The 144179-nt window shown below is 43.4% G+C and overlaps 1 protein-coding gene across 1 annotated transcript; it reads right to left on the bottom strand.

The window, feature by feature from the left end:
* Window positions 1–58783: 58783 nt before the first annotated feature.
* On the bottom strand, window positions 58784–127444 carry LOC123939285 (chondroitin sulfate proteoglycan 4-like). The gene is made up of 12 exons (XM_046001173.1): window positions 127227–127444; window positions 122796–122875; window positions 122055–122498; window positions 111147–111310; window positions 107234–110803; window positions 105345–105815; window positions 100596–100772; window positions 92751–92949; window positions 89251–89382; window positions 79953–80125; window positions 65264–65447; window positions 58784–64594 (listed from the first exon to the last, which is right to left on the bottom strand). Exons 1-12 carry the CDS (start codon window positions 127442–127444, stop codon window positions 62550–62552), a joined length of 7857 nt encoding a protein of 2618 aa, XP_045857129.1. The 3' UTR covers window positions 58784–62549.
* Window positions 127445–144179: the final 16735 nt, after the last annotated feature.

Below are 144179 nucleotides of genomic sequence, written 5' to 3'. Positions count from 1 at the left end.
TCTGAGACCTCCTTATCTTGGCTATGGGGGCCCCAAGGATGACCCCTTGGCTATCTCTTTGGTGTTTATGCCATACAAGAATCAGGGTAGAAACAAGAGTGCAATTTAGACCCTTATCTGAATGCTGTCCTCTTAACTCAGTGGCACTGTCCCCTTTTAGCATGGGGCCACTGCGTAGAGGTATCTTATAAATTCATAAAAGGAAGTGAAATAAAAGCCCAGAAAAGGAAATTCTGGACCCACATCCCTGGCAGTTTTTGTCTCCTACCTTGTCTTCTTTCTTCCTATAGTCACCTGGAGCCAAACAAGGATACATTTTTCTTCTACCCTGAAGATCCTCCTTCTACCCAGCAAATAAGCCACATGGGCTGAAAGGATATTTGATTCCTAATTGTGCTCTAGGTGTGGTTCTTGCTACATTAAACGGAGATAAAAGAATTGAGAAAGACTTTTTCTGTCACATATATGTGACTCTAAAGTTGTGTGCTGAAATCTCTTGTGTGTGTGTGTGTGTTTTTTAAGATTTATTTATTTATTTGAGAGAGGGAGAAGCAGACTACCCACTGAGCTGAGAGCCTGACATGGGGCTCGATTCCAGGACCCTAAGATCATGACCTGAGCCCGAAGGCAGATGCTTAACCAACTGAGCCACCCAGGAGTCCCTGAATTCTCTTGCTTTTAATGTCAGATGCTAACAAGCCTGAACATGTTGATGAAACCCAAGGAAGTGAGTCTTGTAAAAGATGATTGCGAATCTTGTTCCTGCTTCCCCATTTCATTTAGAGCAGATGCTCCATACTAATCAAATGGATTTCTGAGCCCCCAATAACTTGGTCTGACCAGAAAGTCACACACTAGGAAAGGCAAAAAAGGAAACTTCTGTTAAAATTATATCTTATTCCCAGTCTGTTTGGGGCTTAGAACCTCCCAAGATGTTGACTTATAAAATCAGATGTACAGATGTGGAGGGCCATGATCTCCTCCACTCTCAAGGTCTTTATCAGCTGTGATGCCAAATAGGTGTCATTGCTTAACTCTAAAAACTTAAAGTATCAGGGATGCAATTCTCTTTACAAAGAAATTCCATTGACTCTGACTTCTTCCCAAGTTTGGACAGTGGATAGCCTGGAAATGATTGTGGAACACAGACAAGAAGCAGATAGCTAGTCCCAGTCATTCCCCAAATCATCTAGGAGCTCATTAAACTACAGACAACCTGAATAATCATGTGACTTGTTTCTCCTTGTGAGAAGCTCTTGTTTCATGTGAGTTTTCTCCTTTTAGAAAAGAGATTAAGTTAAACATAATTTTTCAGTCAGATGATCTAAAGCAGACATCTTCAAGAAAGACAAGACTAAAGCCTTTTAAGATATTAGTGTCTATTATTCCTTCTGATATTATGATAACAAGGGAGCTGTGTTTTTTTATATTTATTTAATTTATTTATTAAAGATTATTTATTTATTTGACAGAGAGAGAGAGATCACAAGCAGGCAGAGAGAGGGGGAAGCAGGCTCCCTGCCAAGCAGAGAGGCTGACGTGGGGCTCGATCCCAGGACCCTGAGATCATGACCCGAGCTAAAGGCAGTGGCTTAACCCATTGAGCCACCCAGGCACCCCGGGAGCTGTGTTTTTTAAAACTATCAAAGTATACAATGTTGTGAAATCTTCACAGTAACCCAATGAAGTAGTCACAATATTATTTTCCTTTTGTAGATGAAGAAACTGAGGCATGGAGAAGTTAAGTGGCTTAGTTAAGGTTCACAGGGAGGAAACGAGTCATAAATGGGGTCAGGCCTTGAGCTGAAACCTCTTAGGTCTATTTTAATTTCATATACACACTGTCAGTCCTCATGTTTAAATGTTATTCCTTCTGATTTCCAACATCTGCTGCGGTTTTTTTTTTTTTTTTTTCCTTTTTAAGACCATTGTGACATGTTAATTGATCAGAGCCCAAACAAGTGGATGGTGAGGCTCTGCAGACTTCCATGACGTAGGACTTGGCTTATTAGTAATTTAAATCAGGCTATAAAATAATCCCACTCCTACTCTATTGCTTTAAGCCATCTGCTTTGTGATGATCAGCGTTTCAACCTAATGAAAAAAAAAAAAATTGAGTTAGAGGTCTTTTTGTTTTGTTTTGTTTTTGACGATAACCTAATGACAGGAGTATGGCTGGGGGGCATTTGCCACAAACTTCAAACTGGGTCACCTGCCTCATTTGTGTGCAGAGCAGACACCTGCAAAGGCTTGTCTTTCCAAGATCTTTGTCTGTAAGAGAACATGGGAATAGGAACATGAAAAGATTTTCTTCCCAATGAGCTCCATAGATCTACCAAGCCAGGAACAATATGGGAACAGGAAAATATAGCTGAAAACTCCTTTATACCTTAGCCAATCTGGATTTGGTTTCTTTTTCTACATGACAGTTTGCAATAGTTCTTACAAATGTAAGTTGTTCAAAATCACAGACAAATTTGAAAAAGAAGAGGAGGAGGAGAAAGAGGAAGGAAGAAGAAGAGGTGTATTTCTGTATTTAAACACTCTGAAAATCTTTTGTAGAATGAAAGACTCTTCAAACACTGAGCCAGAGTACACCTCATCCAACACCCACCCTCTCACTTTTCTTCTTATATTGCTTTATCCAGGCGAGACATCCATTAGTCCCTCCTGATATGTGTAATTCCCACAATAATTCACGGCTTTATTAATTTAAAACATAGCTACTAGCTTATATCTTCATTCCTGTGAAACTTAATTGAATTATAGAATTGATAAATAAAGCCACCTAAACTCAACCGGCCACCCGTGAAAGTGCCTTCATAAACTTGAACATTATCAGACCAGAACGATTTCTTCCATGCTCCTGCATCAGGTCTGAGAGTGTCCCTCTCGCTGAAATTTCTTAACATTACTCCATGGGCATTTTCCAATTAACATGGAAATTTAACTAACTTCTTAGGAACTTTAGTAAAAGTTTAAACATTTCAGTGAAGGTTATTTATTATTTTTACCTATCAGTAGAGATTAGCTTCAACAATCACAATTCCCATTTGTCATAGAAGCCTGGTGGCCAATGCTCAGAGCAGGCTGAGAATAGGACAGTAAGTGTAAAGGTATTTCCAAAGCATAAATGGGGTTAGTCACAATACAAGTGTGAAACCAAACATGTCAGTTGGTCTCAAACATCTCTGACTTCCATCTTGTAATCCTGGTTTATGTGTTTACTCGGAGGACAACTGAGTAGATGTGAAGATCGAGAACTACTTTCTAAAGGGATGGGACACAAAACTATTTGGTTTGGAAGAGGGAAGGTGGTCAGGACTATGGGTCATTAGTGATCAGTTGCCATATAACTTTGGGGGTCCTGGGACTGAACAAGGGGGAGGCCTAGGGAGCAGGAAGAGGTACGGCAGAGAGTAGGAGAGTTGTTTCACTGTTCTTTCCAGGGCTAGCCTATGCCCTGTCTCTAGTCTTTGTTCCCATTACTAGTTTTTTTCTGGTCAGAACCAAAATGCAAAATGTCCACAAGCCCTGTACTTGATGTCTCTTTCTGACTTATGCGACTACTATCATATGGACCAAAAAACTCTGTTTTTCATCAGGAAAGCATTTCTAAGAATGTCCAGTTCCTGCCTCTTACTGAGTGCACATGAAGAAAACTTCCTCTCCAGCAACTCAGCACCTTTTGACTTGAAGAGCCTTGAGGAATGACAGATCAGATGAGCACAACAGACAGCCCCTGCCGCCCCCCGATGCTGGGACTTTGGGGCCAGAGCGGGCCTTCCCTGGGGCATGCATTTTTCATCACCATCACAAATTTCAGTGGCGGCTGTCAGGCAATAGCAAGTTGAGAATCTATGGACATTGGGGAGGGGAGGCGAACCATAAGAGACTATGGACTCTGAAAAACAACCTGAGGGTTTTGAAGGGTCAGGGGTGGGAGGTTGGGGGAACAGGTGGTGGGTGATGGGGAGGGCACGTTTTGCATGGAGCACTGGGTGTTGTGCAAAAAGAATGAATACTGTTACGCTGAAAAAAATAATAAAAAGGGAAAAAAAATAAAAAAATAAAAAATAAATTAAAAAAAAAAAGAGAGAGAATCTAAATAAACCTAGAGAGTATTCAGCCACAAGTTGGAACTTATAAGGCACGTTGGTGTATTCCTGCATTCAAAGTGGAATATAGGATCACAGATTAAGGACATGGTTTTCCTAACTTTTGGCCATAAGAGAACCTCGATGTTTAAGCTCCTAGTTAGTCATCAGGTATAGAGAAATGAGCAATTAATCTCCACAATGGCATCTTTGAGAAGAACAATATACATTGTCATTTGGGAGGAAAAAAATTACATGATTTATATATGTTTACAGTGCTTAGGCCCAATGTTGGATTGAATTTTTATAGATGCTATTATAATACTCTAATCATTGCATTTGATAGGAGGAGTATAGAGTCATTCATAATTCAGGCATTTTAAGCATCTATTATTTACAGTGTATTGGTTAGCTTGGGAAGCTATAAGAAAATAATATCAACTGGATGCTTAAACAACAGAAATTTATCTTCTCACAGTTAAGGAGGCTGAATTTCCGAGATCGAGAGAACACCAATTCTGGTGAGACCTATCTTCCTGTTTTGCAGACAATCACCTTCTCATTGTATCCTCAAGTGGTGAAGAGAGAGAGTGAGCAAATTCTGTGGTGTGTCCTCTTATACAGGCATTAATTCCATCAGACCAGAGACCTCCCCTTCTGACCTCTAATCTGGATTATACCCTAAGGGGACCATCTCTAAATACCATCATCCTGGGGACTAGGGCTGCAACATATGAATTTTAGGGGAACACAAACATTTAGTTCACAGCATAGAGCAACACGAGGCTCAAAAACGTGGTCACATGGAACAATGAGAAAAAAGTTTTATATACTTAAAAACTTTAGAACCAAAAATTTATATTGTGTGTGTCTCCCTATTTTGTGACTCTAAAATCTACACTTCCAGAAATTTACCTAGAGATGGATTCAGACTTCACACACCTAAAAATGGAAGAAGAGAGTTATATATAAGAAGCTCCATCTGCTTCATCAAGTAACTTAATATTTTGAAACTGAATCATCTCTAAATTATGATTAAAATTCAGTGCATAAAATAGATGAATAAACATCTCAATATTTAAATAAAATTTAGACAACTACTTATTTTATTTCATCATCCTCATCTGTAAAATAAGGAGAATACATATCCTACCTACGGTAAAGCATCAATACTAGTCTTAAGGGAGTTGTTATAGTTGAAAAGGCTTGCCTGAATAAGTGAATGTTACTATGGTCTGCTACTGCAAGTATTTATGTAGCTGTAGGTGTCTGACACCCCGCCATATTCAAGAAATGCAAAATTAAGTAAAACATGAGTCTCTGCATTAAGGAGGTCACCATATGGTGGCAAAGATAATCCATTCATTACTCTGAACAACTAATTAGGGTATGATGTAACAAATGTTATAATAAATCTGTGTATAGGATACTAAAGAAAAACCACACACTGAGTATTTAATATTGGGCTGGGGAGCTCATCATTTGGCATGAAAATCTGACTGATCATTTGCTCAGAACTTCCACTTAGCTCCTAAATTTCTTGCCAAGATTCTTCTTGTGTAGCCTGGATTAGCTGCATTCATTTTGAAGCTCTACTATAGGATGCAATTAATATTTAGGACTGTTACATCATCTTGGTAAATTGACTCCTTTATCATCAGCCTTCTTTATCCCTGGCAATGTTCTTTGCTACCTTGATATAGTCAGTCTTATAGCTTTCTGTGAATTTGTGTTATATGCTATATACTTTTCAATCATTTTACTTCTAACCACTTCATATTTTATATTTACAGTGGGTTTTCTTGTGGCCAGCATATAGGTGGATATTGCTTTATAAATCAATGTAGCTATCTCTATCTTTTAAGTGGAGTGTTTAGATCACTTATAATTAGTGTAATTACTGATATGGTTGAGTTAAAATCTACCATCACATTATTTGTTTTCTCTTAGTTTCATCTATTCTTTGTTCATTTCCCCTCGTTTCATACCTTTTTGCACTGAATATTTTTAATAATTTAATTTTATCTTATTTGTTGGTTTATTAAGTATAATTCTTTGCTATGGTTACTTTAGGGCTTTGATTATACATTTTTATTACACATTTTAACTTTTTACAGTACCCCTTCAAGAGACATTATACATATTCACCATAATGAGAATGTAACAAAATTATACTTCCGTTTCTCCTCTCCTGGCCTTTTGTGCTATGATTTTCATGTATTTTATTTCTATATATGTTATAAACCCTGCAATGCATGATTATTATTTAAAGCAAAAATAAATACAATACATTGTTAACAACACATTGTTATTTTTGCTTTAGAAAGTGGATTATTTTTTAAAGAAACTTAAATAATAAGAAAATCATCTTTATATTTATCCATGTGATGATAATTTCTGGTGCTCTTCATTCCTATATGTAAATCTATGCTTCTATCTGATGTCATAAGGACTTCATTTTAAATTCCTTATAGTATAGATCTGCTGGTAAAAAGTTCTTTCAGCTTTTATAGTGCAAAAAAAGTCTTTATTTTACCTTCGTTTTTGAAAGATATTTTCCCTGGATAAAAAAATTATAGGTTAATAGTATTTTTTAAAAATCTTTTTTAAAAAAAAGATTTTATTTATTTATTTGACAGAGAAAGAGAGATCACAAGTAGGCAGAGAGGCAGGCAGAGAGAGGGGGAAGCAGGCTCCCCACTGAGCAGAGAGCCCGATGTGGGGCTCAATCCTAAGATAATGACCTGAGCTGAAGGCAAAGGCTTTAACCCACTGAGCCACCCAGGCACCCAATAGTATTTTTTTTTCCTTCAGTACTCTAAATATGTTGCTCCACTGTCTTTTAGCTTACAGTGTTTCCAAAGAGAAATCTGATAATATCCTTATCTTTCTTCCTCTTTCTCTCTGGCTGCTTTTGTGATTTGCTCTCTATCAGTTGATTTAAGCGAAGATCTCTGCATGTTTCATGGCTTGAGGTCTGTTGGGAGTTCTGGATATATGTGTTTATAGTTTTCATCAAATATGGGAAGTATTGACCATTATTTCTTCAAATAGTTTTTAGCTTCACCACCATGACTCATTTGAGACAAGCTAATAAATACACGTATATTTGGTTTCTTGAATTTGTCCCACAGTTGAATGATTCTCTGTTTATTTTGTTAAGTCATCTTTCCTCTCTCTCTCTCTCCCTCTGCCCTCTGCTGTATCTTCAAGTCCATTAATCTTCTTCAATGTCTTCTGCAATGTTAATTCTGCTAGTAATCTCATCTGGTGTACTTGTTGTCTAAGCCATGGTAATTTTCATCTCTAGATTTTCAACTTGGGTCTTCTTTTTATATCTTCTATGTCTCTACTTACCACATTTAATCTCTCTTCCAGTTTCTTGAACATAAGGAATACTATCATAACTGAATGTCTTTGTTGATTAATTCTATCACTGTGTCATTTCTCTGTATTTTGATTGATTGATTTTTCTCCTCATTATGGGTCATATTTTCCTCTTTCTCTGTGTGTCTGGTAACTTCTGATAGAATGTCAGAAGTTGTGAATTTGACCACATTGGCTTCTGGGTATTTTTGATTCTGGGTATTTTTGATTCCCGTAAATCTTTTTTTTTTTTTTTCAAAGATTTTATTTATTTATTTGACAGAGAGAGATCACAAGTAGGCAGAGAGGCAGGCAGAGAGAGAGGAGGAAGCAGGCTCCCGCTGAGCAGAAGCCCGATGCGGGGCTCGATCCCAGGACCCTGGGATCATGACCTGAGCCGAAGGCAGAGGCTTTAACCCACTGAGCCACCCAGGCGCCCCGATTCCCGTAAATCTTATTGAGCTTTATTCTGAATGTAGTTAAATTACTTGGAAACAATGTAATCCTTCAAATGTTACTTTGAAGTTGTGCTGGACTTGACTGAAGCTGCCTTTAGCCTGAAGTCAATTTTTCCCCATTACTGAGGCAACATTCTTCATAGTTCTCTAATTCTATCTGAATTAGAGTTTTTCCTCTAGGGCCTTAGGAAACAGGCATTTTTCTCAGGCCTGTGTCAAGTCTGAGGACTATTCCTTCTAATCCTTTCAGGTGACTCTTTCTCTAGTCCTGGGTATTTTCTTCACATATACACACTGGTTGACACTCAACTGCATACTTAAGGAGGACCCTCTCTCTTCAGCTCTCTTGGGTTTCAACTCTGTGCAGCTCTCTTCTTGCTGGCACTCCACATTGTAAACTCTAGCCATCTCTGTTTCCCTGGATTCTGAGCTCTGTCTCATTAACCCAGCAAAACAGTTGGGCTCTGCCTGGTTCTTTATCCCTGTGCTGATGGAAAATTTTCTCATGTGGTAGCAAAGTTTCTGGGCAATCATCTAGTTCATCTCACTTTTTTCCCATCTCTCAGTGATCCTTCATTGCCTGACATCCAATGTCTTGAGCATTATTACTTCACACATTCGTTCAGACTTTTCCAGTTGTCTCAGGTAGGAGGATAAATCTAGTTGCTGTTACTCTGTATTAATCAGAAATGTAAGTCTTTGTAGAATACATTGTAATCACTTCAATATAAAAGTTACCATGGCAAGCCTTAGCATGGAATTATAAGACAGAAAACTTGACTTTATTATACTGACCAAAGAATGTAAAATACCAAAAGGAAAAAGAAGTTAGCCTTCTTTCTCATCCTCTAAGCCTTTCCTACTGAGCAGCTGAGGGCCATCAACAAGTCTAAATGAAAAACTGATATTATAATTTCCTAAGAGTTGTGAATAAAAGTGCTGTGCAGTGTTGTTAAGGATTATCATTCTAGTCTTGGGAGGATAGCCAGGGACAACGTGTCTCCCTTTGTACCCCAAGAGGGACATAGCGGAAGGAGTCCCACATAGGAATATGCTCCAGAGATATTATCTCCGGCTACTACATGGACAGGGATGAAGCCCCTTTGGCCAGTTGGATTAGACTAAGCAGCTTCGAAAACTGCACCCTAATTTTTCTATCTTTTTTGTAGGGACAAAGTCTACTAGCTTTCTTAACCACAAAGGCTTTTCAGTTTCCAGTTTTTGTTAAATTAACACCTTGCAAATTAGAGCTTCAGTTTGAAAGGTATTTTAAGCGTACTGGGTATAACAAAGTATAGTTCCAGAATATTATTAAAAATATGTGAGTGGGCCAGGTAGAACGTTTGAAATTAACAATATACTTTCACGAATATTCCTCAGTCCACTATCCCAAGAACCTGATATCTTCCTTACTTTGTATATGTTGACACATGAGATCATCTCTAAAGTCGCTTTAAGCACCACCATTCTATTTTCCTCAGATATTTGCTAGCCTAATCAACTTATGAGGAACTGAAATATAAAGAAGTGACATTTAAAAGAATCTGAGTGTAGAAAGAACATTGGATTTAAGAACCAGAAAGACTTTCTGAGACAAAAATCTATATATCTGACAGGTAACCTTGGGGCTTAACTTCTCTAGCTTTCATTACTATCTCATTTTTTTGGGTGAATACATCATCAGTCCAGTATCACCTGTGATGTGAGAATAAGTTCACTAAACATGAAAGCACATCGGAAGCATAAATTGCAATTTTCCAAGACCACCAAAGACATTTCTAAAAGAACTAAAAAGAAATATTTATTGAAGATTCCAAACGCCAGAAACATCCAAACAACATAAACATTCCAACTCAATTGTTTTAATAATTGCCCATGTAAAAAAAAAATCACATAAAGGTAACAAGTGAAGGTGATTTGCTGTACTGTGTGATTGTGGGAGATGTTCAGTGAGGTCACGGCGGCCAAATATGTACCACAGAGCAGAAGATCACAGTAGCATCCTGTCCGTGATGTCGCAACACAGTAATATTCATGATGTCGCGACACAGTAATATTCATGATGAGACAGTTCTTCCTCATTTCCATATCAGGCCTGTTGCAAAGTATTGGCTGTTATGGTACAACTGTTTATCGTGTGATGAACCATTTTCCTGTGATCATCATTCAGTTTCTGTACATTCCAAGTGAACGATCTTCAAGGAACCTTTCGACTGGGGTTTTTCTACCCTTTGTCAGCCACCCTCTGCCCTCAGTTTTCCATCAAAGCAGAAATCTCCTAATTTTCAACTACAAAGAGATCACGAAATGCATTTTGCATGTATTTTTCCCCCCACTTCCACCCTCCTGACCAAGGAAAAGTTGTTGGAAAGAAAAGACAGGTGAATGCTCTCATGCAATTGTAACAATTAGTCTAAAGAAGAAAAAGCTGAAAGCCATAGATGGTTTGATTGCTTGCTCTTCAGCTTGTTCATGAGGGAGGGATTCTGCTCTAGGGTTTGGGGGTGGGCCACACAGAGGACACCCCCCGCCAGAGAGTGATGGCAGCCTGTTGTCCAGGGAAAGAAGGTACTCCCCCACCACAGCTGGGCAGGAATTGTCATTGGGAACTGAGGGAACAAGCAGGGGATATTGGGGGACTGGGCAGGGTTGGCAGGAACAAGAGGTTGGAGGGACTCCTGGTTTTTTCAGGAAGATGTGATTGTTGGATTTGAATATTTCTGTAGCTGGTAGGGAACTGAAGCCCGCTACTCAGGGCTAAGCAGGCACTTGTGCCTCGTTCCCATGATAAGGAGGCTTGTTTGGCTAGCGGACCTTATCCGAGGGAGCAGAGTGGGCAGGGAGCTGCAGTCAGGCCATTCAAGGACTTCCCAGTTTCCCAGGGCAGAGCAGGGCTGACACACTACAGAGATGATTGAGACCCCCTGGCCCATGTGGGCAAAGAAGCTCCTTGCCTGTAAATTATGAGTCATTGTTATAATCCATACCTCTTACCCCTACTCTTAAGTCAAACAAGAGGTCCTTTCAAAATTAGAGATAAAATTAGGAATGTTGGAAGCATTGTTGGGGCTGTTCCCCACCTTGCTCCCTTCTTTGGAAAAAGGTAGAAAGGCCAGGGCTGTGTGATGGCCTGGAACCTAAGGTTGCCCTATCTGCAGGCAAACATTCTTGTTAACTGTTGAGACATGTGACTCAACATGGGACTCCCCGTGGGCTGGCCCACTGCAGTTTCTGGAACAAGGAAACAGAGTCTGTTGGTCTTGTCAGCCACTGGGAGCCGTAACTTCAAAAAATAGAAGCCCAGTAGTGAGCATACTTAATCAAACATACAAAGTCTACAGTTAAATAAGGCATTTGTAACTGTTCATGGAAAGGAATTCTAGGGAAATGTATTGAGAATTGTTTTAATTGGAGATCCACATGAAAGGAGATACATGATATGTTATATTATAATAAAATTAGTAATATAATATCTGCCCTATTACACACTCCAAATGAACTTGAAACAATGTGAGTAAATGAAAATCTTTTTCCTGTGCACAAGAACAGTGATATTGCCTTGTTTTTTTTTAACTTTAAATGTTAAATGATGACATTTCAAATATACAGCCAAGAGTTGAAAATATGAACAGATACTCATGGACTGACCTCCCATATTAACAGATGGGAATATTTTGGCTTATTTGCTTCAGAATCAATTTTCTCTCTTCTTAAGAAAAGATTTTAAGAAAACATGAAGGACAGATGAAGCATCCTCCTCCCATCCTAACCTCTCTCCCTAGGGGCAACTGCCATTCTGACCACTTACATATATTCAAACTTTTATTGTACAGATATATTCAAAAATGATATATACCATATTTTGGGTAGAAAAGCAACCAATAATGCTTTTCTAGCATTAGAAATCATATGCTACATTTCTTTTTGTAACTTATTGTTCTTATCAAGATGCTTCGACTTTATTCATGTCGGTATATGTAGATCATTTGTTTGCTGCACTCTGAAGTATTCTATAGTATTTCATTTATAGATTAGTTTATTTACTCATTGGCCTGCTGTTATATTGTGATTAATACCAAGAAATATAACTAATTTGTTGTGCCATGGGAAGGACTAAGATGGCTGAAATTTAGGCCAGAGAGAAGAAACATTACTTAAATGGAAAAAGAGCAATTTAGTTTTCCTTGCGCCTTGTAGAATTATGTTTTTCTTGTAGAATTATATCTTTCAAATTTCCTTGTTTCAAGAGTGGCTAAGGTGAGGCAGAACTGTTGATTGTCCCTGACATACATTTTCCTCTTTTTTCCTTAATAATAGATCCCACTTTTTTTTTTTTTTTTTTTTTTTTTTGCTGGGCTCATAGCCTCTTGGAATGAGGTTGTGTAGCCAGGTATGGTGAGAAGACGAACTTCTACTAAAGTAGAAGATAAACTTTTTCAGAAGTTTTCTTAAAGTGAGGAAGAGAACTCTTCTTTATTCTCTTTTACGCTGGCTGGAATGCAGACACAGTGGCTGGAGCTTAAGTAACCATCTCGGGCCACGAGGCAATAGCCCATATTGAGGATGGCATGGAACCAGAAGAATTCTGGTTCTCTGATACTGTAGAACAGGGTCAGCAAAATGCTTCCATAAAGGGACAGATGATACGTATCTCCAGCTTGGCAGACCATACAGTCTCTGTCACAACTAGTCAACAGTGTCATGTTAGAGGGGAAACAGCCATAGATAATATGCAATGAATGAGTTCCAGTATGTTCAAATACATGTTCCAATAAAACTTTGTTTACGGACAGTGAAATGGAATCTCTTATCATTTTCATATGCCATACAAAAGTATACTTCTTTTGATTTATTTTCAACCATTAAAGAATATAAAGTGACTCTTAGGTCATGGGCTCGCAAAACAGGTAGCAGGTCAGCTTTGGTGCAGGGTCTGAATTGCCAACTTCTGCTATAGGACCTTGTAGTCTCAGATTGTTTATCTTTAGTCTTTGTTTACAGGAAAGAGACAGTTTTGTTTTGTTTTGTCTTTTGTTTTTAAGATGTATTTGAGAGTTGAGAGAGAGAGAGTTTGTGAGGCTCGGGGTGGGATAGGTTAGTGGTGGAGAGTGAGGAAGAGGGAGAATCTCAAGCAGACTGTCTGCTGAGCCCGAGCCCGACGTGAGGCTCGATCTCTCAATCCTGAGATCATGACCTGAGCTGAAATCAAGTCAGACACTTAACTGACTGAGCCACCTCGGCGCCCCAGGAGAGAGACACTGTTGCTGTTTCTGGGAGATGGAGTTTGCTGTGACTCAGCAGAGCTAAATCCCGATAATAAGTAGATGCCACAGCCCCAAAGCTTCTTCATCCCCCACCCCATGACCCATAGTGGTCCTGCACCTGTTTCCCTCAAGACTTCCACTGACTCACCTTGGCTTCCTGTCCCATTTCCCCTACATTTCACTGGACTCCGCACAGGTGTACTTCCTTTATAATCATTCTACAGGGACCTGTGTCAGGGTCTGCTTCTGGCAATTCAGCCGTTGCGGTGGTAGCTGTCATGGCTCGAGGGATCCTTTCCTCAGGCTTTAATACAAGAGCAGAAGCAGAAGGCTGCTCCTTAGAGAACCTAAAGCCCAATGTTCCAAGCGTGGCTCCTTCCTAGTGCAGCATAATGGCTGAGAACTGGGGCTCTGGGATCTCCAAGTTAGCTTCTCTGAGGCCCGAGATTCCTTACCTGTAAAATGGAGCTAATATCCCATCCCATTCAGCACACAATGAATACTCTATAAAAGTTAGTTATTATTGTCAATCATAACATGTTGTCCAAGAGACGCAACCACTGCTACTTGTGAATTTCAACACAGCGTCTTCTTTGTAAATGACAGAACAGCAAGTGGGAAGTGCTCTGTGGGAAACTGAAGAACTACGAGATGAGGGTTCTTTGTAGGGAATAGCTGAAGATCAGGACTTCTAAGTACAGTACAAATATAAAGCGAGAGACATAACCTGCTCTAAAACTTCAGCGACAAGTAAGGTAAATGGTTGCGCTCTGAAACCAGGCCCCCCAGGGTGTAATCCCCAATGGACCACCCACTGATTCGTGAGAGGTGTTACTAATTTATGCAATAGGGCTGCCAATGCTTCTTCGCTAAGGTGACTGGTCACGTTAAACAAAACTGTGCACAGAAAGCCCAAGCTACTCCCTATGAAGGACTTCCTATGTACCAAGCAACGGGCTATTATCCACAACCTGATTTCACAGACGAGAAGCAGAGAGATGCCATACGGAGCTTGGGCACCTTGGCCCTGATGACAGATGGGGCAGTGGGGCCAGTTCCCAGAAAACCTTTTAGGGGTAATCACTGGTTCTTTCCTTGGCCATGGAATTCCACCCTCTTGGGTCAGTATGCTTGAAACCAACATCCCTTGCCCCCAAACCCTCACTGGGGACTACAAAGGAAATAAAAGACCTCTTTGCTGTTGAGAGCAGGGGAAACACAGTCCTCTGACATGTTTTGCTCTGCTTGGTCCCAGCACGTCTGCATGGCAACCAGTGCCAGCCACCCAGTGGGTCGTAGGTATCCCTGCACAGCGGCCTGGAAGCTGCCAGTGTTTGTGTATTGCTCCTGGTGGAAACCGTGCTTGCCATAGCACAGAGCCCCTGTGTGGGGAAGGCAGCCTGCCAGAATGCCAAGGGAACACAGATCCCTTCTGTATGGCCATGAAACTCACCAAGGAGCCTTTCTGCTCTGCCTGGGGAGGGAGGAGAGAGGAGAAAGGAGAAACCACACGCTCCAAGGGATTCAATCAATATTTGCAGTCTGCCTGACTCACGAACTTGGTCCGACCGAATAAGAGCTACCCTTATTTCAGTATTTAATAAATGACTGATAGCAGGATTGTATTTCCATGAGCTAAAGGGTTCCAACTTAGTGGCACAGATTTTTTTTTTTGGCCACATTCAGCAATTGCTATCAGATGCTGAATGTCTGTGGTCACACACTCAGCTTCCTGTTTATAAACGCGCTCTGTTTTCAGTGAGTCAGCTGTTTTTTGTTCTGCAGAGGGGTATAACGGCCGTGTCAGGCCAAGGAGGTTGAAAGAACTTTGTGAAAGGCTTAGGGACACGGGCCTCTGTGCTTCAGACCTCAAGGTTTGTATATTTGTGGCCAAACACAGCTTAAAGTTACTCTGCCCAGTGATTTTGGTAGTTTCTTATCTGGTTTCAAGCTGCGCTGTTGTCAGAGATGAAAAAAACTAGATGCTAGTTAAAGTGATAAGGACAGATTTTTACCAGTACTAACGACTGCAGTAGGGAAGAGAGTCTGGTGTGAACTCAGCTTGACTCGATGTGTACAGAGGTGACTGTGCTTTTTGGGGAGAGAATGGGGGATGGGGAGGGGTGAGACGGGCTCAGGGGAACCAAACACTTACAGAAGGTTTGTCAGTGTGAATGGGATGAGGTCAGCTGGTGTGTTGGGGCAGTGATCCAGGTTAGGAATCTGTCCCCTGAGACTGGGGGGCAGAGGTCGTATTCATCCTGATGATCTCACTTCAAGGAATGTGGAGAAGATGCTCCTAAGTTCTATAAGATACATGCCTACCTCAAAGGGACCATGGAAGGATTTATGAAGGCGAGCCCTTTTTAGTAAATGCTCTGAGACAAGGTGGTCAGGATTTGACTGGAACGAAGGGCCAATGCTTCTGAAAGCCTTGAGTTTTCTCCGCTGGCAGGCAATTCAAGGGGACTAAGGTCATCCCAGGGATGTGGCCTTGAGACACTGTGTGAGTGTCTGTTCAAGTCTTTAGAAGCCAAGGTCTCCTTGAGAAGAGGGCTAAGAGGAGCCTACAGTTTGACCAAGGAGGGAATCTTTGTCATCGTGAAGCAGGCCAATGTCTTTAGCCTCATTCACTTCCTCTGGTGTGCTACTCCCTACCTAAAAACCGGACCACCTGTCATGTTCAGTGCGTCCCAGCCACCAGCTGGGGTGGAACTGCAAATGCCTAATCTCCTTCCAGGGAATCTAAGTTCTGGACTTTTCCGTCCCTCTTCCCCTTCAGCCACAGCCCACCTTGCTCTGTCGACCTGGATGTGGTTCTTGCTACCCTCTCTTTACATAGCTCCCCAGTAAGCCAAGTGCAGCAGCCTCTGAGTTCAGTTTATCCGCATCTCTTCCCTGGAAAAACCTTCCCTGGTCGCTGAGAGCTAGGTGTGGCGCTCCCACGCCGGGTGCTTCCCTCCGCAACATTTATCACTCTGAGCGCAGAGCCTGCTTGAGGTCTTTGTCCCCAAACTCTATGCCATAGGAGGGTGGGGCTGGTGCTCCATTTATCCTTGCCTTCCCAGCACTTAGCTGTAGTTGGTGCTTAATAAGTGGTTGCTAAGCAAGTGGATGGATGGATGGTAGCTGTCCCCCGATGCATCCTCGTAGCACTCTGTTCTTAACGGGATTCGAATCCCAGCTTCCCAACTTCTGTGCTGTGGGAACTCGGGCAAGTCATTAACCTCTCTGAACCCAGGTCTTCTGGATTGTAAAATGGATACATGACCACATCCACTCCACAAGGCTGAGAATGGAGCCTGGCACACAGGAAGGCTCAGGAAGTACCACTGCTACTAGTGTTTGTTCTAGGGTACAGTTAGATACTCTCTGCTAGTGATTTGTTGAATGAATGATGATGCATCCATAATGTCCAGCATCTCAGCTGACCCTTAGTCCTTGCTTTCTCTGCCCTCTGGACAACATTTCAACATTTGCCATTACTGCTTTTGTTTTCCAACTTAACAGGACACAGTGCTGCCCCACCCCCCTGCCGGCACCCCCCCCCCCCCCCCCACCAACTCCCGGCCCCACCTTGGCCCTATTGGTTGGTGTTCTAAATTGAAACAGATGCTGCATGGTGACGGAAGGTGACGGGCACGGTTGGTATCTGGTGGGGACTCTCTGCCTTGAGCCCTAGAAGCTCCCGTCCCTCTTCCCTATGTTCATGTCTCTGATTCTCCCCAACTTGTCTGGACTCAGGTCTGGCTTTCCTCACCTACCGCACCCTCCTCAACCCATTCCAATCTAGATTCTCTCTCTCTCTCTCTCTCTCTCTCACACGTACCAACAAAGCAACAGTAGCCAAAACCACCAATGGCTCCGTGTCAGTCAGCAGACCCAGGACCCTTTTAATCTACAGCAGACCATCAGAGGTGTTGGCCACACCTTGCGTCTCAAAATATTCTCCTTCCTTGGCTTCTATGATCCAAGTTTCTTCTGATTCCCCCCTGCCTCTTCTGTCTCCTCTGCAGATTCGGCCTTTCTTACCCAACCAGTAGGATCTCTCCTAGGACATCCCGCTCACGTCCAAGGCTTCAAATACAACCCACAGGCACATGAACCACAAGCACCCTCTTGTTTCACTATGTCTTGAGCCTATCATACTTCTAAGTCTCTGTTCAAATGTCACCATAGCAGAGACAACTCCCCTGCCCATTAGAACTAAGAGAGCTCCACACCCCTTCTCACCCTCTCACCCACTTACCTTGTTTTAATCTTCTTCTTAGCACATGGTACCACCCAGGAAATGCTATATTGTTCATTATCTGTTCACCCGTACCAGTGAGTAAGCTCTGTGAGACTTTGTGGCAGGTATTATTCTAGGCACTAAGACAGAGCAGTGACTAAAACATACTAAGTCTTAGTGAATATTTGATAAATGGTGTGGGTGGAATTTAGGTTTCTAGCTACGATCCTCCTCCGAGCTCCAGAGCAATAAAATCAACTGCTGTCTCAACAGTTCCTCAGGATGCCCCGGAGACATCTCAAACTCAGTCTTTCTAGACCAGTGCTGTCCACTAGAGCCTTCTATGACGGTGGAATAGTCTATCTCTGCATAGTCCAATATGGTTGTCAACAGCCACATGTGACTATGGAACTCTTGAGATGTGGCAATTCTCTTTAAATTAAATAAGGTTTAATTTAAATAGCCACATGTGGCCTAGGAACTACCTGCGGGACAGTCTAGTTCTGGACTGAGCTGATGATCCTTCTCCCAAAACCTGGTCCAGAAGCCTCTATCTTATCAAATGGCACCACCATCCATCCACATACGAAAGTAGAAAGGCAAAAAGTCATTCTTGACTAGCTCCCTTTCCTATATCAACCAGAGCTGATCCTTCATGAAGTCTTATCTATTTTTATTTTTATTTATTTATATTATATTATTATATTTATATTTATTTATATATTTTATTTGTTATCTATATTTACATTTTTATGTTATTTTATTTTTTATTGATATTATTTTGCTTCCTAGATTTATATTTTTTGATCTGTCCACTTTTTTTCCATCACTACTGCCACCCCAGAGGAAAATATATAATCTCTTACTGTGACTGTTTCATTTCTTATCTTGAGTAAAACCTCTTAAATGATTTGCCCATCCCACTTTATCTTTCTCCAATCCATTCTCCATATTCTACAAGAATGACTCCAAGTGCATGCAGTGTACCCTGATCACATTACCACCACCTCTCTTTCCTCCCCTGCTGCTTTGGATGGCCTGCAAGTTTCTGCAATGGCTTGAGTCTTGCCCATCTTTCCTGAAGTGTGGCTTCTCTCTGGGCCTAGCAGCAGTGGGCTTATTTTTGTCCCGCATTTGGGCCATTTTCCTTCCCACCGTAGTGTCAGTCTTCCCTAACCACTAGACAAGGTCAAACCCCTATCACATGCTCCCATAACACCATGTACTACTCCTTAGCCCTTTTATATTCATTTAGTCACTAATTACGTCTATCTGTCCCAGTGAAAAGTAAATTTCCTACAGAAGAGACCTCTTATGTCTTGCTGACCACTTAGTAGTATCTGTCTAATAGTAGAGGCTCCATGAATGTTGATGTGTAAATGTGTAGCCAGACATTCTTTTGAGATAATACAAGTTCTCTGTTAGTATATATTTTCCTGATGCTCCATTGAGTCAATGAGAGTGAATGCAGAACAAAAGAGTCGATTGGGTTTCTCAACGAATGTTTAAAACTCATAGCAAACACAAATGTTAAAGGTGCTTGAAAAGAGCTACTTTCTGAATCTAAAAATTCAAAATTTTCCTTGACTACCAAGGCCCGTGTTCTTGTTACTACTGCTGTGTAACAAAACATCCCAAATTTAGTGGCATAAAATGAGAATTATTTTATTATGTTCATTGGTTTTGTTATGGGTTGAGTTATGTTCTCTTCAAAATTCATACACTGAAGTTCTTATCATCAGTATGTCAGAATGTTACCATATTTAGAGATAGGGTCTTTACAGAGGTAATTGAGTTAAAATGAGATCACTAGGGTCGGCCCTTATCCAACAGGACTGGTGTCCTTTTAAGAAGAGGGAATTTTGAACACAGACATGTATGGAGTGAAGATTTAGGGAGAAGATAGCTGTTTATAAGCCAAAGAGGAAGAAGGCCTAAAATATATCCTTCCCTCATGTCACTCAGAAGAAACCAACCCTGTCAATACCTTGATTTCAGACAAGATCTGGAGGTTTCTAGCATCCAGAACTCTGAGAAAATACATTTTTTGCTCAAGGCACTCAACCTGTGGTACCTTAGGATGGAAGACTTAGTAAACACAGAATTAGGAAGACTTGAAGACCAGAGCACTTACACAGAACTTTCCATGTGGCTTGGCTCTAGGAACTCAGGCTCTTAACAGGGCAGTTTGGGACCTCAAGCTCATTACATGCTTCAGTGAACAAGGTAGAATTTTATAATCTTTTTATGACTTAGTTTGAGACATTATCCAATGTCATTGTACTCTATTATCAAAACACATCCCTAAGTCACCCAAATTCAAAGAGGGCAGTGTTAGACTCCATCTGTTGATGAGGTAAGACGAAGAGCACATGAGAGAGGAGCATGTGAAATGAGAGATATTGGTGCCACCATTTTGGAAAATAAACTGTCACTGCCCAGAACCTGAGGAAGAGCGAGAGGCATCAAACAATAGATTGAAACAGACTAGACACAAAACTAGTTTTCTTCTTTCTGAGGGAGAAGTTTTTCACAGAGGGGAGGGGAGGTAGAGAAAGAGCTATGCATGTGATTCCCTGAGAGAGGTGGTGAGAAGCCCCTCTTCTGAGGTAAAGCCCTGGTAGTGAAGTGAGAGGAAGAGACCCAGGACAGGAGGATGCTAAGGTAGAGGAGACCTGGGCCTTGCTGCTGGTCCTATAGAGAAGCTCTGACCACTACAGTACCTGAATGGTAGAACGAGAAAGCCTGAATGAGGTGTTGGGAATGTGGGCTGCTTCAGCCCACATGGAGATCACAGAAATTTCTCTCAAGATGTGTCTCCTGGGGCCAGGATGTGTTCTACCCCAGTAGAACCAAAGACCTTAGCAATAGAAGCCAACTCCTTGATAATTCTGAGTTTTTAGTGACGTTAACTGTGGGTTTTACAGAGACAACATTATTCAGAGGTTTACCCCGTTATTCTTAAATTAACATCTGATGTATTAAGTTTACAAATTTAAAATACCTGGTTCTACCTGTAGCTTTTAAGTACAGTTTGTAGATCAAGATTACTAGTCTTGCAAATATTATTTGGGCAATTACTTTTTTTTTTTAAGGTTTTATTTATTCATCTGACAGAGAGAGAGAGAGAGATCACAAGTAGGCAGAGAGACAGGCAGAGAGAGAGAGAGGAAAGCAGGTTACCTGAGGAGCAGAGAGCCCGATACGGGGCTGGAACCCAGGACCCTGAGATCATGACCTGAGCCGAAGGCAGAGGCTTAACCTACTGAGCCACCCAGGGGCTCCATTTGGGCAATTACTTTTTAGGTAACTGCCAAGTGACTATGACTGGGCAATTGCTTTGCTTAATATTTGGTTTCATTTACAAACATTCAAAAAATTCAAATCTCTCCAGTGAGATTTATATTTGAATATCTTTAGTTTCACTTTATTTCCACTTCAGATTTTTTAATTTCCCAAGAGAAATTGAACCAATTTATATGAATTACTTAAACTTCAATTGGTGAGTCAAAGTTGGGTCTTAACTGTTGTGGGAGTATATGGAACAGTAAGATTTTTACTTAAAAATAACAAGTTAAAATCAATTACTTAATTATATACTCCAAATTGGAGTTATAATATATATGACCTATTATTCTAATAGGCCTAGTTCCCTTAAACATGATGAGCACATGGAATATAAAATATTTTCAAAATACCTTAATGTAAAATATCAACATTATCACCGAGAGTCCTTGAATAGTTTGATCTGTAATTCCAAATCTTTTCAGTTCCACTGAGGAAACTGTTGTCTCACCCCAACCCTATTTAGGACTTGCTTTCTCAGCTCCTGTGTGGTCACCTCAGACCAAACCAGGGCCCAGATGACCTGGTCAGCGGCAGGAGCCCCTGGTGGGATGTATTTAGTTCTACTTGTAGTTGCTATATAGTGAACATCATTACTTCAAGGAGATGACCTCTACCCTCTCAAGATCAAGTTACAAATATCCTAATTCTTCCATCTGCCCAAAGAGATTGACATTCTTACTCAGGATTGTCACTTGATTGAAGTCCCTTTTAAAAAGACACTTAGGGGCACCTGGGTGGCTCAGTGGGTTAAAGCCTCTGCCTTCAGCTCAGGTCATGATCTCAGGGTCCTGGGATCGAGCCTTGCATCGGGCTCTCTGCTCAGCGAGGAGCCTGCTTCCTCCTCTCTCTCTGCCGGCCTCTCTGCCTACTTGTGATCTCTGTCTGTCAAATAAATAAATAAAATCTTAAAAAAAAATACACTTAGGTGGTTTAAGAAGCAAAGAAATGCAAAATCCAAAGAGGAACTAGCATTCTCTTACATTTAAAAGTTCTCTAGCACTAAGATTATAAAAATGCTCTCAAGCGGAGTTTTATACAGGCCTCACCGCTTCTCTGATCAGTCATCCGGTCCTTGCAAGGTTATTCAGCGGACACATGAGTGAGCTGTTTCTGTCTGTTCATGCTAGTCTCTGCGGAGGACAACCATGAACCAAGCAGCCATGTCCCCGGACCTCTGCTAGGCTCTCTGTCCCGGCGTCTTCGTCTGAATTAGTAACACATGCCCTTCTCTCATGCTGAACCCCCGAGAAGGGCTCGAACTTGGAAAGGTGAACAAATTTTGCCTCTGGATCCAGATACCTTATAATGGGCAGAAGACACAATTGCCCATTGTTGTTGTTGTTGTTTCCATATATATATATATATATATATATATATATATATATTTTTTTTTTTTTTTTAATTCATTTGAGAGAGCTACAGAGACAGAGCTACAGAGACAGACACAGAGAGAGCACAAGCGGAGAAGCAAACTTTCCCGCTGAGCTGCGAGCCCTACATGGGACTTGATCGCACAACCTGGCGATCATGACCTGAGCCAAAGGCAGACGCTTAACCATCTGAGCCACTGTAATCACCTTGCCCCTCAGATTCCAGAACTGAAAATGAGACCCCTGGGCGCTGGGCCACCCCTGCATAGGAGGACCGGGTAAAAGAGTGAGGGACCATCTTGCACTGACTGCTTACTCAAATAAGACTTAGAAAATCCAGAACCTCCGAGTTACCCTGACTGGGCAGGAATAAGATTTCTTCTACAGAGCAGAAGTCAAAAGCCAGATTCAATGACAGGGAAATAAAGCCAGTTTTGCACATTTACCTCTAAGGAAGGCTCCTTGGTCACATTCCTCACCCTTCCTGGGCCTCGCTTTCCACATCTGTGAAGTGGGGATGTTCTCTAGACCAGTGCTTCTCCAATGTTGTGCTTATGGTCACCTGGGAATCCTGTTGAAATGTAGATTCTTTTCAGTGGGGATGAGTCAGAGTTTGAGATTCTGCAAGCTTTCTAATAAGCTCCCGGTTGTTGCTAAGGCTGCTGGCCCTCCGACTACACTTTGAGAAGCAAAGGAATGGAGGCACCTCTAAGGCTTGTTATTTTATGGTTACGAATTATCCAGGGAGAACAATCAGCTAACTGTCTCCTGCTAGGGACCAGCCCTGCAACACCAGAGACTGCTTTTAAGTTAAGCCTCACATCTCAGAGTGGAAAAGGAGAAATATCTTGTTTTTGAAGAATAATCCACCTCTCCCTTCCTCCATGGCCTCCCACTGCTCCCCCCCCCCCCCGCAACCTTAATCCTGCCGTTTTTGCTTTCTTGTCAGTTGCATGAAATCCCTGGCAAAAAGAAAAAAAAGGACAGTGCCACCAGAACCAAAGCTGAATGCATAAAAAGACCTTGAGAATTAAGTTTGAGGGAGGGCAAAAATATCTTTTTTGATAAACTTTAAATGAGTGATTATAGAGGATGGGTGTGGGGACTTCTGAGTATTTTAGGGAAAACTGGGAAAATGATGAAATCTCAATGACACTAAACACTGAGACCACATATCCTGTTGACCAGTTCAGAAAATATGTTTCGGCCCACAATATTTAAAATAGAGATCCTCTCAGATAATCTGTGGCGAAAGGTCCCTGCAAAGTTAGTTTGATGGAAGTTGTCAGTCCACTTCCCTTGGGGTAGAATATGTGTACTGTAAACACACACATATATTTACACACACACACATACACACATGCTGTATGCTACACACACATCTACACACAGAGACACACTCACACTGTACACACGCATGTTTTTTAAACTGGCAAGAACTAAAGAATAATAATAAAATAGATAAGCGAGCAAGGATCTAAACTACACTAAAATGAAATAAACTGGCAAGGAAGTAGCAAGAATGACCAAGGAATGTCCTTTTAATAGAAGCTCCACTTCCTTCCTCACAAAATTATTGTGTCTCTTCAGTTCCCTTCCTTCTGACAACCCCAAGTGAGCCTGTGGGCTGCAATGCACCCCAGGCTTCTTTCAATAAACCTCTCTTGGTTGGTGTTCCCCGTTAGACTCAGAGGCCCCATCCCAGGGCCACCAGACAAACCTGCTCTCACGATCTGAGCCAGCTCTGGTCGATGCAAACCAAGATCAACATAAGTCACCTGCTTTGGATCTTGCATGAACCCTTGTGTGGAGATCACAAACCCATCCACCCAGCTTAGTTAAAGACCAAAGCACCCAGACCAGAACTTTCCACATGGCTCGGCTCAGGCAGAATGCTAGAGTGGGTCCCAAATAGCTCATATTCGCTAAGGACATACACTTGAATGAGCATGTTCGTAGATTAACTTCTCTCATCTTCACAATGACTCTGTGAGGTAGGCAAAAGTATTCATTTCCAGAGGTTTGTTCTCCATTAAGAATAAAGAGAGACGAAAAGCATGAAGGATACATAATTTTCCTGACGCTGCTTCTGACATAAGTTAGACTAAAATCAAACCAACCAACCAACCCAGGACAGTGCCTCAGCACTTAATAGGGGTTAAGAAAATGTTAACCGTTATTTTGAAGTATCCATCCCTACTGGTCAACCAGTGATTCTTTGAGGGAATTATTGTCCCGTCACTTCCATGTGAAGAAAACAAGGTTCTGAGGAGGCTTATCACCTGCCCCATCATGTCCTTGAGATACACCCCGGCATTCGTTCATGGTTCAGGCTGCCCATCTATGAGGTGAACCTTGCGGCCACTCTTGCACGCTGGTCATCTTTCCGGTCAGATATGGACAGGCCAACATCCCAATTACATTCCATTTATTCTTCCGGGAGCCATTCCCAAACCTCAGAGAAGAGAAGACTTGGTTTTCTAGCCACAGAAAGCTGTAGATATTTCCTTAATTTTGATTCTAATAGGGAATTAAATCTGGAACACTTGCCAGACTTTTTTTATTATCCCTTTTCTTAACTTTTACTCTATTTTCTTGGGATAGAACAAATATGCCTACCTAGCTCTAGTCATAGCAGAGTTGAAATAACCTTCTGCCTTATAACATTTTACGCATGTCCAACTCTCTGCCACCTCAAGTTCAGTCTCTGCAGTGAAATAAGATAACTCACAATGCTCATAGGGACTTAGCCCTTCTGGTCATATCAACCTTTCTCATCTACTGGGATCCGGGATCTCTTGACATGAAATGTGTAGAATTACTGTTTGCAGAGCAAGTGAATTGTCACTGGCATGTTTTAAGGTTTACCCTCGGCTAGCAGGGAGAAAACGAGTCCTCAGTCTGAATTCACACCAAGAATATTCTAAGGGTTCTGTATTGGTCCTGACAGCAAGCCTGCTGGACTGCACAGAAATGAGTGTGTTATCCTCTGACCTCTGCTGTCTTGGACAAAAGATTTACCTTCTCTGGGTATCAATCTCGTTCATGAAACCTACTCAACCCGAATGTTGCCCTTGAGAGCGGCTGTAGAAGGATGTTGAAGCAGATGATAGCAAAGGTTGCTTTCAGATCTGTTGAGAAGCGCAAGATTCTGTGAGCAGGATGGGTTGGTAGAGTTCTTTCTCTCTGCCATGTAGGTTCCTCTGGGATGTGGTCTTGCTCTGTCAGGGAACTGGGAATCATAGCGGGAAACGATGATTAGTTTGGGGGCGTTCTCATCTGCCCTCCGTAGTCTCTTCTGGCTTTGAGCCTCACCCCTACTCCACCATCTTCTGTGCGCTCCTTGACTTGCTTGCTGAACCTCTCCACTGCAAAACCCCTGCAAAGCAAAGGTCGAAACGCAGCCGACCCAAAGTGCTTCGAAGAAACAGTCACGATCTCAGCTCCTTGTTCTTTGGCTGGCGCGTGACCCTGGGTTGAGCTACTTCGGATCGGGTCACTTTTTATTAAAGTATTAATGTATTTCTCAAGGGGTGCAGTGCGCCGGCAGGACATCTGAAACCGGGTGCAGAAGGAGAGTGCTGCGTGCAACCGCATCTGCTTCCCATTACGCTCTGCGAAGGACAAAAATACAGCCGAAGGAGTCTAAAAATACTTCCTAGTTGTTAGTCAAAAATGCATTTATTCTTGGATTCATAAAAATGCAGGCCATATGAAATATGTAGGGGGCATGCACTGTCATTGAAAAAAAAACTGTCCAAAGAAAGAGAACAAAAAGTTAAACTTGAAAATCCTTTATTGAAATTAAAAGGAGAAGGCGGAAATGATAAAGCTTGGGGTATGACTGGGAAGCCCAACACGAAACACTTTGCACCCATTTCTAAGGACCAGGCTGCCCTCTGCTCTCCAGTTCCTCTTCAGGAAGGCCCTGAGCCCTAGGCCAGGCTCCCCACTCTCACCACTTTGGGGCGACTAGGAAGGCTAGGCAGGAACCCATCCCAACCCCAAATCTCAGCATCTTGGTCTGTGCATTGCTTCTCAAAGCTCCTGGGATTCGGAACCAGTTTTTTTCTTTTTTTTCCTCCCCTTAAATCCACGGGGAGCTGGTATTTTTACAAAATACAGTAAGTTAATAAAAATGAAATTAAAAAGACATATAAAATGAGCCCCACTCCTTTATTACCAGAGTCAATAGACACAAAATTACATTTCAAAAGTATTTTAAGGGGTGCTGGGTGGCTCACTTGGTTGAGCAGCTGCCTTCAGCTCAGATTATGATCCCAGAGTCCTGGGATTGAGTACCGCATGGGACTTCCTGCTCAGCAGAGAGCTTGCTTCTCCTTCTCTCTCGACTTGCCTCTCTGCCTACTTGTGCTCTCTCTCTATCTCTCTATCAAATAAATAAAATCTTTAAAAATATATATTTTAAAAAAGAAAAGGACTAGGGGCACCTAAGTGGATCAGTCTGTTAAGTGTCTGTCAGACTCTTGATTTCGCCTCAGGTCATGATCTCAGGGTCATGAGATCAAGCCCCGCATGGGGCTCCATGCTCACCGGGGAGTCTGCTTGAGATTGTCTCCCTCTGACCCTCCCCCGGCTCTTTCTCTTTCTCTCTCTCTCTCTAAAATAGGTAAATCTTAAAAAAACAAAAAAAAACCCCAAAAAACAAAAAACTAGTATAAAAAGTTGCTGAACACACAGTCACAATATCTATACTTACTTGACATGGATCAGTCAGAACTGAGTGGCACACTTTGAGCAGTACTGGTCATCAAAGAGCATACATCTGAGAGGTTCACAGCCCAGTTCAGCTGTCCCAGGTGGTAAAGGTGTACCCTTGGGCATTAATAACCATTATGAGCCTCTGATGTCTACTCTGCAAAGTAGGATGATACCTGCTTATAAGGACAAGGAAGGATAGAGGGAATATGCCTGGACGGGTGGTGTTTAATAAATGTTACCATGGGTACCTAGGTGGCTCAGTCGGTTAAGCATCTGACTTTTGGTCTCAGCTCAGGTCTTGATCTAGGGTCATGAGTTCAAGTCCTACACTGGGCTCCATGTTGGTAATGGAGACTACTTAAAAAAAAAAGAAAAAAAAATTGAGGGGTGCCTGGGTGGCTCATTTGGTTGAGTGACTAACTCTTGGTTTCGGCTCAGGTCATGATCTCATCGGTCATGGGATGGAGCCCCACATGGGGCTCCATTATCAGTGGGCTTCTGCTTAAGATTCTCTCTTTCCCTCTCCCTCTGTGCACGCTCTGTCTTTAAAATAAATAAATAAAACCTTTTTTAAAAATAAAGAAATTTTAAAATAAATAATAAATAAATAAACAAATGCTATCAGGACCTAATATTTCCATTACCACCTGGGTTAGTTCCCTATTGCTGCTGCAATAAATCACAAAAAATTTAGTGGCTTAACACAGATATATACTATCTTACAGTTCTAGAGGTCAGAAGTCTGAAAGTCACTGGGCTAAACTCAAGGTTTCTGTAGGGCTCTGTTCATCCTGGAAGCTCTAAGGGAGAATCTGGTTTTGTTTTGTTTTGTTTTGTTTTAAGATTTTTATTGATTTATTTGACAGACAGAGATCACACATAGGCAGAGAGGCAGGCAGAGAGAGAGGAAGGGAAGCAGACTCCCCGCTGAGCAGAAAGCCCGATGCGGGGCTCAATCCCAGGACCCTAAGATCATGACCTGAGCCGAAGGCAGAGGCTTTAACCCACTGAGCCCTGGGAGAATCTGTTCTCCCAGGTGCCCTGGGAGAATCTGTTTTTTATCTTTTCTACTTTCTAGGAGCTGCCTGTGTTCCTTGGCTCATGGCCCCTCCTCCATCTTCAAAGCCAGGAGTGTATTCAAAACCAATAGAGGTTTTGAATGGGACAATTTTGTCTCCCAGGAGATATTTGACATTGTCTGGATACATTTTTTATTGTCACGACTATGGAGAGAGGAGGAGAGAATGGGAGATGTGCTACTGGGAGCTCGTTTGAGGAGAAACCTCCTACAATGCACAAGGCAGCCCTTGCAGCAAAGAATTATCCAGTTCAAAATGTCTACAGTGCCAAAGTTGAGAAATCTTGTATTTAAGTGATTTTTTTAGGATGTGTTCCCAGGGAAAATCTGTAGAGGAGAGAGAAGGGTAGAAGTTCAGACAAGGGTGAGGAGCCAGGCTATGGCCTGTGGAGAAGCTCTGAAGAAGGCACAACCTCAGAGTTGTCCTGGTCAGAGGCAAGGGGGTTCTAGTATTTATACCCCCATAGGTCAGTCACTAATTGTGGACTGCCTCTGTTCCAGTTCTCCACGTGTGGGCAAAGAGAGTATGGGCTCCAGTGAGGGCTGCCTTCAGCCAAAGACCCAGATAATGGCTCTTGGGAATGAAAGCATTCAGAAATCCCAGGGGAGGAAAACAGTGAAAGATCCTTGAGGTGGAGGTGGACTATTGACAAAATCTGTTACATTAGAGCATGAGTTTCCAAACTTCTTTTTCACTACAAATCTTTACTAGAAAAAAAGCTCTTCTTGGAAGCTCAATATATAATATTGACAAACACAGGGCTTCGTTGGTTGAGGAAGAGAAGCGTGGAGCCTGTCCCCTCCACCTCAGTCCCCACCCCGTCTTGTCAACTCCAGGCTCCACAGAGTTAGAACTTCCTGGAGAACGTTAGTGATACGCTGTGTAATAGTCTATCAGAGCTGCCACAACAAAGTACCACACACTAGGAGGCTTAAACAACAGAAATGTAATCTTTCACAGTTTTGGAGGCTAGAAGTCCAAAATCAAGGTATAGGGAGGGTCGTGCTCTCTCTGAAGGCTCTAAGGGAAAAAAATCCTTCCTTGCCTGTTCCTACCTTGTGGTGTTGCCGACAGTCCTTGGAATTCTTTGGCTTAGAGATGGCCTTCTTCTCCCTGTGTCTTCACATTGTCTTGCCTCTGTATGTATCTGTTCCCAAATTTCCTTTTATAAGGACATAAGTTATATTGGATTAGAGCCTGCCCTATTGACCTCATATGTATTTGAGGTTAACATATTAACCTACAAATTTTGAGAGACACAATTCAGCCCATTACAGACAAAATCCCTAAAATACTTTTCCTTATTAAGCTTCAGTGTCCAATATTTCTACATTAAGTGGTCCTTTACTGGTGTTTTTTGGAGATTTTGTGTGTTAAGATTAAGTGATTTGAACACTGTCCTCCAGAGTTTTCACCCTTAGTGAACACCAAGAGCACCTCAAATTGCTACCTCATTCACAACCAATCCAACAGTCAAGTAAGAAGCCTGAGAGTCACCTACATGGACTGAGATGAGCCAAGCATTATTCATGAACATGAATAATACCACACACCAGACACAAGAGTCTCTTCACTGCTATTATCCCATATGATTTTAAACCACTCAGGAAGGTGCTCAGGGCAGGAATGTTATTCCCATGAGTCATATGGGGAAACCAAAGCTCAGAGCATGACTTGCCCAAGGCCACATGAGGTCCAGCCTTCCACCACTCACTAGTGAAGCCTGGTGCTCTTTTTAATAAAACCAGCTTACCTAGTTCCTTCCAGCTAATAAGGAAAGTTTTAATGAAGAATGAAACCTGTGGCCAATGAGTAGGAAAAGATGATATAATGTTTTTGACTAAACCAAATTTTCCTTTGAAGAAAAACTAAAGATGTGAATAAAGTTCACATCTTTATGAGTTAGTTGAAGAAATTTAACTTAAATTTAAAGCACATGAACTGAAATAGTGGGCTTACCATGTGCTAGGCACGATTCTAAGGGATTGCATGTATTAATTTTTTAATTTTTACAACAGGCATTGGAGTAGATGTCATTATTATTCCCTTCTCATGGATGAGGAATCAGATGAGAAATCATTCCTGCTGGTACTTTTCCCTAAAAATGCCAGCTAATGGTAACAGTAATAGCAGTAAAGATACCTGAATTTCTTACATGCTTTACCTTTGAATCCTCACAAGGACCCTGAGAGGTGAGTTTTTTCATTTTCATTTCATGGATGAATAAATCAAGGCTCAAAGTTCAAGTAGAAAGGCATGATCCCATGGTTTATAGGTGATAGATCCCAGACAGGTCCATCCAGTTTTTTTTCCACTTTCAGACTCTCCCACACAACTAGTCTGACAAAAATGGCTTTTGTGTATAAGTTAGACCCTCTGGGAGAGGGATGTTAGCTCCAAGTCTCATATACCTCTAGGACAGTAAGTAAAGTATTCTTTTCCAGAATTAGGAAATACTGAGGAATGGGCATTATGGCTAGACATTCTTTCTAGGTACACTTTCTAAGCTCATGTGTTTCTTTAATAATTTTCTAGATTAAAAAAAATACAATATAGTGTCATTATCTTCAGGCAGCAAGATGCTAAAGCATCAAATTGGCATCTAAGTAAATAAAATCACTTATGTTATAATTAACTGAATTTTAAACAACTTATTACTTGGTACATTTTAATATACTTAGAGTGGAAATGATAATATGCCAGTAGCCACAGTTTCAATATGTAAAATAATAAATAGAACAGTTTCTAGTAGATAAGAGGCATTCAACACATGCCATTTAAGTGTGTCTGTATGTACTAACTTATTTTATGCAGAAGGCTATCCCAGATAAAAAGCAGATATGGTCAGTTTTTTCTTCATTCTCCTTTTCAACTTCTCCACCCATGATAACTTAAAAGCTAGAATTTTGATTTTCCATGAAGTACTTTGTTTCTTAGCAAGAATGTTCTGAGTAATATCAGGAATATGGGAAATGGATGAGTGTGAGTGGGGATGGAGAGATCTTTGTCTTATTCAGTATTTTTATGGATGACTTGACAGTTATTTTAATTAGGCAATAGGGAAGCCAAGGGGAAATGGGTCCAAGTTATTTAGGAGAAGCTTATCCAGCTAAAACAATGGGTCAAAAATAATTTGGTCAAAAGCAGACAGGTTAACTTGACCATATGGTCAAATGACAATTTGATAGAGAGCAAATATTCCCAACTCCAGAAACCCTTCCCCAGTTGGAGCAAATCTACCTGGTGGAAAACCATAATGTCCTTAGAAGAGAGGAGTTCCCAAGCCTTGTCCGGATGGTTGCTGTCTACTGGAATGGCCATGGTATCTGCAGACAGCCCTGGAGGAGAGTGTCTACTTTCCCATCCCAGGTCATCAGGCAGGCCACTGTGTCTCAGGGTGCCGGCAAAAGATACATCAGAGAACAATAGGACAAAGAGAAGGAGAGGAGGGTGTCACTAGACTTGACATCTGTCTGATTGAAAGTCCCCAGGAAGCACCTGGGAACTATCACCCACACACTCCCTACTTTTTTGAGAAGATGGAGGAATCAAGATTAATGGCGTCCCTGATGTTCTGCAGGACCCACTGGTGGCCAGTGTACATTTGAACCACACTTTGGTCTGCCCAAGAGTGCCAGCATGAACCCCAGACTATTCGGAAATTTGCCAGAGTAAAGCAGCGTCCTTTAGGAACCAAAACAAAACAAAACAAAACAAAACAAAAAACCAAAAAACTTTAACCTTTAATAACAGTGGGATTGAATAAATGAAACAAGATGGGATTGGGAGGGAGACAAACCATAAATGACTCTTAATCTCACAAAACAAACTGGGGGTTGCTGCGGGGAGGTGGGATTGGGGGAGGGGGAGCGGGCTATGGACATTGGGGAGGGGAAGCGAACCATAAGAGACTATGGACTCTGAAAAACAACCTGAGGGTTTTGAAGGGTTAGGGGTGGGAGGTTGGGGCAACCTGAGGGTTTTGAAGGGTCAGGGGTGGGAGGTTGGGGGAACAGGTGGTGGGTAATGGGGAGGGCACGTTTTGCATGGAGCACTGGGTGTTGTGCAAAAAGAATGAATACTGTTACGCTGAAAAAATAAATAAAATGAGAAAAAAAATAACAGTGGGATTACTACTTCAAAACTCAACATAAATATCAGCAACAGTGATGAAAAATCACATTGTTTCTTTGAAGACACGTTTAGAAGCTTATAAGATTTTCTTTTTTCTCCCTTTGTGGTGAATAGAGTGACAGAGAACAGAGTAGTCAACTAATAAGCACCATTAACTGAATACTTACCTATGAGCTGTAAAGCATTCTGTTTTTCCAAGGAAATCAAGGTCAAGGATCCACAAAATTATTTTAATATTTCACAAGAGCCTTCTCATTCCTTTATTTCTCGAGAGCCTTCCAGGGGAAGGATTTTTCCTGAAATGGTTCTTCTGAAGTTGGATTAAAGTGCCTTGATTTGTAAGTAAGGTTTAGGATTACTTGATAGACACTGTGATATACCAGCCATCTTCAGGAATGAAAACAGCCATTAAAAGTGCTGTAGTTAGAAGTACTCAGTGTCAAGCACTGAGATGAATTATCCAACACCTGCCTGGCAAAGTGGACCCCATTGCTGGTGGGAGGTGAGCCACAGGGAAACCATGGTACTAGGTAGCACTGCAATTGTTAAGACTTTCGGCCAATGTTGAATTGGGATGATACACTGGTGGAAAGGAATTCATTAGGTGGGGCTATCTGTCAGGTATTTGAGAAATATGAGGGAAGTAATATTTTTAAGGACAATGGCACTGGCTGGCTATTGGCAAGTTCAGTGATCTGGAAAAAAAATAATGAAAAGCTGAGTTTGATTAGCAGACAATTATAAGTTAAGAGTGAATGTTGGAGAGAACCCCCTGGTAGCATGTAAAGAGGTATTATCTCCTGCACTGGAGGGCTAAGAAAGCTTGGAAGCAGCTGCAGGAATTTGACATGGTAGTTTAGTTTCAAGGAGGGTTAAACTCCCAACTAAGACAGGGCACTGGTTGAAAAATAATGGAATTTTGACACGTGGAATAGGGACATCTGGGTTGATACCTTCCCTCCCCCACCCAGCATGGAGTCCCCAGATTTCTCCTAACCTTTGGACCTGCAAAAGTGGCACCATTGCTTCCTACTAAGGGATAATATGCCTGCGTTTCTTGAAGGAAATGCAGAAGTCCCTTTCCTGTAAGGTAACATGCAACCTCCTCACTCCACAATCTGCTCCTACTCCCCTTTTGACCACTAGATCAATAAATAGGGTTAGATCATAACATGATTGGGTTTTTGGTTTTACATAGTATATTCACTCCAGCATGCCCTCTTCTCTGAGACTGTTAATTCCCCTTCCACAGTAAGCCTTGGCAATATCTGGCCTCTTTGTCTCATTTCTATGGGCCTTCCTAGCATCATGCTCAAAACATCTCCTGGGGCATTCTCCCATTATTTAGTTCTATATTCTAAGAGAGAGCTCCCAAATCAATCAACCCTCCCTCATATACCTTTCTATTTTACCCTTTATATAGGTGACATTCATCTTATCTCCATTTAATTCACCAGTCTGCCTCCTACAGAAACCAGATGGATCCTGAAGGGTAACAGTGGATGGCAGAAACTCAACAAGTAGTAGTCCCAATGGCAGCTGCTGTGACAGCTAAAGCAGACCGATATTGTCCTATGCTCACAGTATATGTTCTATATTCTTTTATAATCTTCTCAAAAAGAGTTTGATGCTTCGTAGGCATTTGGAATGTACACTGGTGTGTGTTCACTATCTTGCTCCAGGGTGTGAACTCTCCCATTTTCTCTTCAAATAGAGTCTGAAAAGACCTGGACATCCCCTCGAACATCACATTGGTTTACTCTATGGATGGCATCCTATTAATCAAACCAGAGACGTGCGATGTGGCCAGTTCATTGGAGGCCCTGGTGAGACCGTGCACTCTAGGGAATGTGAGATAACTTCTTTGAAGATTCTAGGGTGAGTTATAGTAAAATTTTTAGGTACCCAAAAGCCAGAGGTCAGTGAGGACACACTCTCCAAAGCAAAAGGAAGAAAGAAAGAAAGACTTCCTATACCTCCAGCATTAAAAAGAGAGTTTAACAACTGATAGATCATTTCCGATTCTGGAGGCAGACTAGTCCTCACCTAGAAGTGTTGCTGTAACTGGTAGAGCCGGTGACATGAAGGGCCGCCAGCTCTGAGTTGGGACCAGAAGGAAAGGGCTTTGTAGTAGGTCCAGGCTACAGGGCTGGGACCCCAGAGTCTAGGCTACCAAGTCAGGAAGTCAGGCAGAGGCAGCAGCAACCCATCACACAATGGAAATGCTACATCGAGGACAGTCCCCAGGCAGCACTAGAACACAAGCCAGCTGTATGGGTAGGCAGCTCAGATCACCATGTCCTCCATTACTCTTACTCTAGTATCCGTCCTTCAGCTCACACCTGTCACCATATATGGGCTCCTTTAAGACCAGCTAATGGAAGAAGAAAAAGGCTGAGCTTTGTTTTCAAAGGGTCAGGTCAGTCTGTGGGTACACACTGGAAATGAATTGTGGTTCCATTACAGGCCCATTCAGGACTGCCTTAAAAGACAGTGCAGAGAGGAAATCATCCCAATGGGCAGAGATTTGAATGGTGCAACTGGTCATCCTTTTTGTAAAGAAGTGACTTGAGATTGGAATATACATGGACCCATGGAGACTGCTGAGTGACGTGGCCAGATAGGCAGGGCCCTAAAGAGAGAAAGATTAGGAGATCAGGAACAAAGGGTCTGGAGTAGTTGCCTAAAGATTGTGGCAAGCAGAATAATGCCCCCCAAAGATGTTCACGCCCTCATCCCTCGAACCTGGGGATATGTAACCTCACATGGATTGGGACTTGGCAAATGTGATTAAGGTTATGGTCCTTGAGCCTGATTTTTTAGGTGGGCCCAATTTAATCACATGACTCTTTAAAAAAAGCACAGAATCTTTCCAGGTTGTAGTGGGAGAGAGAGAACAGTCCAGGAAGGGTTGGAGAGATGGCAGCCCAAGAAGGATTTGATGTCTTGTTGCTTGTTCTGAGTATAAGGGGCTATGTGCAATGATGGGAGAAAGCCTCATGGAACTAAGGTCAGCCCCCGGCTGACAGCCAGCAAAGATACAGAGCCTTCCATTCTATAGCCACATGGAACTGAATTCTCCCAAAAGCTGAATGAGGAAGAAGACTTACAGTCCCCTAGAGCCTCCAGAGAGGAATGTTGGCCACTGACACCTTGATTTCAGTTCAGGAAGACCCATATGGAACCTCTGACTTCAGAACTGTGAGATAATACATCTGTGTTATTTTCAGCCACTGAGTTAGTGGGAATTTATTATGGCAGCCATAGAAAATGAATACGTGGGTAGACATAGATCTGTGTTTTGCTTCACTGATTTTAGGAAATGTGTAGCTGGGGGGCGCCTGGGTGGCTCAGTGGTTTAAGCTGCTGCCTTCGGCTCAGGTCATGATCTCAGGGTCCTGGGATCGAGTCCCACATCGGGCTCTCTGCTCAGCAGGGAGTCTGCTTCCCTCTCACTCTCTCTGTCTGCCTCTCTGCCTACTTACGATCTCTCTCTGTCAAATAAATAAATAAAATCTTTAAAAAAAAAAAGAAATGTGTAGCTGGGATCATTACTTAGCTTTCTGCTCTGAGTATCAGAGTCAGCCTCAACTCTTGTCTACTGAACATGGACTCAGCTTTGCTCAGGCCTCCCATGAGGTAGGATTTGGTTCCTGCTCTGAAGAAACTGACAATCTGGTAGGAGAGGTAGTTATGATACAAACAGCACATATCACCTGCTATTACAAAGGAGAGAGAGAAAGAGATAGAAGAAGAAAGAGACACAGAAAGGGAGGAAGGAAAGGGAAGATACAAAGGGGGAAAAAACCCAGATACAATTTTTAAAGATTTTTATTTATTTATTTGACAGAGAGAGATCACAAGTAGAACAGAGAGGCAGGCAGAGAGAGAGAGAGGGAAGCAGGCTCCCTGCTGAGCAGAGAGCCTGATGCGGGACTCGATCCCAGGACCCTGAGATCATGACCTGAGCCGAAGGCAGCGGCTTAACCCACTGAGCCACCCAGGTGCCCTTTTTTTTTTTTTTTTTAAGATTTTTATTTACCAGATACAATTTTTAAAACTCAGAAATTAGTCATCTTTAAACAAATGTTTAATGTTGAGATGATAGAAAGGGTACCTTTCTATCTGGATACCTATCTGGATACCTGAGTATCATCACTGGAGAAGATAATCCACTTTCTTTAAAACTCATTAAATGTGGAGCTTCCATACCATGGACCATTATTGTTCAGTCTTTAAATAGAAATTCTGACTTATGCTTTAATATGAGAATGCTAGGTGAAATAAGACAGCCACATAGTGACAAACGTGTGTGACTTTTACTTACATGAGGTACTTGGAATAGGCAGCTTCATAAGGGGCAGAAAGTCCAAGAATGGTCGCCAGGGGCTGAGGGCAGGGTTTGGGCAGTTCCTGCATAAGGAGCTTCAATTTGGGAACACGAGAAAGTTCTGGAGATGGACGGTGGTGATGAGGGCACAACTGTTGAGTGTTCAGTGTTAAGCTACTGAAATGTCTGCTTAAAAATGGTTAAAATGGAACATTTTTTGCTATGTAAATGTTACAATGATTAAAAAATCAAATCTTAAATACCTGGCCAAGAGTCACCTAACTGAGCCCTCTCCCTGCTAGTTCAGAAAGGAGGATCTAATCCTGCTCAGTTATGAAGTGGGCTACATCTCTCCTGTTCCTGTATGGCTTTAGATGAGGAATTTAATATAACAGGGCTCGGGGAGGCAAAATGCATTCTCCTGGCAATCTCTGTGTCTGAAAGGAAAATGGACCAGATAGGTTCTGTTCTGTGACCACCGTCCCACCGCAGAGCCGTGGTCAGCCAACTTCATCTTTTCCCTCTTTCCCAAAGCTTGTCTTTCTCACAAACACAACTTTGGAATGTCTGCTTGGTTTTGGTTTCTTCTTTATAGATGAGCCTCAGTGCTGTGTTATTATTATTCCCTATCTCAGCCCCTAATCTTGAAGCCCCGTTGCTGGCCTTTCTGGAAGCTGTCATTTAAATTGAGTGCGGAGTAAAGTGTGTGTGTGTGTGTGTGTGTGTATGTGCGCGTGCGCGCGCTTGTGTTAGGGGGTGGGGGAGAGCATATTCTAGATACCGCTCAATTTATAGTTTCCTCCTCTTGTGTTTTCAGCTTTCAAAATGGGTCTGGATATGGGAATTTTAATCAAAAAATCATGACACACACTAAAGTTTGAAAATATATTTTGGTAGACTCTCTTTAAAAAAGAAAGCAAAGGGGGCGCCTGGGTGGCTCAATGGGTTAACGCCTCTGCCTTCAGCTCAGGTTGTGATTTCAGGGTCCTGGGATCGAGCCCCACATCGGGCTCTCTGCTCGGCGGGGAGCCTGCTTCCTCCTCTCTCCCTCTCTGCCTGCCTCTCTGCCTACTTATGATCTCTGTCTGTCGCATAAATAAATAAAATCTTAAAAAAAAAGAAAGAAAGCAAAGCTAAAATAACAAACAAAGCCCATGTTGGAAACCTGGAGAGAGCATATTTTCTCTTGCTAATGAGAAATTAAGGTGTAGCATGCAGTTAAACAAATTCCCCTTGATCTGCAGCAGATACATTGTCATCCATTGGGTCAGTTTCTGTGGGCTGGCAGGTGGAGTTCTGGGAGCAGGAGCAAATGTGTTCCTGAAGAGAGATGTGAATGGTAGCTAGGCGGACAAGTCGGAGAGATCCCACAGTCCATGGCAATCATCCCAGGAGGAGTTCCTATGACTGTTGCCAAGGGAAGGTGTGCGTAACATAAAATATTATAATATAAATTTTATTCTATATATAGCATATATGAATCTATAAGTGAACAGCTGAAGCCAGAGTCATTATTACCAACAGTAAATGAAAAAAAGATCTGGATTTTACTCTTGAAGTTCATTTGCCATGTCGTAAGTAGTCTAGTATAACCTAGGTAATATATGTCTATTTGCTCAGATTTATTGCTAAGGCAACAGTTTCCAATTCAGCAAGGTCTAAGAAATGAAATTTTAGAAGTGTTACAAGGAAATTTTGGGCACAAGTTGAATTTCAGCTATGTAACTCAGGAGGCTGAGCCTGAAGCTGTTTTAATGAGGAGGGTCTTCAGTGTTCTTTAAGGACCTGCCATGTATGGAAAATATTGTCTGCTGTGGTTGGGTTAATGGTTGGGGGATGGAAGCAGCACTGATCCAAATATTGCCTTAGAAAGATTGATAGTACTGGGGAGAAAGACCCTCTTCTTCCCATCAACATCCATCTATCTGGACTTAGAAACAAATTGACATAGACAGATTAACAGGAGAAAATCAGATATAGTAGCATACTTATGGGGACTCCACAATGACACGGAATTCCAAAGACAACCAGGCAGTAGGAAGTTTGTCTGAGCTAAGGAGAGGAGTAAGGCCAAGACAGGCCAGTAGCAGGAAGGTTAAAGGAGATGTTTTGGAAAACAAAAGTTGCCCTAATATTCAGTTAAGTTTTAAAAAAAGGCGGGTCTCTATTAATAACTTTCTTCCTGGTTCAGGTTCTCCTTTCCAATGTAAATTGAGGCCATTAGGAACCCAGAGGAAAGCTTTTTCTGCACCTGCTGGATTTTGTTTACTTTTAACTGAAAATAATGTTCAGGCCAAAATGGCACATTCTTGGGGCAATCTGTCCTTGGCCCCTGCACTATCTGCTGAGAGAAAGGAGCCCCCTCTTTCCTTAGAGTTTGCCCAAGCTGAAGGGTGTAAGTCAGCGGCTGCAGAAAGCAAATTCTCTACCATGTAGTTAAGTTTTTCTAAATGAAAAACTAAAACCAGTAAAAATAAAGCAAGAAGAGAAATGATCAGAAAAATTGTTCTGGTGGTATTATCACTGTCCCTCCAGAGTCTAGCACCAATGACCGCAAAATAACAGGTCAATAATATTCAGTGGAGGAATAAATGAAAATCTTAACAACTGGAACATATCCTAGGTGTCTGCGAATGATAAAAATGAGAGCTCAAACCATGCTTAGGTATCCGTGTGCTTTCCCAGAGCCATGTTGTGCTTGTCCATGTATAGTCTTGAGTACAGGGCTGGGTCTAATATCACCTGTCTACGTGACCCCAAGAGATGAGACTTATTATCCTGCCCCACCCCGCATTGGGCTCTATCTCTGCAGCTAGAGTTCAATTAATTTTATCCACTGACTATTGCTGTGGGAGAACCACTTTACTCCATTTGTCTACAAATAAGACATTTATTCCTATACATCATAACTCTTCCTGGTTGTATATCCCTCAGTCTTTTGAAACTGGCTATCTCTTACCTGTGTTCTGCAGATCTCCGCTTATGAGATTATTTTCCCTGGGGACTTTAGAATTCTACCGTTAGGGGAGATTTTGATACACATCCCAGTTGAGGAAATTGGCAAATATAGGAAACCCTACGCGGGAGAATTACCATAGACCTTTTCAAACTACATAAATGCTAAGGTCCTACAGTGCTCCTTGCTACTGATTTGGAATATGTGAGGGGCGCCTGGGTGGTGCAGTTGGTTAACCTTCTGACTCTTGATTTCTGCTCAGGTTGTGATCTTAGAGTCCTGAGATCAAGCCCCACATTGGGCTCCATGCTCCCTATGGAGTCAGCTTGAGATTCTCTCTTCCTCTCCCTGTCCTGCTTGTGCTCTCTCTCTCTCAAATAAATAAATAAATAAATCTTAAAAAGAATTAAGAGTATCTGGGTTTGAAGCATAGTGATTATTTCTAGAAAGCTCCATAGGTGCTTCTAATACATGCCCCCAAACTACTGGGATTTACAGGGTACTTGAGAGTAGAAGGAACCCAAGAGAGTTCCACGTTTCCTCTGCTCCCAAACCTCTAATGCACCACTTAAAAAAAAAAAAAAAGATTTAAATCCTTTTTAAAAAAGATTTTTATTTATTCATTTGAGAGAGACAGAGAGAGTGAGTAAGAGCATGAGTAGAGGGGAGGTTCACAGGGAGAGGGACAAACAGACTCCCTGCTAATACGGGATTATGACCAGAGCCGGAGGCAGATGCTTCACCGACTGAGCCACCCAGGTGTCCCTAATACCACTTATTTTTTTTTTTAAGATTTTATTTATTTGACAGAGATAGAGAGATCACAAACAGGCAGAGAGGCAGGCAGAGAGAGAGAGAGGAGGAAGCAGGCTCCCCACTGAGCAGAGAACCTGATGTGGGGCTTGATCCCAGGACTCTGGGATCATGAACTGATGCTTAATGTCTGAGCCACCCAGGTGCCCCTAATACCACTCTTAATGTTAAAATCCAGGAGCACAGTTCAGAGGGGCTTGGAAGAGGTGTTTTATCCCTTGTCAGATGAGCTTCCCCTGAAGGGTACAAATCCCAACATTTATTCCCACCGAAGGAAATGCCTTCCTTCCTGGCTGGGGTCCCTCCGAGAGGAAGACAGAGTCCTGGGCGGTTTGTGTGATGCCTGAGCATTGGGGACAATGAGCCCTTAGAAGACCTAGGACACACCTACTGTGCCCTCCTCCCTTCCCTCTCCAGGGCCTGCCTTCAGAACAGATTCGGCCAATTCCACATTCCACTAGGAGGGAAGGATGCACGTCTGAAGCCTGAAGCAGATGCACATGACACAGAAATGCAGCCTTACGGCCAACTTTCCAGGATGTTCCTTAGCAAACACTGGAAGAAAAGCCCTCGGCTGGCCTGCTCTGTCCTAACCGGGCTGAGGTGGAAGGAGCATGGAAACTCCAGAGCATACACTGGAAGAACGTTTCATTTAAACTTCAGGCTTTATTTTCATTTCGTCTGACTGAAAAAGGGCCAACTGGGAAATAGGCTTTTTTATTTCCCCTGAATATGGCCAGGGAAACTGGGGATTTGGAAGAGCCGGAGGGAGCAGTGGGCGCATGGCAGATCCCCGAGAACAGTTTGCACAGCTGCAAAAGGGAGTTTTCCTTGTGCTTGCTCCAGGGCGAGCCGGAGGGAGGCGAGGGGCTGACATCAGCGAGGCCTCCGAGCCCGCGGACCAGGTCCCACACCCTCTCCCAGTACTCACAGACCCCCCCACCACACCCTGGCTTTCCTTCCAAACGTGGAGCTTCTGAAAGGTGCCAGAGTCCCAGTGGGGGAAAGGGGAACCGCAGTTGGGGAGGGGAGAGGGGGGCCAGCATCTGGGCCTGGAGGAGAGACAGCCTGTCACGTGGCACAGCCGGTTCTGAGGGGACCGGACTGTGTGGTGGCCGGACTTTTGGCGTTGGACCGTCGTTTCCATCTTGTACTGCTTTAAGCTGATTTAGAAAGTCTCTCTTTCTTAAATAGCAATGTATTTCAGATGTGCAAAATCTGCTTACCATATTCTCCCGGCCTATTTGCCTCCAACAGATTTTGAGAACCTCCTTTGTCCTGATGGTGCCAGCAACTAAGCCATCCAGAACGTCCAGTTTTCCCCCAGATCCGCATCTTGAAAAGCAAAAATTATTAGCCCCAAAGCGTTTTCTTTCTGGTGGAGATGGTCACACGGAGTAGATTGTGACTCCACGGGGCTAGTGTCTCTCCAACGTGGCAGTGGGCACGGTGGCAGGGAGGGGGCTCTTCCCAGAGAATGTTCTCGGCACTAGGAGCACGGACGTTTGTCTCCCTGGCCCCCGGGCTCCCCGTTCATCTCTTCTCTGTTGCATCTCGGCCACTCATGTTCGTTACTGATCTGATCTTCACCCGTTGTTTAACCCGTGAGACTCCCGATTTCCTCCTTTGCAGAATGAGGATAATTTCTCCCGTTACTAAGCTGCTTTGACTAGAAAATGATATTGTGGATGTGGAAGTGCTTTAAGATGTTCCAAATGCTAGGTCAATGTTAAACATGAGCACAGAGAGAGAAATGCGGAGGCCAAGAGTTCAAAAGCACCGTCCACCACCTAAGTGCTTACTCGAGGTGACTTCAGAGTCCCCAGTCTTGCTGAGAGAAGAAAGATCTGCTTGGGACACATTGCAAAGTGGTAAAGAAAAGATGCTTTGGTAGACATCGCCTGTTTGTGGCTCTTACTCTCTGCAACTCACTGGCCAAGGACTAGAAGACCCTGGCCGTGGTCCTGCCTATTCCAGTCCTTCTGTCAGAGCTACTGACCTCCCTCATCATTGAAGTCAGGGCTGAGACTGGAAAGGAACTTGGGAGCCACATTATCCACCAGCTGGTTGATATTTGTGTATGTGACAAGTATTACTTTCTATGACCTGGACCCAATTTTCTTACCATTTTCCCTCAGAAATCCCCAGTCAAACTGGAATGCAACATATTACTTGAAAAATTCTCATGTTTTCAGGACCAACGAAGGTGGGAAAGGAGGTTGGAGTAGAGGGAACAGCATGGTGAGGGCACAGAGGGGGAAGATAAGATATCCAAGTGAGGTCGGGGTGTAGGCTGGAGAAAGTGGGTTTCAAAAGGTGGTGTGGTTTGGATAGATGGGAAGGACAGGTAAGGGCAGGTATATGGGGTTTTAGAGCAGGGAGAACTCTCAGAGCCTTTCCAGGCCAATGGCTTTTGACTGTATTTGGCAAATTGTCAAGAATTGTACAGTGCGGGGCACCTGGGTGGCTCAGTGGGTTAAGCCTCTGCCTTGGGCTCAGGTCATGATCTCCGGGTCTCGGAATCGAGCCCCACATAGGGCTCTCTGCTCAGCGGGAAGCCTGCTTCCTCCTCTCTCTCTGCCTGCCTCTCTGCCTACCTGTGATCTCCCTCTCTGTCAAATAAGTAAAAAAAAAAAAAAAAAAGAATTGCACAGTGTACCACCTCCCAGAGGTCACCGTGTAAGGGAGTGGGGGCTTGGGGTAAGGAGAACCCCAGTATGAGAGAATCTGGACTCTGTGTTGGTTGTCAATAAAAATCTCATTTTTCTTAATTCGCTCTACTTACAAGATGTCACATGAAGAGAGAGTTTTGAGTCAAAGAACAAGCAAGTAAAGAAGAATTGTAGGATCAAAGTGTCCAAGCTGGAAAGGGCCTTTGTAAGTGACTGGTGACATTTTAGTAAAATAGGTTAATCTCACCTACATCTCAAATCCTCACCCTGCAAAGCTCTTCTTTGCAGACCCTCTTTCACAAGATTTCTTTCTTCCCATTCCTGATTAATGTCCAAAGATGGCATTCAAAAGGTTGAAAACGTGGGTGGGGAAACAATGTTGGTAAGGCAGGGAACTGAGACAAGAAAGACAAAGAAGATGCCCGATGAGATTTAAAAAAGATAAAATACAGCCCTTTCCACAATAGGAAGGATAACTCAGAGAAGTTCTTCAGAATGTAGACAAAGAGGGGAAAGTTTTGGGTTATTAACATAATAATTGGACAGGATGGAGAAATCATAAGTGTAGCTGATCAAAGAATTTGAAGAGGAAGGTAAACTTTCTCTGCACCATTAAAAATTAATAAGGAAAAACTGGTTGACTTAGTTTTAAAAAATGTTGTTTATTGACTGTTTCCTTTGTTGTGCGAAAGCTGTTTATCTTAATGGAATCCCAAAAGTTCATTTTGCTTTTGTTTTCTTGCCTTTAGAGACATGTCTTGAAAGAGGTCCTGTAGCCAGTGTCAAACAGGTTACTGACTGTGTTCTCCTTTAGGATTCTGATGGATTCCTGTGGAATGGGAGAAGATATTTGGAAATGACACTACAGAAAAAGGTCTGGTTTCCAACATATATAAAGATCTTTTCAAACTCAACACCCAAAACACAAATAATCCAGTCAATAAATGGGCAGAAGACACGGACAGACACTTCTCCAAAGAAGACCTACAAATGGCTAACTGCCACATGAAAAAATACTCAATATCACTAGTCATCAGGGAAATACAAATCAAAACCACAACAAGATACCACCTTACATCAGTTACAATGGCAAAAATTAACAAGACAGGAAACAACAAATGTTGGCGAGATGCAGAGAAAGGGGAACTCTCTTACACTGTTGGTGGGACTGCAAGCTGGTAGAGCCACTCTGGAAAACAGTATGGAGGTTCCTCAAGACGTTAAAAATAGAGCTACCCTACAACTCAGCAACTGCACTACTAGGTATTTACCCCAAAGATAATAGTTAAAAGAAGGGCCATCTGTACCCTAATGTTCATAGCAGCAATGTTCACAGTACCCAAACTGTGGAAGGAGCCAAAATGCCCTTCAACAGATGAATGGGTAAAGAGATGTGGTTCAAATATATAATGGAATATTACTCAGCCATCAGAAAGGATCAATACCCACCATTCGCATCAACATAGATGGATCTGGAGGGGATTATGCTAACTGAAATAAGTCAAGCAGAAAAAGACAATTATCATATGGTTTCAGTCATATGTGGAACATAAAGCATAATGCAGAGGACCACAGGGGAAAGGAGGGATAACTGAATGAGAAGAAATCAGAGAGAGACAACCATGAGAAACTCTGGACACTGTGAACCAAACTGAGGGTTACAGAATGGAGACGGGTGGGAGGATGGGATAACCGGGTGATGGGTATTAAGGAGGGCACATGTGGGGATGAGCACTGGGTGTTATACACAATGAATGAATCGCTGAACAGTACATCAAAAACTAATGATGTACTATAAGTTGGCTAATTGAAAATAATAAAAAAATAAACATTAAAAAATATTGTTTAACTCACTTCAGGGAAATAAGCTAATAAATAAGCTAATAGACACCTATAGAGACAGAGTCTTACATAGGTGGTTTGCATGTAGAATAGATAGATACAAGGGGAAAAAGTGAGGAACTGTTTTGATCTTTACCATTTCATTAAACACAGTTTTAAAAAAATACTGTATTCTTCTTAGTGAAGAGAGGAAGGGAGATGGGCCTAAATGTCAAGTTCAAGTAAAATTATATGACACTTCCCCCTTACCCTGAAAGTCTGCCCTCTCACACATACATGCATACATATCAACTTATAAAACTGGTAAGGAAGGAAGTTTCCTTTATTTAGCAAGGAGAGTTTGTCAAACAGATAGTACACATACCAAATGGCGCTAATACTGGTGTGGTAAATTCTATCGGAAGTAACATAATAAGATATAAAGGATAACTTTATACTGTTATCCAACATTTTTGTGAAGGTCCTAAACAATTCAGTAAGACAGGGTAAAATATCAGAAAGGAAGAGACATGGTGTCATTGTTTGCAATATGATTATACCTCAAAACCAGAACTAGGGGATTTTAAAATGTTCAGATAAGAGAAAAATAATTATCAAACAGTTATGCATATAACTGAAATATTTTAGAAATTCCTAAATATTTTACAAAGTTTCAACAATAGTCTTATGGTATTGTATATGGGATCTTTTTAAAATTTTATTTTTCTAAGACTTTCATGAAAAACAAAGGACTGAAATGGATTTTTATATTGCATTTCTGCTTAGGAAGAGTCAGCCTCATACAAATTTTAATTCTTTCTAAACTAATCTATAAATGTAACATAATTCTAATAAAGTCTTAAGAGCAATTTTTTTTTTTTTTTTTTTTTGGTGTAGGGAAACTACATTGATTCTAATTTTCATTTGGAAGAGTAAATGCATGAGAAGAGTAACGAGTAGAGATCCGCCATCCCAGATATCAAAACATACTTTAAAGCCGCAGTAATTGAAACACTCTAATTTGAATGATGTATTAAAAAAAGAGATCAGTGAAACAGATCAATGACTTCAAACAGTCAGGCTTATCTGAAGCTACATGAAGTCGGAATATGAAAGTCTAACCTTAGACCTGCTGGCACCAAGCTGTGTGTTTATGATCATCCAAAGGGGATTCACTCCAAAACAAGGGACCAGGAGGGAGAATGGCACAGGAGACCTTCATCAATGAGCCTCCCCACTGTGGACGAGCCAGGCTCAATGGCAGGAAATGCAAAGACTACAAGGCCCGTTGACCAGAACTCACACATGTCAACGATCCACTTTTTAATTTGAAGTCCCAGAGCCACAAATCACCCAATGATAGTTATAAGATCAGTGACGAAGCAGGGGGGATGCCCTGCCTTTCCTCTGGCTTACTTCAGGGTTCGGTTTGGAGTCACACTGTGCCTCTCAGGGGAAGTGGTACAAGCTTCCCGGTCAGAACCATGTCCTGAGAGGCCCACTGCAAGTGGGGACACGAAGTGGGTCTGCAGCAGAACTTTCACAGAGAAGTTGCATTGACTCAGTTCCTTCTGTAAGTTCCCAGTGCACTTGTGAGAGGGGACGCAGCTGGGCTCGGGCTGAACCGACAGTGTGGCCACAACCCATCCTTGGGTGTGGAAAGAGAACCAAGGTAGAACACACCAGAACTGTCTAACTCAGCCTTCTCTACATTTGTGGAAACCTGATTTCCTGAAGAGTGGTCAAGTGATGAGTGTCACAGTTCTGTTGACTTCTTCCAAATGGTGGGCTGCCATTGTCAAATCTTGGTCATGATGTCCTTTTCAGGCAAACTGGCTGAAATGGAAGCCCATTGACTTGGGGTAGTAGATGCTAGCTGCTTCAGATGCCAAACTCCTGGAATCTCAGTTTCTTCCAAGAGCAGTGGCTTATGTTATGCTCATGTAACATTTCATATGAGTTGGGAGGCTTTCCTCCATCTTGTACCTTTGCCATATGTATCATCTGATCTCCAAGTTCTCCTCTGCACAGCATGTGAAGGACGGAGAAAGAATATTGATCTGAATTCACTAGAATAGGCATATACTCCACTTTTATTCACAGTCCAATGCTAGGTGGTCATGTGATCCCAACTTAAAGGTAAAGGAGGCTGGTAGTTGTTAGAGGAATATATGGGATAATCACTCTGTGCCAGTCATCCATGGCACACTCATAATACTGGGAATGTTTCACAAAATGTCAAAATGGAAGGACAGGACAATATAAAAAGCCTTTGAGTGGCAGTGCAAGTACATGGTTCCAGAGCTATTTCTGCCACTAGTTAACACTTTCCTTCTCCATTCTTCAGTATCCTCATCTGTAGAAGATAAAATGGGGTTGTCTGACAAATGTTCTTTCTGGATCAAGAATATACACTTCAATGGAAGCACATGGATGACCCCTCAGCATTTCACCAAAGATTCTACACCTAAAAAGCCTTAACAGGAGTCTTATAGGAGACCAGAAAGAGGAAGATGCCCCCTCAGAAGCCTATCTATGGATGGTCTGTTGTTAATTCTCAGAGGCCCAGATTCCCAGGCAAAATGCCTAGCATGAAGGATTTCAAACCATTTCACATTCATTCCTAATGTTACAACTGTAAAAACCTCTAGGAGGAAACTTGTAATTTTGCCTTAAAATGTCTTTGTTAATGCTTCTGAATGTGATCAGCTCTGATCTCTCCCTGGTATATTGGGGGAAATGTTCTAGGTCTTACAAGGCAAGACATTTAAGGGCACTCTGTTTTGAACTCAGCTCCCAAATTCTCCGTATTCTTCAAGGCACTGGAAGACTGTGTCAGGCCTCCCGGAGAAAGCCTCAGTCCCTCTTTCTGCAGGGCTGGAAGGTACATTGCCAGGGAGGAATCTATTCCATGTGTGGACCTAGCTGGCAGACATTCAGCCAGCATCTGCGTTTGGTATGGGCTATTTGCTTAGGAAGAAAATTATGATTTATGCAGAAAGCCTAAGGCTAGAGAATATGGGGCCTGCAGGAAACACGAGGCAAAGGATACGTTGGGCATGAGTGTTCTAGCCTTCTTTGTCTAAATAAGACCACCCTTGAAAAGTTAACGGGACTTTTCCTTCTGAAAGCGCAGAGGATATCTCTGTGTCTTCTGTGAACTAGCCTCTCTGTCTCTTCTTTAAAGTGGGGTATGGGAACACCTGTCTCTGACTGACTTGCTCTAAAGAGACTAGAGCTCCAGATTCTTGCTCTGGGCTAACCTTCCGACTGCCCGGGATCTGAAACCGTATTATCACTCTGGAAAGCCACCCAGCATTTCTCACCCTCAACCTATTTTGTCATCAGGGTAGGTCAGATGGAAATTTATTCTACATGGAAGCCTCAAATTATTTTCCTGTCTTCTAACCAATAAGCCCCTTTTCCCTCACTGCCCTGACCCAACAACCTTCCCCTCCCCTCCTCAGAACCATGCTGTCCCCACCCGCTCCTTAACTCGTCGCTATGGTTGGTTCCAGCTCTCTTCATGTTTCCATAAGAACAGTTGTTTTCAATTACATTCCAAAGCCTGGGTGAGCATTTCTGAAAGCAGCTTCCTAGTTTTCAATTGGCCATGGCAATAGCAGCCTCAGAGAAGAAAACTCTTTCCAGGAAGAATGCAAACCTCACTTACTCAGAAAGTAATTTGAGGCTTCTTTTTCCATCGCACAACAACAAAATTCACTGAGGGTTTTGCTGTGCTCATAAGGAGAGGCTTCTCAGCAAAGCACTCTGTGGAAGTAAGTGCATCAGAGGTCCGGATGAAGGGGCCATCACATAGACGTGTGGCTTCCAGAGTTGGCCGGAAAGCCAAGAAAAGCAGCAGTGAAGGTCCAGGTCTTTCACTGCTGGAGAGAGTATGAAATGCAGGCCCAATGAGACCTTACAGTCTTCAAAACTAAGCTGCTCCTTCATCTGTGACATGAAAAGAAGCTTGGAAGTGTCTGGCCAGTGTGCCGATTGCTAGGAGACAGTGAGAAGAAGGCAGTGTGATGGGACAGAGTAGGAATGATGGTATGTCAAAAAAGGGGGTCAAGGCCAGGCTCAGCCACAAACTATCTGTCTGTCTTGTGTTGGAGAACTTCCTTGTGTTTCTTTCAGATCCATTTTCCACCCTCTCCACCCTGCTGTCTGTCTTGAGAGGCTGCTCCCTAAGTGCTGAATCGAGAACAACCAGGTCCTCCAGCTTCTGGCTGGGGTCAGTTGATGGCAGGCCCAGGCAGGAGATCAGAGAAAGAAGGTAGACCAGGCATTGGTTCCCCAGCTTTCTCCCCTGACCCTAGAAGGTGGACTGCTTCTATCCGCTGGAGGCATAGTGAGACAGCCATGTTCTCCAACTCCTGGACCATGCCTTTCTTTTGTCCATTGTGTCAGAGGAGAGTGATGGCTCTCAAAGCTCACAAGCCCTGAGGGTACTGAGCCAAATTTGGTATTTTTCCTGAGTTCTGCTCACATGTAGAGTCCATGATGCAATGCTTCTCAGTGCTGTAGTTTGGGTGTGCCTCCTGAGACCCTGAAGGCTCTATCACCCAGTTCAGCTTCATCGTGTTATTAGGGGTAGGGACTTTGCATCTCCCAGGGCCCCTCCATAGAGTCTCAGAGAGGAGAATATTCCATGAAAGCAGTGACTTTCCATTCTTGAACTTGAAAATTGAGGTCCAGAGAAGTAGTCCATTTATAGGGTCTACCTCCCTTAAACCATGCTTTGGCAACCACTGGAGGGAGGGAGTGAGGGCATAGAATGACACGAGAACCCCCTACCCATGCATCAGTGACAGTAGCTCTGTTTTATCTGTTTAACAAAATCTTCAGCAGAAACAGAAAAGTGTCAGAGAACGGAGATGATGGCCACAGAGTATGGTGTGCTGAGCAGAAAAGCTGGTACGAAGACTGGAAAGGAATGGGAGATCTGGTGCCATTTTAGTAGAAGAACCCGTACTCATGGAAAAGCAGAAGGAAAGTGCAACGGAAGCATTTTGCTTCGCCTGCCTGCCACCTGCCTTCCTCTTAGAATCAACCAGTTCTTAGAGCGCTAGTGTGGAGGGGGCACAATGGCTGCCATTCCGCCCCATCACTGACCACAGCGAAGAAGTCAAGCAGACACCTAGCCCAGAAGGAATGCATCCTTGGCTTGGCTGAGAACACGAGCTTCTTTCTCTCAAGAATTTGAGCCAGGTGACCTCCAGTTGTCATCTAATGATGTTATGCCATAGAGCAATGGACACGTGGTGTAGACACAAGGGAGAGACTTAGGCCTTCTAGAGGTTTCGGCTGGTTGAAACAGCTGCAGAGAGCATCTTTCTTGGTTTCTCCATGTGGTCCCTTGTCTCAGCTTTTAATATCTGTGCAAACTCTGTCAGGCTGGCTCTTTTTCCTTCTGTTGGACTCTAAGAGATTTCCCAGAAATTTGCTAACAAATGCCCTATTCTTCTGCTTGATTAAGAAATGAATAAATAAATAGATGGAGAAAGGACAAATCTTCCTTACAGAAGAATTCCACATGACATATGAAGATATTTCTCCTTTAGTCAATGAAACTTAAGTGTGGGCTGGACTTGGTGACTCCCTTCTAACAAAAAGAGTACAGAAAGGAAAAATGGAGCCTTTACAGTGAAGAAGCCTTACGGATGCCACCATAACGGCTGATCAAGGTGAATATCACCAGCGACAGTCATGTAAATTTCATGTACCCCCTGATATTTGCCACTTAAAGGGAAAAGGCACTTTACTTCTGTGGCATTTTTGTTTTAAAATTCATAACTCCTATCCAATAATAAAAAAAAATCAGATAAGTCCAACCTGAGGGATATTCTACAAAATGATGGATGAGTCCTCTTAGAAAACAAGGAAAGACTAGAAGCCACTCTCACAGATGAGAGGAGACAGAAGAGAGGTGACAACCAAAGAGAAAGTGGTTTCCTGATTTGTATCCTGAAAGAGAAAAGTCATTGGTGGGAAAGAGAGTGAAATCCAAAGAAGGCATGTAGCTCAGAGAGTAGCATCACACCAATGGTAGTTTCTTAGTTTTGATAAATGTACCACGGTTATATAAGGTATTACCATGAGGAGAAGCTGGATGAGGGTATATGAGGACTCTCTGTACTATCTCTGTAACTTTTTTGTAAATCTATAATTATTTCAGGAAAGAAAAAAAAAACTACTGAGAAGTTCAGTGAATCTCCAGGAGCACCAGAGGACCAGTTGTGGTGGCTACAGATCCAAGTACTGTTGCCAAACCCACAGTGTTTGGCCCAAAGAACTGGACCAACAAAGATTACAGAGCCCATGCTGGGCAGACACTTCAGACTTCACCACCACCACCACAAAACTGGGTGCTTATGTGTCATTGCTGCCTCTAGAAACTGAATGTCACTTCTGTTACCACCATCTGTCACCAGAATGGAGTTGGGACAGCCCCTGCTTCCTCCCGTTGCTGGCTATGCTTACACACTAGCTGCAAGGAGGTTGGGACTTGAGTATTTGACATTTCAATTCTATCTCTGGAAAGGAGCTCTATTTCATAAAATAGGAGATTTCCTAGACATAAGTCTAGGTGCTTACTGGTTAGAAAGAAAGATAATGTCCATTATGTTGATTGAGTTCATCTAACTGGAGTGGTCAGACAAGGCCCGTTGGAGGAAGTAGAATGTAGATAGGGCAGTGCTGTAGTGAAACCAGATTTGAAATAAAACTAAACAGCATTTGGCACTCAGCCCTGTGGCAGAGGTGAGATTCTGATAAACAGAAACGCATCATTCTCACACAAAAGTTGTGTTGAACAAGCAGTACATAAAGTATAAGAAGAAAACCACTTTACTTTTGTCTTCCGCTGAACCTTTTAATCAACTCTGTGGAGCCGTGTCTACTACGTTTTCCGTCAGGGGTAGGAGAAGTTCTCAAGAATTTTCTAGTCACTCTCGAGTAATACACACAATTCTAGGGGTCATTTTAAGTCACAAATTATACTTTCAGATTAGCATTAAAATGTCAGCCTTATGTAATAGTCAAAATTTCAAATTTGCTTCTAAGTTGAGCCTTCTTCCCTTCCTCTGGTTTGGGCCTGAAGTCAAGGAAGGAAAGGGTTGCTCTTCCCTCACATCTGTTCTTCTGACTAATCACGTTTCAGTCTCTCTAGGGTTGAAGCACAGTAATGGTACTAGGTCAAGGGAGCAGAAAAGTTTCTGCCTATCTGTATATAGTCTCTGTTATATATCTGTTTATAGTCTCTGTTTTTGTGCAAGTTTAAAGTGACTTTTCTCATGAGCTTTCACATGGTTCTTCAGAGATTTTGGAGATCTCTTATCTGCAACTCCTTGGCAGGGCAAATGCAAATCTTCTCTGGCTGGTCTTCATTTTCTAGAAATCTAGGAGTTCCTCAGCTTCTCTCTACTCAAGTCTTACGTTTCTAGGCCACCCTCTTGCATAGGAACTAAGATGACCCCATGTCAGCTTGCTCTCTGGACCCACTTCTAGTCCCCAAGAAACACTTATGTATTTACCAATTGACCTGACAGACTGTGGAAGGCCTAACCTCTATCCTCTCATGGGCACCTCTCCATTGTACCACCATCAAAGCAACTGGTAGTCTTTCTCTCATACTTCAGACAATTCTGTTCTCCTCAGATGCAGGGAACATATATTAAGCTCAATGTAGATCTCTTGAAGCCCTTTTCCCTAAGCCTAAGTTGGAAGTTCAGACACTTGAATCCCTTTTCTTGAGGTAGAAGAAGGTTAAGACTAATGACCAGGAAAAAAAAAAGCTCTAAAATTCTTCTTCACCTGTTTCAAATTCCTGACTCTTTTCCACCCAAAATGTAAAGGAGGAGTTTGAGTTATCTAGCCTCTTTTATGTCATTTCTTTTGAAAATATTTCAGCATGGTAAGCCTTTTGCTTTCAGCTGTGGCATCTCTTTGCTTGGTGTTTTAGCTGAATCTTCCCTTTTAACTTCTTGTGATGCTTGGCTATCCATCTTCAAAGCAAAACAAAAAAACAAAAAACAAAAAACTTGTATGATCCGTCTTGTATATTCCCACTTGCTAGAACAACCTGAATTTCAACAATCATCTGGGGGTTGTGCTGGGTTAGGGACAGCAGCAGACAGAGACAATATATGGTCAACTTCTCCAATATACTTCTGGTAGATTCTCTTATCCTAGAGGCCTACTCAAATGCCAGTTATCTTTCCAAATGTGATCTGTGCACTACACCAAGACAAAATTTTTCTGCTTCTTCTTCACAGATTCAAACATTTTAAATGCTTAAATTAATTCTATTTCTATTCCACAGTAAAACCAACCTTCCTAGATAAAACTTGTTTGATTTCCATTCAATATAAATTCTTCTGTTTGAGCTCATGCCCCTGAAGTGAGAAGCTTATAGCAAGAGTACTAACAGAATGCAAAAATCTTCAAAAAATACTAGCAAACTGAATCCAGCAACATACAAAAAAAGATTATACACCACAACCAAGTGGGATTGGTCAGTTAAATATCTTTTAGAAAATCTTAATGTAATATATCATGCCAGTAGAATAAAGGACAAAACCACATGATCATCTCAATAGATTCAGGAAAAAAATGTGACAAAACTCGACATTCCTTCCTGATAAAAACACTCAACAAACTAGGAATGGAAGAGAACTTCCTCAACCTGATAATAGGTATCTACAAAAACCCTACACTTAGCAATATATCCACGGACAAGAGAGTGAAACTTTCTCCCTAAGATCAAGAACAAGACAAGGAGGTCCACTCTCACCACTCCTATTCAACATTGTACTGGAGATCCTACAAAAGGTAATTAGGAAAGAAAATTAAATAAAAAGCACCTAGTTTAGAAAGGAAATAAAACCATCTTAACTTGCGGGGCACCTGGGTGGCTCAGTGGGTTAAGCCGCTACCTTCGGCTCAGGTCATGATCTCACGGTCCTGGGATCGAGCCCCGCATCGGGCTCTCTGCTCTGCAGGGAGCCTGCTTCCTCCTCTCTCTCTGCCTGCCTCTCTGCCTACTTGTGACCTCTCTCTCTGTCAAATAAATAAATAAAATCTTTAAAAAAAAAACCATCTTAACTTGCAAATGAAATAATCTTTATATAGAAAATCCTAAGGAATCCACTAAGAAACAATTAAAGTAAAAATACTACAACAGACTTTCAGGTTGTAAAATCAATATCCAAAGATCAGTTGTATTTCAGTACACTAGCAATAAACAAAACAAAAATTAAATTAAGAATATAATTCAATTTACAATAGCATCACAAACAATAAAATATTTAGAAACAAATTTAACCAAAGAAGTATAAGACTTGTACATTGAAAGCCACAAAACATAATTAGGGAAAAAATACAAATTAAAAAGAGCCCTAAGTAAATGGAAAGACATCCCATATTCATGGATCAGAAGACTCACTATTACTCAGCCATAAAAAAAGAATAAAATCTCACTATTTGCAGTGACATGGATGGATCTAGAGGGTATAATGCTAAGTGAAATAAGTCAGTCAGAGAAAGACAAATGCATTTCACCCATATGTGGAATTTAAGAAGCAAGACAAATGAACAAAGGAAAAAAGAGACAAACCAAAAAAATAGACTCTTAAATACAGAGACAAACTGGTGGTTGCCAGAGGGACAGTGGGTAGGGGGATGGGTGTAATAGGTGATGTGGATTAAAGAGTACACTTACCATGATGGGCACAGAGTAATTGATAGAATTGTTGAATCACTGAATGGTACACCTGAAACTAATGTAATACTGTATATTAACTATACTGGAATTAAAATAAGTAAGTAAGTAAATAAATAAATAACTTTTTAAAAAGATACAGTAGTCTCTAAATTTGTCTAGAGAGTCAATGCAATCTCTATCAAAATCTCTCTTGCCTTCCTTGCAGAAACTAACAAGCTGATTCTAAAGTTCATATGGAAATTAAAGGAGCCCAGAACAGCCAAAGCTATCTTGAAAAAGAAGAACAAAGTTGGAGAACTCACTTCTTATTTCAAAAGTTACTGTGAAGTTACAGTAATCAAACAAAGTAGTACTGGTATGAACATGTATATTTTATATGTTATATATATGATATATATGTAATATAGGATATATACATATATATCAACCAATGGAATAGAACTGAGAGTATAGAAATAATCTCTCACGTTCATGGTCAACTCATTTTTGACATGGGAGCAAAGATAATTAAATGGGAGAAAGAACAGTCCTTTCAAAAAACAGTGTTGGGACTAATTATCCACATGCAAAGCTTGACCTCTACGTCATACCATAGACACCATATATTAAAATTAACTCAAAATGAATCAAAGACATAATTTTAAGACCTAAAAGTATAAAGTCTTAAAAAAAAAGAGACCTACATTTTTATCACTTTGGATTAGGAGATGGTTTCTTAGATACAAGACCAAAAATATAAGAACAAGAAAAAAATAGATAAATTTGATATCACAGTTAAAATCTTCTGTGTTTTATAGGACATCATCAAAAAAATGAAATGACAACCCACACAATGGGAGAAAATTTTTGAGTATCACATATCTGATAAGGATTATTATCCATGATATGTAAATAACTCTTAAAATTCAAGAGAATAAGAACAAATAATCCAACTTTTTTAAATGGACAACGATCTCAGTAGACTTTTTTAAAAAAAGATTTTATGTATTTATTTATTCATTTATCAGAGAGAGAGAGAGAGAGCGAGCACGTGCATGAACAACAGAGAGGGGCAGAGGCAGAGGGAGAAGCAGATTCCCTGCTGAGCAGGGAGCCCAATGCGGGACTTGATCCCAATCATGACCTGAGCCACAGGTAGATGCTTAACTGACTGAGCCACCCAGGCATTTCTTTAAAGAAGATCTACAAATGGCCAAGTACATGATTGCATAGCTCCACGAAAATACGAAAAACTACTGAATTGTATACCTTGAGTGGATAATTTGGTATGTAAATAATATTTCAGTAAAGCTATTAATTAAACAAATGCTGAGGTAGTCTACGGTTTGAGAAACCATGAGCAGTGCTGAAACGAAATGCAGAAGAACGTTTCTAAAATATTACAAAATGCAGTAAATCTTGGTCTTGCTACAAGTTGCAGTGAATAAATTAATGTTTCTTAAACCCAGCACAACCAGCAGAGAAACTGCAATGAAAAGTGAGATTTTTAACTAGATGGTGGTTTGGTAAAGCCCTGACTTCTCCTTGGCGGATTTCAAAACAGAGCCTGAGGTTAGGGTCTGTGGCTACTACAAGACCTCTGGGCTCCCAGCTGTAGGCCAACAGCACTGTCCCATCGGCCTGGGCTGCTTGAGATGAGGGGTCCCTCGGGGATAGGCCCTCAAGGTGATAACCCAGAACTAACTGTTCCTAAGGGTCCTGCGAGAACCGTGAGGCAGCGGATCCCCAGCCACAGGGTCCATGGTCCGAGGGCACACGACACAAGGAGAACTGTATCTTAGCCTAGTGTCCTAGCCTGGGTTTCCTTAACAGCAAAGTCTCCTCTGTAAGCGGGGCAGGAGTGAGGGCAGGGCTAATACGCGGGGCAGGAAGAGGGTCCACACACCCTTATGATTTGTCTTCCACCTGCAGGACATTCTGAGAAGCCCCATGGAATGCATCTTAGAAGAGTTCACTCCTGGGATAACAAGAAGACGTATTTATTCCTCAGTTCCTCTTCGCCACTGGGTAAGGACTGTCCTGTGGGGAGTTAACCTCCCAGTTCTGGGTTGTGCCAGCCCAGGTTCCCACAGGTGTGCTGTGGAGACAGAGGGGCCGCGGGAACACCGCGCATTCACTGGGAGCTGTAAAGTTGCCTGGGATTGGCAGAGCTGGAGGAAGAAGCCAAGCAGAGAGAATCTGAAGCGATGCTTGAGAGGTGTCTGATGCAATCATCCACTAGGCTCTGTGAGGTCTCAGGATTAGCAGGGCCCAGTGAGGCATGAAACCATGGGCGCTTTGTTCAAAAATTATTGGAATTTCAAGATGGCTATAGCAGAACGTAAGCCAAGACCAGGGTCCTCTTGAGCCCTGTGTGGCTTCACTAGTTGTCTATGTCTCTGGAGCTGGCCTTGTCTGGACTCTTAAACAGCAACTTACCCCTCATCCCCATGCCTCCCCTGCCCCCCCTCCACGCACACACATGCACACACACACACACACACACACACACCCAGGGACGGCCCAAGTGCATCTTCCTAGGGAACACCCATGCTGAGGAGCTGACTTTCCTCTTCCCTGTCTCTGTCTCTCCCTCAGCTCTAGCCACGTGATTGTAAGCTCGGCCTCCATGGGGGTTCCTGACCCTGCCGGGGTGCACCGAGGTTTTTCCAGGCCACAGTCAGATCTGGGCAAAGCAGAGAAGTTTTCATAAAGCTGCTTAGTATTTTTCCATAAAATTCTTTATTATAAGATTTGTCCTTACTTAAGAAATGAAATTATGGTGATGGTAAATAGCATTTTTTATTTCGGCAAGGTATGATATTATTATTTTCTTTAAGTGGCAGTCCTTGGCCAATGCTGGACTTAGAAAGAAAATTACTAGCTGTGAATGCCTGAGAATAATGGGATGGGAGGTGGGAGAAAGGGTACGGGCTTAAAATCAAAGACCTGGTGGATGTAGGGATTTGATCGTGTTGGGGCAGAAGGGGAACAAAGCAGGGTTTTTCACCAACAGTTCAGCATCCCCCCACAAGACAGAGAACCTTCAAAACCCCTGAGCTCCAGCCTGGACCTTAAGAATGTTCCTGGTGTGCTCTTTCTTTCATCCAGTTTCTGGCCAAGGCTCTGTCCACCGATGAAGGGGAGAGCACTGTCTGCCCAGTGGGACGCGAGCGCTGGGGCAGCTCCTCGTCTTAAGAACATATCCCCGTCCTCCACTCACCCACCGAAGATCCACTACCAGTAATGTGCTGCTTTGGGTAGAATGCGAGTCCTCTGGTTTCTTAAAGTGATTGAGTACATCGGTTCTTTAATTTTTAATTTATTTCCTAAAGATTTATTTATTTGAGAGAGAGCACGAGCAGGAAGGGCAGAGGGAGAGGGACAAGCAGACTCCACGTTGAGCACGGAGCCCGATGCAAGGCTCCACTCATGACCCTGAGATCATGACCTGAGTGGAAACCAAGAGTCCAAGGCCTAACAGACCGTGCCACCTAGGCGCCCTGCATTACTTCTTTTAAAATGCACTAAAAGTGTAGATAAGAAAATGTTTCTGTGGCAGTTAGTATGGTGCCTGGTGCACTGAGAATATTGTACAAAGATGATGATGATTGATGATGATGATGATATTAACATCACTAAATCCTAGCAAGGCCCAAAAAGATAGATTTATCCCCAATTTTTGGCTGAGGAAACTGAAATTCGGAGAGGTTGAATAAGTTACTCAAAGTCACTCTGCTTGGAAGTAGAGAGCCAGGATTAAAATGGATGCAAATTGTGTCCCTAGGCCTGCTGGGGCATCTTGAGGGACCGCTGGTGCAAGATTGGGCTGACGGGGCCTTTTCCAGTACAGTGAATTCCCCCATTCTCACTGTACCACTGGATGGGCATACTAGCTTAAAAGCACTTCAGGTGAAAACACGAAGCCCTTTCTTAACTTCTATCTATTTGTCCTTCTTTTTCCATACCTTCCTCTCTCTTGGCACTCCGTGTGTGACTCTGGAAGAACCTACTAAAGGAAACAAACCAGAAAGGTCCTCTCAGGACAACATCTTGCATCTAGGAGCAGTATCTGATATTTAGTCTCATATACACTACGTGCCTAATAAATGTCCAATCAGGAAAAGGCAGCCTCTCTCAGGTATCTGTCAAGCAGTCAGTGGTGTTACTGGAGCTCCCTAGCCAAAGGCTCCATCACTGAGGATGCCCCACAGAGAGTTCTATGCCCACTTTTTTTTTTTTTAAAGATTTTATTTATTTATTTGACAGAGAGCACAAGTAGGCAGAGAGGTAGGCAGAGAGAGAGGGGGAAGCAGGCTCTCTGCCAAGCAGAAAGCCAGATGCCGGGCTTGATCCCAGGACCCTGAGATCATGACCTGAGCCAAAGGCAGAGGCTTTAACCCACTGAGCCACCCAGGTGCCCCTCTATGCCCACTTTCAACCCTACATCTCTCCCTACACATGGCCAAGCTCAAACTCATTATTACAATGCTTCTGAAAGATGTAGGAGGTATTAGCACAGTCCCATTGTCAAATTCAGGAAATGTCATCTGATATGTATCATCACCTACCATTATGTACCATCCACACTCCAAATGTGTCTACTATAGTCCTGGAAATCTGAAAAACCAGTGAGTAAGGGTAGCACCTGTCCCACAGCATCTAATTAATGCAGGACTCCAAGGAAGAGCATGAATGTGGTGGACCAGGGCCTGAACGATTTGAATTGGTCGATGCCTCCAGATATGGAAAAATGTTAGACCCTTCACTCCCAGCCCACCCCAAAGCATACCTTCTTTTAACAAAAATCAGCCATTCTTCTGATATTAACCTTTGACATTCATTTATTAAATCTCCAGTGATTTGTTAAGAGGCAGTGAATTAATTGTGACAGAGACTAGGCAGTTGTAGCTCTGTGTATGGGAGAAACCATTTAAAACTGATTTTCCATTCCCAATATTTTAATTTTCAACACTAAACAAGGATTTGCCAAAACTTTTTATTGCATTTTTTTTATTTGAGCCAGCACCAAATGGTAGGCATTTTTTTTTTTAAATTGAATCCATCTGTAAATCAGAAGAATATTCTAGATGCTCTGGAAGAAAACTTTCCAAGCGCTATTAATTACTGAGTCTTGACATCTGGACCTCTCGCTGATATTCTTGCTCCAGCAGGCACACTCACAAACAATGTGCAGTATCATTTCAAAGCATTGGTGCCTGTTTTGTTCCAACATGGACACTAATTTTATTTGTTTGAAGTTGCAGATTATCAGGAAAAGAAGACGGGAAATCAGACTTTTTGGCCAGGTTGGTAAGCCTAACTTCACAGATCTTATGGTCAAAGCAAGGAAAAGGCCAATGTGGTCATAGAGCCAACTCTATCTGGCTCTTCCTCAAAGAACAGGCATGTTCCTTGCCCAGCCGAGACAGAACACAAAACCCACTAACTGGACACAAAGCTGTCCCTCAGCCTTCCTTTTCTGTGTGCGGGCTCACGCACACACTGCTGTTCTGTTCCTTCTGGGTGCCTGGCTGCTTAGAAAAGCTTGAGAATAATTCTGAGTTGCATCGTGATCACACCAACCTTGGGTTAAGGCTCTCGGTCCTCCTCCTTTCTAAAAGGATCAAATACAAAAACACTTGAAAGGGGTGACATATAATTCAGGAATACCGAAAGGTAGGGGAGAATCACTTTAGGAAGAAGAGCACAGAAGTCTTCTTTAGTACCAGCTGTCCACAGCATTCGATCCAGGGCTCTAAGACACAGGTAGTTATTTCTAGGCCTAAATACGCTATGCTTCCATTTATTCTGTAGATTATGAAGTCTGTTTCCACAAAGAGCAGTTAAAATTGGGTTGGGACAGAAAAGCAACCTAGAGAAGCAGAAGAGGGAAAGGATGAGAAAAAATTCTTGTGCACATGGAACACATCAGAAGCGTTAGACATCTGGGGACACTTTGACCTCATCTTTACCTTTGTAAATATACTGCCTCACTTTTTTTTATTTCCTCCTGATGTGTCCCACCTGTTAATACAAGGTAAAACCTGTTCCTTTATCAAGGAATATAAAGAAATGAGGCTGCTTGCAAGTTTTGTTTGGTTTTTAATACAACCTCTTTTAAAAACATTTGCTGATTACAGTTTCAACCACATAATGGAATTTTCACTCTTTTATTCTGTTTTTAGAACATAGTTGCTGCTTAGAGTTGGTAATGGGTTTATTAATCCTTCACTGGGTAGACAAGAAGACTCTTCACTGTGGCATTAACCAGGGTTTCTCAACCCGGGGATTGTTGAAGTTTTGGACCAGAAAATTCTTTGTTGGGGCTGTTCTGTGCAGTGTTGGATTTTGGCAGGACCCTTGTCTTATACCCAGTAGCACCTGTTGGGAGAACGAAAAATGTCTCCAGACCTGCCAACTGCCCCCCTTCCAGGGGCAATGCTCCATTCCACCCTAGAAACACTAGCCAATGGCTTTAAGACAATCATCAAAATATGAAAAGGAGATATTAAAGTAGGCATCCATCTGAAAGGTCAAAGTTCTTATTTCCCAAGTGTTTCATATTCGAAGAGTATTTTAGTAGATCTTATTCACTGCCTAGCCTCCCCTAATTACATGGTGGACTCATCCACTGAAATCTGACATGGCAGAATCCTATCCCAGTCCTAGGAGAGAGGAGTCATGAGAATTCCATTTCCTTTTGCCATTTCTCAGTTCTGGACTGAGACATAAAAGGGGGAAAATGTTTGAGAAGTCCTTCTTTTATAAGATTAAAAATAATAATAATTACAAATGAGTTCCTCTCTTAAAAAAAAAAAGTTTTTTTGCCATATCTGTTTTTTTCCCCACTAGAATGCCTGTCCTTGAATGTGACTGTACTGCTTGGAACATGAGCGGCCCCTCACAATCATAAGGAACTAAGAAAAAAAAAAAAAGAAGAACAAAAGAAAGAAAAAAAATTAAATGCCAACCGCCTGAGGAGAAGGTAAAGCAGAAAGAACAAAAGAGCTTCAGTCCTTGATGATATCTGAACCACTGAACCAGTTTTGGAATGTCCACCATAGGCTGCTTGTTAGTTGAAATAATTCAACACTTTTTTTGCTTAGCCAAACCAATAGCTGGCAAACAATGATTTGTGGGTTAAATGCAGGAACTAAGAATTGTTATTACATTTTTAAAAGGTTTTTAAGAAATAAAGGTTGTTAAAAATAAACAGCCATATGGGGCCCACAAAGTCTAAAATGTTTACTAGGGGCCCTGCACAGATAAAGTTTGCCAACCCCCAATCCAAACCACTCATAGCTAATGTCTTGTGATTTGCAACCTAAAGCATTCTTAACTAAAACAAGTACTCATATCTTCATTTTACAGTTATAGAAACTGAAGCTTGAATCTGCTGACCGTAGGCTCAACCAGACAAGTCGAATACAAATTTGCCATTACTTCATTCATTGTAAAATTAAGGCAAATTGAGGCATCACAAAATATTTAACAGACTTTTCTATTTCTTGGGGCTTCAAATCATATTTGTACCACAAGTTTGATTTTATAAGTCAGAATAGAGAAAGCCTCTTGATGGAACACAATATGCTCAGTGAATATCTTCAAATGGGGGAGGGGGGGTCAGACTATTCTACTATCTGGAGCACCAAGGCATTTCCTGTCCCAGGAGGTCAAACCTCAAGACCCCAAGAAGGAAAAGACATTACAGAAATACACTAGGAATAAACTCGCTGATTTGATAAATCACCTCTTCTGCCTGCTGAAACAGTTCCTGCACTTCCTTGCTGACTCACTTGGAATGAATCCTTAGTGAAAAATATCCAAAGGCTTCCTCCATTAACTTTAGCACCCAAGTTAATACTGCTGTTCCCAGTTGGACCAGCATGTTTGGTAGCACCTTGATAAAGGATTTGAATATTGACAAAATCTTATACTCAGAGTCAGGTCCCCAAGAAGGCAGACAAAGCTCATTGTGGAGAGCACATCAGAGGAGTGTTGTATGAGTTACAATAAACACTTGCTCCCATCTCACCACGGGGCCATAACTGAGCACTGAGTGACTGGCAGCCACAGGGCTGGGCTTTCCTCAGCTGATCCATCTAACATTTCTTTGACCTTGTATCCCAATGCCTATCCCAGTACAGTAGGTGGTCAATCAGGAACAAAAGCCCTCAGTCTACACCCAATACTGGTTGTGCTTCAGGGTTGGGTTGGTTTGTCGGCAGAACTTGACCATATCGGGATCCAGATTGATCCATGTCTCCCAAGGAGCACATTTCTCCACTGGCTCAGTGGCTGGAGAAACCATTTGCTCACTTTGTGGGTCCCTGAAAAGACTGATCGGGGAATTGCTGGAGCTTTTTAGAAGGGGTGTCACTGTGACAGTGGGAACGGTTCTGCTCCTTTCTGGCCTAGGACTTGGGGTTGTAGGTTCCAGATTGGTCTGGGGCTTGATAGGTTTTGTCTTTTCTACCTTCTGGCCCAGCAGCCAGACACACAAGGCCACTGCAGTTACTGTCAGCACAAAGACCACCACAGCCAAGGGTACAATGACCATCAAAGGGTAACTGCTCTCCCTGGGCTGGGTGGGTGTTCCAGGACTGGTGTTGGTAGTGTCTGGTGGCCAAATGACCCTGGTTGGAGAGGCCTTGACATTCAGAGTAGGCTCTTCACCACGGTGTCGTCCCCAGGGATTTGCTTCCTGCTGCCTGGTCTGGGTCAGCTTCCCCAGAGTTTCTGTCTTTGCCGTGGGTCCTGGGGAAACCACAGGCTTTCCCCGAGAGAGATCTGAAGTCACAAGGTTATCGGCAGTGACTAATAAAGAAACATCAGGGGTAAAGGTTTGCAAACATAAGGGGTCAGGTGGCACTATGCTGAAGGCGAGATGACCTATTGCTGGCTGTACGTGGTCCGCCCTGAGCAAAAAGGTGAAGGAGTCATTCAGCATATCGATGTCTGTTAGGTTAGCGTGTGCATGAAGCATCAACAACCCTTGGTCAATGTCCCTCTGGGAGAACAGAGTAGCATTTTCCATCACTGTGCCTCGGTCCACTCTTCGTATGAGTCTCCCATGGATAGGGGGTTCAGTCACTTCAAATTTGGGATCACTGTTAGTCCTATTAGCAAGCTCAGTGGCATCAAGTTCCTTTCTTCTCAGCGGATAAACCATCCTGTTGGTGATTGTCAGGTTTGACCTAACCCGCAGTAAAGGCTGCACTCTGATGTTCAGCATTTGTCCCGTCAGATTGCTTTCTGGTGTAAATAGTGAGAAATACAGCTGGTCCTCTGAGGCCGTGAGATCTGTCATATGGTAACAGAGTCTTCCTGAATGCAGGTCTTCCTGCTCAAAGCTGATGACCACCTGGTTTTCAATGAGCAGTTGCCCATGTTGGAGGGGACTTGTCATCTTGTAAGTGATTTGGGGGCTTCTCCCATTGGTCATTGCTGATAAGTGAGTATTGGTGATGGGGACAGTTATCTGGCCTTGTGGGAGAAGTAGGTCTGTGAGGTTCACAAGGGTGATGGAAATAGGGATGACATCCAGGTGGAAGAGCTTATAAAGTGGGCGGTGTTGGCCATCAGTCACACTAAAGTAAAACACACCCGAAGATGGGCTTCCATCTTGTATAAACCATACCTGAGAGTTATCAATGTCGGCTTGCGTGAAATGGTGAACAGGTATGTCTGGATGGTGAGCCATTGCTAAAATGCCATTATTAGGATTACGGATGATCATATATCTGATCTCCTCTGGAGGACTGTCTAGATCTTCCACTCTTAGGTTTTCAGGTCCCACAACCAAACTATTCCCCTGCAGAACTTTCATCCGAAGCCCTTTTGTCTTTAATTCTGGTGCCTGGTCATTAACAGGGGAGATAGTGATGTTAAACATCTCTTCAAGGAAGTTGGCCTCTGGTTCGGTGGTGGACTTGCTCTTCTGTTTTGGCCAAACAGCAAAGGTAAAATTATCAGCCAGAGATTCAGAGTCATCATGAAGGTATAGGATTCCAAATTTATTAACTATATACTGAGAGAAGTTGGGTTTTCCTTTGGTAACATTCCTCTCTCCAACCATAATGGTTCCATGGTGAGGAAGAGATATAACTTGGAACCAGATTTCATAATAAGATCGCTGAGATTTGGGCAGTTTCAACAAGAGGTTGGAAGCATCTAAATTAGATTGATCAATGAGAACTTTGTCTCCCTCCTTGACAGAAGCTCCTGTGAAAATATAAGTATAAAGAACAAAGTGGCATTTCACTAGAACTTTCAGATGACACCTGTAAAAGCTCTTTCTCTCTCAAATTTCTCAATCCTAGTGGATTATTCTAAACCCCTGTGTTGCTCAAGAACCTGAATTAGCACTATTACTCAAGGTAACAATGCATATAACAAATTATATTTTAAGTATACATATCCTAACTACTAGGTCAATATTTCAAGCAAGAGTATTCTAAAATCTTGAGATTCACTTTTAAAATGTTAATTTTCTCACTTATCTACCACTGGACCTTCTCTTGCCATAGAAACAGGTGCAGCTTTCAATACCCCTTTCCTTTCAGGAACTTGCCCTATTTGTTATTTTCATTTTCTATAAATGGTTTCCAATAGTAGGCATGGTAAAGTCCCCATTTGGAGTTACAAATAAAATCCTTTAGAGCTACTTTTCCATCTTCCCCCTAACTACAACTATTAAAGCTTATGAGAGGAGAAAGAAGAGTCTCAGAGAAAGAGCACACATAAAGAAATACATTTTTATAACCATATACATTTTATTTCAAAGGTTGATATCATGCCGTTTCCAATTAATAAGGAGAATATTTATTTCCAAGTTGTCCCTACTTTAATAATTACAGATAAGCCACTGACCACATCTTTTAGTGGCCTTACCTGTATTTGCAAGCAGACGACTCTGCCGACCAGGTTCAGTAATTTCATATGAAATAGTAATACGAAACTCCTCAGGACCTAGAGCTGCTGGTGGGGAGGATGTTGTGAATATGAAAGAGTCTTCTGCAGTCCAGCCGGTGTTCTCATGGTCCACATGCTGGTACAGTATCAGCCGTTCACTGACCTGTGCAGACAGGAAGAAGAATCAGCCCCTGGCTTCAGGGATAATATGAGGACTAACACATATCCTAACTGAAGGAGATACAAGTTTTTTTCAGGGTTTATTCTCATGCTCAAATTAGGCACATATCTATGCAAACACAAGAACACTAACAATTTAGTGTTAGTTAGACAACACTATTTGTCGGTGCAAAACTTGGTGTTCAATTGCAAAAACAGTTTATCAGAGAAAGAAAACACATTGATTTTGAGATAACTAAGGCTATGGTTTGTATATTATAGAAAGCATATAATGAACCTTTATTTGCCACTCTGATAATTTTAAAAACTATCGACTCAGAACCAATCCTATTTTATGTAATTCTCCTACCCACATTGTGCTCAGAAGCTTATTTTGAAGCCAACCCCAAACACCGTTTTATCTGTAAATGTAGTAAATATTGACAAGGATGGCTCTTTTAAAAACATAATCATAATACCATCATCACATCTAAATATTATCAAGTTACTTAATATAATCAAATATCCAATTAGTGTTCAAATATATCTGATGATCTAGTACATGGTTTTTTGTTTGTTTATTTTACATAGTTGCTTCATTTGAGTCAGGATCCTTAATAAGTCGCCACAACACATTTGTTTGATGCTTTTCATAGGAGTCTCTTAGTCTATAGGTTTCCCTTCTCTAATTTCTTTTCTTGTAATTAATTTGTTAAAGAGATTGGGTCATTTGTCTTACAGAGCTTCCTATATTCTAGATTTTGCTGCTTGCATCCCAATGGTATTGTTTAAAATTTTTTTTTTTATTTTTTTTTTATTTCTTTGACAGAGAGAAATCACAACTAGGCAGAGAGGCAGGCAGAGAGAGAGGAGGAAGCAGGCTCCCTGCCAAGCAGAGAGCCCGATGCGGGGCTCGATCCCAAGACCCTGGGACCATGACCTGAGCTGAAGGCAGAGGCTTTAACCCACTGAGCCACCCAGGCGCCCCCAATGGTATTGTTTAACATGTTCTTCTGTCACCTGTATTTCCCACACACTAGTAGTTAAATCTAGAAATGCAGTAAGAATAAGATTTAAGTTTTTGTTAAGACTGTTTTACAGGGTGTATTTTATATTTCCTCTGCAGCTCATTACAAGGTTGCTTCTCTTTTGGACATGTTAGTATTAATAGTTGAATTCAAGTGTTGCCAGGTTGGTCTATCTATTTTAAAGTTCCCCATTAGCCTTATCACCTGATAGTTTTATAAAGTCATTAGTATGAAGGCTTAAGTCCCTTATTTTTGCAGTGGCAAGGCATTGGTATTTTTAATCATTACTTCTTCATTCTTTTCTGTAATTCTTCTATAAAGAAGAACTTTCCCTCATCAGCTATTTGACTACACTGAGGTACAGCATATGCAGGAAAGACAGGATAAATACTCGATTTTTTCCCCTTTAGGCCAATTTTTAGAAAAATGAGTCCTCTGGCTCCAATATGCAAACATACCCATTGGTTTTTGCTTTGTTTGTTTTGGGATTATTATAAACTCATGAGTTTTATATATGATGTATTTCATTCCATTGCAGTTCTTATTCTCCTTTATGTTCAGAGCTTCCCACCTTACTTAGGGTGTTTTTCAAGATATCTAAGTCCCTGATGCTTGTTGCCTATCAATGTCTTGTCTAGCTCAACTGATGGAGATGGGCCCCACCCAGTGTTTTATTGTCCAGATCCCATGTGGGTAGTCCTTCCCCTAACAACAGTGACTGAAAGTTCTAAATCTCAAACCACAGAAGGGAAGGCTTGAGATAAAATGTCTCACCCTTTCCTTCCTATAGGTCACTAAAATGTCTCACCCTTTCCTTCCTATAGGTCACTAAAATGTCTCACCCTTTCATTCCTATAGGTCACATCTTTTTCTGACCTGCCTTCTATTATAGTATCTGAACTTACAGGTAGGTTGTTTTCAAGGTGTTTATGTCCATGTCAGAAGGGTCTAGGATAAATTATCATAAAATTCACAGAGCAGTTGAGTTTATTTCATCAGTCAGTATTTGGAAATACTGTATTAATTAACAGAAGCTTGATTGTGTACTGCTCTGGCTCAACACTGGTGCAATGGATGCACCTGGAATCAGAGTTCTAGAAAGACTTTTGGTCTAGTGAGTTTCCACAGAATATGAGCTTTCTGTTTCTAGAGTGTCCAAAAACTGTTGATGAGTTTTTTCCCTTTCCTATTCAAGAGCAAGGCAAGGAAATGCTGTCATTTGGGGATTTTAAGGGGGGAGAAGAAAGTATTTTTTCTCAACATTTCCTCATCAAGAAGCAAGGTCACTCATGAAAAATTGGTTTCCCCAAAGATATTTCTGGTAGTGACCACTGACTTGATTCCCTAGAAGTTTCTGGGGGGAAAACATCAGTTTTATTTAGCAGTTCTATTATTTCTATTCTTAGTTAAAGAGTTATGATAAAATATTCATCATAAATGTATTCTCTTCCTAAAAACAAGTGACAGTGCCATGGGTTTTGGACTGGAGAGTAGTTCCTAAAGGTTCCCACTCTGCTTGAAAGAGGCATACTAATATAAGACAAGAGACATCCAGCTTCTTAATATTAAAAGTAACATAGTTTACTGAACAGGAGGAAAAAATTTTCTTGGAAGCGATCTTGTCCTTTGCTTCTTTGGTTTAAATAAAAATTAACTTCCCCCCAAAATATATAAGTTATTGGAATGATCTAAGGGTCTTGTGATGTCTACAGGATGAAGAATGATTGTCCCAGGGAAAGAATGGTTCTCAAGATGAGAGCAGTTGAGATGAAGGTCAAAAATCTAAGAGAAATTAATTGGAGAGGAGCCCTAACCATAGCTGTGTACTTTGGAAGACTTCTGGAGGAGAGGTCTGCTATCAGTTCTTTTTCCAAAAAGTCATTCCAAAAGTGAGAAATTGTGAATAATGTATTGACTCATTCTATGCTCATTAGATTCTATGCTCATTAGATTCTTCCTGAGTGTCTGAGCTTCAAGACTGGACAGCAGGTAATTGAAAGTGCTAGAAGCAAAAAGGGAATGAGTGTGGCTGTGGAATGTCAACTTGGCAGTCATGCCCTGAAGCATGGGGTGAGTAGAGTCTTTAATATTTAGATGACAGAGAGCTTTAAAAATCAGATTCCAGGGGCGCCTGGGTGGCTCAGTCAGTTGAGCATCTGATTCTTGATCTCAGCTCAGGTCTTATTCTCAGGTCGTGAATTCCAGCCCTGCGTTGGGCTCTACCCTGGGCAAGGAGCCTACTTAAAAATAAATAAATAAGAAGAAGGTTCTAAGGTGTGTGCGTGCGCATGTGTGTGTGTGTGGTGCCAAGGGCTGGAAAAGGGAGAAGAAGACCAACACTTATGGGGAAAAGTGTAAGGTAAACCTCAAGAGAAGGATCTCAGACAGGATTATGAATTTTGAATAGAAAGTGGCCTTAGGGTCAACTTCCAACAGCTCTGCATATTTCTGCTGTATTAAATATAGATAGATAAGCCACTTAGCTGAATACCTAGGCTCTGAGATTAAGGAGAAAGGAGAGGAGAGGTTTTTATTTCCCACGGATTTAGATTAGCCCAGATATTTTCTCTTTTACAGAAGGAGTCTTTCTGGAATGTTATTAGAAATTAAATTTTGTAGAATTCCAACTAGTAAATGCAGAAGGAAAAACAGAATGAGCAAAACCACCATTTGGCGATCAGTACAGTAATAAATACTTCACAGGTAAAAATCCAAAAATGATTGCTTATACTAGTGAGCTAAGTTGTGCTGAGAAACAGGGTATTTCAATAGCTCCAAAGTAGTTCCTCATAAAATACTTAATTACAGAAAGGGAAATAGTGAGTTTGCCAAGGAGAAACCGGAAGGAGAGCACCTAAGTGGGGGACATCACCAGCGACAGGGCGGAGTGAGCACGGGTGCTTCCTGACATGAGGCTGGAGGAGAACTCAGCGTCTCTCACGCCATTCCCACCAAAGCGTACAACCTAATCAGACTGTGAGGAAATGTCCAATGAAACCAAACTGAGGAACACTCTGTAAATAACTGGCCTGTTCTCCTCAAAAAATGGCCACATCACAGAAATCAGCATGACTACAGAATGCTTTCAGATTAAAGCAGACCAAGGACACCTGAGAACAAAAATGCTATGTTTTATGCTGTGGATTTTTTCCTTTAGGATATTTTTGGACATTCTTTTTTTTTTTTCTAGAGGATATACATTGAAACAACTTGTGAAATTTGAATAAGATCTATAGATTATATAATAGCACTGTATCAATGTTAACTTCATGATTTTGAAAATTATACTGTGGTTATATGAGAAAGGCCTTGTTTTAAAGAATTATGAGCTGAGGTATTTAGAGATTAATCATGCCTGCAACTGGCTCTTAAAATTTCAGAAGTGTGTGTGCATGTGTGTGTGTGTGTAAGAGAGAGAGAGAGAGAGAAGAGGTATGATAAAGCAGATAGTTAAAAGCTAACATTTGGGCAATATGGATGAATAGTACACTTTGTACTCTTTTGCAATTGTTCTGTAAGTCTGAAATTATCTCAATATAAAAAAGTTAAAAAAATAATTCTAAAGAGTAAATCCCGTAGTGTTTTAATATATCAACTTCAGGAAAGGACCAATAGTTTCTTTTCTCTGATGACCAAGTATGTGCAGAATGACCTGAGTAGTCTTTTCATCTGAAATGACAATATGATAACACCCCTTGGATCTCTGAGATCTCAGCCTTCTGGATTTCACATCCTTGGTTCCTACAGAACCACAGAGAAAAGTATTTGTCAGAGGCCAGAGGGATAGATTTGGCTTCGAGAAGACCAGGGGCCCTACTGACTTTTCTGTGCTGGGTTAAAGTTTACAGCTGAGAGGCTGCTGAGAAGCTCAGAGAGGGTGGGAATTAAGGAACTCCTCTCCATCCCCCCAATCATTGGCCTAGTTGGGAGCAGAGCTGAGACCAGAAGCCAGATCTCCACACTTGAAGGTAAGAACCCTTTTCTCCTAGAGCACTGTATTGAAGACTGTTCGGCTCCAACTGCCTGAATGATTACTCTTCTTCCTCCAAGGAGGAAAAGGACACACATTAATATAAAAATGGAAGCAGAGGAGTGTAGTAGAATTGGAACCATGGATTGATCAGATCTATATTCAAATATAAATGCTTCCAACTTTCAGCTCTGGCATTTATTCAGGTCATTTAATCTCTTGGAGCCTACATTTCTGCATTAAAATATGGAATAACATTTCACTTGTATATATATATACACTTAACCTAGTTGATCTTTTGCCATATTAAAATTTGAAACAGCATGCCCTGAGCCTTTCAAAGTCTTTCAGAAAAGTAAGTTCTCGTTAGCCAATTCTTTACTAGGATATCAGAGGATTCTGGTTAAGGTGGAAGGTTATACATATTTTTTTTATAAAGGACCATGGCATGAAAATATTAAGCAATGAGAAATTTCTGAAATATGCCTAATAAAATAAATCTCTTTTCATAAAGCAAAGAAATAGGCTGGAATTTTGGCACATACTGCAGAAACTTACTTTCAGTTGCTTTGTAAATAAGTATTAGTTCATCATCCTATGCTTGACATTTCAATAAATATTTGTTTAATGAATAAGCTACTTAAAAAGTGCTTTACAAAATTTAATTATAAAGTATGTTTATACCATGAAACAGTAGAAACAAGGCGGTCCAAGACATTTCTAACCCATTTATTTAACAAAAACACAAACAGTACCTTTTACTGAGCCCTACATATGTGCCAGACACTCTGCAAGGCATATTATGTAACTCATTTTATTTAATTTTGTTTTAGGAGCCTTATTATATCCACTGGACAGATTAAAAAAAAACCCTGATGGTGAGAAAATTTAAATAATTCACTCACAGCCAACAAGTGGGAGAGCCCAGTTTTTAATCTAGTCCCACAGGACTCCAGAAGTCACGTTTTTTTCCACTGCACTGCTCCTTCACCATTGAAAGCTCAATGAGATTCTAGGCAACTAAGAAATTCACAAGATATTTGCTCCAACTTTAAGGAGTTTAGTAATGTAAAAAGTCAGTTGGTAGGGATGGCTAGCACAGACAGATGACATTTTGTGGCCTGGCCTGGCTAGGACGTAATCACTATCGGCCAGAACTTGTAAGGATTCAAAGAAATACCGCATTTTATATACTGCATTCACTATAAAAGGAAAGCTAAAGAAAACCTGTGTTTTATATTTTCTTTTATACTATTGCCATTGTTTATCAGTTACAAACTTTCTCGTAGGACCTTAGAGGAAAGAAGGTGGACTGAGAGGAAAGGAGTTTCTACTTGGATCAAGGCTGAGGGCAATTCCTTTCTGGCCCCAAGGTGACTAGCAGACAACTATTTTCTTCAGCCTAATCTCTTTAAAGATGAAGGCATTTTTATAGTTCCTCATTGTCTGACCACATGATTTTACACAAACCTCAATGTTCTTCAGATTTTTTTGTGTGGGTGGGCATGATATTGTGTGTGTGTGTGTGTGTGTGTGTGTGTGTGTGTTTGCAAGATATAATTCTTTTTTTTTTTTAAGATTTTTTTTAAATTTATTTGACAGAGAGCACAAGTAGGCAGAGAGGCAGGCAGAGAGATAGGGAAGCAGACTCCCTGCTGAGCAGAGAGCCCAATGTGGGGCTCGATCCCAGGACCCTGAGATCATGACCCGAACTGAAGGCGGAGACTTAACCCACTGAGCCACCCAGGTGCCCCGGCAAGATATAATTCTTAAGCATTCAACTATTACAAAGGGTCATTATGAGTGTCTTGAATGAACCCGGGGTGAAGCGGGAGCTTTGACACACCATCCTTGGTTGAGTCAACCATGACATAGAATCTGACTATTTTTTCCCTTAAAATTGTGTGTATATTCTCTAGATCCACAAAGGTACATATGGACAGGACTGAGTGTTGAGAATAAAATTGTCAGACTCGGCCAAAGATGGGCTAGAATGTTCTGGAGCATCTCTTCATTCTGAGGGTCTTTATAAATCCAGTTCCCTATGGTCCTGATAAGAACACCAGAACATTAGTCTTTTATACTGATCTCTTCCATGGTGGGGCTTAAAAGTCAAACTCAGGTTTGAAATTCCCACTGAAGAAAAGAGTAACCAAATTATCTTGGAGTCAGCTGGGAAAAGGGACAGGGAGAAAGGAAGACATGCAGTACGTTCACTTGGTTCTCCACAACACGATGGATTTGTTAAAGGTCCCAGTCTCTAGACAGGATAATTGTTGTCCAGAAGAAGCAAGGGAAACAGAACTGGCCAAATGTCTCTACCGTGGGTGGATCTTCATTGAGAAAGGAGGCTGCTGAAAGCCAAACACTTCAGAAAGGTAAAGTCTCTAAGGTTCCATGTAGGTTAACCAGAAAGTCCTATAAGCTAACATTTGGAAAACCACAAGGTCCTGTGCTCTTGATGGATGAGCTCAGGCAAATGACTCCTCTTTATGTGCCCTTTCTTACTTCCTCCAGGGCTGGCACCAACATGTGTGTGGAGAGCAGTCAGGTCTGGAGAGCTCAAGATTCCCAGAAGAGGTCAGAAGTCTGGAGCAGCCCAGGGAGTGGCAGCTTGGAAGGTGCCTGGGTACCATGCTAGAGAAAGTGGAACTGGTTAAGTCCTAGAAGTGATTCTCCTTAACGGGAATGGATAGAAGACCCAAGTTCCTAAATGTTGTTATCTGGAAATCTCCAGCTAGAAATAAACAACTGAAAACCAAATAATTACACTTGACCTCTATGACAGAGCCATTCTCCACATAAAAATGCTAGATCAGAAAGCTTTTCAAGGAGCCCAGCAAGATTGCCATTTATAGCCCTACTTGGCAGAAAGGTCCAAATTCACATTTATATAGAAGTGAACATTGATTCTCATGGGCTTTATGCCATTAAAAGCAATGGAAACCTTTAATAAAACTACCAGTGGAGATCACAGAAAAGGTGATTCATTAGGAAATAGCAGAAGGTATTATGTGACATCTTGCTTTTCTTATACATAAGTTTGGTAGGCTAAAAACACCCCCCTTCTCCACAAAATACCAGATCCAAATCCCTTGAACCCGTGAATATTACCTTTTTTAAAAAAAAAAAGATTTTATTTATTTATTTGAGAGACAGAGAATGAGTGAGAGAGCACAAGCAAGGGGAGTGGCAGAGGCTTCCCCAGCAGGGAGCCTGATGTGAGCTTGATCCCAGGGATCCTGGGATCATGAGCTGAGCTGAAGGCAGACGCTTAACTGACTGAGCCACGCAGGTGCCCCGAATATTACCTTCTTTGGCAAAGACTTGGCAGATGTGATTAAGGATCCTGAGACTGGAAATTCCCCTGGACTACTGAGGTGGGTCCTAACAGTATTCACATACATCTGGACAGAGGGAGACAGAGGGGTATTTGATTCAGAGAAAAGAGGAGATATGAAAGTGAGCAATGGAGGCAGAGACTGGATGACAAAGCCACACACCAACAAATGCTGGCAGCTACCAGAAGCTTCAAAAGGCAAGGAAGGAATTCCCCATTAGAGCCTCCAGAGGGAGAACGACCCTGCTGCACCTTGATCTTAGCCCAGTGAAATGGAGTCTCAACTTCCAGCCTCCAGAACTGTGAGGTAATGCATTTCTGCTGTTTTAAGCCACCAAGTTTATGGCAATTTATGGCAGCAGCCACAGGAAATTAATACAAGGAGAAAAGAAAAACCACTCTCACGGAAATGGGAATTCATTCTATCTGCTTTTTCAAAGGAAGAGCCAAAGTTCTAAGAAAAAGAAACATATTTGGTTATTCAAAGCCACTGGGCCAGGACCCACGAGCCAAATTCCAGTTTGAACAGTGACTAGGTGAGCAAGTGACAATTGAATATTTCTACACGTGGAAAATATGCTGGCACATAGTCCAGTGAACTGTGATGGTAAAACCAAAACTGGCAAAATGACACATGGGTGGTAAATATCCAAATGACCACTGAGTCTAGTTGCCATGGAGCTTGCTAGTGAAGAGACCCCAAAAAACTGGGGGGGTGAGGGGCAAGAGTGATCAGTAACACAAAAACATTGATCCTTCTCTGCTCTGAAAATGAAAGGGGCCAAGTTTAATGATCCCATTGGGCTCTCCATTAAGTTGCAATAAATTAATTTCTGTTCTATGGGAAATGTGCTCACAATTTCCTAAAACGTCAGTGTTATCTCAAGCAACAAACTCAGACTCTGGGAGAAGAGGTAATTGGACAGAATTCACAACACCATGCATGCATTGTATTATTTTCTAAGTGTGGCCCTGAAAGGCTGTGTTCGTTGCATTGCAGGAACAATGACAAAAATGGATGATCTTCTCTCCACAATAGCACAGAGGTTTAAATGCAATTACTGGCTTTATGGAAAAGAAAAAAAAGGCCAGACATCAGAAACCTCAAAACCAGAACACTTTGCTTTTTAATGATTCCAAATGATCTAAACATGCACTGGAATGAAAATCACTCAATTAGCCCTCGGCTCTATTTGGAGTGCTTTATAGAATTCAATTTATACTTTTTTGTTCCCACATTCTCTGAAACGAACAATAAAGCTCTAAAACTGTAAAAAGTTTTCATTTCATAAAATTTGATGATTCACCTTCTCTGTGTCTGTGTGTGTTTATTTCTTCAGTGTAGAAGATTTTCAGCACAAGTTTTGTGATTTAGCTTCTCCTGTTTAGGCAGATGGGATATGATGGCGAAAAAGAAGAATGTTACTTGATTATCTTGGTAGGTTGACATGGCACGCTTCAAAAAAAAGTGAATTTATCTGGGATAAGAAAATATTTTGAGCTATAACATTACAAATGTATTCCTACAATTATCCCTACATCCAGCATATGATATTAAGTGTAATGGAGGGTCTAAATTTTTTTCACAAGCTGTAACTATCCAGAGTCACTGATTAAAATGGTCATTTTTGTTTATCCATCAAAAAAGCAAGAAAGGGTATAGGTTTTTTTTTTTTTTAAAGATTTTTTTTTTTTTAAATTCACTTGACAGACAGAGATCACAAGTAGGCAGAGAGACAGGCAGAGAGAGATGGAGGAGCAGGCTCACTGCAGAGCAGAGAACCCGATGTGGGACTCGATCCCAGGACCCTGGGATCATGACCTGAGCCGAAGGCAGAGGCTTTAACCCACTGGGCCACCCAGGCGCCCAAGGGTATAGGTTTTATGTGCAAAATGATACAATGGCCTTGTCCCCCCACCTGAGGATGGTAGAGGGCTGGAAACAATTTTGTCCTTTCAGGTAAAGGTGTGAAAGCAAACTCAACCATCAACTGCCTAAAACAATCTCTTAGCAGGTCATTGGCTAACAAATCAGAAAATTTGAAATTAGAAAAACTGGTGAAGAACGCCAAAAGCAATCAAAGCCATTTGATTACATGAACATGGCTGAATAGTTCTGAACTTCTTCTATAATTGAACTTGATTCCTGCCTGAGTCATATCTCTCTGTTCACCAACCAGACCGAAGACGGCTGATCAAAGCACGAAACACATGCTCAATAAATGTCTTTGGTAAGTCATTTCAGAGAAAAGGTTGTGATTATCTTCATCACCTCCAAAGCCTGTCTCTACCACTTCTTTTTTGTCCCAAATGGTTCTGGAGCTGCTGGGGGGTAAATCTGAGCCATCATGAAATGGCTGAGCATCAACCAAGGTCCTATTCAACAGAGGCCATAAAATTGCAGATTTTAGGCAAAGATTTACATTCCATTTGCACATGAAAAAGGAGAAAGGATCTGGAAATGGGAAAGCCAGGAAGATGAATAATAAGTTTCTTCCTCTTCCCAAGTCACAAATAAAACTGCATTTTTGAAGACACAAACCTAAACCCAATGGGAATGTCTTCAAATTAGTGTCAGTTGTACTTAATTTATTGACTCCATTTCCATTGTAAATGGAGTCATATACAATGACTCCCCCCCATATAATGTACTGCTTTAATGTCTTCTCATTTTATTTTGACAACAACCATGTGTTGTTTTCATACTCAAAAACACACACACACACACACACACGGAAAGAGTCAGGGTTAGCACTTTGGTTTCTAGTTTTACCGTTTCCTCAGTGTACTCTTTCCTCTCCCCACATTATTGACATGTTCTGTGACTACTGAAGTGGAAGAGTAGTCAGGGTATTTCAATGACATTTATTCATAGACATTTAGTCAAACAAATCCTGCCAGACCCACCTCAACTTGGCCACAGCAGCTGCTCTGGGGAGGAGTCCTTCCCCTGGCTCTCCAGGCTCAGGTCACTTGGACCCTGCCCCAGCCCTAGGGCCTCATTCTGCCTTCCAGCCTCTCCTCTGCTCAAGGTCGAAGTGCTCTGTCCAGGCATGAAGATCTGACCTTGGCTCAGCCCCCTGCTCTCATCATCACTCAGAGAAATGTGTTCTAGAACACCAGGGGCTCTTACCCAAAGTAAAAGGGTAATTGGGTTACGGGGTGACAGGCAAATGTCATCCTCTTCTGATGACCTCATTTCCATTCATTAAATCACTGTAGCACATAAGGATAAGGATGGCAGCCAATTCTGGTGTCCCAGAAAAATTGCCTTCCCCTGTGAAACCTGTCTTTTGGCTACTGGGAGAGGCAAGGAGCCTCTCATATCTCCAAGAACAAAAAGACAGTAATAGCAGCATTAGCTATCATTTAGTTCAAGTCTGCTGCGTGTGAAGCGATGTGCTAGGCATTCAGTACCCATGATCCATGCTAATCCATACACAAGCTCCTAGAAGAAAGGACAGCCTGGTAGATGGGAGCGTGACCTAGCGTCACAGGCCTCCGGGGTCCAGTCCAGGTTCTGCGGCCCCTGGACTGTAACTGTAGGCTGGTTGCTTAACTTCCCCCATGCTTGAGGATCCCCGCCTGGAAGGCCAGGTGATGAGTAGTAAAGAAGAAAGTTTAGGACAGCACATGGGACTGGATGAATGTTCAGAATGGCTTCAGTTACCATCATTACTGTTTTCCTCATTTTATAGATGAGGAAACTGGGGCTTAAGAGATATGTAGTTTGCTCTAACTCACAGAGCTAACCCAGATCTGATTTTAGGGGCCAAGAGATCTGTCCTCCGCTGTGAGCAGTTAGCAGAAGATCAAGGAGCAGCAACAGGGCGCTCAATTCCCAAGTGAGGTGTTTGCCTCACGCTCACACACTACAGGCACAGAGAGTGTGGGCCCCTGAGCTGAATTTCTAAAGCCTCTAAGTATAGCTTAGATGCTGCTCTACAACACAGGAATTGTCGCGTCTGGGAGTATACTTGCATAAAAGCCTGATACATGGTCTGGTGCCTTGTGTACAAGAAAAGGAGCCTGCCTTTGTCCTCTGAGACAAAAGCACTAGGCTGGGCTGCAGGCACGGTGGGTGTCTGGCTTGGAGAGGGAAAGGCCTTGCATGTTGAGAAGAGCCACACACCTGGTCCATTCGAGAAGACTGATCTCCTCTCTCACCATGCCTGACTTGTGGCATGGCTCAGGCTGTGCTTCTAGACCAGCCTGCCTCTGTCTCCACAGAAAAGACCAACAGTTGGGCCCAAGTCTCCTGGTCCCAGACACTCCTTTGCAGGTCTCTTGCAGCCCTGAGCCCTAGTCTTACCCTCCCTTGCCCCAGCCAACACCTGCCATTGGGAATACATTTCCTTGACACTTGCCTCTTGGCTCTTAAAGTGGAAGGAATCATGAGAGGGAAAAAAAAAAATCCTTAAAAAAATGGGATTTTAATCAATCAAGACTTTTATTACCTGTCCCAGAGCCTTATAACTAGTTTGGGGGTTTTAATGCCTGTTTATAATTGTGTTGTATTATAAAAGTAGTTTGTTTTCATAGGAAAATGTCTGACAAACAGTGTTCAGGCTAGCCCCCTGTGGTAGATTGTTCCATTGTTCCGATTACTCAGGGCCTCCTCTCTGTGGGATGACTAACTGACCTTCCCCAGCCCACTGACATTGGGTTTGCTCACGTGACTTTCTTTAGTCAATGAAATGTGAGCATAGGTGACACATGGCACATCTGAGCCCAACTTTAAGTGTCATCACGAGGCTCTATCTTCACTTCATTTTCCTCTGCTGTAAATACAGCCGATGCCCAAGACAGGGGCTGCCCTTTGACCTTGGGTCCTGGAATGAAGGAGAGGCAGAGAGCAGACCCATATCCACCCCACAGCCTGTACACAGTCTCCACTTTGTTACTGTAAGCCACTGAGAGTTGGGAGTTGCTTGTTACTACTGCGTAACTCCTGGATGCTGGCTACCATATTCACTACAGCTTGGTTGGACCAAACTCATCTAAAAGAGTATATATTTTCAATGAAAACTAGTGGAAACTCATGCTTGAAACAATCACATCTGAAAAAGTGGGTTTTGTTTTGTTTTTTAAAGAACTAGGGTTAGGGCCAAGGCATCTTTATAGGGCTGATATCATTCTTGTCATTATTCAACATGCAGACTGGCCCTGGGCAGGCTTTGATGCCTTTGGGCACACTGAGCTCCTTACAGAATTTAGTTTTTGACCTAATTTATTTTTTCTTCCCCTAGAGCGCATCTGTAAACTAGAGAATTCATACTTCCTCTTTTCAGTGCTACACTCAGAGCTTTGCTAGCTTCATGATCTGCTCCCTTAAATGCATCGCAGACAAAGGCAAGGGCAAGGCAGAAGCCAAATTCAACTCTGCTGCATCGCACAGGAAAGAAATGGCTTGGAGGTGAAAGGCAGACATGTGGTTCAGTCTTGCTGTTTCTTCTAAACTTAACTTTGGAGTGATTATTCCTTAGAATTGTAAAGCCACAGCCAAACCATCAATGAAATCCATGTACACACTGTTTAAGAATGGAAAAAGAAGGCTGAATGGCAAGCAAGAATTAATTACATTCAAGAAGACCATTTGGGAATGTAGACTTGTAGAAAATAAAGTCGCATACAAGCAAACATACCCAGTAAGTCACATTCTTAGGATAAAAAGAAATATATATATATATATATATATATATATATATCTCAAAAGGCTTGAAGGCTTATCCATTTAAATAAAAAGGTAAGTGGATGGTGGTGATGGTAAAATGCTGGTGAATTTAGAACACATTGTTCTGGATACAGGTTAAATATGCACACACAGATTATATACATATGTACATACTAAATACTGTATGTAATCTTACACGTTAAATCTACCCAGACATATCCTGAATTTACTCCTGTACCTCTCCTTTGGGTTTCCTTTTAAATCTGTTTTCATGATAAAAGGATTCCTTTTCATTTATTAGACACAGAGTTTGAAGTTGCTTAGAGTTTTCTGACAACTGTGTGTGCCAAGTGTTTGGTTCGAAAACCAGCACAGCTGAAATAGTCAGTGCTTGGGCAAAGGGGCACATCGGTCAGGCTTCACAGGGTGAAGACAAGCAAGGGGCCACCCTGCAGAGCCTGCCAGCCCTGCCCAACTGCGAGGACGCCAGGACTCACCAGATTCTGCGTAAACACTGAAACATCCTCCGTGCTGTTGTCAGAATTGACTCGCACCAGTCTTCCGAGTCTAGGGGAACTTACAACCGTAAATGTTACAGTTCTGTTTCCTGTGCTGTCCGCGTCATTGGTCACAGCTCTCAGGTCACCAGATGAAAGGGGCTTCATGGAACCTAAGTGAAGATTAAAACATGCACTGAAGTGTGAAGCATCTGAAGGCTGCCAGTTAACGAAATGATCTTTATAGACCCCTGAAAATTCTGGAAAACACATGGTTACCTGGGGGGACTGGCTAACACGAAACTGTACCTTGAGGGGCTAGTGATCCCCAAGGCATCTACTGAAGGATGTGATTTGCTCCTGGGGCTGGAGATGGAGGAAAATTAGATGAGATGAACTCCTCAGTCCTGGCCAGTCCTGCATGGCTTACAGATCTCCAGAAAAAAGAAGCAATGTCAGTGTGTGGGGCCTGGCTCAGAGTGCGGAAGGGGAGCGGCTGGGTGCCCCAAGAAAGCAGGAGACAGCGCCCTCCCCTGGGAGGACAGACGTGTCCTGGTTGATGGTGGCTGCAGGTGCTCAGTGGAGTGTCCATCTGTGGAAATCTGAGGGACAACTCACTCTTGAACAAACATGAGACATCTCCAGAGGACCCCAGACAGGACACTGTGGGGAGGGAAAGGACAAATGCCAAGGGAGGAAGAATTGGGAAGACATGAGTTTGTGTGCTAATGTGACCAAATGTGGCAACTCAGAGCTAGAGAGCCTGGGGGACATTCAGGTTAGAGCAGTGTTTCTCAGATGGTCTGTGGTGAAGGATCGGTGTTCCCCTTCTCCCCTAATCACACCTCTAGTTTTATAAAATACAATAAAATGCCACAGCAATGTCAGATTGCTATAAACAATTCTTTTTTTTTTTTTTTTTTTTCCATTTGACAGACAGAGATCACAAGTAGACAGAGAAGCAGGCAAAGAGTGAGGAGGAAGCAGGCTCACCGCCGAGCAGAGAGCCCGATGCGGGGCTCGATCCCAGGACCTGGGATCATGACCTGAGCTGAAGACAGAGGCTTTAACCCACTGAGCCACCCAGGAACCCCAACTATAAACAATTCTAAGTACTTTCTATTCTTACCAGTTCACAGATCAGAAGATCCGTGGACACAATTTGGAGGCAGAGAGTTGGAGCACATACCCCTTCAGTTCGCACAGGTTTGGGGAATGTCGCCAGCTATAAAAGGTGGCAGGGAAGAGACTCTCATAGTCCTCCTGGTCCAGAATCTCACCTTATCTATTCCATGTTAGCCCTGGCTAAGGGCTTTATCATTATGCCTTGCACAGGTAGCTCTTAGAGGAGGGACCTGATAGATTGTTTACGAAGTTTGAGTCAACCACCCAAGAATGACTAAGCCTCTTGAGTGACATTTGTTTTGGTTTACTTACCAAGCATCGTAGCCTTAGAAAGTGAGGGCCACCAGTTACCGTATTTAAACCATATCAGGCTCTTAAAAGTGGGGACTGACTACAGCTAACACAAGGGGAAGCCAGCTTTGGGTAAGATTTTCAGATGTGCAAGCATTGTTCTGAGCCTTCCATATGGAGGCTCCATTTAAAATGCCTAGCAACAGGGGGCACCTGGGTGGCTCAGTGGGTTAAGCCGCTGCCTTCGGCTCAGGTCATGATCTCACGGTCCTGGGATCGAGTCCCGCATCGGGCTCTCTGCTCAACAGGGGGCCTGCTTCCCTCTCTCTCTCTGCCTGCCTCTCTGCCTACTTGTGATCTCTCTCTCTGTCAAATGAATAAATAAAATCTTAAAAAAAAAAATAAAATGCCTAGCAACAAACGCAAACAATGAACAAGAGGAACTCCATCAGACTTCAAGGTGTCTGCTCAGCAAAGGAAACCATCACCCCACATAGCGGATAAGGGGTTAACATTCAAAATATACAAGGATCTCATCCAATTCGATAGCAAAAAAAGCCAAAGAGCCCAATTTAAAAATAAGCTAAGGATGTGAAGAGCTATTTTCCAAGAAGACATAGAAACGGCCAACAGGTACATAAAAAGGGCTCAAAAAAAAAAAAAAATGAAAAAGAAAAAGGGCTCATCATCCCTCATCATCACGGGAATCAAACCTCAGTGGGATATCACCTCACAGCTGTCAGGATGGCCATCGTCCAAAAGACAAGAGATGACAAATGCTGAGGAGGGATGTGGATAAAAGAGAAGCCTTGTGCACTGCTGGTGGGAATGGAAATTGCTGCAGCCGCTATGGAAAACAGTATGGAGGGTCCTCAAAATATTAAAAACAGAACTACCATACAGTGCAGCAATCCCATTTCTGGGTATATATCCAGAGGAAACAAAACCATTATCTTGAAGAAAATAATTATATATGCAAGTACATATATAATATACATTATTCAAGCTTTAACAAAAAATGAAATTCTTTTTCATTTGTTGTCATTTGCAACAAAATGGATGTCGCTGGAGGGCATTATGCTAAGTGAAACAAGCCAGACAGAGAAAGACAAATACTGAATGGTATCACTTACTTAAAAAAAAAAAAAAATCTAAAAAAAAAACCAAACCAAAAAAAAACCCCCAGCTGAACTCATAGAAACAGAGAGTGGAAAAGTGGTTGCCAGGGGACGGGGGGGGGGGGGGGGGGATGAGAAGAGGTTGGCAACAGGTACAAACTTTCAGTTATAAAATGAATAATGAATTATAGAAAAACAAATGAATAGCATTATGCTGTATAATTGAAATTTGCTAAGATAGTAGAACTTAAATGGTCTCTCACACACATAGAAAAGGTGATCAATGTGTTAACTTGATGGGGTAATAATAATCCCTTCATAATGTATATCAAATCATCATCCTATATACTTTGAATAGCTTCAAAATTTGTTAGTTATATAAATAAAATGTAAATCTGAAAAATAAAACAATATGAAATAAAACAAAATGTCTGGGCCCCTGGGATGGGCACTAGGTCCTGGGGCTCCGGGGGTGAGGCAGGAGTGCCTGGTAGTGTCAGCCTCAGGAACACACTTGGGCCCCGGGTCCCGACTGCCTCGGCACAATTTTGGCTGTTACACACAAGTTCTCGGGAGATGCTTGTAACTGCCTCCCACAGTTCTCTTACTTCCTTGCTGCTGAAATTTTTGTAGATACTCCCCTCTTCTAGCTTCTGGGGCTGGGGGCCCAGGATCTGAGGTCACCCAGGGAGGCCAAGAGGATTCATTCTGTAGCCTCAGTCAGTGTTACATAAAGTCAAAACTAAGGCTCACTCTTTGTTACCTGCCAACATAGGCTTCCTCATCCCGTCCGGTGAGTCGTGTATTAACGTGTGCAGTCTTTGGACACCCAAACTTCTCTATCTTCAGCTTTTTTCAGACCTTGTCCCCAGTCACCGTGCCTTCTTAATTATCTCCTTGTTATAAAAGACTCTAACTTTTCACTATTCCTCCCCATCCGGGGCTACCTTCGGCAGGTGGGGGATGGGAGGGACTCTTTCTTTAAAACAATATCATTTAATTTGTCTTAGCCTTTTTGGGGGAGAGGACCCACCAGAGACGTCCCAGGCCAAGAGTGCTTTTTTTCCAGCTAGGGTTTAACAATCCCTCATTCCCATGTCCAGCTACCTAACCCACAAGGGTTCCTAGGGTTTAACTCCTAGTCAGCAGTCATCTGGGCATGCTCAGTCAGCAAGACTAGCCAGCTCCATGTTGTCACGGCCAGATGAACGTCTTCTAGCGTTCAGCCCAGTTCACAGAAAGCCAAACCTCATCCCCCCCCACAACCCACCTCATTTTATCCGAGCATTGATAGTTTCATCGGTAATCTCCAGGCACTTAATTTAGGAAGGATTTCTCTCAGATGCCACCCACCTGAATATTCCTAAAGTAACCATTCTACAAGGAGTGTGGTAATAAAAGGGCTCATAACCATATGTGTTTGTCAAGCCCTCACTCTATATGCACCTCTTCGAGATTTGAGAAGTCAATCATATTAAAGACTAAGTCTCCAGGTAAAGAAATCTACTTTAGTCTTCTTTTAAACCCAGCATTTCTCAAACATACTTATCTCCTCTTGTGTTTGTTTCATGAAAAGCAACCACCTCCATCATGGTCACCGAACTAGAGCGCCTCACTCATTTCTTCAACAGACATTATCAAGTATCTCGTATGAGACAAGCCGTAAGAAGGAATAGAGATATACTAGGAAGCAGCACGGACAGACTTGCCATCCCTTTCGGATACTTGATAATCCTAAGAAATACAGATTTGTTTCCTCACTAAGAAGGGATAACAAATCTCTGAGAGGTTAAATGATTTGCCTAATGGTCAAATGTAGGTCTCACTAACTCCAAAATGAGCATTTTTATTTATTTTTTTTAAGATTTTATTTATTTATTTGAGAGAGAAGAGAGAGCAACAGAGATAGTGAGGGAGAGCATGAGTAGGGAAGGAGAGGGAGAAGCAGGCTCGCCGCTGAGCAGGGAGCCCCATGTGGGACTCAATCCCAGGACCTGGGATCATGACCTGAACCAAAGGCAGTCGCTTAACTGACCGAGCCACCCAGATGCCCCTCAAAATGGGTATTTTTAAAGTTGACACTATATTGTCTATACTGTACTACTTTAAGCTCAGTGCTGGAATGATAACTGAGTTGGAAAATGGGATGAATCATTCAACAAACCCAACAGATTCTCCTTTCCACCTTCCGAACATGCTACCATGCCTCTTCCCTGGTCTTCACCTCTGCAGCCATCCTGTGCCCTCTGGTATGCTCTCCCCTTTGTTGCCATTCATTGAATGCTACTCACTCTGCATGGGCAGCTCAGGACCTGTCTTGCCAACCAGCTCTCCCTGACTATTCTAATCTATGGGGAATTTCCCTCCCCTGAACATGTATAGCTCACCAGGTCTATACCACTCACTGGACCCTTAGCATGTTTTGGACAGTTAGTGTACTCTAGAGGGTAAGTCTCCTATTTCCTCAATTAGTAAGCCTTTCATTTTTTCCCTTAAGGCTTGACAATCTTTTCTTGGCGCTCTTAATTATCTCCCACTAAGGCTTGCAATATTCAAATCCGTGTTGCAAGATTAACGGACTAAAAGGTTTTACAAAACTCTGCTTTAAACTCTAGCAACACACTGTGATTTCCTTCTGCTTTCTTCTCTCCCTCCATTCCCACAAAGGACAGATGGCCCATTAGTGAGATGTGATTCCCTCTGTAGCGTGCTCGAACCCCAAGGGGATTGAAGGGACACAGTCTGCTATGGATACCTTTCACCAATCAGCTTATATTCTAGACCAGTTTGACAAAACTCTCAAGGTCAACCCCTCCTCAACACTCTTTGTAAAAGAGCCAAGCACCATTTGGATCTGCACAAAAACTAGGTCCCAAGGCCACAACATGTTCTAACATGTCACAACTAAAGGTAAACAAACAAATGCATTTCGTGGTAGCATTCAAGGGTGAAAAACTGGTTATAAAATTTTCTGGGGAATAAATTTTGCAGGAAGACGTAGAATGTCCGTGTCTCTGTGTGTGTGTGTGCTTATGTACACAAATCTATATGCAAAATAATGAAAATACACATTAAGTAGCCATTTTTTCTCTGTGCACACACAGAAAGAGTTCATTTAGAACTGTAGTCCTCCTTACTTTAAAATAACGGAGTTACAAAATGACTTTCAAATTTGGCAGGGCACAGAAGCTATGTTAACCTCAAAATATTCACCCGTTAAGTATTCTTATAAGTATTTTGGCTCACCCTACAAAATCCTTACAGGTCTCAAGTCAGGGCCACTTTTTAAGACTAAGTCAAGGAAGGGAAAACAGTCTGGCCAAAGTCTGCTGGGCAGCTGGAGACAGTCCAACTGGTACGGGATCAGTGTGAGTGAAAACAAATTTTGACTGATGCTGGGTTGCAAGATTTTCCTACTCCAAGAGAGTGAAACACACAAAATGTCTACGTCATCATTGCTGTTTATTAAATCGCTATGCATATTTTCCTGCTTGTGTATAACCATCCATCAATAAGATCAAGGAGACAAAATAAAAAGCCTCCATGATGACTGCATTCCCTGAGAATGGGTATTCTAAAAACTGAGACGGGCCTGGAACACAGGCACGCCCGGAAAGGAGAGAAGCTGCCATGATTCCAGCACCAGATTTGGGGTTGGAGTTGGCACTCGCTCTTGGGGCTTATGATTCCTATTAGTTATATGGCTTTGAAACTGCCTGAGCCCCAGGGTTTTCTATCAATGTTGCATCATGCTCAAACAGGGGCGATGCGACTTACTCTTACATACGTTATTTCCTTGAAATCCTTCAAACAATCCAGTGCGGTAGACGCAAATGTAAAACACAACAGAAGCACGGGGTATGAATAGCATCTGGATGTCCATTCTAGAACAGGAATGGATTTCCTGCTATTATGGTTCTATAAATCTATTGTTCTATAAAAAGGAATACGATTTCCCTGACATTTCAGAACATATAGGTCAACTAGAGTCCGACAAGAGCAGCCGGAGCTGACGGCTGACACCTGCAGTCACAGAGGGAGGGGAGTACAGAGCCCCCCACTCCTCTTAGTCAAAGCACTGCCGAATGGATGATCGAGGCAGGGGTCACTCAGAGCCTGCTCCCTGCAGAACGTGCCATGTTGGGAGGGGGCAGTCCTCAGGGAGGAGGGGGAGTATGGCGTCTGTCATCATCCCCCCACAACTTCACACAGCAGCAGGGACCAACCTCCTCGGGCAGCCACTGTAGAAGCCAGCTGAGCAAGGCTCACTTGTGTCCCTGGAGAGAGGAGGGGATGCGGTCATCAGAGCCACACCCACGCCAGGGACTGCCGAGGCAGAACCGAGTGGGCCGGCACCACTTGGGACATGAAGCTAGGAAAAGCCTCAACAACAACTGGACCCACTGACCCATAAGGTCCATCCCAACTCGAAAATCTGTGACTGCAGTCGTCATTCCCGCCCCCACTCCAGTGGAGATTTTATCAAACCGTAACAGCCACCTAATGGAGGTGTCCATGAAAATCCATCCTCCTTCCCACTGGCCAGGAGCTGGGGCTGGAAACAAGTCACAGGGAAGGGAGGGTAATTCGGAAACCAAGAATAACAGACCACAGGTGCTAGCTTGGGGGAAGCTTGGAGAAAGTTGCCGCTCACTCGGGGCTGGGTCCGAATATTAGACAGAGGGCTAGGAAAATGATATGTTTTGCATGTTCCACAAAGGTGACAAAGGAATTTGGGCCCCTTTCATATATTTTTCTTGCTGAACTAATATTCAGTGAAACAGGTGCCAGAAACACAGAACTTCCTAAGCGGTAGTGGCTATAACTCTCCTTTAATCTGACACGACCGTCATCAATTACGAAACCAGACTTGAGCCAGAAGAGATGAAAAGTGTTTCATCTTTTGCAGATTTACTTTTATTTTAGAAAACTTTTTTCCCCCGTAGATTACTGCATTTTTCAGAAGACTAGGGTGTAGTAGTTTGCTTATTTTTAAACACTAAATGGCACCCTCGTTGCCTTGAAAAAAAAAATCGATAGACACATCAGAGTTATTCCCAGAGAAAAATTACAGAATATAAAAAGATTTTGGAATAGAAGAATCTGGGTTAACGTATCTTTAATTGGATTTTAATAAGATTTCTTTTCATGAGCTCAAGCGCTTCAGGCAACTAAAAATTGCAACATTTCTCCTCAGACACTGTGTTTCTGCTGAAGTTACAGTGATGTTTCTCCAGGTCTAAGAAGGATGCGAGCTTTCTGCGCCATTTACCGGTCGCACAGCCGAATGACATCATCTCTCTAAGCCACAAATCCCGCCAGCTTCCTGTAAAGGTATCACCTACCTCACGTTCCTGTAAGGAGTAAAAGACTAGTACCGTCCGTGCCCAGCCCCGTGGACCTCAATTCTGGCTGTACTTCCGAACCACCTGGAACTCAAAAAAATATGATGGCCAGGCCCAACAGCAGAGAGTCTCCGTTCAACTGGGGTAAGGTGGGGCCAGGATGTGGCTGTTTTTAGAAGCTTCCTGGTTGAGAACAACTGGGTTAGAGTGACCATGGAATAACCATAATGGATAAAGTGATTACTATCTTTTTCCATCTCTGTTTGACTGGTAACATGTATCAAGTACACAAGTCACTGTGTAAGGTTTTTTGTTTTTTTTTTTAAGATTTATTTATTTATTTATTTATTTGACAGAGAGAGAGAGAGATCACAAGTAGGCAGAGAGTCAGGCAGAAAGAGAGGGGGAAGCAGGCTCCCCGCTGAGCAGAGAGCCCAATGCAATGAGATGCAGGCCTTGATCCCAGGACCTTGGGATCATGACCTGAGCTGGAGGTAGAGGCTGAACCCATTGAGCCACCCAGGCACCCCAGGTATTTTTATTGTGTTTTTGGTTTTTTTTACTGTAATTTTATCGTTTTTCTATTCAATCTACCTCACTGCATTTTTTAAAAAATAACAAGTTTAAGTGTTTTTTCTTTTTTTCATTCCCCCCGCCTGGGGGTAAATCTTTCCCTATCCCTGCTGAAAGGGCATTCAGCCAGAGGCTCACTTTGATTTTTCCATCTCACTAAGCTGAGATTCTGGGCAAACAATAATCCAGAGGCTTCAGGCCCCTGAAGCCAGCACTCAGTGAAATCCCTGATGCGCACATGGTTTCTATATTTAGAAAAAGAAAATCCAAGATCTCGATGACCACCACAGAGCCTGGCTCTCCTTGCTTCATCAAGGACCCTAAGGAGAGAGTAGGGGGATATGGATCATGGGCCTCCCTTCCCATGGCCCTTCACCAGCGCCAGCATACCCTCTCCGCTGAACAAGGGAGGGGAAAGAGATGGGGGGTGTGTGGGGGGGGGTGTGGGGGTTGGACAGAGACAGCCTTGCGTTTGCCAAATGCCTGCAAAGAGAGGATTCTTTCTGGACCTTTGTAACTGTTCTTGGTATCACTGTAAGGTAAATGATGACACTTTTTAACCACGCAGGGAGCGAATTCTAAATAAACTGAAAACCACTTCACGCCAAATGCACTCAAGTTAAGATCTTACCTGGAGGGATGCCTGGTGACTCAGTCAGTTAAGTGTCTGCCTTCGTCTCGGAGGCATGATCTCATAGTCCTGGGATCCAGTCCTGTGTCGGGCTCCCTGCTCAGTGGGGAGTCTGCTTCTCCCTCTCCTTCTGCTGCTCTTCCTGCTTCTCTGCTCCCATACTCTCACTCTCTCTCTCAAATAAATAAGTAAAAATTAAGAAAATAAAATCTTACCTGGAAAGATGCTCAGTCCTCGGTTTACTTCTAAGCTAAGGGTCAGGGTTCGAGCGGTGATGCTAAAAATTTGTCGAGGTGTGAAGTTCAAACCATCGGTAACTTGAAAATTAAAGCCCCCTGACATGGGTCCTTCAAAAGAAGAATTACATTCTGGTCACTCTGGGTGTTGGGCAAAAGCCATCCACTTTCACCCTCTCTCCCACAAAGCAACCCCTATCAACTGGAGAATGTGTTAATAGAGTCACTGAACTCCCCAAACCAAATGCTGCCAAAATGTGAAGCTAGAAGAACATTAATAAAGATCTAAAATGCATACTTCCCTCTCCCCTTTACCCCCTCCCCATGGCCTAATAGAAGAAAGTGTTACCTCCAAGAAATTAAAAAAAATCTTTTTAAACATATTCACCACCTGCATTTTATTATTTTGGAATGCAAGCATGTCGTGCTAATGTACACACACACACACACACACATACACACAAGCAATTTCTGAAATACTGATATGCCAAAAATCAAAACTAGGGGGAAGAAAATAATACGTAGCCCCTTCCTCCAAATAATTTCTAATTATTCACTGATCTCGAACTAGCTATTTTCTGCTAAGGTGGTAAAGAGTGAGGAAAGATCCAGGCCAGCTCTTGTTAAACTCCAGCAGGAAGAGAATTGTACTCCCACACTTCTGTCAAAGGGTTAGTGGTATCAATAAAGTTATAAATTAACTTATGCATGTAAGAGAAATTGAGACAGGCCCCCTATCGATCCCATTCCCAGGAGTGCTTTACCAGTCTGACTCACAAAGCACCAGGCGAGCTCACAATGTAGACAGCCTGATGTTCGCATTCCCATCACCCTTTGAAAATGTTCAGCCAGCAGTAAATCTGGAGGCCCCCAGGTCTTTGCATCACGTAATGGGTAGAAATGTCCTCTTTGTTGCCCTCAGGGACATGTGGCAAGGAACAAAGAAGGCAGGGTCAGACTCTGCAATTACGTACAAGTACTGCCTTAATAACACAATTTAATAAAGGGCTGGTCGATGGCTTGAAAGCCTCTTGAGTTTCTGAGTCTTCACAAAAAAGAGCTACAGACTTCTAAAAAATTTCCCAATACACTCAAGAGTCGTCATTTTTAAAAAGAGAGAGAGGGAAATTCGGAGTCAGCCTAATTTCGAACAGGGGCCTACGATCAAATTTTGTTTGTTTGCTTGTTTTTACTAGAAGTAGCACTCTGAAGTTGCATTTAATGAAACATGAGATGAGGAAGAGAATGCTTTCTGCCCCCAGTCACGTTCTACATTTCACGAATCCAGAAACAACGTGGAAATGGAATCAAAAGGAATCCTATCAAAATACGTACTGGAATAGCATCCTGGGAATGCCCTAACTCATCACACTAACTATGACCATAGAGAGGAAATGAGGGAAACACGGGAGGAGGGGAGACCTGTAGATTTTCTATTGCATAGCCCCAGATCTTTCTGACAGTACTTTGCAAAGGGTAGCCTTACATGACACAGCCTCCCACATCTTGGTTTTATCAACCTACTTAGGTTGTTTTCTGAAAAATGAGTTAGATGAGTGGTAGAGCACTTGGCAAATATAAACGCTAAGAGAGACTAATGAAACCAAAGCCTTTGTTTGGGGCTGATGACGGACAGATGTAGGGGGAGAACCAGCTGGTCTTAACAACAGCCTGGTCTGCTCGGGGCTCCAGCCACTTTGCGGGCCATTATGGCCTCTGTAGTCAGTTAGAGAATGTAATGGATTGATTCTCAAAGAGAATTACCTTTAACTCACTTTCCTGCCTTTTTTTTTTTTTTTAGGAGAAATTATTTCCTCTATTAGCCAAAAGTGAACATGGATCTGGTAGTGGACAAATAAATAAATTCAGAGAGCTAATTTTCATTTTAGTCCTGCAAATAGCAAGTGTGCTTCTTTAACCTGCCCTGTCCTTCAGTGGGGGCGGCCGGCGGAGAAAGCACAGCTTCAGGGTCAGCACAGCTTACTTCGTTCTGAGTCTCAGTTTCTTCATCTCTAAAATGGGGCCACTGCTCTACATGGCTCAGAAGACTTGCGCAAAGTAAATGAAATGGGTCACGTGACTGAGCCTCCCGTAGCACCAGAGATGGCCAGAGACTCAAGGATTCCTTTTTCTTGCAAACCGCATTGTTGTAGAAATCTGGAACTTCCCTTGGGGGAGTCTCCGGAGCCATTCTCTCCATTTTGAGAATTCCTTCAAAAAAAATAATCTTACTAGGCCCTCATCTAAAAAGACTTGGATTGTTGGTATCTAATAATCAAAACCACACAAAATTGGAGGAAATTTCCCAATAACTCAGTACCTCTTTTAATGAATTATGTTTTATTAGTCAGCTCATTGGTACACATTTAAAAAATGAGAACATACCTATGTGGAAAAGATCATCCCGTCTAGAAACAAGACTTTGGTACCTATCTGGATAGATTTAGTATCTCGTCATAATAAAATTAACCCCACGGGTTCCCGGGCTACAGACTTAGAATTACTAGTTGAGAGCATTCACATAGTAAATTATCTTCAGATTATCTGGGGATTCTTTGCATGAGCTGCAAAGATAATCAAGAAATCACTACATCTGAATTTAGAAGATTTTTTAGTCTTTATTTTCTTGACTACATTTTTCCAAGAAGTTAATAAAAATGGCTGACCAGCTCTGACTGGTAGCTTTCCCATCATGCCCCCTGGCTCACAGCCCCCACCCCCATTCCCTCTGCAGCTGGGGGAGTGGACACCATGCCCCTCCATCCGGTGACAGGGGCAGCCTGGAAACAAAGCCAGACTGGATCACCCCTTCCTCAGATTTACAGGATTACCGATTAACAGAAGGAAGAAAAAAAGGCTTTTAATGTCCAGGTCTCTTAGGATTACAGCTATCTTCATTCACTAGTTTATTCATATGTTTGTTTATTTAACAACTATGTTTTGTTCACTAAAGTCTCCCTAGTGTCTGGAACACAACCTGGCTCATAAAAGATATTCAATATTATTTCATTCTTTCAACACATTTTTATTAAGCACCTGCTTGTTCTCCTCACTCTTTGAGGTGCTGAGAACCTCAGAGCAAAGAAAACAAAGATCCTGCTCTTGTACCCTCTGGTGTAGAAGACAGACAACAAACAAAAAAAGCAGTCTATGCTACAGTGGCAGGAAGACAGGAAGGGATGGAGAGGGACAGAGAAGAGATGCTATTTTAATGGGTGGTCAGGAAAAGGCTCTTGGGAATGTTATATTTGAGCCTAGACCTTACACGACCATGTGAGTAAGCCAAGTGTGAGTTATAGGTACTCTCTGATGTTTGCTATCATTAGCCTTACAACAACGTGCCACTTAAAAAAAATTACAGACCCCAGGAAGTCTTTAGATGACTTGTGGTTTTCAGTCGCAACTACTAGGTTTGACTATCATGTTCACCTCTGGTTGAAACACATTTTAGTTTCGCATTACTTTTCTCTATGACATACCCGTGTGTACAAATACTAGCTGGCCCTTGTTGATCTGAGCCTGGGTGAAGTTCTGGATGCTTCGGCCGGGAAAGGACTGGAGAGCCAAATGCCCGTTGCTGGGTGGAGTGACCCAGTAGGTGAGGTCCTGCGGGGAGGAGTCCTTGTCTTCTGCACAGAGGACACCCCTGGTAATCTCAGTTACAGAATTCGCCCATACCTTAAAAAGAAGAGAAGCACAGATCTTGCAAAGGCCGCTTCCGATCATATCACATAAGTAAACCAGATAGTATGCTACTGGGCCTCTTGCACAAAGATTTAGAAACTAAAGCAATTCGCTAGAGCTTTTAAAGCATGAAGATTCTTTTTTTTTTTTTTTAAGATTTTATCTATTTATTTGAGAGAGAGAGCATGAGCAAGGGGAGAAACAGACTCCCTGCTGAGCAGGGACACCCCCCCCCCCCCGGCCCCCGCGCCGCACCCCCCCCCCCCCCCGCCTCAAGCAGGATTCTATCCCAGGACCCTGGGATCATGACCTGAGCCGAAGGCAAAGGCTCAACCAACTGAGCCACCCAGGCACCCCTAAAGCATGAAGATTGTCAATTCAAAACAGGCATAGAATTAAATACCAGATGAAATTCGGGGCAGGCTATAGTGTTTGTTTAATTTTTAAGTTTTATAAGGTCCCAATACAAAACAGTATTCATAATTATTTCTTCAAAATTAATTATTTAAAGTGACTATTTATTTATATAAAGTATAATAACAATAAAAGCTGGTAGTAACTAAGCACCTTTTGCATGCCTGGCATATGCTAAGTATGGAAGCATAGGCTAAGATTCTCCCTGGAGTCTCAGATCATCGTAGACCCTACCTCATAGGGTAGAGTTAAGGACTGCCATTCATTACTTTAAGAAGTGGATAATTTCATCAGCTCTTAAATATTGCAATACCTGCTGTGTGGATAGCTCATCTACAACTATTTCTGAGTAATAGTCTCTGTTTTCCAATTACATTTAAAATCTATTTCACTTGCCTAAACATGCTAATTCCACAATTCATCATTTATTGAGGATCTACTATATTCCAGGCACTGTTCTGGGTGCCTGCAATCCATCAGTGAACAAAACAGAGTCCTACCCTCATGGAGCCTACATTCCAGCATGAGGGGATGAAGGAATACAAGAAAGAAACAATAGGCATAATAAAGGAATGAACTATAGTCTGCTAGAGGTTCATGGGCACCATGAAAAAATTTAAAATAAAGGCAAATAAGGGGCTCAGGAGTGGGAGAATGTTAAATCAGAGGCTCATTTGAGAAAACCTGGAAGGAGGTAAAAGAGGAGCCGTGTGGATATCGGGGGAAGAACATGCAGGGAGAAGGAGCAGCCCTAAGGTGGGAGCAAGCCTCATCCTTCTGAGGGCGGCAAGGAGGTCAGTATGGCAGGAATAGAGCAACTGAGAGGAGGAGGACAAGAAGATGAGTCAAAAATGTAATGGAAGGGCAAATCCGGCAGGATCTTGACGGTCACTGTAAGAACTCTGGCTTTTACTTGAGTGCAATGGGGCATCGTCATGGGGCTTTTGGGGAAGAGTAACTTGGCCTTAACAGAAACATGTGGCTTCTGTGCCAAGAACAGACCATAGGAAGGCAAAGGTAGAAGCAGGGAGACCAGTTAGGAGGTGACTACAGTAATCCTGGAGAGAGGTGAGAGAAGAGAGTGGCCCAAAGTTGCTGAGGTGGTAAGAAGTGGTCGAATTCCGGGTGTGTGTTGAAGGGGAAGCCAATAGGGGGGTCTGCTGAATCCGATGGGTGAGGCATGGAAGAAGGAAAGGGGGCAGAATGACTCCATGGCAGAGACGTCAACACCTAGAAAGATGGGGTTACCACCAGCTGAAATGAGGAGAGCTGCGGAGGGGGTAGGTTCTCGAAGTAAGATCAGGAGTTCAGTTGTGAACATGTGTTGCTGAAAACAGGTACTTAGACGCTGAATCCCATTTGAAGGAAGGAGGCTCTTTCGAGTTTCTATAATCATGCAGTCACATGGTATTTCACGAACACTAAAAATGGGTGGCATTATCACTCACTAAATTTTCACATTTCTATCTGTATTTATAAATGCCTTCCCTATAGAAACACCACGCACATTTTCAAGCTTATGTCATTCTGTGCTCTCTGACTAGAACCTTATCATCGTCTATGCTTGATACCAACTTATTTAAAAATTCAATCCTGAGTGATTTAATAGTTACCTCTCTGATCTAAAAGACTGTTTTCTTTAGTAGTATAGGGAGTTTATGAAATATCTTAATTCATGCTCACTTATTCGTAATAACTAAACAGAATTTGAGAAAGGAGTATCAGAAAATATATAAGATTCCTACCTTTTCATAAGAGGCATGACATGCCATGTTAGCTATGTAACCTTGGGCACATGTCTTAATTTCCCTGTCCCTTAATTGCCTCATTAGTAAACTAGGAATGATAGAATTATTATATATAATGAGTGATTTAAGATATGTAAAGTACTTAGAACAAGCTTCACCTGGCAGATAGTAAGAATTCAATAAATACTAGCTCTATGTTATCCCATCTTCTTCATCAGATTCAGTTCTGAGGATTAATATAATTTTTTAAAAACATTACTTAAAAGTCATTTGGGGTATCATGATTACCATTATTGGAACCGTTCTATAACAGGCACGGTGGGTTTTGTTTAATCCTCTCTATAGTCTGGGTGGGATAGTTCATCTGTTTCATGATGGTATTGTCGATGGATGTTTCTGTATCTTGGCTTTTGGAACATGGCCACTGAGGATTTTTTAGCCCTAAACTCTAAGGACATCAATTCTTTAACAGCTACCGGAAATGCTCATCAACCTAATGTTCAAATCATAAGGTTTTGGTCTTTAGTTAATCCATGGAAAGGCTACAGTGTTTATAAAATATACAATCAGACTATTTAACAAAATTCCACGGCCACTAATTCTACTTTTCCACTTTTTATATTTTAAAATCCATCCGAGTATCTTTTTTTCCTTTCTTTAAGAACTCACGCCGATTCGGAAACGTACTGCCATGCTCCTCTCGTGACTCTGAGATGCTCATTTTTTCCAGCACCGTGCACACAAAAGCTGAATGAAGCACGTTTTCCACGGCAGCTACTCCTCCGTGCAACTCTGCTTTTGCCCCTTCTTGCTTCTGGAATATACTATCTTTCAAAACAACTGGAAAACCTGCCACTCAAAACAAGAGCTAGTAACTTGAGGTCTTTATTTCCACTCCAACCAGATTTAGTTCAATTAACAGCCCCACTCTTTGGGTGAGGCTTGATTTAGTGCCCAGTCACTGGCCATAGCCACTTCAGGTAGATGGGGAGAAGAAAAACAAAGATTGAAACTTGAATGTGGAATTCAAAGTGATCCAAAGCCCAAGAGACATAACAGATTAAGGAATACATACCTGAAAAAAAAAATAGCACCTTAATTGGAACACATTTTTAAAAATTCAACTTTAACTTAAATGGAAGGTCAATGGGATTGAGAAACCTAATTACAATTCAATATAACCCTAATTATGATTCTAATGTTTAAAAAAAACCAGACCTTTGTTTTGAGTTTCAGATGAGGAATGTGAAATGTTTATAAAATTACTATCCCACTGTCTGACCCTTCTAAGCCTTCCGTCAAAATCTCAGGCTTTGCTGCCTTAATTCGTCCACGGTCCCTGGCTCTCAACGCTCTTTTTAGTGATGACAAGTGCTTATCAGAAACAAACAAATGATTCTATTTTTGGTATAAAAGACAACAACAAAACAAATGTACAGTATTGAAAGTCAAAGTTGAAAGACAGGAAAATGAAGCCCCCTTGTGGACACAAATAAATTTGATCAGGTATGCACCCAAATTTCTGGTGTTGCTTGAATACAAAAGTACTCAGTAGAATATATTTCAGAGTAAAATGCAAAGGATTCATCAGAGTTGGTCTAATCCCAACTCCTAACTCCAGTTTGTCATGACGGAAATGATTTTTTGTACCACTGAATGACTTTGGAGACCAGCCAGCCACAAGTTCTGTGGCTAAATGGAATGTTTAAAGTACGTCAGGAGAAACAAGTGTTAGGTTATGCTAGGACAGAATGGTTAATGTTCAGATTTCTGCCTTTAAACTCCTATCCAGAGTCTGAGATGCTATTAGCTGGTCTGTCCCCTAGGTTCCCACTTTGTTTTCCCAGGCAGACTACAGAAAACCCTTCTTGCCACTTGCTCCAAGCTCTGATGACAAGTAAGGGGTGTGGGTAGTCATATGGAATAATCTGAAGGTCTTGAGAATGTTCTGTTTGAAAAGTCAAAGACAGCATAGAATCCCATGACTATGGTGGTTAATTTTATGTGTCAAGTTGACTGGGCCACAAGGTGCCCAGATATTTGGTTAAACATTATTCTGGGTGTTTCCAGGAGAATGTTTTTGGGTGAGATTAACATTCAAATCAATTGACTGAATAAAGCAGAATCACTCTCCCTTACGTGGGTGAGGCTCATACAATCAGTTGAAGACTTAAATAGAAAAACAAAACACAAAAACTGATCCTCCTGTGAGTAAAGAGAATTCTTTTCCATCTGACTGCCTTTGAACTGGGACATCAGCTCTTCTTGTTGACCTTCATATGGGAACTAAACCCTTGGCTCTCCCGGGTCTCTAGCCTGCTGACGAAACCTACAGATCTTGGAACTTGCCCACCTCCATAATCACATAAGCCAGATCCTCATAATAAATCCAGATATATGTATTTTTACATACACATGCACCAACCCACAACTCAGTCATGGTTTTGCTGTCAAGGAAGATTAGGCTCAGAGAAATTTTGCTCAAGTTGAGCAATTTACAAACCTTGAACTCTGGTCTTCGAACTTTAACCCAGAACTTTTAAGGCAGAGAATGTGATTCTTACCAGGTAAATAAGTGAATAACTCAGAGAGAGCCAGAGTCAAATGGCCACATCCATTGAAACTGGGAAGTTGTACTCTTTCTGGACTAGATCCAGGCTCTCCAGGGAAGAAGGTAAGAATAAAGGAAATGGCCCTTGCCCCCAGTGACTCTTCCTTTTTTCTTGAGAGAAACACTCTGGAATCAAGGATGGGGGCAGGGGGTGGGAACCAACTGCCTGAGCAAGCTCAAGGTTCCTGACAGAGACCATATTTCCTTAATTTAAAGGGAAGACAGAGACAAAGGCTGGCGTACACACATTTTTCCTCTCACAATTTAATGTTCTGAAGATCTTAAATTGACAGGAATATTTCAATATAATAAAGCTATTATTAAGTTGACGGTGCCTCTTATAACGAACAGTACCTCAAACGGAAAGCCAAACCCACAACAGGGCTTCAGTTCCTTTCCAGAAGGAAGCCCAAGAGTTCACTGCTTCATTCCTTGGTCTTCCTCACCCACAGTGGGCTCCTGCTCTTCTCCCATTATCGGTCTACATTTTAAGTCTGTCCCCTAGATCTTTTTCATCCTGCAGTTTTGCACCACAGGGCAAAGTGCCCAGATCCTCGGCTGGGGTTCCTGGGCGAACACGGATGTGTTTGGTACAACTGCTGCGGACCTACTCCCTGAAGTCCACATGAGCGGGAGCAAGAAGCCCCGCAGGTTTGGGGCTTTTTTCTTCCTAATGAAGACAGCCCTTGACCACATGGATGCACTGAGAGAGCTCGAGGCAGTCATGGGTAGGGCAAAGCAGCAGAGCACGGTGGTGAGACAGCCAGACTTTCCCCTCCTTCCCCTGGCACTGCGCTGGTCCTCGGTGCTTCCATGAGGAGGAGGAGTAACAGCAGGTTCTCTGTAGGGTTGTGAAAATGATACCACTTCCGGAACATGTCCAGTACTGTACTCCGTAAGCACATAATAAATGTAAACTTTTATAACTGTGCTTAATAATCCTGGACACCTACGATCCCTCCCTCGAGCCAACAATGTAGCGCTTAGATTGCTTTGCTGAGAATGAGTTCAGGAGGTGGAAACACCGCAAGAATCTGTGAAAACAGAGTAAGGCCTACAAATGGGACCAGCTGGAATGTCCTGTTGCCAGGCTGTCTGGACAAGGACTGTGGAGTAAACGCAGGATAAAGTGACACTTTCCGAAGGTAACAATGCCCTTAGTTTTTCACTTAACACATAGAGGCCGAAAAATGATCTGAGCCATAAAATAACATAAAGCACTAAAAAGTCCATTCCTAAATCCAATTATATTGAGCAAATAAAAACAGATTTTTAGAAACGCCAGCCTGTTTCCATGTTGAACAACATAAAATTTTCTAGCGAAATTAGCCCTGGTAAGCTTTACCCATCTTCTGACTACCCAATTTCCTCTGGACTTCTAAAGAATCTATTATTAGCTAGTGACTCTCATGAGTGGTGTAAACAAGGCTGAAGTTGTCAAAAACGTGTGTGGGAAGATTTGTTTCTAACAAATTTCAAAGTCAACATCTTCAGATTCCCGTGTCTGGGCATACCCAATGAATGTGTCCCCTAGAGGCTGAAATGTGTGAGAGGTCAAGAATCCTTCCAGAAATGCGGCTCTCCTAAAGGAAGAAAGAGCCAAGGCAAAAGCCTGGTTTCTGAAACATGGGCCAGTGTTGGTGGGAAATTGACAGTTTATACTTTCATTTACTCATCCCTTCAACAAATATTTCTTATTTATTATGTGTCAGTCATTGCTGGAGAGCCTGAAAAGGGGCTTGGACAAGTCACTGGGTTCGTGTGCTGTCACTCTGTCCTCCGCCTGTCATTCAGCTGTCAGGCAATTTCCTCATCTATCCAAAGAAGGAAATGGTAGCACATCTCTCAGTGAGCTATAAGCCCTTAGAGTGGTACCTGGCACATAATAATGGCTAGCAATTATTTTGTGAGCATTTGCTATTATAATAGCTACAACTCTTCTCCAAGCCAGAAGAACAAAGTCATGCCCAAGTCCTTAGAAGAAGGGACAGTAAGAAGGAGTGGTTTAAGACCAAGACAATCTACTGGATGAAAGCTTTGGGATACTTGAGTGTAAACTGACACAAATGGGTTCATCAGCATTGACATCGGTAGTGCTGGTCAGTGCTGGGAGAAGATGGCACCATAAGAGCCAGAGGAACTCCTATGCATCAAGCCCTTTGTGTGGCCAATAGAAGCCATGACATTGCTTCAGGGCCCCAGATCAGGACAGGAGCCAAATGGTGGACATCATGTGATTGCCGAAACATGTTTATCTGTGAATGCCTAAGAAGCACCCCCAGGGGATTCTCAGAAAAAGTGAAGGGTGACGGAAGTTCCCGGAAACAGCAAAATACCCTCACATGACTGTACAGTGGTTTTTAAAAATCCTGATACTGCTATAAGCCTTGGAGTTTTTCGGTAATAATGCTACCATTTATTGAGTCCCAACCACAGGTCAGGAAGTGTGGGAGAGTTTTACATCATTTTCTCTCTTACTCCTCACAACTCTGCTTCTATTTCCCACCACCTCAATGAGAGCCCACTGAAGGACTAAATAAATTGCCCAAGGTCACACATTCAATACCAGGGAGGTGATTCTCACCTTCCCATCCTAACTAGAAAAGGCTGTGCTTGAGGAAATACAGTGCAAATGACACCCACTCAAGAGAGACAACACGCCAGTAACTTGTTGGGATTCCTCATCTCCCAACAGTTACCCAACAGAATGTCCCCATAAGAACTGCCATTTATTTAAAACCAGTAGGAATGTGTTAATCATACATACATAGTCATATGTCTTATTATTTAACATTAGAAACAATATGAAAGAAAATCAAATGGGTAGCCCCAATGTTATGATAAATCAGAAAGCACGGAGCACCTACCTGAAGGATTTTGTTGGCTGTTATTACCGGAGCTTCATCATTTATTGATTCCACAATTACAAAAAGAGTTCGGGGCAAGCTCTGTTTTCCAAGTTCTGAGCTATTTGCAAAGACGGTGAAATCGTCAAGAAGCTCCTCGCTACCATCATGCATGTAGTAAATCAATTCATTTTCCACCTATAACCACCGACAACAAAATCACCAACTTACTGAAATGTGATTTAAAAATATGAAAATATAAAAATAGGAATAAATTACTATAATCCCAATTTTTATGTCTCTCTAAAACACAGGAGCATGTGTTCATCTTAGGAGGTCTGATTCTGAGTGTAAATTTTGACAGGAGGGCTAGTTTTCATGAAGTGATGCCACATCCTAGGAAAAAGTTGAAAGAAGAATGGAACAACGCAGCAGACGGTGTAGAAAAGAGAGCACTGGACTGGCAATCTCCTGATTACCAGAGTCAAAGAGGAGACCAGAGTCAAAGGCTATTTCTAACACAGATATATGCTCTAGGTAAGTGAGCCAATCCAGCTGTCCTTTCCATGGAACATCACTCACTAAAATTCAGACTCTACTTGTTTACTTACAGTGACTAATTTGGAGTTGTGGATTACTTTGCTAGACAATTCAGAATGCTAGGTTTAGGCTCCGAAGCTCCTACCCTTCTACCCACTTGTTGGATTTTGTTGTTTGGAGACATCTGGAGTAGGGCAACTATTAAGTTATCCAAGACTTCTCTTTTCTGAACTAAGCATGCCTTATTCCTTTAACTGTTCTTTGTATGAGAGACTATACATGCAATCTCCTAATTCTGTTCCTCCTTCAGAACACACTCATATTTTGGGTGCATCTCTTAGCGGATGCAGAACCACAACTAGCTATCAAACTAGCTATATGACTAGCTATCTTCTGTGGACAGAATATAGGGAAATATATCAAAATCAAATTTCTATCAAGGCAGATTTTCCTTACTGTAATAACACAAATGAAAACATTCACTTTTATCCCTGTTAGATTTCACTTTCTAATTTTCATTCTGAAATGGTTATCAAATGAATTAATTACTCCTCTCAGATTTGTAATAACCACAAATTTGATCAGAATGCCTCTCATGTCTTCAAGGTTCTGATGGAAAATACTGAAGAGCACAGAATCATAATTAGAGATGAAGAGAATTTCAAAGCTAGAAGGAAAGTTGGCTTCAGTGAGTCTATGACTCAAACACAAAATGGCAGAGAACTTCCAAAGCCCAACAGGAGTAGCTGAACTTCTGAAAAAGTCTCTGGGGTTGTGTTTGTTTTGATAAAATACTGCCAGAAATTTCAACAGTTCAACTTTGCCCGTTCCTATGGTGCACTTCCTTTGAGCAAATACTTTTGATCTCTCAGAGGTGCTTCTGACAAGAGTTGAAAAGTTCAGGAAGAGTCTCAAGGGAGAGTTGGGGCCATTTGTATACAGGTGCTATGAGAATTTCTTTGGAGTTCTGTGGGCAGAGGAGTTCCAGACCACAGACCTGACCACAGGTTCTGAAACACGCTGTTTTAAGCTACTTGAAAACAAACACAGAAGATGGCATTGATCAGAATGTGAGAGAATTTGTACTTAAAACTCTTTAGGAACCTAGGATTTTTTTTTTAAGATTTTATTTATTTATTTGACAGAGAGAGACCACAAGTAGACAGAGAGGCAGGCAGAGAGAGAGAGAGAGGGAAGCAGGCTCGCCGCTGAGCAGAGAGCCCAATGCGGGACTCGATCCCAGGACCCGAGATCATGACCTGAGCCTAAGGCAGCGGCTTAACCCACTGAGCCACCCAGGCGCCCCAGGAACCTAGGATTTAATACAGGTTGCCTCCTCGGTATCTTTCCTGGAGAAATAGAGCATTTCTTCAAAGGAGTAGCATGCCCCCAAGTTATATGCCATTTAATATGTATTAACGTAAAAATAAAGAGAATATTTTGTGGTGGGGGTCACTTATTCCTCAACTTCTAACACTAGAAAAATATATGCTGATCTGAAATTAAAAGATATCATAAATTTGTAGAAAATCTTGGAAGATTGAAAAATATTCGGTTCCCTCCCAGCAGTCATGTTCAGGGCGGTGTCCTGCCTCTGCTCACTTTCTCCCTCCCTCCTTGCTCCCCATCTCCCTCAGGGTTAAAGGTGAAGTAGAAGGCCCTCCCACGCTGGACCTCCCTAACCACATTCTCAGCTCTCTCCCCTCCCCTGCATGTGGTCCAGCCCCACTGGCTGCTTCCCACCCAGCTGTTCACTCGCTCTTCCCTCTGCCTAAATACCCTCCCTCCGTGTCCACCTGGCTCACCCACCCATCCCCTCCTCCAGGTGTCTGCTCAGATGCTACCTTGTCAACGGGACCTCCCCTGACCACTTGATCTGAAACCAAACTCGCACATACACAACACTGAAGGCTCTAGCAGTTCCCAGCTCCCTTTCCTGCTTTACTTTTCTCCATCACACTAATCTTCACTCAACATGCCTTCCATTCCACTTATTCTATTGTCTCTCTCTGCCTCCTTTTCCCATTGTCTCTCTCTGCCTCCTTCTTTCCCCTACCAGGGCATTATGGCATGGAGTGGTGCTGGGTTTGTTCACCCTGTATCCCCACTACCTAAAACTGGTGTGCCTGACACATAATAGACACTCAGAAACGATCTGCTGAATGAATGAAGGGCTAATATGGCTATGGGCTCCTCCAAGCCACTAAACACTATAGCCACCAACTGTTAAGGGTTAGTGCCGCTTTACATGCGAACAACGATGTCGCAAAGCCTGGAGACCTTAGAGTCATATAGGAAGAGAAAGTATGAAGGGGTCGTCTGGAAGAGCTGGGACCTTGACTGTGAACAAGGCTACACAATACCAGAGATCCTAGAGGGAACACACATACTTGACATACAGATTTCAACCAACTATTCTAAACGCACACTTCTTACAAAGCACAATCCATAATGAATTGGCCGACAGGACTCAGATTTAGGGCTCGGTCTCTCACCTAGCATCCCTGAGGTAAACGGTAGTAAATTCAACTTGCACCAGAGCAAGTGGTCATCTTGGATGGTTTGTCCCGTCTTTGTGAAGGAAGCCATGATGAAGAGATGCCCACAGGAATTCACTAAAGCATCACCCTTCCTGGATCCCCAGTAGAGAAGCACAGCTTTCCAAGGTTATTTCCAGCCCTCAGGATTCTCTGCTTCTTCCCACGGCTCCCTAATGCTCCTGGTTCAGTCTAACCCTCCTGACATATAATTCAAGACTCTCCCCAGCCTGCCCTTGGTTCTCTCTGCCGCTCCTGAGCCCACCTGCAAGTCTTGTGGGCTATTTCCCTGCCCCCAGAACCCACTCACTTTAATGCCTTCATGTCCTTGGCCACGCTGTTGCCTTTGCTCATGTTGCTTTTTTGTTGTTGTTCCCTGTTTCTCCTCTGTTACCTCCCTGCTCTTTCCTTCTTTCCTCAAGTCTTGCTTAAGCGTTATTCCCTCTGTGAAGTCTTGCCTATTCTCCTCAATTAGAGTCAGACGTGCCACTCTGCACTTCCTTAGCGCCACTGTGAGAAGGCTCTGAGAGGCCTCGGAAGGGTGTACTTAGAGCAAAGTTTGTGTGCCTATTGCCCCCGTCCCCCAGCATCTCCAGGGCAAGGGGTATGGCTCCTTATCATGCCAACCTTGCACAGCAACTTGAACAGAAGGGTTTAGCAAATCAGTTCAAGTCCGTTGATTAGATGAAATCCTTAGAAGCAAAATAAAGCAGCCCACATGGGTTTACAGCTAACCGGACCAAGGTACCTGGAGATGCCAGGTCGGTGTTAATGGCTTCCAATCTGAAGGGTGCACATTCCTAGGAGCCTGCACGGGAAGTGGTGGCAAGCTACTTTCAACCCTTAGAAAGTAATGGACATCGTTCTTTTATTCATGATAAGAAAGCCAAGTGTCACACTAATACCAACCTAGCCCAAAGCAAAGAAACATGACAGCAGCCCCGAGTTGAGCGGTTATTTTACACCAAACACCAGACTGGAAGCTGTGTCTGGCTGCTTGACTGTGGGGACTGGGCCCTTCAGCCATTGCTCACTGCGCTTACATAGGGCACGGTACAGAGTACGCACTCTGTCAGCGTCTCTCAACTGAATAATGGAATGACTAGATGAGTAGACCCACTAAGGACTAGAGTGCGTCCGTGTTAACTATGAAGGTGTAACACTTCGAGGGGGACTGACAGTGCGGACCTCCTCCAGCAACGGGCAGCCAGGGCGGCACAGGGGCTAGAAACCCGTGACTTAGTAACCAAAGAGGGAGAACCTAGAGATGTTTCACCTAAAGAAGATAAAGTCCAAGGAACTTGATAACTTTTTCTTTCAAATATTTAAAGAGATTTCAGGAAAGGAGGTATGACTTGTGCTGTGAGCTATCAGAGGCAGGACTTTGGAGAAGTGTCTAAGCAGCAGACTTCAGGACTAAACGAGTTTAAAAGAACTTTCTAACAATTGAAATATTTTTAAACCGGAAGTGCCCATTGCATGAAGTAGTGAGTTTTCCACCACTGAGTACACTGAAGCAATGCTAGATAACCTTTTTATGGGCTTACCATGGACCCTTCTAGCATCTGCTAGGAGGTTAAACTAGATATTCTTTCAAGTCTCCTCACTCCTGAGAGTCCATTAATCTAAATAATGAATAGCATTTTTTTTCTCTTATCCCACATGCCCAAATGTATTAACTGAGAATTATTACCTGTTTCCTGGTAAACTTCATTAGCTGGACTCTTGGAAAATCTGAATTTTCAACATAACCGTGTTTTGGTGGTTTGAGTAGAACAAATTCACAATCAACTCCCTCAAAATACTTGTTTGGGATTTTGAGATGGTCTTCCAGAAGTGCTTTGGAACCTCCTTCTCGGACTGTGAAATTTTGTACCTCCAGAGGAATCCGCTTAGGGACGATATCCACTAAGATTTCAATTCCATCCACAGCTTGGAAACCATTCACCACATCCAGCAAAAAACGGTCGTGTTGTTGGTCAGGAGCTGTCTGCACATAAAGAATAGCCCCATCATCAATTTCCTGTTGTGTAAAAATCAGAGGGGACTTTCCTTCGGCACCAAAGCTGCCTTCTTCTGGTAAAGATTTCTGGAGGTATCCATGCATCGGTGGAACTCTGACAGTGAACGTCGCCTCGGAAGTAATGTTATCTTCGTGGACAGTCTGGAGTTCGTATATGCAATACACAGACACAGAAAGGAAAACAGGTCAGTACTCACAAGAGTCAAGATCCTTGATGAACCAAATGGTTCTCTATTAATGTCAAAACATGTCTTAAATTACTATCAGGGTTGATACAGAGTTTAAGCCTGGGTCTGTTCTGGTGACCATGTCAACACTTGCATTTAGCCATGGTTGCAAAGAAAAGTTATGGTCTACAACACTTGACTCGCTACTAATGCATTAACAAGGTGTCATTTACAGCAGTAAGACACCCAGGACTCAGTCAGTTGACTTAAAAGAAATAAAATGGTGTAAGGACAAGTAATAAAAGATGGTTGAAGAAGCAGAAGTTGAATCACTTAAATTTCAAGACTTTAGAGGAGTTTTTTCTCTCCCCTTTTAACTAGCTCAGCATTTTTGATATATATTTAATTTATTGATTCAGCAAAACCCATCTCAAAGCTGTCATTTTAACTGATTTAGAGTCACTGAACTACACACGCCCCCTTGTGGTGAAACATACACTCTCCAAGAGCCTAAAAAAGGACTGAGAAATGCTGGGGAGGCCCGTATTTCCTTAAGTAAACTCATTCAGTAAATGCTTCTGATTTGAGTTCACTTCCTCTTGATGTTATTGGCTGCATTTATCAAACAAGTAAATTCCTTTGCTGTCCTGAGGGTAGATTCACAACAGCCTGTATTTGTGACCAGCTATCATAAACCCTGTATAGGATTACCCTAAAACAAACACTCTCTGATCAGCAGGGCTTTGCCTGCTGGAAGTTTCTAAGTAAGAGCCCCAGGAAACCAGGTAGTTTCTGGTGTAAGATCTCACCCTTGGCATTCCTGTAGTCTGTGCCAGTTTTATCCGTTCATTTCAGGAAACGAAATGAGGCTAATTCAGAGCTAAGGAAATTAACTGTGTAAGATAGCATCCTCTGCTGTTTTAGGAATCCCTTTCATGTTTAAGCTGCTCTAAATTTATATACCCTGCTTCATCACATCACAAATGTAACCCTGACCAAATGAAATATTGGCAGTGTTTCTATAAAAAATGACAAAAGTAAAGATCTCTTAATTTACTATAATATGTACATCATCTCCTAATTTCCAGTTCCTCCTACACTAAACAAACATACATATTGTGTGCTGGTGTGCACTTGGCCTTAACATAAGGCTTGGTCACTTACATTCCAATTATCAGTTGGATATTTGGAATATCCTGATAGCCAACTGATGGCTGGATAGCACTATCAGTATGTCAGAATCATGAAACCTTCCAGCTTTTCCTTTCAATGGCATTTACATTTGGAAAAAAAGTCATTCTGAATACCAGAGAGAAATCAACACAAAAATAGCTGTTAGAAGCAGATTACTCTGGGAGAAAGAGAATGTTCAGTGGTAGGACAGTTACCTACCTGGAGTCTTCCTCTATTCAGTTTTACTGGTTTTCCTTCTTCAACTATAAGGGTCTTGACGAGCGGAACTTGGGTGCGATGTTGGTGGCTTTCCGAATACACTCGTACATAGACGCCCATATCTATATGTATCTCCTTAACTTTCACTGTCAGGTTGAACACATCAGAGTTGCCACTGCCATCATGCCTATAAATCACATGTCCCCGCTTCAAGTCGTGCTGGGAAAATGAGCGGGACACTGACTGGTTGACCAGCACTCTGCCATGCTTTGGGGGCTGCAGCACTTGGAATTCGATCTCATGGTCTGTTCGGACGTCTTGGTTTGTGGTGACACTAAGGTTGGACGCTGTGAGGCTGCTGTCCTCTCCTCTTTGTACAACCAGCCCCGTGTTATTGGCTACCTGGACGTAGGGGTCTGACACACTGACCTCAAGAAGGGATGATGTATAATGGACACCATCTGTCACGAACAGCACAAAGCGGGCAGAGTCTGCACCTCGATGTCTGAAAAGCACTCGCCCTTCCCGCAGGTCGTCTTGCCTGAACTGGTAGAGTTTCTGAGTGACATCACTGGCTCTCACCAGGTCCCCGTTTGGGATACCCCGTCGGGTGTAGAGCAACTGGCCATCATCAAAATCTGAGTCGGGGTCATGGTAACAGAGATCTACCAGGGTCAGTAGGCGCTGGCCATTCCTTACAACACAAAAGACCTTATCTACCACACGTACTGGTTTCTCATCGTTTTTTAACTCTACAGAAATGCCAACTTTGATTTCTGTAGATAAATGTTCTGCGTCAAGATGCCTGACCACTCCCTCTTGGCCTGGTCCCGTGGCGGAGGCCACAAGGAGGAATTCATCATGTTGGGTCTCAGAGTCATCGTGGACATACATCAGCTGCTCGCCCACTATGTCTTGATCAGTGAACGTGGTGATATTGTCATGACTTCCCGGAGGGTCTGAAGAGTTAACCAGTTTCAGCTTCCCATGTTGAGGACTCTTGGTGATTTTATATCGGAAGGTCTGATTGTCCGGTGTTTGAGCAAATAATTCTGATTTCGTAATTAATTTCTCTTCTCCTTCTTTCACAGATAACCCTCTGTTCGTTACAATAATGTGCGTCCTGTCTGCTTCAAAGTTTATTCTGAAAGTATAATCTTTGGATTCTATGTGCTTTGCAACAATCAAGAACCTAAAGATATCTTCTGTGTCTTCCCTAGGCCTCTCCCGTGGCTCATAACTTATCTTAGAGTCTGCAATGTCTTGCTGGCTGAAGACAGAGTTTGTTTTTAGAACCTTATTGCCAACTAGCAATTTTCCTTTCTTAGGTGGTGTCAGTAACTTAAAACGCAGTTCTTTCTGAGTTACACTCATACCCTCTGTCACAGCCTGCAAGTGATCAGAGGTCAGTACTTGTCTGCTCAGCTTACTGACCTCGAGAGGAACATTTTTCAGAAGTACAAACTTTAGCCAGTGTATGGTAATGGGAAATACCAGCTCTTCACTGACTTTCCCTTCTATGTTCACTTTAAATTTAAAGTGATCTGTAACATTTTCTGGCTGTAGTTCTTGAAATGTGCTATGGTACCGGACCCGACCCCGATCAATGGAATGTTGAGAAAAGGTACTAACTTGTTTCCATTCACCCCTTGACCCCTGCTGCTGAATCTGACCAAACTGGGGTGGATGAGTGATAGCATAGCGGGTCTCCATCTCGTGGGGTTCACCGTTAATCTCCACCGACAAGTTACTCCGTGTAATCAGAACTGCGCCCCCCTGCTGGACAACTACCCCGGTTCTAACAGCCACTTCAAAGTCCCAAGGGACAGCCATGACCCGTAACACTACGGTATTGCTAACCAGCTCTCCATCGCTTGCTCTCAGAAGGATCCGGGAGTTCCGATGACCTCTGTGCACATAGAAAATGTTGCCATCTCTTAAATCCCCATGCGTAAAACCATTAATGGCTTTCCCAGGACCATTGGTGTTTTCTAAAAACCCAGCGTCTGAATTGAAGTTTCCAAGAACTGAGAAACTAAGACTCCAGGAATCTGTGTCAGGGTCTGACACGTGTATTACGTTTGGAGTCAGTTGTTTCTTAGAATTTTCAAACAGGAGGAGCAAGTTTCCTTCAGGGAGCCTGAGGACTGGGGCATCATTTACTGGAAGGACAGTAATGTTAAACACATATGGAACATGTCCTTGCAGATATAATGGCGTTTCCTTCCTGCTCTTGGATGAGACTGAAAATGTAAAAAAGTCCCTAGGTTCTTCTGAGCCATCATGGACATACCAAATTTTCCCTTGCCCCAAATCTAACATAGTGAAAGCCTCCTCCATTCCCAGTGCAGGGGAAACATCGATTTGAAGGAACCCATGTAGGGGCATTTCCTCTATTTTAAATAGTATTTGAGAAGGATGGATGCTCACATCTTTGGATGCCACAACCACGTTCATGTGCCTTTGTTCCAGTACGGCTCGTCCTCCTTCTGGGACCTCCAGGTTATTCAGACTTAAGAAATAGCTACTTGCATGGTGAAGAAAGGGCTTGCGTGCCTCGGGGACGGTAGTGGAAAGGGGAACTTCCGAACGAAGCAGGTTTTCTGCTGTCGTTATGAAAGGGTTTTCATTATCCCTACTCTGCAATTTACACCCGGCAGCTACATCTTTAGACACAAGGGCATTCTTTAATGCTCTCTTTTCTGAGTTGGCTTCCAAGCCTCTTAAGCACCCTTTGAAAGAGATTCCTCGAGCAGATTTCCTGGGCACAGAGGCAAGTTCTAACTTCTTAACTTCTTCTCCCTTACGGTTATCAAGCCCTCCCACGAAGAGAGGACCTTCTGATACAAATGGTTTGCTTTGCAAGGGCAGCAGTGCCCTCACCCCTTTCTCATCCACCATCAGGTCCAGATACCGTCCTGTGAGTCTGAGTTGAATAACGTGCCACTTGTTGTCACTAACTACACTTAAAGAAGAGAGCTCGGTGTTACTTTTGCTCCTTCCTACATGAGCCTTCAACAGACCATTAACTATTTCCAAAGCAACAAAATTTCCTTGTCTACCTGGCTGAAACAAAAGCAAAGCTTGTTGACTTCCAGTCTGCAGAGCAAATTCCAACAGCCCTTCCCCACGCACCCTCCATTCTGGGAAGGTGACGTAGGATCTGGAGCTAAAGAAATTGATGGCCTCATCCTTTCCTGCAAAAAATTGATCACTGCATCCTAGTGACACCTCATACACCTTCTTGAAACCAGGGTAAGACCTGAGGGATGTGAGGATCTCCCTCTGGTTAAATACCACACCCTCCATACATCCACGGAAACCGGGAAGCTCTCCATCCAGGTAAGGGACGTCAAGTTCACCACGGCCTGCTATGTAGATTCCATGTTGAAAGTGCAAACTGTGCGTCCCACCAGTGATTTGGCCAATTGTCTCATAGTGTTTGTTGATAACCAGAGAGATAGTATTTTTAACATAGTAAAGTTCCATTAAATGCCAATTCAAGTCATCCACACGAAGCCTTTGCTCAGAAAGGAGCACTTGTTCACCAGCACCCAAATTCACCTTCACCTGAAAGAGAAAGAATCATAATTAATCAGTCTCATCTCATAGTATCTTACTGAGAAAATAGGACCATCCACAGAGAGAGAGAGAGAGAGAGAGAGAAACTTGGACTTGAAACCACTTTCCGCACGTATGGACTACACAATGAGGTTTAAAAATTTCAGAGTCAGAGTATTTCAGGCATGCTGGTAAAATCAGAGGCTATCCCAACTTTTCAAATGGTACACATTTTTATTCTAGTAAAATAACAGGAATAAAATGGATAGCTATTTTGTTCTCTTTCTCTCTCATGGTTTTTCCTCCAGTAACTGAAAACCCACATGTTTTTAAAGATTTAAGAAAATCTTACCTGTAAGTTTCCTGATAGAAGTTCTATTATACAGTAGTCATTTTTCCCAGCTGCAAGGAAAAGTAATCCCTGTGGTTTGCTGGTTTGAAATTTTAATTGAAGAGATAACTCAGGCAAAACTTCTATGATGTTGAGCTCCACATAGCTTTCACCATAAAAAGATGCTAGGGGAAAAATTCAATAAGGAGTATAAATGAGTAAATTCATTACACAATGGCAATTTCACTTTAGAGTATCTTCTCCCTTCAGGGATTGACCCTGCTGAAGAAAGCTGCCCTGCCCAAGGCCACGGCCAGTTCCTGGGGTAGCCCACAGTTTTGACGTGGGGGTACGAAGGTTCAGTGTTCTCTTGCCCCAACTCAAAACAGCTGTGATGGGTCAGTCTCTCTTCAGAACTCTCAAGAAGGGTGGTCAAGCTTCTGTTGAAACTGAATTGCAAGTCTACTTCTCCATGTACCCAATCCTACACCACTGGTGGTGAACCAGTATAAGAGGAGAAGGGAACACATTATTCAGCTATAAAAGATCAAGCCATGAAAGATACAGGGCAAATAGTAGCTAAGAAGACATGAAATTGGCTGTCTATTGCTAAATTTTAATAAAGCTTTGGAAAAAGAGAAGGAAAAGCTAGGAGAGATCAGCTGACAATTAAGTGTGAAAGCAAGAGGGCTTCTGTGGTAGCATATAGAGTTCCCCTTTCCTACAGCAGACCAGTGGAAGGTAAGCTCCGACAAAGCTAAGATCATTGCTGGGAAAGAACAGAACCTTGACATAAGGAACTGGAGACATCTGGGTTGATGTATTCAAATACCTCGGGTCCCTGGTTCTCTCCGGACCCTCTTAGCCTACAGAAGTGGCCTATTTCCCTATTAAAACTGGCGTGCCCTTGGCTGGAAAAGGATGCAGAGGCTTCTTCCCACAAGCAGCACTTGACCTCTGAAGATACACCCCCACCTCTCCTCCTGGCCACTCGACCAAAAACAAAGGTTAAGTCACAACAGAACCTGTGTGGGGACATGTTGGGCTTGATAGGGGTGGAAAAGGACTAGACCCTAACATAGCTGTAGGACCCCTTCAGGTGTATTCTACTCCGGGTAGCTTCCAGAACACACATATGACTGAGGGTGCCTGATCACGAGGGCAAAGCGTGAAGCTGGATAAGGAAGAGTTTAGATTTGGGGGAATTCTCCAAAGGTACTGGATATAACACCCTGGCAAAGACTACCAAAAACGGTGTGAACTCACTGCTAAAGTGGCTCCTAGATGCATAGAAAATGCAAGACATTTTCTGTCTCACACTGTGAGACAGACACGACAGAATTACCATGACAGATGGATGAGAGGGATGAAAGTGGTACTTCCGGGATTGAACATAAATAGGACCGGAAGGCACAGGCGAGCGCTCAAGATGGCAGCCCAGAGCTCCATCATCACCCTTTTTTTTTTTTTAAGATTTTATTTATTTATTTGACAGAGAGAGATCACAAGTAGACAGAGAGGCAGGCAGAGAGAGAGAGGGAAGCAGGCTCGCTGCTGAGCAGAGAGCCCGACGTGGGACTCGATCCCAGGACCCTGAGATCATGACCTGAGCTGAACGCAGCGGCTTAACCCACTGAGCCACCCAGGCGCCCCCATCATCGCCCTTCTTGCGCCAGCACCTTTCCTCAGCTCACGCATATAGTTGCATGGGCGAATCCCATGGTACCAGCTGATGGAGAAATGAACACCTGAGCACGGTTCACCGGGGAATCAGCTTCATCTAACAGAGCCTGATGAGAACAGCCGCCAACTGCACCATGGTTCCTCTTAGCGGTGACCATGAAAAACAGCAGCAAGAAAAAATGCTCCACGTGGATAGAACTTTGGATAGAATGCCTAATCATCCACTTTACACCTAGAGAGAAGTGGACTGAGGTTCAGATAAATAAACACTGATTGAGTGTGGCAAATGGCCTGAACAGATGGTCAAGAGCCCAGGATGCAAAAGATTGAAAGAGGAGGAACAAGGAGGTCTGGTATTGATGCAGGTGACCTCTGCCCCCCATAGGCTGGCACAGCAGGAAGCCATGGTGCCAGGGAGGGAGACCCAACAGTCTGGGCTCCCTCTTACTGAGGCTTTCCTAGCTACTGCTACTGCTGAATGCCCAACAGGCCTCCAACAGAGTCCAACACCCATCACCAGTATGTTACTATTCCTTGAAGAGAGACCAACTGTCCGCTCGGTGTTGAGCTGACTTCAGTGAAATCCTTTCTTTTTTAGACTGGACAGTGATTCATTTCAAAAAATAAAATAGCCACATATTCTGGGTATCTATGTGCCTTTCTTGCCTCAGACAGCACCATTATATGAAGAGCTCACGGAGTGTTTAATCCACTAATAGGGGAAGCCAAATAACATCACATCAATCAAAGACATGTCCTTTACTCCAAGGAAGGTGTGGTAACAGGCCCAAGACCATAGGATCCACTGGTCCCATCATCTATTACACGGCAGAGGCTGAGGCCCCGAAAGAGTGCTGGAACAATCTGATGAAGGTACAGCTGAATCACCAGTGCAGAAGCGATACTCTAGTGGGGTGAGGGTTCGTCCTCCAGACTTGAAGAGAAAGATATTTACATGGTCTTTAAAGATCTTTAAACACCTCCTGCCGTATCTCCAGGAGGTATAATATATGGGTCTGAGAACAAATGTCGGTCCCTAAGAATAGTCCTGGATAAGGCTCCTGCATGATTGTCTCCATCTCAGATTCTGCTTCCCGAGGAACCCAGTCTGCACTGTCTGCTTCTCTGTTCCTACAACACTCTGCGTATTCCTTTGTTCCAGCACTCACCATGTTGTACTGAAATGCCTTGCTTATTCATCAATCTTCTGGAATAGTCCATGAGTTTCCTGTGAGTCTCTCTCTGTTTCTCTTCCCCTCTCTAATACCTAGCACAGTGCCTGGCCACAGGTGGTATAATAGGTTCTGTTAGTAGCCCATTGAGATCCCTTTTAACAAGCTGGTATAACCATCCTCCAGCTGTTTCACTGTGCTATCCAGATATTTCAGTGAAATTATACCCCCTGCCCTAAAGGGGGACGTATAGCCAATGGCTGACTGAAACAGATGTATAAAATATGTAGAGCTCTGTGTTGCCATTCATACCCTAGAGCTCTCTCTGTGATTAGGCCAAGATTAGGTCAGTTAAACCCAGATCTTTGCTTGGTTTCTTCTCCTGCCCAATCCTGCTTCCTTCCTTCCTTCCTTCCAGCTCTCTCCTGGCCACCTCACTCAGCATTTTACTTTCACAAGAATCCCTGCTTGTGCGGCTCTCTTTAGGGAACCCAATCTAAGATAGGTAGCAAGCAAGTATTTAATGAACCAAACTACACTAACCTAGGAGACCCTCATTTTATAGTTGAGTGAACTCAGGCCTAGAAAAGCTTAGGGACTTATGTAGCATCAACAGGTAGTTCAAAACAGAGCTAAGACCCAAACCCTGCATTCCCCACCTCAGATTCCCTGTTTTCACCAAGATAGAAGCTGATACAGAGATGACTACGATCTCTACAAACTTTCTCAGGTAGGTATAAGCACACTTCTCTAGCTAAAAAACAGCCATTAATAATTAAATTCAGGAAAACAAGAATGCAGTAATAAAGTAAAAAAGATGAAACAAGCATTTATAAGCCCACTAGCTCTCCTACCTAGTGTATATGGTCCTGGCTTTCCGGTTACTGAATCCCCTCACTCTGATTTTTGACTGACTTAGAGGCTGTATTGTTAAGCTCTCAAAACCAGGAAATGTTTTCTAAATAATAAAATCTACTGCTGAGAATGACTAAGTAATATTATATTTTCCCACAGTTCACCTTCCTGGCACTAAATTAATTCCAGGATCAGCTGGTGGCTAGAAATTTCCATTGCCTCAGGGGAAAATCAAGGAAGCAGGTTTAAAACTTCTGGTTTGACAGCCTGAAGCCAGTTGCGTCCTCGCAGATCTCCAAAGGGATCTCAAATTTTGTGGCTTCTAGTAAGTGCCTCAAAATAACAATAAGAAGGCGATCCAAACACAAGAAAAACTGGGTCCTAGAAGAAGAAAGGTGATCTCCACCTACAGCAAAGGAAAAGGTGTGATTTCAGTATTATATGGGTAGGTCAAGTCAAGGTGAACAAAAATCAGAAAAACTTCCTGGTTTTATGTGCTTATGTAAAAGGTGACATGGTTGAATGGAAGCCAAAGTTTGGCAATAAGGTGGGTAAAAGACTTTTCAGGGAAAAATAAACATTTCTATTTCTCTATCATTTCTCCCGGGGTGTTGGAGGGGGGGAAGTAGGTATTTGATTCATTTTATCTACCTTAGAAATACTTTCCATTTTCCCCCCAAACTACAACTTCCTGTTTTTGTTTATTGGATTCCAGTTTTGCTTGTTTGGGAGTACTCTGGTTTACTATTTCTTGAGCACCTACTGTGTGCCAAGTACTATCGGGAGTTGGAGGCAGGAAGTTACTGAGACTAAGGGGGTTTTCAGTCTCTCCGAAGAGAAAGCTGCTCGGAAGGAAGAGTATATCCAACCCAAGCGATATTAATTGGGCAGTTGGTATAACAGCGGCTTGTTCGGGGCCCCTCTGGGGTAAGAAGGAAGGAGCCCTGCGCCTAGATAGTGTCTCTCCCTGACAGATTAAGTGGCCCATCCAACCCGTACTTCCGCTGTCCACAAATATGCCAAATAAACCACAAATATGGGGACTGAAAGGTGAATGACATAGACTGCCAATCAAGCAATTAGAGTGTCTGGGAAATGGAGAGCACAGCAGAGGCTCTCGGCCTAGCCCAGGGGCTGGATGGACTGAGGGTGTTTCCAGCAGCAAGACAATGGCTTCCAGAAAGACCTAGTGAGGGACAGAAGTGAGCAAGAGGAGAGAAACGAGGGGAGAGATAGGAGAGAAAGAGACCAGGGAATGTAAAGATCCAAAGGTCCAGTCTGGCTGAGCACAGTGTGTGTGGGGAGGGAGCCCGGGGGCGGGGCAGCCAGGGTGAGTGCTGCAAAGTTAGGTGGGGGGCGGCAAACGGTGGGACTACTGAAAGGCCTCCCCCAAACTGTCAGTTTAAACTGGTGACTCCTTTCAAGGCTCTTATCATAAGCTCTAGTTACCGTCTTCATTTGCTTCCTGGGTTATTACCCAGCTCCAATCCTACACCATCCCGAAGAGAATGTGAGGTTTTGAGGGCAGAAGGCTTGGCTAGTCTTGGTCACTGCTCAGTCCAAGGTGCCTACAAGAGTGTCCAGCACCCAGGAAGCACACCATAAATGACAACTTTTGAAGCCAACGGAAGGGTTCAAACTCAGCTCACAGAGAGCCATAAGAGGATCAAATAGGGAAATGCCGTGCCAAGACTGCAACTTAGATGACTCTGGCTGAAGTGCAGAAAATGGGCTCAAAGCCATGGTAGGGAGTAGGGAAGCAGGCAGGGGGAGAAGCAGGTGGGTTCAAGAGGTATTTTAAAAGCTGGACGGTCTAGGAGGGAAGGGAAGAGGTCAGGGGGCAATCTAGATGATTTTCCAAATTTCTGGCTGGGTATCCACTTACTGAGAGAGAAGTTTCGGTTTTGTTTTGCTTTGTTTTGTTGGCACATATATGATGAGAAATTTTCAATGATCGTTCGGGGAGTAAACAGCCGACTGACCAACCAGATTCTCCACTGGAAGGGACCCACGAATGGGGTGGGGTCAAACCATCTAAGAAGGTTGTAGCTTATTCTGCACACAGCGGGGAAGATAACGGTTTTTAGTGGGGAAGAGACCATATCAGTTCTGGATTTTAGAAAGGTCGACCTGGTGACTGTGTGAGAGCAAAGCCAGAGTGAGACAGAAACTAATCAGGAAAGTATTTCCAAAAAAGAGATTTCAGAACCGTCCGCTTTCCCTGAAAACTAGAGCTGCCTTTTCATAATAATCCAATCTTGGACAATTTTATACTGTACCTTTTTATGTATTGTCTTTCTTCCAAACATATTCTAAAGATGATATATCATAAGTATAGAAGCTTACTTTGAAAATTAAAATACAAAACCACAAAAACAAACTTCTCTGCTAAAGCGTTTGCATTATACAAAGTCCTGAGCTGAGGTGCTCGAGGAGGGTCAACATTATAAGGCAGCTCTTCCTCACACTGACCCTGTGAGGCGAGTCACTGCTCTTGGAAAGAAAAGCCACACTTTCACCTCACAAATCTGCTCTCAGGAACGTCTACAGTGTTTTACTGTGGCACTGATGTTGCATGCTTTATCAAACCAAGGCTGAATATTTATCAAGTGATATCTAACCATCCAGAACATTCTGAGAAAGAGGAAAACTTCCAACTGTGAAATAACATTTACCATAAACATTACCATAAACATTTACCACACCTGAGAGGCCCAAACTCCTTGGTTCATTAAAAGCAAACCCAACAAGGGACGTCCTCAGAGTCTCTCCCACAAAACTCAGGTGGCAGAGTCAGTAAGCAAAGAGGTATTGGCTCCAAGGCCGCAGGATGGGCAGTTGCTTAGTCGGCTTTGGGGGTGACAGGGGCCTCTGGCACCACATCTTTCGGCCAATCCTGTTGCTGGCCCCATGGGAGAGGGCAGGGAAGGAGTGGATAGTAGGCCGCGTGGGCCACTAGGACGATGCAAATTTTGGGTCAGCAGGTAGGGCCAGAGCAATCTGGGGCCCTGGAATTCTTGTAGAATGGGACTCACCACATTCTCACTCTTTGTTCCTTCCCCAAACATGAATCTCTATGCCAACTGCTCAGGTTGCAAAGAGAACCCAGCCCATGCCCTGCCCTGAGCTCCTCTCAGGGGAGCATTCTCTGCCTTACTCCTGCAGACGGGGATCCCACACCACTCTAGGGGGAACTATTCCTGTAGGCTCCCTAGCTTCCCCTAGCACCGCTGGAGAATGAAGCGGGGAGGCAGTCCTGGCCCCTAGCTGGGTGCTGGTTGAGCTGACAGCCCTCTCTTTAGTGACATAGAGCCCACACCCTAGCTTAGATGTCCTGCATGTGGCCCTCGTGCACAGTGTTTGCTCCCCTGCCCCTCAGTTCCTCGTGCTGCTGCAAAAAGCTACCCCAAATGTCATGCTTTAATATGACACCGATCTATTGCTTTACCATTCTTGGGACTAGTCCAAACATAGGTTTCACTGAGCTAAAATCAAGGTGTCTGCAGGGCTACATTTTTGTTTCTAGCAGTTGGAGGGGAGAAATCTGTCTCCTGGCCTTTTGCAACTTCTAGAAGACTGCCACATTTCTTGGCTGGTGTCCCCAGCCAGCAGTCACATCATTCCAGCCTCTGCTTCCAACATATCATCTTTTCCCTCTGACAATGCCCTGTGTTTGCTTACGGCCCACACGGATAAGACAAGGTAACCCCTCATCTCAAAAATCCTTAATTGGATCACAGCTGGGAAGTCTCTTTTGCCACGTAAAGCAACATATTCTCTGTTCTGGGAATTAAGATATGAACTTGCTGGGGAGCTACTGTTCTGCCTTCCACAGTCCCCAGGCACATTGGGTCCTTCAGGGCCTCGGATTTATTGGACACCTGTCATTTCTAGGTATTAGACTATGTGCCAGGAATACGAAGGGGAATAAAGCAGAAGCATTGGGAAAGGCCCCAGAAGTAGAAGTTATGAGTCTTGTTTGTGCTTTGTATTGACTGTGCAGATCTATTTTTAAAAATATTAAATGATGGTATTTTAAATAAAAGAGATTTTAATCGAACACCTGAACTTTTAGGCTTCCCTGCAAGAACTGGCAGGGGACCTGTCCATTTACACAGTGGGGGAGAGGTAAAGAGTAGTGAGTGGGGCTGGGCTGGGGCCACCACGCTGAGTCCCTTCCTGCCACACCAGCTGCTGCTTGGCTCACAGTGACACACTGGTCATGGTGAGGGAAAAAAAAAAAGTAAAAAAAGAAAGAAATGACAAAGTGGGGTGCCAAGATATTCACTGTGGAACCTGAAGAAAATATTACAAATTCACAGGCTGCCTTAATCTAAAAAAAAAATAAGACTCTAGAACAATAAGAATTCTTTATTCAGCTCTAATTTACAGATTGATGGCTGTCCTGCCTCAGTTGCCCAGGTGGGACCAGGCATGTGTCTCACCTGCTGGGTACCAAGTCTCCCTGAAGGAGCAGTGGGAACTCTACAGGACAGAAAGACGGACACCGATGTCTCTCTCTCTTTCCCATTCACTGACGCACCACACTTGGTCTGCCTGGACAACTGGGCTTGCAGCTGTGTTATCTCACTGTAACTACACACATCCTCACTACCAGGATCAGTTGCTTTTAAAAATTCCCTCAAATAAGCTAGAGATTAAAAATAGAGAGAAATAATTCGAGGACCAGTAAAGGCAAAAGGTACTGGAAGGGCTGGCCTTTCTCTTCTTTCTATGCAAGTCTTCATCAGTGCTGGTCCAAGGTCAAAGCAATAATATTCTAATGAGATCTGATAAGAAGGTCGTCAAAAAGTGTTGAACTATTGACAATGCGAGTCTAGTGCTGAGCACATGTACCTTGAGAAAGTAGTTAGTGATTGCAGGATTGATATTTGATTTGCAAATGGGGATATGCTGAGGGTCAACCCTAAGTCTATTCTTACTGAGACAGTATCTGTTCACCAGACAAAGTGGCTCCCTGCCGTGGCAAGACTCTCTAAGCTGAGGACACAATCAGTCCCTCAAGGACTCAGAGCAGAGTTCACCTACGTTTGACAATTAGATTTCTTCAAAGCAACAGGCTGAATCATCCAAAGAAGTCAGAAGGAAACTTAAAATCAGATCCCACATCTAGCTACTCAAGAAGATATTCTTCAAAGTGTCCCAAAGTAGCTTTTGATGAGACCACAGTATCCAGTATTTGGGTTGCCATTAGAGCCATGGGTGAGGAAATACGTTAAAAATACAACAGTCCTCCCTTACCTACGATTTCATTTACCCATGGTCAGTCATGGTCCAGAAGTGGATGATCCTCCTTCTGACACATCTTCAGAAGGTCAATGGCAGCCGAAAGCTACGTTACAATGCCTTCGTCATTCACATGGTTCGTCTCATCACACAGACATCTCACAGCGCCACGAGACGGGTGAATGCAGTATAATAAAATATCTTGAGAGAGTGAGACCACGTTCATGTAACTTTTAATACAGTCTATTTTTACAATTATTTTCTTACTATGCCTAATTTACAAATTAGACTTTCTCACAGGTATGTATTATAGAAAAAAAAACAGTACATGTAAGGGTTCGGTACTATCCGTGATTTCAGCATCCACTGAGGGGCCTGGAATGTATCTCCTGTGGGTAAGGGGGAACTACTGTATATGCTATGGAATTCCAGAAGTGTTTCCTATCTGCATTCTGTACCCCTCCATGGGTGTCTAATCCATTGGCTCTTAGCCTCATACCCGACATAATCACACAGATGATGAGGAAAGAGGGTAATGAGTAGAAAAGGAGGGAAATGAACATTACTGAGCAGTTGTTTGGCGGTAAGAAAATCTTACACAGTATTTTACTCAAGCCTCTCTGAAGAAGTCAAGTATTTCAACTGCACAGATGCAAAATTAAGACCTAGAGAAGGAAAACTAAGACTTTCCCAAAGCCAGTCTGAGGACACAAGATGGCACCCGGGTTGAAGCCCTAGTCCATCCGACTCCAAAATTACGGACTTGGCCATCAACCTACACTGACCACTGGATCAATCAAACCGCTCTTTGCACTCCCAGATCTCCCTGTTCTGCAACTGGAACCTTGCCTCTCAAAGCCACATCAAAGCCTCAGACCACAGCCCCAGACCTCCAGTACTGGGCCCAATCCACCCTTAGGGCCAAGCAGGAATCAGGGAAGGGGGTGGAAGATGGGAGAAGGAGCTTGGAAGAGCCCACACACAGGACGGGGGTTGGGGGAGGGAGTGTTGCAGTCAGACCCCAAGCAACTGGGTAAGAGTGAAGGGTCCATAGTACTGACTCCATCCTGGCTGGAACACGACTCCAAGCTCCTTTGAAATCACCAGGTGGTGTAGGCTGCAATGGAACTATTTGTCTGTTCTATGCCTAAAATGAAGTAAAAAAGCATTCAAATTTTAATTCGAATCCTACAAAGAGATACAAGGCCTTTGATTTATAATGTTTTATCTTTAAAAAGTCTCAGAGGAAGTCTTTCATTGAACTACACTAAATTACAAGGAGCCAAGGAGGGCGAGAAGGCCCAAGTGCAGGACTGGTTGTGTAAAAAGTCCCAATAATTAGCTCTTATTAGTAATCCTTCACTCCTGGAAAGCGCCATGGAAATGCAAAGCATTTCCAGTGACTGAGGTCCAGAAAATGTAGGTGAACTTGTGGAGGTACTTCTAGAACAACAGGCCAGGCCAGCAACCAAAGAATTTCGGGACGAGTTTAAGGCCCCACGGGCCGGCGGGTCCCCGCAGCCAGGCAAGGCGCAGAGCTGCACAGGCTCGGAAGGGAGGGCGGCGGGATTCGTTCGCTCTGCTGGGAGTGCACCCCGGAGTCCAGCTCCGAAACCCCCGGTCGGCGGCGAGGGCCCTGCGAAGCTCGGGAGGGGCTCCCACCCCGGGACTCCCCTGGGCTCCCGGGAACTGGAGGGGCGGGCCTCGCGCGGGTGTGTGTGTGTGTGTGTGTGTGTGTGTGTGTTGGGGGGGGAGGTGGCTGGAAGTTTCACGCGGCGGTGCCCACACCCCCGCGCGGGGCCGAACAGTCTCCTCCCCGCCGCCCAGCCCAGGAACGTCCGGCCCCAGAGCTCGAGTCGGGGTCGCCGCGCGGCTTCCTGGGGCCCCCTGGAGTCCCGGGAGGGCCCCCACCCTCCGCTGGCGGGCGCGGCGCGGCCGGGGAGGGGACGGGGAGGGGAAGTTGGGCGCGTACCTCTGAGTGCCCTGCAGAGCCCCAGGCAGGCGGCGAGCAGGACGAGGCGGCGGGCCCCGAGCCGCCGGGCCCCGAGCCGCCCCATCCCGCCACGGCGGCCCCGCGCCCGCGCTCGCTCCCGGGCGGCGGCCCAGCTACCTGCGCCGGCCCCTCTCCACCCCGCGGCCCGGGCCCGCAGCCCGGCCAGGGGGCGCCGCCTCCAGCCAGCGCGGGGGGCTGGGCCGGGGCGGGGAGAGCCATTTACGACCCGCAGCTGTTGCGCGCCACCAGCGCCCGCCCGGGCCGGGCCTTCTTCTCCTAGGCCGCGGGCAAAACCGGGCCAGGGCGGTGGGGGGACAGGCGCCCAACGAGGCGCCGAGGGCAAAGGGTACGTGGCCCCCGCTCGACCGGGCGACAGGTGCGGTAAGGTGACATGGGCCAGCAGGAGGTGGTGACAAAGAGAGGCTGGGGAAGGACTAATGGAGGAGGTGGGCTAGTTCCCCAGACCCGGCTGAGGGCGGGGGGCGGTTTGTTCTGCCTTTTGCCGTGTGTCCAGTGTATACTCTGCGCCTTGGCATCGGCAAATATGTGTTGGATGAACGACTCGGAGTGGGCGGTGATAAGATGACGTAGTCATTCCTTATCAAATGTGAACCTCGTTTGTATTTAAAGGACGGTCCCCCAGGTTTTTTCATTGGATTTTTTGGAGCCTCTGTCAGAGGAATTAATCAAGGCCCAAGGGTGGTGTGTGCAAAAACTCACCTTGTGGTTTGGGCCACACGTTCACAGGAAGAACCTCCACCCAGGTATGAGGTTTCTGGTAAAATGGACAGGACCAGGATCTGACAAGAACAGGATTTGACCAGTAAGAGCGCCAAGGGTCTTCTAGATCAACTTCTCTTTCCCATGAGTTTCCGGGGCTGTGCTCTCTGCAACGCTGGGGTTTGACAAAATGCTAACAAAAGGGTTACAAGGGCAATCAATGCGAGTGACTGTGTATTCCTGATAAAATGAAGGATGAGGGGCGCCTGGGTGGCTCAGCGGGTTAAAGCCTCTGCCTTCAGCTCAGGTCATGATCCCAGAGTCCTGGGATCGAGCCCCGCATCAGGCTCTCTGCTTAGCGCAGAACCTGCTTCCTCCTCTCTCTCTCTCTGCCTGCCTCTCTGCCTACTTGTAATCTCTATCTGTCAAATAAATAAATCTTTTAAAAAAAAAAAAAAATGAAGGATGACTTCATATCCCCTTCCTCTCCTTTTTCAGTTCTGTAGTGAAGTGGGGTTTTGTGGTGTGTGTGTGTTTAAGCACAGAATCCAATTTTGACCTTTTTGTCAGCAATCTGTAATTTGTTTTACTTGGGAGCAGAGGTGTTTGGCCTGCTGAGCACCTCCCTCCCCCCTTTCTCCTGGCCGCCTAGCCCTGCATCTCTAGGGGAACTGCTTCCTACTTCTTGCCCCTTTCCTGCCCCCCACTTCTGGCTGCCTCTGTCCTACCAAAGCGTTGGAGCTCACATAAGTGTGCCTGAGACTGAGAAGCCAGTTCAGCTCCGACTGGACCAGGGGTGCAGAATTTCTCCTGGCAGCCTCAGGGATGCACATAAATTTAAAATATGGGTGGTGCCAAACCAGATTCCCCAGAGAGGCCCTGGTGTGCACCAAGGAGGCTTTATTCAAATGTTAAGAACACAGGCCTGGTGCTTTAAGAGATCTGTGTGCAGATGAACACAGGCCTGGTGCTTTAAGAGATCTGTGTGCAGATCCCAGCTTCGGTACTAGAGACACTGGTATGTGACCTTGGGCAAATCTCTCATTTGTCTTAACTTTGACAGAACTTCGCTTGTGTGGTTTAGCTAGCTCATAAGGAGTGATCGTTGAGCATGACACCTGGCACAAGGTAAGGAATCGCTGGGCACTCTCATCGTATCTGGGAGCCCCATCTAGTCTGTGGGGCTTCTCTAGCTGGTTTCTGAGCATCCTTGGGAGACACACAGTCCTAAAAATGAATCATCTTTGATCTGTCCTTTGGGATGAAGGACTGTCTTATTTTCCTTCCATGAGCTTAGCCATATATACTGCTAAAGACTACTCATGTTATCCACATAACAATTCTGATACCAGTTCTAACATGTGGGCTTTTTCCCCCCACCACCAAGCAATACTCTGACACCAGCTGGGTACGACTGGACTCAGTTCTGGCACTATCTTTATGAGATTCCACAGGTTAAGGGCTCAGTTACACAGGACCGCCCTCCACTTCAGATGCTAATCACAGGTCCAGATTGCTATGAGGCCTTCTGACTGACTGGTTATATAGATCAGAGGCTCCCGATGCTCCCCTACTTGGGATCAATTAATTTGCTAGAGTGGCTCACAGGCCTCAGTAAACCAGTTTACACATTAGATACTGGTTTATTATGTCGGGCAGCAGGAATTCGCGTTCCCTCAAAGGCCCTTGTAACTGGACTAAGAACCAAATAGACGTGAGATAGATTAACAGATAGATTAAATTCAAATTTAATAGGTGTACATATGGGGAGTGCACAGAGACGTGGAAATTCCAAAGACAGACAAAATGAAGTAGATATGTCATTCTGAACTAAGGAGAAGGGGGTAGAGATCTGGGATTTCAGAGGAAAGGAGACAGGTGCTCTTGCACCCCTGTACCCCCGCTACCCAGAGAGAACTTGAAAAAAATCAACTTGTAGGAATCAGCTTGAACTTGAAACTGGTTTTGGGAATCCCAGATGAAGACTCAGGTGAAGAGCTATATAGAACAAGGTCAAAAACAAAGGAGCTTCTGTCCTGGTGGAGTTTGGGGCCCTGCCCAGTGACACATGGAATCCTTCCAGTTCACCAGCCTAGAAACTCTCTTAACCCCTCCTTTTGGGTTTTCATGGAGGCTTCATTACATAAGCACGATTGATTAAATCATTGGCCGTTAGTGATTAGACTCAACCTTTAGCCCCTCTCCCCTCCTTGGAGGTCTGGGGATGGGACTGAATGTTCCTACCTTCTAATCACACAGTTGGTTCCCTTGGCAACCAGCCACTACCTTTAGTTTACCTGAGGCTTTCCAAAAGTTACCTCATTAACATAAAGAAAGAGGGTTTTTTGTTTTTTGTTTTTTAAAGATATTCTCTTCATTTAGGGGCTCCCAAGGGTTTTAGGACAAGCAAAAAATTAAGACAAAATATTAATTTCTTATTATAAATCACAAATCACACCATGTTAGTCATTTCTGGCATTACCCCACTGCCCACAGTAGTTCGATTTTTTTGAGTTTGAAGAATCCTAGACCCCGTGAGTGGGAGTCCCTGTAGCTCTGGCTCTAGATGTAGGACAAATCACATACCTTATAGCAGCATTACTGTCTTCCCCTGTAAATTGAAAGGATTGGGTTAAATGATCTGTAAATCCCTCCAGGCTCAAAATTTTATGATTCTCATTTGTCATCATTGGCATCAGGACAGCCCTGCCTGATTTAAATAGAGCTCTTTTAATTAGTGCACAGAGAAACTTGAAATATTTGAGCTTCTTTACTCAAAACCAAGTAATGATTGCTAATAAATGTGCAACTTTTAATTTAGAAAAATTGCTCAAAGTGTCAGGATGAGACTAGGAGTTATCTTCCTGCAGAGTGCCACTTGTCCCTCTTCTTTAAATTAGTTGTAATCACTTACATGCTTCAAACATCGTATGCGGTCTCCCATCAATTTCCATAGCAGCTAAGACAGCTCTAAAATAACGAGAAATTAAGACGCTCCGTTGTTAGGAAAAGCCCAGTTGTAAATATGGTGATGCTAGGGATGTTTCTTAACAGTGTCTGCTCAGGAAATCCACCGGCTTGAGGGTCACACTCGAATGTAGTTGTGGCCGGCACTCAGCGGTTAAGCCTCAGCAACAAGAATTATTCTGTTTGGGTTTTAATCTGAATACTGGTTCGCTCAGAAATAAAGGTATAAAGATCAGAGAATGAATATATAGAAATGAAAGGATAAGAGTAGAGAGACAAGCACTGATTCAGTATTCACTGAACTCTGTCTCCCAAATGCAAAAGGCACAGGAAAATGAATTCAAGCGTCTACTGTCAAGAACATGGCAAGGTAGAGAGAGGTGTAAGAAACAGACAGCAATCGGGGCGCCTGGGTGGCTCAGTGGGTTAAAGCCTCTGCCTTCGGCTCAGGTCATGGTCCCAGGGTTCTGAGATTGAGCCCTGCATCAGGCTCTCTGCTCAGCAGGGAGCCTGCTTCCTCCTCTCTCTCTGCCTGCCTCTCTGCCTATTTGTGATCTTTCTCTCTGTCAAATAAATAAATAAAGTCTTAAAAAAAAAAGGAAACATACATCAATAGTTTTAACAAAGGTAAATTGGGGGCTGGGCCAGGCCACTGGGCCCAAGATCCTCTTCTCTGAAACTTGCCATGACGCATATACTTTTGATGACATGACTGGTTTGAGAGGTCATCTCTGATTGAGCCAACTCCACACCCTCTGACCCCACAGAATTGAGCCAGGGTGAGTTTCTGATCTAAAGGGCAAACAAGAATGTCAAAGGTGATACCCTCTCAAAACTTTCAACCAAGAGGAACTAAGAATACAATGAATTTGTGGCAGTTACGGGGCCAAGAGATCATGTGGAGATAGCGCCTTAGTGAGCACCAACCAAAGACCTATGTCTACCGAAGTAATGGAAGAACAGAGGCTATGAGCCTGGAGAGAAAGCCACCTGCGTTTGTCTCAGTGTTTGCAAGAGGAGATTGGTCCCATGTCCCAGAGAAAAGCTGATTATGAGGGACAGTCAGAGCCACAGGCAATAGCTGTTAGTGGTTTCTCATTCCCATGAAACCCAGATACACCTCCTGATTTTGTTTCCGTGAAATTCTTCTGAGCTCTTCTGCTAAATCCACACTTCTCTGGAGCTAGTATACAACTCTAGCATCACAAATCCAGGTGTGCATGAATGATCATTTTTCTATTTTTTTCCCAAACTTAGCTTGCTTTCAGTTTTGACCTCCCAGTTTGCTGTGGTGTATCTCAGTCAACTGAGGTTTCTGCTCCTGCGTCTCCCTCCCTAAGTTGTGTGGAAGTTCCATGGGACTTATGTATAGTGCCAAGACATCAGGGGAGACTGAGAGAAGAGGCATGATGGTTCACTGCTCCTCAGTGCCCTTGTGGGGGTGACTTCTGAGACATTCCTCACCCCATGTGGCCTTTGGATGTCAGTCTATACAGGCTTGAATCCCCCATGAATAGCTCTGTCAGAAACTTTTCTGTTTCTCCCAAGCCACTCTGAATGTTGTCAGCCAATCTGGGGCAGGACTCTTTGTGAAGCTGGGTAAGGCGTTGGCTGCCAAGACTCACCACAGACATTTTCTCTCCTGGTGTCTTACTTTCTTCCTGAGGCCCATAAAGCTCCATCTAGGGATTGTACTGCTTCCATGAGGCCCTGCCTTCCTTTAGGATCCACCAATGTCACCATTCTGGCCACTTTCCCTGATTATCCTGTCTCCCAAGGCAGGAAACCCTATTCCTCTCAGTCTGCTGGGTGTTGAGAAGGAGCATTATATAGACCAAAATGGAGTTCAGCCACTCAGCAGAACTGGATATGAAATCATGCGTGTGATTATTGAAAAAGAAAGTTAGCGTTCTTATAAATCTGAGATGCAGATCGGGACTTGTATCTGCCATATTCAGGAGCCCATCCAGGAGTGCTGAGAACTCTCATGGAACCCAACCTACTCCCAGATTATTTTGAAGGTGATTAATTTGCAGCAATTTCTTTGAGGCAATGGCTGTGACCTCAGTGACATTGATATTCGGAAATGAGGTGAACTCTGAGAAGTCACTGCTAACTTCAGAAACACCAGTCTTCAAAAGATCATCTGTGGATGCTTGAAATCTCTTGGGAAGTCAACAGAAGAAAGAAGAAAGGGCAAATGCAACCTTGTGTGAGTTTGCCACAGAGATTAAATTCTCTGAGTTCTAGAAGCTGCCTGAGGAAAGTGAGGGCCTCTGTCAAGGATTCTGAATTTCTCAAAGAGCAGAACCACCAAGCAGGGGGAGCAGAGCGATTCCAGCCAAACCAACTACCTCCAACAACGAAGAGGTTCTTCTTACCTTGCAAAACCCACACAGCTAAGGCCATACTCACATACCACAGTGGCCTGGAGCCCAGGCAGAGTCTCTCATCCAGGCCAGTGGAGTGCTCAGCCCAGCCTAAAGTGACTGTTTCAAGATAGATGTTCTGAGTAGAAAAGGGGAAATTTCTCCAAGTGGGAAAAGGCAAAAGGTTTTTCTCTTCCTTGGTTGTAGAGAGATAAACACTTGATGGGAGTTCCGACGTCAGAGGAGAACCCACAGCTATAATGTGGAAGCAGAGGCATGTTTGCAGGTGGTTGGCAGGGAGAAGCTTGGAAACTGGGGGACTGGAGCTGGGCCAGTCTGTCAGGAACCTAGGCCCATTCAGCCTTTTTCCGTGGGAGGTCAAGAACCCCAAACCCAAGTTTACATAGTAACTGTAAGGAGGGGGAGGGTGGGGGGCAACACAACTGAGCAGCGGTTGGGTAACAGCCCCATGATCTGTGGAGGTGGCTTTTCATGTAGGTTCTATAACCTCTGACGGGGTGAGTGGTGAGAGGTTCAAATCCCAGCTCCAGCGCTCCATAGGGCAAGCTATTTAACCTACATACCTCTGCTTTAGCATCTGAAAAATGGAAATGGTGAAATGAGACCGTTTACATAATGTGCTTGGTCCCAGATAGGAGGCAGCATTTTGGACGGCTAATTATACCTGCCCTTAAGCAAAGTGAGCTCTCACTTCCTTGAAAGATTCCGTTCAAAGATGTGCAAAGACCAAGGGAAAAAGGAAACAGATGGGTGTGGAAAGATGCAGGGATTTGTTTCATTTAAAAAAAATTACTCCCCTATACTAGTTTTCTTGCCAGGAATAGAACCCCACTAAAGAGGCTTTAGATAGAACAAAAGGCCATAGATGATGGACGTGAGGGGGACAGGGCCCTTTGTGGGGTTCGAGCTAGACTTTGACAAATGGGTTGGTGGAAATGTTGTGAGAACCCAAGATGAGGGGACCCAAAGGCCTTCAGAACTGTTTTTCTAGAGAGTGAGGACAGAAGTCAGTTGACCACGGATTAATAGAGAAATGAGGGTTGTCCCAGAAGAAGTCAGTGTGAAGAATTTAATTTCAAAAATCTCCATGTGTTACCTGCCTATTCTTGTCTGTTTCCCTGTCAGTAACAAATAGCATAACAATGAAGGGATGGGAAAATTTTTTGAAATCACGTGACTGTGCACCATGATTGCCGGGGCGGGGGGTTGTCCCACGACAGTCTGCATTTTGAAACCTATGTTCAAAAGAACGAGAAGGTTGGTTTAGCTGGTCTCGGAGGTGTCTGCCAGCTCGGACATTCCATGCTGCCTTGAACAAATGGACTTTACAGAGGCCTTTCAGCAACACAGAGCACACAAAGCCGGCTCTTGTCTGTGGCCACAATGGCATTCTTGTAACCTTCCCACAAGCGGTGAATCCTCTTCTTCCAACTATACCATTTTCTGCTTCTCATTCAGAACCAAGGCTCCACCAAGCCACAGGCTTTGAGGTGAAGTCACCCACCGAGTGACAGGGGGTCCCCGTGGTCAGCTCCAAGTGGGAAACTCTCCCCATAAACCCACCCACAGGGCTGGTGTAGAGTCAGGCCCCGTGTGAAAGCCCTGCGTTGAGTCCCCAAGCTCCAGGGTAGTTTATGGCCACTTAATATGTCCACAGGAGGCCTGTGGACGCCTCAGCAACTGGGAAACCAGAGGGTCACCACCACCCCCTGACCAGCCCCAGGGACTCAGACACAATACCGATAGGCACCAGGCCTCATTAGGGAAGACACATTTCTGCCGAACTTGCATTTCTAATACAAAGCTGTGTTCTGGTAACCCTAGTTAAGGAAACATAAGAAACCACGAGCAACCATTTGGGGCTATCTGAGGACAAAAAAAAGTCGATTTTTAAACTGTTGAACTCTGCTTTCCAAAGACTATTGACCGCTATATTTGGCCTCCCCCTTATGGAAGTTATACATGAGTCCTACCTCCACGTGCAACTGGTGAGCCTGATGAACATGACCTAAGGGGACCCCTTGGCCACGAGGCTCCTGCAGATCCAGAGCCCTGAGTATTAAGTCTCTTCCAGGCAGAAATAAAGAGCCTCACTCACTTTTTCATAGCCCTTCTCAGCTCACCTGCCTATGATCCTGTGTGTCTGGTGCCACCTGCAGGAAGTAGAAATGGCCGAGTATTCAATATCTTCCTCTGGGCTTAGTTCATCTAACTGTACTGGTGACGATGACTTTGGAGGAGACCACATGTGAGCAACCTGAGAGAGATGCCAAGAGACCGGGGGTTTCTAGTTGTATGAGGGCTGAGGAAGTCCCGAATGTTTATTACAAATGCTCAACTGTGCTAATGCCATCAGAAAAGAAAAAAAAAAAAAAGTCAAGTGAGACAAAGAGGATCACCGTCCAGTGGTTTTGCCACTTAGATAAAGCTAATTTTGATGAGCATAGCTCTAATTACTCAGTGGGAGACAGAAATTATAGTGCCCTTAGTGGGTGGAATACAAAGAAGGGACATCATGTGTGGATCGTGCTTCAAGTGTTTGGATCGAAAAGGAGGAATGAAGTTAGAAGAGGAATGAGGGGAACACAGTATCAGGAAAGGGATTTGTAGAATTAGAGCTTGCTTTTAGATGGGGAAGAAGGAGAGATGGATGATTCCAGGAGAGGGGATGCTAGAAGTGGGCCCCAGAAGAGGCAGGAGGAAATGGGGTCCAGACACAAGTTCACATTGATCTGGAACTAGAAGAGAGGAGGGAAAGATGAACTTGGGCATATGGCAAGGTGTAGGTCAGAGCACTGAGAACTGAGCTTGATAGCTTCAATTTTCTCTGTGAAATGGGATGAAACGTGTCTGCTACGTGTAGATGGGTTCCACTTGGGTCAGAAAGACTTAGAATAATCCTTGGTGTGATCCTTCTTCTCTCTCCTTTTGGTGTAGGCAGACTGGGGCTGAGGACCCAGAGGGAGCTTCTCCAGGACCAGCCAAGAGGCTCCCTGGATTCATGCAAATCAAACTCGAGCCAGAAAATGTGAAGACAGAGTACACGGAGCAGCTTGAGTGGCAGAGAATAGTACACAGGCTACCTGGGAGACTCGGAAAGGAAAGGAGAATGAGTCTCTTCACTGCTGGGGGCTAGAAGTTTATATTGGAAAGGGGTCCAGGGTATGTGTTCCTTCAGGAATCCAGGGTTGAGTCTGAGCAGAGGTGAGGGACAGGTGCACAGTAGGTTTTAGTTTGTAAATCATTGAAGGTGGGGGTCACTGATGCCAGTGTCAGCCGGGGTTTGTTCGAGGCGAATGTTCTGGAACATGGTAAGGATCCAGCCCTTAGATGTTATCAGGTGTTTGAGGCCTCGGAGACACTCAGAAAATGATTCACTTTCTTGCTTCCTCCTTTGAGTAAGAACATAGTGGTTTTTACTCATATGCAAGGAAAAATATGGAACACGAGTAAATAGGGTCTAGCAGGAAATAGCAGAGATGGACCTTTTTTTTTAAGATTTTATTTATTTATTCGACAGAGAGCAGTATAGCAAGAGAGGGAACACAAGCGGGGGAGCAGGACAGGGAGAAGCGGGCCTCCTGCTGAGCAGGGGGCCTGATGTGGGGCTCGATTCCAGGACCCTGGGATCATGACCTGAGCTGACTTAACAACTGAGACGTGCAGGCACCCAAGGGAGGGCCTTTCTAAGATGGAGTCCCTTCAGTTTCCTTATCTTCCTTTTGTTACATAAAATTGTTTATATGTACATTGACATTACTCCCGGTGTGTCCAAGATAGGCCTGGTTTATGTCTGTGGTGATGGTATAATTATTTATAGTAACAATTCAATCTCTATAGTGTCCCAGTTGCATCAATAAACCATATATATTTGAGAGAGAGAGATTGGTCTTTCTTCACTCTGCACAACTGTGTTCTTTCCTCCTGTAGTGCAAACTCCTGCCTCAGACCCAGACGAAGTCAAGTATAATACCAACCCAGTGTTGGTGTTGTTTTAGGTGGAGTAGAAGGCTAAATTTTTCATGAGATCTGAAAGTTCTGATGGTTGGGTGGCATGAAAACAAGGACATCTATCAATGCTGCTTCTGTAACCCATGGGTAAGGAGACAAGAAAAGTTAATGATTTTAGAGATTTCTCAGGAAAAAAGCCAACATCCTTACAAAGGCCTACAAGGCCCATATGACCTGTGCTTACCTCCAACCCTCCACTGTTCCCTCTTGTTTACTCCTCTGTGGAAAAGAAGATGGCCTCAGAATTTATGTGAGGACAACACTGCAGGACGGAAGGAGGGAAGTGGCTACGAGTTCAGCTAACACCACGGCCCAGATCCTTAACACATCAAAGTTACAGATTTCATTTCATAGCCTAAGACAGACCCCAACCACCACCACCTGAGAGTGCCAGAGGAGGGCTGTGGGATCTCTGCGATACACAGAGGAGGCCGAGGGACCTTGGCGAAGGCACAGAAGGGGAAATCAAGGGATTGCCACAGGATGGGGAATAAGGTAGCCCTAAATTAGCAAACATCAAAAGCGCACATGGAAAGAGTGGCGATTGCGTGCTTTTTCAAGAGATTACTATGCTTCGTAGCCAAACATCAGCAACCTGTCATTTTACTACACTTTATCTCCTTTCTATAAGTAGCAGTTTGTGAAACCTAAAGCTCTAGGGAACAAGACGCCAGATATGTCTGGGGTGGAGTGATAAGGAAAAGTTGACTCCATACTAGACAATCACCCTGAGGACATTCCCTCCTCAGGGGCTTGATGCTCCCAGTTTCCTCTGCCTGGATTATGTCTGCGGGTCTGTGCTGAAACATCCTTCAATGGGTCACGTTTGGAAAATAACTCCTCATCCCACTTAACCTGCTTTATTTTCCCCCATGGCATCTATCACTGAACCTGGCATTTATTGTCTGCCTTCCCATGCTATGATGTGGACTCCAGAAGGGAGGTACTTGCTTTGGTCATTGCAGCAGCCTCAGGATCTATAACCATAGGTTTCTCATGACGATATGTTGAAGGAATGAGTAAATAAATGAACGAGTAGGTTATTAAGAATATTAATGCCGTATCTGTCTTCATGGAATTTTTATAAGTCCTCATGATCCAACTGGGGAGATGTTCTAAGAGAATAACTGAATTTTGATTCTCAAAATATGAATAGGTGAGCAGTTTCTTTACCACTCAGGAAAATGTATTGGGCAGGAAAACTAGGCTCAGTTTCTGAAATCAAGGATATAAAAAATATTAATATTTAAAAACAAAAACCAGGGGGAGGAGGCGTTATTGTCAAACCCATGTTTCGGATTGACCTTGAGATCTAGAACAGCATTTGCTCAAAATCATCCAGTCGATGAGTCTTAGTCCTAGGATTCAGTCTCCTGACTCCAAATTTCACCCAGTTTCTATAGCTGGACACACCTCCCTTCCTATAACAGAGAAAGAAAACTCTTTCTGGCCACTTCTCACCTGGTCTCTCATCCCAGCTCCCCAACATCTGTTTGCATCATGGTCACCAGTCACCACATTCAATGATGTGTCTCTGTTCTTATAATATCCTACCTTTGGTAGCATTCAAGTTGACTATTCCCTCCTTGAAGCATTTAGTGTTCCTGGCTTCCATCCAGCACAGCCTTCTTGGCAGGCTCCTGGTGCTCCAAGCAATCTCTGCCTGCCGCCAAGCCCCGGAGCTCAGCCCTTCCTCCTCCTTTCTTCTCCATCTGCAAACCCTGTCCCATCCCCTGGTTTGAGGCAGTACATGGAAATGACTCCCAAATTCATATCTCTAGTTCTGAAGATCCCCCTGGGTTTTAGCCCTTTTCGTTTTGCCAAAAGCCTTGTTATGGACTGAATGTTTGTGCCACCCACTCCCCATCCATGTGTTGAAATCCTACTCCCCCATATGATGGTAAGAGGAGGTGGGACTTTTGGGAGGTGATTAGGTCATGAGAGTGGAGCCCTCATGGTGGGATTAGTGCCCTTATGCAAGAGACCTGAGAGCTTGTCTTCCTATCTCTGCTCTTGGCCATGTGAGGCTAGAAGACGGCTGTCTGTAAACCAGAAAGTGAGCCCTCACCAGGTTCCAGATCTACTGACGCCTTGATCTTGGACTTCCCGGCCTCCGGAGCTGTGAGAAATACATGTGTATCCTCTAGGCCACCCAGTCTCCGGTATTTTGCGATAATAGCCCGGGGCTGCACCAGGAAAGCTTACTTGCCTCCCCTCTCAGAGGTCGAATAGACATCTCAAAATTAATGTGACAAAAGTGAACCCTTTGTTTCTGGCCCACAGCCTGGTCCTCCCTCATCTCTGTATCTAAAACCACATGGACCCAGTGGTTCAAGTTAAACCTTAGCAATCAACCCTCATTCACCTCTTCTCCTTACATCCCAAGTTCAGCATCTCTCCTCCTAAACATGATCCGAACCGGCCCGCCTCACTCCGTCTCTGCTGCTGTCCCATGTTCATCACCATCATCTCTGTGGCCTAGCCCCAGGGGCTGGAACAGTGGCACATAGCAGGTACTCAATCAATATTTGATGAAGGAATGAATTTGAATGTTTTTTTTTTTTTTCCAACTTGGAGTTACCAGTTTGGTGATTTCATGGGTGACTACTAGAGAACCAGGAATTCCTTCTGCAGCAGAAATTAGAGGCCCTGGAAAAAACTTAGACATCAGTGAGTTGTACCTACCATTACCCCAAAATGCCAGCCCTGCCCTTGCTCCCCTGGGACCTTTCTGTTGCTTTGCAATCTTCATGACTTCTCATAATGAAAATCTATTGGAGATAAGACCTGAGATTTCTCACAGGGAAATAGAAATCAGCCTTGGCTTCTTCAAGGACTGTTCTCTCAGAGCATTTGGAAGCGAGATCTTAAAATGATGGAAGGAAGTTAAAGCAGATAGGGGCCAGGGGTGGATTTTTTTCTTTTTCCTCTAAGAGTTAGCTCTAGAGACTCAGGGCAGTGGGAGGTGATTTCTTTAGCCAAAATTAGATTTCTGGTGAGCCCATCAGCACAAGCCACCCAGAGGTACCTTATAGGTCCCACAGTTGCCAGAACAGTTGTTGAAACTGAGAGGGGACATTCCAAGTGACACCATCATGATGTATCTGCATTTCTCTGCATTCCCTCTAGCCTCTAACCCCACCCTCTCTCCTTCCTATTCAGGAATCGGGCGACAGCTTCTGTTTTTCTACCACAAGAGAGAAAGACACGTATCTAGAGGGAAATGTGATGAAAGAAACTACGGGATGAGTGAGGACTCTCCCTGTCTGCTAGTAAGAGGGTTGGGGCCCAAAGCCAAGTCTCTCTAAAACCAAGGCCCTTGGGTGCCATGACACCCTGGCTCCCATACCCGCAGCCCTGGGCCAGGCACTTTGCTAGAACATTCACAGACACAGGCAGGGGCTTGGAAGATGTCACCCGATGAAGCGGTATCCAGGAAACAGCTGTGACGCCATCACAGTGTGTGTTCTGGGGGACCATTGCTTGGTGCTTCATCGAACCTTGTAGGATCGGAGAGATCCTCCCAGTGGTGACTCACTCCACTACTCACTTCACAAAACGTGGGGGATCCCGTGTCCCTCCTCATGAAACCTGGTTTCCCGACAGAGACTTTCAAACGAGAAGTCTTGCCCAGCTCCTCACAGCCATCGACGGGCTGGTGACACTATTGCAAACCGGTCTACATTTGTTTGACCATCAGCAAACGTCTGGTTCTTTTTTGGTAAATATTGGAAGCTGATCTTTTGGTGGTTCGAAGTTGGGGGGGGCAGGGTTGGAAGACACCACCTTCACCATAACCCACTGCAGGGTGGTGGAACAAGAGGGATAAATTCCCCCCAAAGTCATAACCTAGTCCCACAGCCTGTGGAGGGGAGAAGAGGCCCGTATCTTTCCTGGTCACACAATCACGCTCACAGGAATGAGTGGGCACCCATCTTCGTAGTCACGCCCAGTGATAATGTCCTCCTTCTAGCCAGCAGAAGTAGGTCCAAAGGGATTTTTAGATCTGGAAACCAATTATTAAAATCCTGGGCTTTGCAGAATTTTAAACACCATTCATTCAAGGACAGTGAGTCTTATAAAGAATCCAAATCAAACTATCTCACACCATGAAACTTAATACTTATAATTATCTGACATCCCTTATGCTAATTAACATGTTTTTTTAGGTTTTATTTCAGTAAGAGTCTTTAAGTGCCCTGAAATCGACTCCTGAGGTTTAGATTTCTGTTTAGCATTCTGCATGAATAACCCTGTGATTTTCAAAAAATTATTAATCACCTCTAGAAAGAAGCTTGGAGTGAAACTTTACATGAAAATTATAGTTTAGGGGCGCCTGGGTGGCTCAGTTGGTTAAGTGTCTGCTTCAACTCAGCTCCTGATCCCAGGGTCCTGGGATCCAGTCCCACGTCAGTCTCCCTGCTCAGCAGGGAGTCTGCTTCTCCCTCTTCCTCTACCCCCTCCCCTGCTTGTGCTGTTGCTGGCTCCCTCTCTCAAATGAATAAATAAAAAAGCTTTTAAAAAATCATGGTTCATACAAATTATTTTGAAGTAAGTTAATCTAAAGACAATATAACATTGACTCTGCTCCTACTTGCCAGGAGTAAACCCTAGTGCCCTTCACTCAAGGGTAGCCATCCCCTTCCTTCCAATGTAAAGCAACTAGCCATCAATTTCTCCATTTCTTGCTCACTCATAATACTTCCTCCCCTTCCCTTCTCTGTCTCCGTCTCTCTCTCTCTCTCTCACACACACACAAACACGCACGCAGATCTTCAACTTCACTTCTCTGCCTGAATTCTGCCTGAATGGGAAGGAACAGAGGAAATTAGGCAACAGTGTGCACTTTCACCAACCTCTGTTGCCCTGACTCAGCAAAACTCGCGATTTAGTTCATTTACTCTCCACGGAGCATTTTCCAGAAACCATAGGGAACGCGAATGCTGGGCGCATGACTGGAAGGCTCAGAAAAGCCTATTTGTGTGAGTTGGGGTTTCAGAGCCTACAAAAGCTGCGGTGTGAATGGCACATGAGTGATTCCCCCTGTGCCCAGTATGGACTCTGTGATTGAAGGGAAGTGACTTCTTGGTGACACATTCACCCGGTAGGGCCCCAGGATAAGGGCTCAGAACTTTACTCCCTCCCCAGTTGCATGCCCTTCCCAGCAAGCCGCGGTGTGGGGGTCACCTGTCCCTCCCCGTCATGCCACACAGCATACCTTACCTAGCACGCCCCCAACCCCCCTCCCCCATGAGCTCTTTGAGTCCTGTTGATTGGAATGCCCACATCGTTCTTATAAACCACGCGGTTAGATCTAGTATTTTAGATAGGCTCACGGCATCTTGCTTGGGGCAAATCCTTCACAATATTTGTGTCCATTTTCTCTGTAGTTTACTCATTCACTTATTCAATGATTTTTGGACTCGGGATGGAAAATTCAAAAGTGACTTCAAAGGGGCAATTTCAAGGTGGATTAGTTCTTCTGTGTTGAGCTCTGTTCTCTGGAAGGATGTATTTCAGGTATGTAGAAAAGGCATGCAGGTCAGATCGTGGAGACAAGAAGAGTTTGATGGGAAGTCGGTTCAGGCTGTAAACTAGCCTACCTCTCTTCCCAACATGTCTCTTGGATCGATAAGAAAAAAAAATTACTAACAATAACAACAAAAATTAGTATTTGAAGTGTTTGCTTCTTGCCAGATACTGCTATGAGTGCTTTTACTCATTTAACACACATTATAACTTTAAAAGATAAATACTATTAATATCCCTGTTTTATAAATCCCATAGGGTCTGGGATTCTGCTGTTAGGGACTCATTTAAACCACATCCCCTTCCGGCAATTCCCTCAATTTAAATGCACACTCTCCTCAGTGGGACAATGTGATGGAGTAGTCCAGATGAAGAACAAAGCTTCGTGTAAATTACTTTCCAAAATGCCTCCCCTCCTAGAAGCGTGCACTTCTTGTCAGAGCTGGAGGAGGGCTCTGAAGAGGGAGCACGGGCAGGTGCAGAGACGGAGAGTGGGATAAACACCTCCATCACATCAGTCTGGGAGGCCCGGCTCTGGGGTTTAGCTGGGCAATGACTGCAGATGTGGATGAGAACAACTTCTGTCTTTTTAATGCATGGACTCCACACTAAACAAGAGTTTGGGGAAAGGGAATCTGAGCCTTAGAACAATGGCCTACCATGCCTAGCTAGACTCGACATTCAATCCACTTTTGGTTGTCAGGTGAGGGTGATTTTGTCCCCCTGGGCACAATTCGCAACGTCTGGGGAAATTTTTTGTCCTGACTTGTCGGAGAGGAGCCAGGGTCGACCAGTATTTCGTGGTTAGAGGCCAGATATGCTGCTACGCATGTGACATTTGCTCAGGACAGCCCCCTCACCACAGAGATGATTTGCTTCAAAAGAGAAACAGTGCCGATGTCGAGAAACCCTGTGAATCCATCTAGAGCTGCACTTGTAGGGCTGCGCGCACCGCGGTCAGTGATTAATCGCCAGCCCAAGTGCCAGGGGCGCCCTCTAGTGGCCATTGCGAATCTCCGCCGGCGCTTAAATCCAATGGGTGCCTCCAGGTCTCCATTCTTTATGGAATTGCTGCAAGGGGGTGTCCTATCCTTGACAGGTACTGTCCCCTCCCCCACGCACACGCATTTACGTGACAGCATGGAGCATGAGGCTTCTCTCCTCAGAACTCTCCTCTAATCCCCCAGTCTGTTAACTTTATGGAAACAGTTTTGTGTGACAAGACAGGTACAAAGGTTTCCTTCCCTGAAGTGGGAGCACGAAAACCAGGGAACTCTTTCTTTTGTGCCAACTAAAAAGGACAAGTCAGTGCGGGGCTTTGTACTCCCCAACACAGCAGAGAGGAATCTTCATTGCTCTCCTAGGAGTATTAATAAGCTTAGCAACAACAACAACCTCCTTCTGGTGTCCATGAAACCAGCGAACCTCCTTACTTGTGCAGACATCTCTGTGACACACTCTTGAAATTGATCCTTCGTCCTTAAAACAATAAAGGGGCATTATTAGTGCTTTTCTTTCTTATTTCCGTCGTTTTTAAGCTCTTAGATAATTGCTTTGATCCTTATGTGAAGTCTGTGTAAAATGTCAAAATTATTGGGAAAGTGTAAGCCTGAGACTCATTCTAGGTCCTTTTCTGATTGAGTCGGGTGAAGCTATGTGCTCTCCTAGTCCCCAGACCATGTCCACATAAGCCAAGCTAGGCTTCTGCTGACTTCTTCTGATCAAACCACGCAGCCTGCTAGAATTGGTAGGGGTAGGTGTGGAGGGGGGTGTGCCGTGCTTCCCAGCCTCTAGAGAGCTGATCCTTTCAAGTGACTAATAAAACACCCCTGCAACAGCGATGGAACTACTCGGCCACAGCCCGGGGCTTCCCAGGTTTCATATCAGCCGCCTCATCCCTCCTGTGCTGGGGGTTGTGAGAGGTCTGGTGAATGGTTTGCCAACCTGTGGGAAGCTCGGAATCCATCTACTTAGAAAGCTTCAAAGATTTTACGTTCAAAGGGAGCCTTGAACAATAATGACCCAAGTGGTTCTTTCATCCCACGCGTAACTTGACCATGGACACTTTAGAAGAAACCAAAGAATGAAGCGCTGTGTACCAGCTTGTAAAGTATAAATCATGGTGGCTTCTTGAGACTGTTTATGTAGGAGGAAGAAGTCCGCACGATGCTTAGTTTCAAAGCACTTATTTTTTTTCAAGGTAAAATATGTTACTCAAACATCAACTCAACATGAATCTCTGCTTATAAGAGCAAATTCACCTTTCCCATGAGAAGGTTCGGCGACCCTGTCAACCATGCTCTGCAGCACCCGCGAAAGCGTCTTAAAGTTTTGTCCTGGCGGCAACAGGTAGTGAGGAATAGCTCGAGTGCTCCAGGGAACAAAAGCTAATAGGGAGAATTTGGATAGTCATCTTCAAAGTTAATAAACCTAACCGATAGCTTCGATCATTAGAAAAATAATCTCTCCAATTCCCAAGCAACAAAGTTTTCTGCAAGGGCTGTCCTTAGATTTAAGATCCTGAAACGGGATGTGCCACTTGAGGGCGCCATCGGGTTTTAAGAAAACTGCGGCGTTGAAGTGGCGTTCTATGAAATAGTACTGAGTTTAGATCTCACTTCTAGGAAATGGAAGGGAAGCTGTAATCTAGTCTCTTTAGACTGAAGCAGCATTAACCAAGATTCAGTTGACAAGTTCTAAATTCCCTTTTACAAAGCTGCCTTTACCCAGCCAAATGAAATAAAAAGGGATACTGTGTTAAAAGATGCCCTGTGTATTTTTGTAGAAGAGACAGTTGCTTAAGATCAACATTCCAATGGCAAGTGAGAATAATAGTGGGAACAAATTGCATAATACGAGCCTTCTGACTTTAAGCTGGAAATCGAAACTGTTCGGTTTCCATGGGGAAAACTTTGCTTTACTTGGGGGTTTGAAAACTCCCAGAGAGAAGAAAAGCTACTACGTGATCTCAGCTTCCTTATCAGGCTTTGTCTGCTCTAGGCAGGTCCTGTTTCAGCGGGGACCAGCAGGAGAAGAGAGAGAAGGCCGGCATTCCTAAACAAGGTGCTTTAGAGACCTCCTGTGGGAGAGAGTATGTGAAGGCTCTAGAGTGTTCGAGTTCAAGAAAGTGTATCACTGTTCACGCAGAATTTTCAGAATGAGATATCCCGTAGGGGAGTCGACCATAAGAGAGCATCAAAGAGAACAGAACAGACGGGGATTGATCCCAGTTGCAAGTTCCTGTCCCTGCCTTCTACCTCACCCAATCTAGCCAATTTTTGGTGCTCAGTGTGAGGTCCATGCTCTCTGCGGAGCTGTCTTTTATTTTTCCAAATGATCATTTTGTTTCTTAAATTTTCTTCTGCCATTATATTGTTCTAATTGTTTCATATATGAAACCAACCTTCCCCACAGGACTATAAGACCCCTGAAAACAAGAAACAAATACTCTATCTTTGGAATTCCTATGGCCCAGCCGGGCAACATGTCAGGCACATAATTAATGGTTTCAAATTTACTGAGCAGTCTAAAGAGAAATAAGATGAAAGAAGTTTCCTACCATTTGCTTGTCTTTAAGGAAAAGGAAGGTGATTGCTATTAGTGAAAAAGCTTGAGGATGTCAAAAACTTGTATAGAAATATGGATTCAAGTTTAAAAACACACTCATAATGGATGTTTGTTCTTCTTAATGTCTGCCTAGTTTACCTAGCCCCCCATCCTCTGTATTTATGAATCCATGTTTCTTTGTGGGTTTTTTTTAGATTCCACATATAAGTGAAATCTTACGGTATTTGTCTTTCTTTAACTGGCTTATTTTATTTAGCACAAAAGTTTCTAGGTCCCTCCATGTTGTTGCAAATGGCAAAATTCCATTCATTTTTATGGTTGAGTAATATTCCACAGTGTATGTGTATGTGTGTGTGTGTGCGTGTGCACGTGTGTGTGCGTGCCCTGTATACCATAGATAAGTCACAAAGATGAAAAATACAGCCTAGGAAATATAATCAATAATATTGTAATAATTTATAGGGTGACAGATGATGACTATACTTATCCTGGGGACACTGAGTACTGTACAGAATTGTCAAATCCCCATGTCGTACACCTGAGACTAATATAACATTGTGTGTCAACTATATCCCAATAATAAATATTAAAACACATACACACATATTAAATTCTCTACCCCTGAGACGACTTCTTCTTCTTCTCCTTCTTCTCCTTCTTCTTCTTCTTCTTCTTCTTCTTCTTCTTCTTCTTCTTCTTCTTCTTCTTCTTCTTCTTCTTCTTCTTTTTTGAGGTAAATTATCCTGTAACCATGCAACAATCCAAGAGCTGTGTTTTAGGAAAATGAATCTAGTAAGATTGTAAACGTTAATCAGAAGAAGGAAAAACTAGCATCTGAGACTCATTATTGTTTATCAAATGCTGACTGTGTGCAAGCCTCTTCATTATCTTTAAGCTCCAAGAATCTTGCTTGGAGAGAATTAAGCAACTCATGGAAGGCCTGGAGCAAAGGCGCCGTAGAACTGAGATTCGAGCTCTGAGTATGTGATCCAAAGGTTATGATCCTTTCCCTATGCTGAGGTCTGTCTTTCTGGGATAACGGGCCAAACCAGCACTCAGCCTGGGCTGGGGGGAAATGGTGATGAAATGTGGCCCAGTCCTCCTCTGCCAGCGCAGCCTTCGTGGGTGGCGTGAGCACCGGCCCATCCCTCGTTCTATCAGGGGCCTGGGCTCCAAGCCTTGCGGGGGTTGCTGTGTGACCAGCTGGAGGCTTCCCATCTCACTGTGGTCTCATCTCAGCACCGGCCAGCTATCTGGAGAGCGGGGATCACATCCAACTCCTCCTGGCACTTCCAGCAGGGCCTTGCCCATCACTGGCACTCAGCACGTGCAGAATTGAACCTTCCAGAGGGAGCTTGGAAAGTCCTACCTCCAGTTATGGCAGTAGGGCTGGAAGGGAAGCGTGGATTCCAGTGCTGATGCCGAAAACATCTAGAATTAGCAGCAAGTACATGTGAGAGTTAGGAAGGTTTTCACGTGATTCTAAGAGTCTACGTCCAGGAAAAAAAAGCTCCTCAGAGGAGAGGTGGTTAGAGTGGGCGGGCCTTGGGCATGACACACTTGGAACGTTACACTGACATCCAGACGGAGTCCTCTGGTCCCCGCTCAAAGTCGTGGAGACCGGCAGCTGGGAGACCAACCAACTGGGGATGTGTATTTGGAAGTTGTTCTGCCCATCCTGGTGGCCGTGACCTAACCATCATCCAAACTTTCGCTGCTTTTCATTTCCTCTCATGCCACACTACCTGCCCAGAGGCACCATTGCTTTTCCTCCTGCTTATCGTGGATGTGTCTTTCCTGGTTGCTGTGTTTGCACTCCTGGCTCACCCCTGACCTGTGCTCCACACAGCAGGTGACGGGATCCTTCTAGAATGGCATTCAGTTTGCTCCTCAGCTAAAGCCTGGCCATGCCACGCACGTCCTCACAGAAGCCTGCTTGGCCCCACCTGATGGACAGCAGACCCTTCGGCACCCTCGGACCTCACCGTCCATCAGCTCCTGCTCCGCTGTCCCATCTCTAGCAGCACCAGCCTCCGGCCCGCCCCACGGGTCCCACCCGCCCCCTGGGCATCTGCCCGAGGCTGCTTCTCCTGCTGGGAGCCTTCCCTGCCGCTCATCCCTGGGGTTCATCCCCTTCCCTACTGGAGGACTCTGCTCAAACATAATTTTCTCCTGAAAGCCTCCTGCAACCCCTCACTTTCCAGTGACAATAACCCCACCCCAACCGACTCTCCTGGCCCTGTTTTTTTTCTCCCCCTCCCCAGGGCTTATCACCTTCTGCCATTCTGCATATTTTCTCTGATTACTAAATTTCTGTTAATTGTTCATTGTCCGTCTCCTGATACTAGAGGCTGTGTGTGTGTTTCAGGAAGCATTAAGGGGAGCCTGGGTGGCTCAGTGGGTTAAGGCGCTGCCTTCAGCTCAGGTCATGATCTCAGGGTCCTGGGATCGAGTCCCGCATCTAACCCTCTCTCTCTCTCTCTGCCTGCCTCTCTGCCTACTTGTGATCTCTCTCTCTCTCTCTCTCTCGTTGTCAAATAAATAAATAAAATCTTAAAAAAAAAAAAAAAGGAAGCATTAAGATCGCTGCCTGACGCGTGGTGAGTGGTCCCTGACTGCTAGTGGAAGGCGTATTGAATTATTGGTGCAGACTAGTAGTTTTAGCTGAGAGATTAACAAGGGAAAGCATGTAAAGAGAGGAAAAGTGACTTGGTTTTGTTTTGGTTTTTCCCTTTTCAAGTTTTCATTTAAATTCCAGCCTGCTTTAGGAGACGGCATGAGAGAAGGGGACTTTGAGCCAAACTTGGGCACAGAGGGCCCAGGTGGGCGGTCACCTAGGGTCGTACCACTGAGCTGGGACATAAGCCTCTCCTCTGAGTCCCAGATCACCTGTTGTTCAAGACACCACGCAGCTTCATCT

This window comes from Meles meles, chromosome 3 (assembly GCF_922984935.1).
Source record: "Meles meles chromosome 3, mMelMel3.1 paternal haplotype, whole genome shotgun sequence".
Taxonomy (NCBI): domain Eukaryota; kingdom Metazoa; phylum Chordata; class Mammalia; order Carnivora; family Mustelidae; genus Meles; species Meles meles.
The sequence above is the reverse complement of the archived record's forward strand: the minus strand, read 5'-3'. Positions and strand labels throughout refer to the sequence as shown.

Excerpts from the sequence above, each read along its gene's own strand:
- LOC123939285 (XM_046001173.1), bottom strand. The coding sequence starts at position 127,444 with ATGGAGCTTTATGGGCCTCAGGAAGAAAGTAAGACACCAGGAGAGAAA. Across the intron at positions 111,311-122,054 it reads GCTCTGCAGGGCACTCAGAG|CATCTTTTTATGGTGAAAGC; the intron begins GTACGCGCCCAA and ends TTTTTCCCCTAG. Across the intron at positions 89,383-92,750 it reads GCTAGTATTTGTACACACGG|GACCCATGTCAGGGGGCTTT; the intron begins GTATGTCATAGA and ends CTTCTTTTGAAG.